We start from the raw sequence: 121,896 nt of genomic DNA, 5'->3' as shown, positions 1-121,896 counted from the left end.
ATCATCTCCTGCGTCTCTTCCTCCTGCAGCTGGGGAAGGGGCGTGGTCTAGCACTGATCATCTCCTGCATCTCTTCCTCCTGCAGCTCAGAGCTCTGTTCTGGGACGCTCCTACTGACCGGCAATATTCCATATGTATTATACTATTCAGCCATTCTGTACATTACTATTATTTACCCAACACAACAACCCCAAGTCAGAGGCTGGATACTTGTAACATTTTAATGAAATTTGATAAACAAAGCAAAACAAAACAACAACAAAAATGTCAAATGCCAATGTGCAGCACAGATATAGTGAGTGGTAATAGAGCATTGCCCGCTGTCTGTTCTCTTCCATGTGTGGCTGTAGGTTTCCTAATTCATGTGTAATTTCTCTGATCTGTGTACACGGGAGCAGGAAGTCTGTGTCCTGCATCTCACTTCCCTAGTGTACTCGAGAATGGCTGTTAGTTCCCCTGAGACATTTTTCCTGTTTCCAGCTCTCATTATTACAGCGCTGATTTGCAAATTAAACAGGAAGTAAGACTGATGGAAACAAGCATAAATACTGCCCTCTGTGTGTGTGTGTGTGTGTGTGTGTGTGTGTGTGTGTGTGTGTGTGTGTGTGTGTGTGTGTGTGTGTGTGTGTGTGTGTGTGTGTGTGTGTGTGTGTGTGTGTGTGTGTGTGTGTGTGTGTTTTTTTTTTTGAGGGGGGGAGTGGAGCATCATCATGTAAACATATTCAGCCAGTCAGAGACTTGGGTACAGATCATGTGATCATGTGTCACTTTAGTATTTGCATAATTTCTGGAAGCCACGCCTCTCTGTGTATCGCTGAACCGGCAGAGAGCTGCAGATTTATCCACTTCTGTTATTCTGGGCGGAATTTCATTTCAGACACTTTATGGGAGTAGTAATTTGTCCTGAAGGTAAACCAATTAACACCTGAGCCACTTTGTGCTTGTTGCCCCCCCAGGTATAATCCGTTCAGGTTGGAGTTGTGGCAGGATTTATACCACCAGGCTCCGGACCACAGCACTGCACAGTTTGCTTTGTCACCGGTGTCATTATCTCTGTCCTTTGTAGTGAATGACATGTTCTTATGCACATTGAGAGAGTCCCCTGCAGAGACAAAACCAGCACAATGCATTAGCTAATACAGGGGCACATCTGGCTATCAAAAATGGGGCGGGGTGGGGCGGGGCAGGGGATGGTGCATGCAAATTACACACTGTAGCAAAAATCCACACTTATTTCAGAATCAAAAATAATCATCAGAAATTGTGACAGGAACATAATTTAAAGAGAATCTGTATTGTTAAAATCGCACAAAAGTAAACATACCAGTGCGTAAGGGGACATCTCCTATTACCCTCTGTCACAATTTCGCCGCTCCCCGCCGCATTAAAAGTGGTTAAAAACAGTTTTAAAAAGTTTGTTTATAAACAAACAAAATGGCCACCAAAACAGGAAGTAGGTTGATGTACAGTATGTCCACACATAGAAAATACATTCATACACAAGCAGGCTGTATACACCCTTCCTTTTGAATCTCAAGAGATCATTTGTGTGATTCTTTCCCCCTGCATCTCTCATGCACTGAAATTTCAGGCTGCTCTTTTCTTCGTGCAAACAGCTTTGCCCTTGTTTGTAATTCCTCACTATGTGAAAGCCCAGCCAGCTCAGAGGACGATTTATCCAGCTTGTAAAAGATAAGAGAGAAGAGAGAAGCTGCTCTAATCTAAATAACACACAGTCAGTGTGCATAGAGGGGCCTGGAAGGGGGAGTTCATAGCAGAACCACAACACTGAAGAACTTGGCAGCCTTCCAGACACAGGCCTGACAAGTCTGGCAAGAGAGAGATAAGTTGATTTATTACAGAGACTGTGATAGTAGAAAGTGCTGCAGTAAGCCAGAACACATTAGAATAGCTTTTGGAACTTGTAGAATGATAAAAAACAGGATGCAATTTTTGTTACGGAGTCTCTTTAAGGAGAAATAGCCAAATAAAATGTTGTTTTTTTAATATATAGCAGCATTTGTTTATTTTGAACACTGTAATGAGAATTAACCCTTTCCCTGCCAAGCACGGACCAGGAATGTGTTGCCAGGGAGGTGCTCAAACTGCCAACAATGTACTAGATACATTAAATGGCAATTTGGCTCCAAGGAAGCAGCAGAGAGAGGGACCAACATCCTTCCTCCATGTGGCTGCCCTTCTTTTCTGTCTCCTTGCATGGCTGGAGCAGTGGTGGGTGTGTAATCGCTCACCCAATCATTCGCTCCATGCTGTGTCCCATGCCGGCTGCCAACTGCACTTTCTCCTCTCTACTTCCTGTATGAGGTGTGATTACATACAAGTCATACAGGATCGGGAGAGCAGAGAGATGCCTGCAGCCAATGGGGACACTACATGAGATAATTACACACCCATCGCTGCTCCAGCTATACAGGGGGGGCATCATACAGGATCGAGAGAGCAGAGAGATGCCTGCAGCCAATAGGGACACTGCATGAGTTAATTACACACCCATCGCTGCTCCAGCTATACAGGGGGGCCATCATACAGGATCGAGAGAGCAGAGAGATGCCTGCAGCCAATGGGGACACTGCATGAGTTAATTACACACCCATCGCTGCTCCAGCTATACAGGGGGGCCATCATACAGGATCGAGAGAGCAGAGAGATGCCTGCAGCCAATGGGGACACTGCATGAGTTAATTTCACACCCATCGCTGCTCCAGCTATACAGGGGGGCCATCATACAGGATCGAGAGAGCAGAGAGATGCCTGCAGCCAATGGGGACACTGCATGAGTTAATTTCACACCCATCGCTGCTCCAGCTATACAGGGGGGCCATCATACAGGATCGAGAGAGCAGAGAGATGCCTGCAGCCAATGGGGACACTGCATGAGTTAATTACACACCCATCGCTGCTCCAGCTATACAGGGGGGCCATCATACAGGATCGAGAGAGCAGAGAGATGCCTGCAGCCAATGGGGACACTGCATGAGTTAATTTCACACCTATCGCTGCTCCAGCTATACAGGGGGGCCATCATACAGGATCGAGAGAGCAGAGAGATGCCTGCAGCCAATGGGGACACTGCATGAGTTAATTACACACCCATCGCTGCTCCAGCTATACAGGGGGGGGGGGCACAGGAAGGGGGCACATGTGGTGGGAGGAAGTAAGGGTGTCATTCTTCCTCCCTACAGTGGCCCCCATACATGCTGGGGCAGCTATACCTGCTACCTATACTGTGGCACCTATTACTGGCTCCCTATACTGGGTGCATCTATATCTGGGAACCTCTACTGGCTGCACCTATACCTGGCCACCTGAACTTGGGCATCTAAACCTGGCTTCCTATACAGGCTACATCTATATCTGGATAACCGTAATGGGGCACCTATATCTGGCTACCTATGCTGGTGCAACTATTCTAGGACAGGAAAAGTGAGATACCAGTACACATTTGGTATTGTTGGATTCAGCAGAATCTTTTATAAACAGTAACATTTTGTCAGTAGATGTCATTATTCTGTGAAAAAAAAAAAAAACACAGACAAATATTTTATTTTTTATTTCACTTTTTTTTAACATATTTCATTCAAAAATGTTGTTATATCTCCAGAAAAAGTATAACATTTTGTTTCGGCATTCAAGCCCAATTCATTACAGAAAAAACAATATATATGTCCTATTTCATGCAGGTTTTCTTGTAAAAAATTTTAAGTAAACGTAACGGGTGCAAAATGCCCCAAAAAACTGCTTGGCAGTAGATGTTCGCATTTCCGACAAACTGCCTGGCAGCGAAATGGTTAATGAACTTTTTCTATTTTTACTTTCATATCTCTAGCACTAAAATGCATAGAAAATCTAAAATCTAATCTAAAAAAAAGCATCTAAAAAGTGACAAGTTGAATTTAGAACTGAATTAAATGTCATCTTTAAAATTGGGAACATTCCAGCCAAACTCCACAAGTCTGTATATTACCAATTACCCATTATTGAATAGCCCTACATGGCTACTTTAACAAAAATGGTGACAGTTGTGGCATTTTTCCAGATTCCAGATCCAGAAGGACTTTTCCTTATTCATACAGTACAAGGAGAAAAAAGAATAAAGGTTATGTATACATTAATAAAATATGAAGTCATTTGCTACAGTAACACTATTTATTTTCAAACTGAAATTGATGAAATTAGTGAAAACAGATATTTTTTCAATTAGCCTTTTAGCAAAGTAAAACCTTATTTGGCTGCAGGACCAAATTTTTCCTGCTGCCTGGAAGGCTCGGCAGGGTATGCAGAGTGTGCAGCATGTCATATCATGTGATCGGATATGATCGGGATGCAGAAGACCTGCCGAAGTTCTGAGCCGCCGGTGGAGGAAGAGAGAAAGCTGTCCGGAGCAGATAAATGTAACCGCTCTCTGCCACCTGCAGTAGGCAGCCAAACCAGATTTGCCACTGGAGGTTTAGAATGCACCAGCAGCTTTCAAATGAGCTGATAATGGGTAGTGTTGGGCGAACACCTGGATGTTCGGGTTCGCGAACGTTCGCCGAACATGACCGCGATGTTCGGGTGTTCGCGCCGAACTCCGAACATAATGGAAGTCAATGGGGACCCGAACTTTCGTGCTTTGTAAAGCTTCCTTACATGCTACATACCCCAAATTTGCAGAGTACGTGCACCTTGGGAGTGGGTACAAGAGGAAAAAAAATATTTGAAAAAGAGCTTATAGTTTTTGAGAAAATTGATTGTAAAGTTTCAAAGGAAAATTTTAAATGCGGAAAATGTCATTTTTCTTTGCACAGGTAACATGCTTTTTGTCGGCATGCAGTGATAAATGTAATACAGAGAAGAGGTTCCAGGAAAAGGGACCGGTAACGCTAACCCAGCACAAGCAGCAGAACACGTGATGGAACAGGAGGAGGCGCAGGAGGAGAAGGCCACGCTTTTTGAGACACAACATCCCAGGCCTTGCATGAGGACAAATAGCGTGCGGATAAAGCAATGCTTTTTGTCGCCATGCAGTCATAAATGTAATACAGATAAGAGGTTCCAGGAAAAGGGACCGGTAACGCTAACCCAGCAGCAGCACACGTGATGGAACAGGAGAAGGGCGGCGCAGGAGGAGAAGGCCACGCTTTGAGACACAACAACCCAGGCCTTGCATGAGGACAAGAAGCGTGCGGATAGCAATGCATTTTGTCGCCATGCAGTCATAAATGTAATACAGATAAGAGGTTCCGTAAAAAGGGACCGGCAACGCTAACCCAGCAGCAGCACACGTGATGGAACAGGAGGAGGTGCAGGAGGAGAAGGCCACGCTTTCAGGCGCAACCCAGGCCTTGCATGAGGACAAGAAGCGTGCGGATAGCAATGCATTTTGTCGCCATGCAGTCATAAATGTAATACAGATGAGAGGTTCAATAAACAGGGACCGGAAACGCTAACCCATCACAGATGTTCATTGTTCATGTTACTTGGTTGGGGTCCGGGAGTGTTGCGTAGTCGTTTCCAATCCAGGATTGATTCATTTTAATTTGAGTCAGACGGTCTGCATTTTCTGTGGAGAGGCGGATACGCCAATCTGTGACGATGCCTCTGGTAGCACTGAAACAGCGTTCCGACATAACGCTGGCTGCTGGGCAAGCCAGCACCTCTATTGTGTACATTGTCAGTTTGTGCCAGGTGTCTAGCTTCGATACCCAATAGTTGAAGGGTGCAGATGGATTGTTCAACACAGCTACGCCATCTGACATGTAGTCCTTGACCATCTTCTCCAGGCGATCGGTGTTGGAGGTGGATCTGCACGCTTGCTGTTCTGTGGGCTGCTGCATGGGTGTCCGAAAATTTTCCCACTCCAAGGAAACTGCCGATACCATTCCCTTTTGGGCACTAGCTGCGGCTTGTGTTGTTTGCTGCCCTCCTGGTCGTCCTGGGTTTGCGGAAGTCAGTCTGTTGGCGTACAACTGGCTAGAGGAGGGGGAGGATGTCAATCTCCTCTCTAAAGTCTCCACAAGGGCCTGCTGGTATTCTTCCATTTTGACCTGTCTGACTCTTTCTTCAAGCAGTTTTGGAACATTGTGTTTGTACCGTGGATCCAGAAGGGTATAAACCCAGTAATTGGTGTTGTCCAGAATGCGCACAATGCGTGGGTCGCGTTCAATGCAGTCTAGCATGAATTGAGCCATGTGTGCCAGAGTCCTGCCAGAATCCTCATCATCCTCTTGTGAGCGTTGTAATAGTTGTGATGCATCATAGTCGTCACCTTCTTCCTGGTCTGCTTCTGCTGACCATTCGCGCTGAATTGTGGAAGTCCAACGTGCACCGCTCTGGCCCTCGTCAGTGGTGGCATGAAATTCCTGCTCCAACTCCAGCTGTTCCTCCTCCTCTTCTTCGTCATAGCTGCTGGGGCCAGCGTTTCCTAAAGCAGATGGCCTGATGTTGGTATCATCACGCTGATCGTTTTCTCCTTCAGATTCCCCCAGTTGCATCATGACAGCTGTTTCCTTGATTTTCAACATTGACTTCTTCAGTAAACACAGCAGTGGTATGGTAATGCTGACTGAAGAGTTGCCACTGTTCACAAGCAACGTGAATAGCTCAAAATTTTGAAGGACTTGGCAGAGGTCCAACATGTTGGCCCAATCGGATCCACAGAAGCTTGGCAGCTGTCCGGATGCGCCTCGGTACTGCGCCGTCATGTACTGGACCACTGCACTCTTCTGCTCGCAAAAGCGGGCTAGCATGTGCAGCGTAGAATTCCAGCGCGTAGGGACATCACACAGCAAGCGATGGTGGTGGAGATTGAAGCGCTCCTGCATCTTGGCGAGTGCCCCCGAAGCAGTACTGGAATTTCTACAATGTTTGGCCACTCGTCGCACCTTCAACAGAAGATCGGCCACGCCTGGGTATGTCCTCAGGAACCGCTGAACTACTAGGTTCATCATGTGCGCCAGGCAAGGGATGTGTGTCAGCTTAGCCAACCTTAAAGCGCGAATGAGATTACTCCCATTATCACACACAACCATGCCCAGTTTCAGGTCCAGCGGTGCCAGCCACAAATCCGTCTGTTCCTTTATTTCCCTCCAAATTTCCTCCCCTGTGTGCTGCTTATCCCCAAGGCAGATCAGCTTCAGCAACGCTTGCTGACGCATGCCAACAGCTGTGCTGCACTGCTTCCACGATCCTACTGCTGCTGGGTTAGCATTTCCGGATGAGGTACAGCTTTGAGATGCGTTAAAGGAGAAGGAGTCAGAGAGGTAGGTGCTGCTGTTGTTATCCAGTGGGAGGGACGGTGGTGCAGCTGTTTGCGGTGTGGGCAATTAGCAGTGGAGCCGTAGCAGTTGAGGAATCACTGCCAGGCTCCACAAGGTTCACCCAGTGCGCGGTAAGGGAGATGTATCGACCCAGGCCAAACGCACTCGTCCAGGTGTCAGTGGTGAGCTGAACCTTGCAGGCAACGGCATTCTTCAAGCTTCGGGTTATTTTGCTGACCACGTGCTCATGCAACTCAGGCACTGCAGAGCGCGCAAAGTGGTAGCGGTTTGGAACCACGTAACGTGGGATGGCCACTGACATCATGCCCTTGAAGCTGTTTGTCTCCACCACTCGATATGGCAGCATTTCGCAGGCCAGAAGCTTGGCTATGCTGGCTGTTAGTGCCACGGCCCGGGGGTCATTTGCTGGCAATTTCCTCTTGCGCTCAAACATCTCCGAGACAGAAAACTGAACCGTAGGGCTGCACACTGAAGGGCTGTTGGTTGTTGTGTTTGATGAAGACTGGGAGACCTCAAGAGCACTATTCCGGAAAGTGACAGTGTCAGTGTCGTCTGATGTTTGTGAATGTTGTTGTGAACCATGCAATGGCTGGGCTACTGCTGCTGCTGAGGAGGGTCTGGTGGTGAGTCTGGTGACCTCAAGGGAGGCAGTGTTGCTGGTACCTAGTCCTGCCGCGTTTGCCCACAGAGTGGGATGTTTGGATACCATGTGGCGGGTCATGCTGGTGGTGGAGAGGTTGTTAATATTTTTCCCCCTGCTCAGGCGGGTCTTGCACACCTTGCAAATCACCATGGTACCATCCTCACTGCAGTCTTCAAAGAAAGGCCAGACTTTGGAGCACCTGCCTTGCTGGCGATTTCTGTTTGTACCTCTTTTGAGTCTCACTTGAACTTCCACGCTTTTGGTGCCTGAAATGTTGCGCCGCCTACCTTGTGGCACAAGGCGAACTCGTGCAGCAGTGGGTTCTTCAACAGACTCATCTGTGCTGCTACGACCGCGATGTTCTCCTTCACATACAAAATCTGGGTCTGTGTCCACATTGTCCAAACCCTCCTCTTCCATCTCCTTAAACTCGTCATATGTGATTGTGGGCCGCCGCCGTGGAGTAGAGCTCCCCAGAACAACCTCTGCGCAGCTCACTCCAATGTCGTCTTCCAGATCTTCTCAGCTGACCTCCTGCAATTGAAACCCCTCCTGCCAAACTTGCTCTGGGATTTGGGTTTCAAAGTCCTCGGACTCGCCTTGCATTTCAGTGCGCGGTGCATTTCCCACACTAAATGGTTGTGAATCCGGGCACAACATTTCTGGCTGTTCCATTGACCTTTGAAAGGTGGAAGTTTGTTGGGCTGGGAATAGCTCCTGCGAATACCCCATTGTGTCCTGAGGAAATTCTTCGGACTGGTTATTTGGCAGTTGTGTGCGTGGTGTCGCTGCCGGTTGTGTCAGCTTTGTGCCCACTGGCTCCTTGTAACTGGCTGAGGACTCGGACCTCGTGCGTGATCTGCTGGTGCTGCTTAACCCACTGCTGGACGCTTGAGAGGTCATCCAATTAATTATCTGGTCCTGTTCTTTTGGATTTTTGAGGGTTGATTTGCTGGACAACATGGGCGGTATTGAGTGGGTTTTCTTCGGTGCTCCCCTGTGGCCTGTACGTGAACCGTCAGGGGAAACACCTCTTCCCATGCCCCTCCCTCTTTTACAGGATTTCTTCTTCATTTCACTTATCTTTAAAGTACACGCTGACTGGCAGCAGTACAGTGGCAGTACAGAAATGCTATACAGTGGCGGGTGAGCGGTGTACCACTATTGCCAGCAGCGACACAGAGCACAATGCTATACAGTGGTGGGTGAGCAGTGTACTACTGTTCCCAGCAGTGACACAGAGCACAATGCTATACAGTGGTGGGTGAGCGGTGTACTACTATTCCCAGCAGCGACACAGAGCACAATGTTATACAGTGGTGGGTGAGCAGTGTACTACTGTTCCCAGCAGCGACACAGAGCACAATGCTATACAGTGGTGGGTGAGCGGTGTACTACTATTCCCAGCAGCGACACAGAGCACAATGCTATACAGTGGTGGGTGAGCGGTGTACTACTGTTCCCAGCAGTGACACAGAGCACAATGCTATACAGTGGTGGGTGAGCGGTGTACTACTGTTCCCAGCAGCGACACAGAGCACAATGCCATACAGTGGTGGGTGAGCGGTGTACTACTATTCCCAGCAGCGACACAGAGCACAATGCTATACAGTGGTGGGTGAGCGGTGTACTACTGTTCCCAGCAGCGACACAGAGCACAATGCTATACAGTGGTGGGTGAGCGCTGTACTACTATTCCCAGCAGCGACACAGAGCACAATGCTATACAGTGGTGGGTGAGCGGTGTACACAGAGTGGCAGTAAACACAATGCTATATAGTGTGGGTGAGCGGTGTACTACTGTTCCCAGCAGCGACACAATGACTGGGGGGGCCCTGGCTAGCCTGGCTGGAGAGAGAACTACCCTGCCTGCCTACCCAAAACTAAACCCACAGACAAATGGCGGAGAAATGACGTGGATCGGGTATTTATTTACCCGAACCACGTGACCCGTTCGGCCAATCAGAGCGCGTTCGGGTCCGAACCACGTGACCCGTTCGGCCAATCACAGCGCTAGCCGAACGTTCGGGGAACTTTCGGCAATGCGCTCTTAGTTCGGCCATATGGCCGAACGGTTTGGCCGAACACCATTAGGTGTTCGGTCGAACTCGAACATCACCCGAACAGGGTGATGTTCTGCAGAACCCGAACAGTGGCGAACACTGTTCGCCCAACACTAATAATGGGATATAGAGACCCTGAGCAGTAGCCCTGGGTATGCATTTAGGAATACCCAGGTATAATTAGTTATGCCCATACAGTCACCCTGCCCCGTTTTAAGCTAACAGGTCACAGCGTGACTTTTGGCAGAGTCGCCATTGTTATGTAATTTGAAACTGAAGCAGAACCGGGAGGCACAGAGCTTGAAACGAGGCAGGGTGAGTGTATGGGCAAAACTAATTATATGTGGGTATGCCTAAATGCGTACACAGGGCATCCAGGGCTTCTGCTCAGGGTCCCTTTAATCACCCTAAGAAAATCTAGTGTGTTCCAAAAATATATATATATATAGATGTACATATCACTAAGGTTTCATAAGGCATGCATGAAAAAGGGGCGCAAGGAAAAATGGGCACCCATATTCATAAATAAAATTATCATTGCTATCTTCCAATATTCTTCATTTTTAAATTGTAAATAGTGTACATTATTATAATAAAATGTTTGTATATATTATATATATTTTACTATAACATAACTTTACTATAACCTAACCCAACTCTCACACAGAACCTTCCCCCCTCTGATGCCTAACCCTAAACCCCTTCCTGACTACGAACCCTAAAATCTCCCTACTTAACGCATAACCCTAAAACCCCCCTCCCCTATGCCTAACCCTAAAACCCCCTCCCTGATGCCTAACACTAAAACCCCCCTTTCTATCCTTACAATGTTCAAATTGATACATTTCAAAACAATAATTTTCAAAAATGAATAATCTGTAAATACAAAATATTAAAAATCTTAAAAACTATTACATCCTACTTTTCAAAACAATAAAACATTTCAAAAACTGTAACACTGTCATTTGATAGCAATAATTACTGTGCACCCACATTTTCTGCTTTGGGTGCCTAATAGTCGATATTGTATTAGGGCCTATGGGGTGCCCAAATTATCCATTAGCTGCTGGGCAAACAAATATCCTGCTTCCGTTCATAAGTAGTGAAAAAGGTATTGCTGATTAAATAGGGGCATAGTTAAAATGTCAAGACTGCTCTAGTAGATATTGGGAAAACAGGTCTAGGCGCAAAGTGGACAAAGTGATGCTGGACCTGGGAAAAATACTGGAGAAGACACAGGAAGATGCATTTAGAGTATGATGGCAACATAATACAAATATAAGGCAGAATATTCTACCTGCGGTGCCTCCTGTGAAATTGCTGAACCGCAGACGGTAAAGATTTCCCTCATCTTCCAGCTTAAATCCGCTATATGTGGCATAAGTCCTGTTTTTGTCAAAATCCTCCAAATCCACCCGCAGCTGATAGGAACCTGAGGAAAGAATATTGATTGAACTGCCAATGTGAAGAAAGCAATTCTGACCATAAAATAAATAAGTTTATCTCTATGTGGGGTTTACCTGTGGCTGTGAGTTGGTGAATATTGTCATTACCCAACCAGAACTCACTCAGCTGGCTGCCAAACCCTCTTTTGTAGTCTTCCCATCCCCGGTAAAAGTCCACCGAGCCATCAGCACGTCTCTGGAACACCTGGGAGAGAGGAGAGAGGTCTTCAGCTGAGTTCTCCTGGGATAAGTCATTGAAGGTGGCCACTCCCTGGTGTGCTCTAGAGACCCTGACCACTAATAATCCCAGGAGTCCAGACCAGGGAGTGCTTTGTGTGTGGCCATATGCAGAAAACCCAGAGCTATCCTCATGCGGTTGTGGGATTGTAACCAACTGGGATGGTTGGGAGGAATGCTACAAATGTCCATATTATACATATGGACATTTGTAGCATTCCTCCCAACCATCCCAGTTTCACCTGGGACTGTGCCATGTTGGGAGTGTGTTTAATCTCACAGCGAATTGGGCCTTTCTTGCTCTGCATGGATTTCTGCAAGAAAGAAATGTGGTCATGTTTTCACCAAACCAGCAAAATCACAAGAGGTTATAATGGTGCCAGATTTGGGTGTGAAGCATGGAAAGTGCAGGAGTGAATCATTTGCTCCCAGGATGCACTGCAAGGTCCAGGAGCCAACTGGTGAGGATCCCACCACAAGCAGATAAATAGAGGGGTGGAAAGAGGGGTTGCTTCATTCCTGTTTGATCCTGCTTACCAGCCAGAGCCAGGGAGCAGTGATGCTCATCCAGATTCCAGATACCCGAACTATCCAGATATCCGAACTTTTTTCTGGTATCCGAACCCGGATACGGATTCCAGATACCTGGATAAATCCAGAATGCACTGTCCGAGCTAACTCAGATACCTAGTTCGGGTACCCGGATCTGGATAGCGTAATCACGAAGATGACGTCATTGAGCCAATCGAAGGGCTCCCAGCTGAAGCCCTAGCAACCAATCACAGAGGGGAACTCTGGCCAGCCCCTCCAGTATATAAGGCGGGCGCTATGATGAGAATCTCGTCCTTGCTTGTGTCTGCTCACTGAGAGACATCTCCAGTGCTGTTGGCTAAGCAAATGCTGTATTATTTAGTTAAACCTAGCGTTTTTGCTCCTAAACACCTGTACTACACCAGTATTTTATTGTTTTTTAGTTAGCTAGCTTGTATTTTGATTTTAGTGAGTGTGACAGTCAGACTCAGTGCTGCAGCTGCTAGGCTAGGTTAGGGCCTGCTGTGTGCACAGGCTAGGCCTTAGGGATTAGATTACTGTACTACTACTAGTCTTATATTGTGTGTAGTTAGTTGTTAGAGAGAATACTACTAATGTGTTCATGTGCTTCATTTATTACAGACTAGCTGGACGCCCGGCGTTGCCTGGGTATGTATTTGGCTAGTGTTGGCTCTGCCCACTTTTCCTAATCCTAACACACAATTACTTAATGACCAAGTTTGTGTTGCCCGCTTATGTATTTGGCTGGTGTTGGCTGTGCCTACTTCTCTAACCCTCCCACACAATTAATTAATTACTCAATTACCACGTTTGTGAGCTTTGCAGTGTTTGGCATCAATAATTTGCATTGAAATGAAACAAATCTGATTGGCTGTTTGTGGCTCCACCCCCCTTTCTCAAATTGAACCCCAGTCACCCACTGATCAACTATACCAGGTTTGAGGCTTGTGCCATTATCAGTGCAAGAATGACAGCAATGTAAATATTCCCCTTGAAAATCAATAGGTGAATTATGATTGGCTTTTGTAGGCTTTTGTAGGCTCCTCCCACCTTTCTGAATATTAATCCCAGTCACCCAGCGACCAACTGTGCAAAGTTTGAGAACCCTGCCATTAACAGTGTAAGAATGGCTGCAGTTTACATTTTCCAGTGAAATTTGTATTTGTCTCTTTTTGGTTATGGGAATAAAAAGTATCCTATACGTTATTCCAGGTAATGTACTATGTGTGTGCCAAATGTCATTCAAATCCGTTCAGCCATTTTTGCGTGATCGAGTAACAAACATCCAAACATCCGAACTTTCCCATTTATTATATTAGTAGGATAGTTACTGCAGTGCTGCTGTTAGAGTCAGTCAGTGTGTGACAGATAGACAGTTAGTGTGTGCTTCTGTCACTCCGTCAGTTGAAGTTCTACTAGTACTACTACAACTAGTCTACTACTACCAGTTATATATAGTTAATTTGCATTGAGTTAGCTTACTTTATTTGCAGTGCTGTTACAGTGTGACAGATAGACAGACAGTTAGTGTGTCAGTGTGTGCTACTCTGCTGTCACTCCGTTAGTTGAAGTTCTGCTGCTGCTACTGATTTGAATAAAGTACAAGTACGCCACTTCATTTGGACACATATAAAGTTGTACTATGTCTGCTGGCACTGGCAGCCTGTGGAGGGGCATCATGAAAACCAAGGGCAAGAGGCGAAGCATTGCCGCCACCGTCGGTGTCAGTTTCCATTCCGCCATTAGCCACTGGCGGTGGAAGCACTGGGCGCCCAGCTGTTAGGGGGAGTCACACTGTAGAGGTGCAGCAGCGTGTAGCGGCCATTTTCCAGCAGGGTTGTCGGCGCACATTGGAGGAGAAAGATGACGAGCCTGTGATGGAGCTGATGGTGGATGAGCAGGCCACCACCAGCTCTACAACAGAGATCTCTGACCACCACACAGAACAAATCTTCTGCCACCAGTAGCGTAGCTAAGGAGCTGTGGGCTCCGATGCAAGTTTCACAATGGGGCCCTAAAGCACTCTATACATAACAATTGATACGGCGCACCAAAACCTGCCAATGGACACTACAGTGTCAGAGGAGCAAGAAGGGGATGGGGAGCAGCTTGTTACTGATTACCCCCCAAGCACTCTATACATAGCAATCCCTGCCAATGGCAACTACAGTGTCAGAGGTACAAGAAGGGGATGGGGAACAGTTTGTTAACAATTACCACTATGCAAAGTATCTATAGAAGTGATTATTACGAGCACAGGACCAATAGAGAGCTAATACTGTAGTTGAGGGAGGGCCCTTTGGGGCCCCTTTGGCCCAAGGGCCCTGATGCGGTCGCTACCTCTGCACCCCCTATTGCTACGCCCCTGTCTGCTGCCAGTCTGCCACTGTCACCAGCTATTACGCCACTACAATAGCTGTATTTTGTTGAAAAAAAAAACTGTTTCATTTTTTTGAGATGTCTGGGCTGAAAACTGTGAAGTCCCAGTTGTGCATTGGACACAATGTGGGCTACAGGACCGCTGTCTGGAACCTCCTGATGTTAATTTACAGCCATTTCAGTTCAAATCCAGATATCTGGATTTATCCAGATTTTTTACTATCTGGATCTGGAACAACCCAGATATCAAAAAGAGGTATCCAGATATCTGGATTTATTTAGATGTTTTGCTATCTGGATCTGGAACAACCCAGATATCAAAAAGAGGTATCCGAGCACCACTACCAGGGAGAGCTTAGGAATAGCTGTGTATGATTCAGGGAAAGTGTAGAAGCATTAGACACACAAGTGGCTGTGGCCTTCCCAGCTGTGCTGTGTTTTGAGCTGGTGGGGGCATATTGAGCCTATCTCTCTCTCTCTCTCTCTCTCTCTCTCTCTCTCTCTCTCTCTCTCTCTCTCTCTCTCTCTCTCTCTCTCTCTCTCTCTCTCTCTCTCTCTCTCTCTCTCTCTCTCTCTCTGTGTTACCCTCTAGACCATGAACCACACTACATGGTAAAGCTATCCTAGCATAAACAATACTACCATTATGATCAATGCAATAGAAAAAGTAGTATGATTAAGGATCAGTACTTTTTGAAAAGCATGCTTATATACCATAGCTGGGATTTGAACCCAGGATGCAGTGTGTAGTAGCTAGTAGGTATCTGTCTTAACCTCTAGTACTGATCCTTAATCATACTACTTTTTCTATTGCATTGATCATAATGGTAGTATGGTTTATGCTAGGATAGTTTTACCATGTAGTGTGGTTCATGGTCTAGAGGTTAAGACAGATACCTACTACACACTGCATACTGGGTTCAAATCCCAGCTATGGTATATAAGCATGCTTTTCAAAAAGTACTGATCCTTAATCATACTACTTTTTCTATTGCATTGCTCATAATGGTAGTATGGTTTATGCTAGGATAGCTTTACCATGTAGTGTGGTTCATGGTCTAGAGGTTAAGACAGATACCTACTACACACTGCATCCTGGGTTCAAATCCCAGCTATGGTATATAAGCTGTTTTGAAAATCTGCAATTCCCTACTGGATGATATAAGAGGATGGATGGATGGATGGATGGAGGAGGAAGAGAGATTTTCTGACGGAATTCCGTGTACCTCGGAATTCCGCGGAACGGCTCAGGAGTTCCCTCGGAATGAAACGGTAGCGGAATTTCGGTAGCGGCGGTATGCGGAATTACCATGAAATCGGAAATTGGCTATTCCGACCATGCCTGCTATTAAAGGGTCTGTCCTTAGGACCACGTTTTTCACTTCCACATACAAGTCTCATATTCCTTTGTCTCCACGTATTTATCTGTCTCCCCCACTTGGCTGGATGGTGTAAAGTGCCTGGATGGTGTAATGGTTAAGGGCTCTGCCTCTGATGCAGGAGACCTGGGTTCGAATCTCGGCTCTGCCTGTTCAGCAAGCCAGCACCTATTCAGTAGGAGACCTTAGGCAAGTCTCCCTGACACTGCTACTGCCTATAGAGCGTGCCCTAGTGGCTGCTGCTCTGGCGCTTTGAGTCCGCCAGGAGAAAAGCGCGATATAAATGTTCAATTAAATAAATAAATGACAAACTGCGCTAAGAAAATTGGCTTTAATCGAATAATTAAAAGGTATTAATATTAAAAATTGATCAGTGATCAAAAGTTGATGGCCTCAAAAATTGTGTATATGCATATACAATGTGCTAAAACGTCCATAAAAACAAATAAAAATCAATTCATGAAGACCCGTTTCGGATCTAAGGTGCAAGAGCTGACTAAGTTTTGCTGTGCAATAAAATATTCACAGTGTGCTTCTTGAGTCCAGGATGTAGTTTCGTTGCATATGCTTATAGTGGAACTCAATTGAACGTTATTAGTTGGTTCTATAAGTATGACCCCGATTGGGAGTATTGGCTTGCTGGAGGAAACAAATATTAATGCATCCCTATAGGAATCTCTCAAATGATACAAGAGCACACAGTGCCTGTTGTCATACGTCTCACCCTTCCGGATCCGTGATGCGTGTTGGAGTGCTGTTGCGGGGAGCCGCTCAATCTCACCTGCCCCGGCCGGTGGCTGGGTGAGAGAGTCTAGACGGGTGCTGACGTCGGGCTGTGTTAGCCCGGCTCCCTTGCTGGCGAAGGTGGTGCGGGCTGGGACACTTGGCTGGAGATGGAATTTCCGTATAGTCCAGCGGTGCTAGCAGCCGCGTAGCTTGGCCACGCCTCCTTCCCCTCTAGTTTGTGATGTCACACTTGCAGCCACTGCTGACGTTTCGGGAGGAACGCCTCCCTTTCTCAAAGCTAGGCGGCAGAGGGGAATCAGAGGCTCTCTTATGAAGCTTTGCCCGCCTCCTCCATTGCTATTCTTAATCAAACGCATATAGGTTCAAATCTTTGTTTAATTCATGTGGTATCATGGAATTAAGATTGTCGAGTATCCTCAAAAAATGGCCTGTGTCTTTAATATAACTTTGGTCACAGGCCATTTTTTGAGGATACTCGACAATTACACCTGGGAGGATGGAGATTGGCTCTGCACGGTTGATGTGAGTTCCTTGTATACTGTGATCCCTCACGAGAAGGGGATTGAAGCAGTTCGATTTTTTATGCAGGAAGCGCAGTGTTTAATCGAAGGCCAGATTCACTTTGTTCTGGAGAGCATACGCTTCATCCTACAGCACAATTATTTTAACTATAAGGGCCAGTATTTCCTCCAGAGCACCGGGACGGCGATGGGGACACGGTTTGCTCCCTCTTTTGCAAACCTATATATGTCCCACTGGGAACACTTCCACCTACATGGCCCAGAGGGCCCCGGGTCCTCCCTGGTGCTCTGGAGGAGATTTATAGACGACGCATTTTTAATATGGCGAGGTAGTAAATCCAGCCTGGACACTTTCATTAGGTGGATGAATGATAACAGTTATAATTTGAAATTTAGTCAGCAATCAGTCCATTTTTTAGATCTGACAATCTATAAGGAAGAAGGGCAATTATTAACTAAAACCTATTTGAAACCAGTGGATACCAACAGTTTTATTAATGTGGACAGTTGTCACCATTTTAGATGGCTCATGAACATTCCAGGTGGCCAATTTCTAAGGCTTAGGAGAAATTGCTCTAGGATGTCAGATTTTGATGCGGAAGCAGAGATTCTACAAGATAGATTTGAATCCAAAGGTTATTCTGAGGAATTGATTGGGGAGGCTAGAGAAAGGGCCAAAAATACAGAGAGAAGTAGACTACTACAAGCTAAAGATAAACGATCTGATCCAATTAGTCAACAACCCAATTTAATAATGCAATACTCATCACAGGCCCCAAAAGTCAGGACTATAGTAGGGAAGTATTGGCACCTGCTACGGGAGGATCCTATGCTCACCTCGATTCTGCCAGAGAATCCCAGAATGATCTTTAAGAGAACAAAAAATTTAGGCAACATACTAGCGCCCACTATAAGATCAACCAGAATTAAGAAGAAGAATGCTTACTTTAAGAAATGCGGATTCTGCAGGGCGTGTCGGGAGTCTAGTTCACCTGTGGAAAGGGTTCACGAAATTACAGCAATGGTAAACAAAGAAATTTTTAAGATCAAAGATGTCACCAATTGTGACACAAAGGGAGTCATATATGTGCTAACTTGCCCCTGCCAAAAACATTATGTAGGAAGAACAAAACGTGCTCTAAAGGAAAGACTTAGTGAGCACTGCACTAATATTACAAAAGGAAATAGAAAACATCCTCTTTCAGAACACAAGTTAGCACACGGATGTTCCTTTAAGGGAACGAAATACTGCGCAATAGAGCAAGTTAACAGACCTTGGAGAGGTGGGGACTACCTATTAGAAATGTCCCGGAGAGAGACTATGTGGATATTCAATCTTAATTCCATGATACCACATGGATTAAACAAAGATTTGAACCTATATGCGTTTGATTAAGAATAGCAATGGAGGAGGCGGGCAAAGCTTCATAAGAGAGCCTCTGATTCCCCTCTGCAGCCTAGCTTTGAGAAAGGGAGGCGTTCCTCCCGAAACGTCAGCAGTGGCTGCAAGTGTGACGTCACAAACTAGAGGGGAAGGAGGCGTGGCCAAGCTACGCGGCTGGCGGCTGCTAGCACCGCCGGACTATACGGAAATTCCATCTCCAGCCAAGTGTCCCAGCCCGCACCACCTTCGCCAGCAAGGGAGCCGGGCTAACACAGCCCGACGTCAGCACCTGTCTAGACTCTCTCACCCAGCCACCGGCCGGGGCAGGTGAGATTGAGCGGCTCCCCGCAACAGCACTCCAACACGCATCACGGATCCGGAAGGGTGAGACGTATGACAACAGGCACTGTGTGCTCTTGTATCATTTGAGAGATTCCTATGGGGATGCATTAATATTTGTTTCCTCCAGCAAGCCAATACTCCCAATCGGGGTCATACTTATAGAACCAACTAATAACGTTCAATTGAGTTCCACTATAAGCATATGCAACGAAACTACATCTTGGACTCAAGAAGCACACTGTGAATATTTTATTGCACAGCAAAACTTAGTCAGCTCTTGCACCTTAGATCCGAAATGGGTCTTCATGAATTGATTTTTATTTGTTTTTATGGACGTTTTAGCACATTGTATATGCATATACACAATTTTTGAGGCCATCAACTTTTGATCACTGATCAATTTTTAATATTAATACCTTTTAATTATTTGATTAAAGCCAATTTTCTTAGCGCAGTTTGTCATTTATTTATTTACTTGGACAATATTACAAAGGAATTAGGGATCCCTTAACAGACTAGCAGCTTAGTGGTGTTGGTGCAACACTAATTGATTTTTTGCGATATAAATGTTATTTGTCTTGTCTTTGTAGTGGCTGGATGGTATACTGGTTAAGGGCTCTGCCTCTGACACAGGAGACCTGGGTTCGAATCTCGGCTCTGCCTGTTCAGTAAGCCAGTAATTCAGTAAGGAGCTCTTTGGGCAAGACTCCCTAACACTGCTACTGTCTACTGAGTGCGCTCTAGTGGCTGCCTCGCAAGCGCTTTGAGTCCGACAGGAGAAAAGCGCTATACAAAAAAAAAGGTAAAAGGTAAAGGTATTGTCTTGTCACTTACTATCCATCCTCCTCCATCAGTGTGCATGTCACACAGAACCTTCAGAGGCCTTGTCCCATCTGGATATATGGTGTACCAGTTGGACAGAACCACACCGCCATCCCGCAGTTCCTTGCAGCTCCGTGCTCCTGCAGGATAGATGGGCAGCATGTATCATCTTCATCATGTTCAGTCAGAATTTCATCATCATAATCATTGTGGTCACATGGGGGAAGGGGGAGGGAGCAGAGGCAGGGGTGTCAATGACCTCAGTTCACTAAGCTTATCTCCTGTCTTTAATAACTCTTCTGAGCTGTTTCTACAGTTATCACCATGGTCATAACTGTAGAAACAGCTCAGAAGAGTTATTAAAGACAGGAGATAAGCTTAGCAAATTGAGGCCATTGTGCAGTACAGAAAACGATTCTGGTGGGAAACGAAAGCTGATATTCTACTTTTGTGATATTGGAGAAGTCTTTTGACCACTCACCATGAGAAGTTATATACTAAAGTCTACTATGAAAAGGAGTCATTGAAAAGTGTTTGCAGGCCATGAAATCTGTTTACGAGGGCTCAACAGCAAAAGTGAAACATGGGAAAGGATATCTGTTTTAGAGATCTGAGTGGGCACTGGGCATGCACCAAGAGTTACTGTACGTCCTAGTCCACTGTTCTTCATTATTCAAAAGGAACTCTGTCAGTGAACTTGTCAGACAGGAGGTACTGTGGGATAGTGTTGGGCGAACAGTGTTCGCCACTGTTCGGGTTCTGCAGAACATCACCCTGTTCGGGTGATGTTCGGGTTCGGCCGAACACCTGATGGTGTTCGGCCGAACTAAGAGTGCATGGCCGAACGTTGCCCGAACGTTCGGCTAGCGCTGTGATTGGCCGAACGGGTCACGTGTAGTGTTGGGCGAACATCTAGATGTTCGGGTTCGGGCCGAACTCCGAACATAATGGAAGTCAATGGGGACCCGAACTTTCGTGCTTTGTAAAGCCTCCTTATATGCTACATACCCCAAATTTACAGGGTATGTGCACCTTGGGAGTGGGTACAAGAGGAAAAAAAATTAGCAAAAAGAGCTTATAGTTTTTGAGAAAATCGATTTTAAAGTTTCAAAGGGAAAACTGTCTTTTAAATGCGGGAAATGTCTGTTTTCTTTGCACAGGTAACATGCTTTTTGTCGGCATGCAGTCATAAATGTAATACATATAAGAGGTTCCAGGAAAAGGGACCGGTAACGCTAACCCAGCAGCAGCACACGTGATGGAACAGGAGGAGGGTGGCGCAGGAGAAGGCCACGCTTTGAGACACAACAACCCAGGCCTTGCATGAGGACAAGAAGCGTGCGGATAGCAATTTGCATTTTGTCACCATGCAGTCATAAATGTAATACAGATGAGAGGTTCAATAAACAGGGACCGGAAACGCTAACCCATCACAGATGTTCATTGTTCATGTTACTTGGTTGGGGTCCGGGAGTGTTGCGTAGTCGTTTCCAATCCAGGATTGATTCATTTTAATTTGAGTCAGACGGTCTGCATTTTCTGTGGAGAGGCGGATACGCCGCCGATCTGTGACGATGCCTCCGGCAGCACTGAAACAGCGTTCCGACATAACGCTGGCTGCCGGGCAAGCCAGCACCTCTATTGCGTACATTGCCAGTTTGTGCCAGGTGTCTAGCTTCGATACCCAATAGTTGAAGGGTGCAGATGGATTGTTCAACACAGCTACGCCATCTGACATGTAGTCCTTGACCATCTTCTCCAGGCGATCGGTGTTGGAGGTGGATCTGCACGCTTGCTGTTCTGTGGGCCTGCTGGTATTCTTCCATTTTGACCTGTCTGGCTCTTTCTTCAAGCAGTTTTGGAACATTGTGTTTGTACCGTGGATCCAGAAGGGTATAAACCCAGTAATTGGTGTTGTCCAGAATGCGCACAATGCGTGGGTCGCGTTCAATGCAGTCCTAGGCCAAAGAGGTCATAGCCTAGGGTCACAAAACCTGTTTATTTGGGCTATTTCAATGGTAGTGATGGTGACGTACATAAATCGCAGCAATGGCCGTTAGCAAAGTCTGAATCTCACGAAATGTCTCATGCAGGTAGAAGACATATTGTTAGACTTGGATTCCAAAGATGGGGTCCCTACATCTCTGCAAACCAGAGTTACAGGGGTCCAAAATTGGTAAAATCCCCCATAGGATTTCATTGCCTCCCTATTTCACTTTCCAAAATCTCACATCTTTTCAAAGGGCAATGGCTCAGCAGTACCAAATTTTCTAGCATTGTAGGGACCCTTAGGGGGAACATGACTGGTGAGTTTTGGGCCCCTAGGCCAAAGAGGTCATAGCCTAGGGTCACAAAAACCTGTTTATTTGGGCTATTTCAATGGTAGTGATGGTGACGTACATAAATCGCAGCAATGGCCGTTAGCAAAGTCTGAATCTCACGAAATGTCTCATGCAGGTAGAAGACATATTGTTAGACTTGGATTCCAAAGATGGGGTCCCTACATCTCTGCAAACCAGAGTTACAGGGGTCCAAAATTGGTAAAATCCCCCATAGGATTTCATTGCCTCCCTATTTCACTTTCCAAAATCTCACATCTTTTCAAAGGGCAATGGCTCAGCAGTACCAAATTTTCTAGCATTGTAGGGACCCTTAGGGGGAACACGACTGGTGAGTTTCGGGCCCCTAGGCCGAAGAGGTCATAGCCTAGGGTCACAAAAACCTGTTTATTTGGGCTATTTCAATGGTAGTGATGGTGGCGTACATAAATCTCAGCCATGGCCGTTAGCAACGTCTGAATCTCACGAAATGTCTCATGCAGGTAGAAGACATATTGTTAGACTTGGATTCCAAAGATGGGGTCCCTACATCTCTGCAAACCAGAGTTACAGGGGTCCAAAATTGGTAAAATCCCCCATAGGCTTTCATTGGGCCTCCTATTTACCGTTCCAAAATCTCACAGCATTTCAAAGGGCAATGGCTCAGCAGTGGCAAAACTCACCAGTCATGATCCCCCTAAGGGTCCCTACAATGCTAGAAAATTTGGTACTGCTGAGCCATTGCCCTTTGAAAAGATGTGAGATTTTGGAAAGTGAAATAGGGAGGCAATGAAATCCTATGGGGGATTTTACCAATTTTGGACCCCTGTAACTCTGGTTTGCAGAGATGTAGGGACCCCATCTTTGGAATCCAAGTCTAACAATATGTCTTCTACCTGCATGAGACATTTCGTGAGATTCAGACTTTGCTAACGGCCATTGCTGCGATTTATGTACGTCACCATCACTACCATTGAAATAGCCCAAATAAACAAGTTTTTGTGACCCTAGGCTATGACCTCTTCGGCCTAGGGGCCCGAAACTCACCAGTCATGTTCCCCCTAAGGGTCCCTACAATGCTAGAAAATTTGGTACTGCTGAGCCATTGCCCTTTGAAAAGATGTGAGATTTTGGAAAGTGAAGTAGGGAGGCAATGAAATCCTATGGGGGATTTTACCAATTTTGGACCCCTGTAACTCTGGTTTGCAGAGATGTAGGGACCCCATCTTTGGAATCCAAGTCTAACAATATGTCTTCTACCTGCATGAGACATTTCGTGAGATTCAGACGTTGCTAACGGCCATGGCTGAGATTTATGTACGCCACCATCACTACCATTGAAATAGCCCAAATAAACAGGTTTTTGTGACCCTAGGCTATGACCTCTTTGGCCTAGGGGCCCGAAACTCACCAGTCATGTTCCCCCTAAGGGTCCCTACAATGCTAGAAAATTTGGTACTGCTGAGCCATTGCCCTTTGAAAAGATGTGAGATTTTGGAAAGTGAAATAGGGAGGCAATAAGATCCTATGGGGGATTTTACCAATTTTGGACCCCTGTAACTCTGGTTTGCAGAGATGTAGGGACCCCATCTTTGGAATCCAAGTCTAACAATATGTCTTCTACCTGCATGAGACATTTCGTGAGATTCAGACTTTGCTAACGGCCATTGCTGAGATTTATGTACGCCACCATCACTACCATTGAAATAGCCCAAATAAACAGGTTTTTGTGACCCTAGGCTATGACCTCTTCGGCCTAGGGGCCCGAAACTCACTAGTCATGTTCCCCCTAAGGGTCCCTACAATGCTAGAAAATTTGCCACTGCTGAGTAATTGCCCTTTGAAAAGATGTGAGATTTTGGAACTGTAAATAGGAGGCCCAATGAAAGCCTATGGGGGATTTTACCAAATTTGGAGCCCTGTAACTCTGGTTTGCAGAGATGTAGGGACCCCATCTTTGGAGCCCAAGTCTACCAATATGTCTTCTACCTGCATGAGACATTTCGTGAGATTCAGACGTTGCTAACGGCCATTGCTGCGATTTATGTACGTCAGACTCGCCACCATTGAAATTGCCCAAATAAACAGGTTTTGTGACCCTAGGCTATGACCTCTTCGGCCTAGGACTGCATTGAACGCGATCACGCATTGTGCGCATTCTGGACAACACCAATTACTGGGTTTATACCCTTCTGGATCCACGGTACAAACACAATGTTCCAAAACTGCTTGAAGAAAGAGCCAGACAGGTCAAAATGGAAGAATACCAGCAGGCCCTTGTGGAGACTTTAGAGAGGAGATTGACATCCTCCCCCTCCTCTAGCCAGTTGTACGCCGAGAGACTGACTTCCGCAAACCCAGGACGACCAGGAGGGCAGCAAACAACACAAGCCGCAGCTAGTGCCCAAAAGGGAATGGTATCGGCAGTGTCCTTGGAGTGGGAAAATTTTCTGACACCCATGCAGCAGCACACAGAACAGCAAGCGTGCAGATCCACCTCCAACACCGATAGCCTGGAGAAGATGGTCAAGGACTACATGTCAGATGGCGTAGCTGTGTTGAACAATCCATCTGCACCCTTCAACTATTGGGTATCAAAGCTAGACACCTGGCACAAACTGGCAATGTACGCAATAGAGGTGCTGGCTTGCCCGGCAGCCAGCGTTATGTCGGAACGCTGTTTCAGTGCTGCCGGAGGCATCGTCACAGATCGGCGGCGTATCCGCCTCTCCACAGAAAATGCAGACCGTCTGACTCAAATTAAAATGAATCAATCCTGGATTGGAAATGACTACGCAACACTCCCGGACCCCAACCAAGTAACATGAACAATGAACATCTGTGATGGGTTAGCGTTTCCGGTCCCTGTTTATAGAACCTCTCATCTGCATTACATGTATGACTGCATGGCGACAAAATGCAAATTGCTATCCACACGCTTCTTGTCCTCATGCAAGGCCTGGGTTGTTGTGTCTCAAAGCGTGGCCTTCTCCTCCTGCGCCACCCTCCTCCTGTTCCATCACGTGTGCTGCTGCTGGGTTAGCGTTACCGGTCCCTTTTCCTGGAACCTCTTATATGTATTACATTTATGACTGCATGCCGACAAAAAGCATGTTACCTGTGCAAAGAAAAATGACATTTCGCGCATTTAAAAGACAGTTTTCCCTTTGAAATTTAAAATCGATTTTCTCAAAAACTATAAGCTCTTTTTGCTAAATTTTTTTTTCTCTTGTACCCACTCCCAAGGTGCACATACCCTGTAAATTTGGGGTATGTAGCATGTAAGGAGGCTTTACAAAGCACGAAAGTTCGGGTCCCCATTGACTTCCATTATGTTCGGAGTTCGGGTCGAACACCCGAACATCGCGGCCATGTTCGGCCTGTTCGGCCCGAACCCGAACATCTAGATGTTCGCCCAACACTACTGTGGGACACGCTGCATTCAGATTACCTCGTTATTACCGTGTTTCCCCGAAAATAAGACACTGTCTTATATTAATTTTCCCCCTAAAAGATGTGCTAGGGCTTATTTTCAGGGAGGGTGACACTATTGCATGTGGTCCCAGTAGTCAGATGTGCCCCCTCATGTAGTAAAATGTGCCACCCATGTAGTCAGATGTGCCACCCATGTAGTCAGGTGTGCCACCCATGTAGTCAGGTGTGCCACCCATGTAGTCAGATGTGGCCACCATCCCGGTAGTCAGATGTGTCCCCCATGTAGTCAGTGGCAGCCCCCAGCATGTTCCATTCATCCCCGGTGGCACCCCAGGCCAGTATAGCCATTCCCTCCCTCTGCAGAGTGGCGAGCGGAGTGTAACCTATAAAGCAAAAAAAAAAAAAACCTCACCGGCTTCCGACGTGCCAGCGGTAACACCTCTCCTCAGCAGCGCCCGGCTTCTTCTCCTTGACAACGGCGGATCTTGTCATGTGATGCACGCACGTCCAGGCGCGTCATGTGACGTGTCGGGATGTGCGTGCATCACATGACAAGATCCGCCGTTGTCAAGGAGAGGAAGCCGGGCACTGCTGAAGAGAGGTGTTACCGCTGGCACGTCGGAAGTCGGTGAGTCTTTTTTTTTGCTTTATCGGTAATGCACGCCACTCTGCAGAGGGAGGGAGGGAGCAAATGGGGGACTTTGGGCGGCCAACTAGGCCTCATATCCAGAGGATGGCTTATATTTCAAGATTGCTTGAAATATAAGCTAGGTCTTATTTTCAGAGGAGGTACTATTTTCGAGGAAAGACGGTACAAAGGACTCGGCTGCCAATCTGCAGACCAGATTCAGTGGATGGCAGCAAGTCTTATTCTGGGAATACATAATGGTTCGATAGATAATTTCTGGCTTGTCCGATCTGATTTACAATCTTTTTTCTGATCAATTTCTCATAGCAATGAATGGAAATCGATCAGAGAAACGATCAGAAAATCGACCGGACAGTAAATCTGCTGAAAAATCTCATCATGTATTCCCAGCATTAGAAAGTAAAGGTCTTAAAATTAATGCTTTGAATCCATGATATATTCAAAAGAGGATGAACCTCTGTTAATTAGTGATGAGCACAAACCTTGCATGATTGTAATTTTGCATCGTAATTCACCATTGCGATACAAAATCATAATACAAAATTTCCAATTAATGTGTAATTAATTTACACGTAAACTTACTCCATCCATAATTTTGTATTGACTTTAGCGGTTAATAGCAAAGCTCTCATACATGCTATCATTCATCATCAAAATAGCTATGTATGTTAAGGGAAATATTAGGGGGGGAAAGGGGGGGGGGTTAAACTTTCATTTTTTGATTTTAAAAAAACATTTTTCTTTTCCTTTTCAATTCTATTCCCAATATTTGCCCTAATGAGGGCTTTGCCATTATTATTATTTACTAGCTGATGGCCCGACGTTGCCCAGGTATGTATTTGGCTGGTGTAGACACTTTTTCTAACCCTAACACTAACTGAATGACCAAGTTTGTGAACTTTGCGGTCTTTGGCATCAATAATTTGCATTGAAATGAAACAAATCTGATCGACTGTCTGTGGCTCCCTCCCCTTTTCTAAATTTGAACCCAATCACCCAATGACCAACTGTACCAGGTTTGAGGCTTGGTACATGGCACATTAACAGTGCAAGAATGGCAGCAATTACATATTCCCCTTAAAAATCAATAGGTGAATTTTGATTGGCTTTTGTAAGCTCCACCCACTTTTCTGAATATTAATCCCAGTTACTTAGTGACCAGCTGTGCAAAGTTTGAGAACCCTACAATTAACATTGTAAGAATAGCTGCAGTTTACATTTTCCCAGTGAAATTTGTACTTGTCTCTGCCCACTGACCCGGCATTGCCCAAGTATGTATTTGGATGGTGTTGACTGCGCCCAGTTTTTCTAACCCTAACACACAATTACTCTATGACCAAGTTTGTGAGCTTTGCGGTCTTTGACATCAATAATTTGCATTGGAATGAAACAAATCTGGCTGTTTGTGGCCCCACCCCCTTTTCTGAATTTGAACCCCAGTCACCCAATAACCAACATTTTCCTAGTGAGATTTGTATTTGTCTCCGCCCACTTTTTGGTTATGGGAATACAAAGTATCCTATATGTTATTCCAGGTTATGTACTATGTGTGTGCCAAATTTCATTCAAATCCGTTCAGCCATTTTTGCGTGATCAAGTAACAAACATACAAACATCCGAACTTTCCCATTTATAATATTAGTAGGATTGTATTTATAAAATGCAACCAACATATTACACAGCGCTGAACAATAAATATATACAATTATACAAGGATGACAGACATAACAAGGTTATACAACATATAACAAAGTTATACAAAGCAACAGTACAAAATACATGATCATGTGATTTGGGCTGGTTAGGTAGGTCCAGTAATACAAATACGAGGCTGTCATAGGAAAGGAGCACACAATCATCCTACTAATATAATAAATGGGAAAGGTCGGATGTTCGGATGTTTGGATGTTTGTTACTCGATCACGCAAAAATGGCTGAACGGATTTGAATGAAATTTGGCACACACATAGTACATTACCTGGGATAAAGTATAAGATACTTTTTATTCCCATAACCAAAAAGGGGCGGAGACAAATACAAATTTCACTGGAAAATGTAAACTGCAGCCATTCTTACACTGTTAATGGTAGGGTTCTCAAACTTTGCACAGTTGGTGGTTGGGTGACTGGGATTAATATTCAGAAAGGTGGGAGGAGCCTACAAAAGCCAATCATAATTCACCTATTGATTTTCAAGGGGAATATTTACATTGCTGCCATTCTTGCACTGTTAATGGCACAAGCCTCAAACCTGGTACAGTTGGTCATTGGGTGACTGGGGTTCAATTTCAGAAAGGGGGTGGAGCCATAAACAGCCAATTAGATTTGTTTCATTCCAATGCAAATTATTGATGCCAAACACCGCAAAGCTCACAAACTTGGTAAATGAGTAATTGATTAATTGTGTGTGAAAGTAGGCACAGCCAACACCAGCCAAATACATAAGCGGGCAACGCGGGGTCATAAGTGGGCGGAGACAAATTCAAATTTTACTGGGGAAAATGTAAACTGCAGCCATTCTTACACTATTAATTGTAGGGTTCTCAAACTTTGCACAGTTGGTTACTGGGTGACTGGAATTAATATTCAGAAAAGTGGGTGGAGCCTACAAAAGCCAATCAAAATTCACCTATTGATTTTCAAAGGGAATATTTCATTGCTGCCATTCTTGCACTGTTAATGGCACAAGCCTTAAACCTGGTACAGTTAATCATTGGGTGACTGGGGTTCAAATTTAGACAAAGGGGTGGAGACACAAACAGCCAATCAGATTTGTTTAATCTCAATGCAAACTATTAATGTCAAAGACCGCAAAGCTCACAAACTTGGTAATTGAGTAATTGATTAATTGTGTGTGAGGGTTAGAAAAGTGGGCACAGCCAACACCAGCCAAATACATATGCGGGCAACACGGGGTTATAAGTGGGCAGAGACAAATACAAATTTTTACGGGGTTAATGTAAACAGCATCCATTCTTACACTGTTAATGGTAGGGTTCTCAAACTTTGCACAGTTGGTTACTGTGTGACTGGAGTTAATATTCAGAAAAGTGGGTGGAGCCTACAAAAGGCAATCAAAAATTACCTATTGATTCTTCAGGGGAATATTTCATTGCTGCCATTCTTGCACTGTTAATGGCACAAGCCTTAAACCTGGTACAGTTGATCATTGGGTGACTGGGGTTCAAATTTATAAAAGGGGGTGGAGCCACAAACAGCCACTATGATTTGTTCCATTTTAATGCAGGTTATTGATGCCAGAGACCGCAAAGCTCACAAACTTGGTCATTGAGTAATTGATTAATTGTGTGTTAGGGTTAGGAAAATTGGGCGCAGCCAGCACCTGCAAAATACATACCGGGCAATGCATCAGTAGGCGGAGACAAATGCAAATTTCACTGAGAAAATGTAAACTACAGCAATTCTTACACTTTTAATGGTAGGGTTCTTAAACTTTGCACAATTGGTCACTGGGTGACTGAAATTAATATTCAGTAGGTGGAGCCTACAAAAGCCAATCAAAATTCACCTATTGATTTTCAAGGGGAATATGTAATTGCTACCATTCTTGCACTGTTAATGGCACAAGCCTTAAACCTGGTACAGTTGGTCATTGGGTGACTGGGGTTCAAATTCAGACAAAGGGGTGGAGCCACAAACAGCCAATCAGATTTGTTTAATCTCAATGCAAATTATTGATGCCAAAGACCGCAAAGCTCACAAACTTGGTTATTGAGTAATTGTGTGTTAGGGTCAGAAATAGTAGGCGGAGCCAACACCAGCCAAATACATACCTGAACAATGTTAGGAAATAAGTGGGTGGAGAAAAATACAAATTTCATTGTGCAAATGTAAACTGCAGCCATTCTTACACTGTTAATGGCAGGGTTCTCAAACTTTGCAGTTGGTCACTGGGTGACTGGGATTAATATTCAGAAAAGTGGGTGGAGCCTATAAAAGCCAATCAAAATCCACCTATTGATTTTTAAGGGGAATATTTAATTGCTGCCATTCTTGCACTGTTAATCATCTTTACCTGGTACAGTTGGCCATTGGGTGATTGGGGTTCAAATTCAGAAAAGGGGTGGAGCCACATCCAATCAGATTAATTTTATTTCATTGCAAATTATTGATGCCAAAGACCGCAAAGCTCACATACTTGGTCATTAAGTAATTGTGTGTTAGGGTTAGGAAAAGTGGGCAGAGCCAACACTAGCCAAATACATACCCGAGCAAAGCCTGGCATCCAGCTAGTGTAGAATACACTAGGGAAGAGAGAGGGTGCAAGATACATGATCATGTGATTTGGGATGGTGAGGTAGGTCCAGTAATACAAGTACGAGGCAGTCATAGGAAAGGAGCACACAATCATGTAGAATACACTAGGAAAGGAAGAGGGTACAAGATACATGATCATGTGATTTAGGCTGGTTAGGTAGGCCCAGTAATACAAGTACAGGCTGTCATAGGAAAGGAGCACACAATCATGTAGACTACACTAGGGAAGGGAGAGGGTACAGGATACATGATCATGGAATTTGGGCTGGTTAGGTAGGCCCAGTAATACAAGTACGAGGCTGTCATAGGAAAGGAGCACACAATCATGTAGTATACACTAGGGAAGAGAGAGGGTACAAGATACATGATCATGTGATTTAGGCTGGTTAGGTAGGCCCAATAATACAAGTACAACAAAGCTGACATAGGAAAGGAGCACAGGATCCTGTAGAATACACTAGGGAAGGGAGAGGGTACAAGATACATAATCATGTGATTTAGGCTGGTTAGTTAGGCCCAGTAATACAAGTACGAGGCTGTCATAGGAAAGGAGCACACGATCATGTAGAATACACTAGGGAGGAGAGAGGGTGCAAGATACATGATCATGTGATTTGGGGTGGTTAGGTAGGTCCAGTAATACAAGTACGAGGCTGACATAGGAAAGGAGCACACGATTATGTAGAATACACTAGGGAAGAGAGAGGGTACAAGATACATGATCATGTGATTTGGGCTGGTTAGGTAGGTCCAGTAATAGAAATACAAGGCTGTCATAGGAAAGGAGCACACAATCATGTAGAATACACTAGGGAAGGGAGAGGGTACAAGATACATGATCATGTGATTTAGGCTGGTTAGGTAGGTCCAGTAATAGAAATACGAGGCTGTCATAGGAAAGGAGCACACGATCATGTAGAATACACTAGGGAAGGGAGAGGGTGCAAGATAAATGATCATGTGATTTGGGCTGGTTAGGTAGGTCCAGTAATAGAAATACGAGGCTGTCATAGGAAAGGAGCACACAATCATGTAGAATACACTAGGGAAGGGAGAGGGTACAAGATACATGATCATGTGATTTAGGCTGGTTAGGTAGGTCCAGTAATAGAAATACGAGGCTGTCATAGGAAAGGAGCACACGATCATGTAGAATACACTAGGGAAGGGAGAGAGTGCAAGATAAATGATCATGTGATTTGGGCTGGTTAGGTAGCCCCAGTAATACCAGTACGAGGCTGTCATAGGAAAGGAGCACACAATCATGTAGAATACACTAGGGAAGGGAGAGGGTACAAGATACATGATCATGTGATTTGGGCTGGTTAGGTAGGCCCAGTAATACAAGTACAGGCTGTCATAGGAAAGGAGAACACAATCATGTAGACTACACTAGGGAAGGGAGAGGGTACAAGATACATGATCATGTGATTTGGGCTGGTTAGGTAGGGCCAGTAATACAAGTACGAGGCTGTCATAGGAAAGGAGCACACAATCATGTAGAATACACTAGGGAAGGGCGAGGGTACAAGATACATGATGATGTGATTTAGGATGGTTAGGTAGGTCCAGTAATATAAGTACGAGGCTGTCATAGGAAAGGAGCACACGATCATGTAGAATACACTAGGGAAGAGAGAGGGTGCAAGATACATGATCATGTGATTTGGGCTGGTTAGGTAGGTCCAGTAATACAAGTACGAGGCTGACATAGGAAAGGAGCACACGATTATGTAGAATACACTAGGGAAGAGAGAGGGTACAAGATACATGATCATGTGATTTGGGCTGGTTAGGTAGGTCCAGTAATACAAGTACGAGGCTGACATAGGAAAGGAGCACACGATCATATACAATACACTAGGGAAGGGAGTGGGCACAAGATACATGATCATGTGATTTAGGCTGGTTAGGTAGGTCCAGTAATAGAAATACGAGGCTGTCATAGGAAAGGAGCACACAATCATGTAGAATACACTAGGCAAGGGAGAGGGTACAAGATACATGATCATGCGATTTAGGCTGGTTAGGTAGGCCCAGTAATACAAGTACGAGGCTGTCATAGGAAAGGAGCACACGATCATGTAGAATACACTAGGGAAGGGAGAGGGTGCAAGATACATGATCATGTGATTTAGGCTGGTTAGGTAGGCCCAGTAATACAAGTACGAGGCTGTCATAGGAAAGGAGCACACGATCATGTAGAATACACTAGGGAAGGGAGAGGGTACAAGATACATGATCATGTGATTTAGGCTGGTTAGGTAGGCCCAGTAATACAAGTATGAGGCTATCATAGGAAAGGAGCACACGATCATGTAGAATACACTAGGGAAGGTAGAGGGTACAAGATAAAGGATCACGTGATTTGGGCTGGTTAGGTAGGCCCAGTAATACAAGTATGAGGCTGTCATAGGAAAGGAGCACACGATCATGTAGAGTACACTAGGGAAGGGAGAGGGTACAAGATACATGATCATGTGATTTGGGCTGGTTAGGTAGGCCCAGTAATACAAGTACGAGGCTGTCATAGGAAAGGAGCACACGATCATGTAGAATATACTAGGGAAGGGAGAGGGTACAAGATACATGATCATGTGATTTGGGCTGGTTAGGTAGCCCCAGTAATACCAGTACGAGGCTGTCATAGGAAAGGAGCACACAATCATGTAGAATACACTAGGGAAGGGAGAGGGTACAAGATACATGATCATGTGATTTGGGCTGGTTAGGTAGGTCCAGTAATACAAATACAGGCTGTCATAGGAAAGGAGAACACGATTATGTAGAATACACTAGGGAAGGGAGAGGGTACAAGATACATGATCATGTGATTTAGGCTGGTTAGGTAGGCCCAGTAATACGAGTACGAGGCTGTCATAGGACAGGAGCACCCACACATTCCCTGGGAGAGTGATGTTATCAGGTCAGAGATAAATAAACCTCGACCCCGCTGCAGCTCGGCTGTTCCCTCTTCTTCTTTATGGCTGCACTTCTCTCTATGTACGTGCATGGCTGCACTGTGCCGGTGTTAGTAGAGCTGTGTAGCGAAATGCAGCTGCTTGTGCATGGAGGAAAAAGACAAGTAGAAGTGACTTCCTGCTACTGTGCAGGCGTGAACCCTACTGGAGCCATTACAGTGTGGCCACGTTCCTACATGTACGGGAGCACATGTAGTATGTTCTGTGGGTCCCGGTACACATACCTGTTATATCACCACCGGTAAGCTGGGCGATGACTCTTCCTGCTGCTGCTCAAATTCTCAACGACTTTAAATACTATTCCCTCTCCAAGTTGTAGTAACTCAGAGCGAGAAGTGATGCGGGATCCAGAACCCCAAATCACCCTAGCATGGGGCATGCACTATAGCACTAGTGGTATAGCGGTGTCCAGCTGCAGTGCTCAGTGCCAAGTGCCAAAATCACCTGCTTCACCTAGAGCTGGATTGGTGGGGTTGAGGAGGATTAGGATGGTGTAACGATTGCGGAATTATCTCCGTGGTCAGCGCACAAGGTGTGCGCTGACACGTCGGAAGTCCACCACAAGCGTAGAAAACGGCAGAACCCAGCTTGGTGCAATGCACTTGCAGAGGGAAATTCCCACCGGCAGATGGAGCTGTGGAGTGCAGAGGAACAACCCCTCTGCACTGCCACAGATGCCAGATGGGAATTGTACGAATTGCAACAATGCAGGGCCAGATAGCCCTCAGAGAGAGAGAGTGAGCACAGCGACAGAATGTATGTGTGTCCACCAATCTAGTTGCCCCACGGTGACGGTGAACACACAACAACGGAAATCAAGTGGGAACGCAATCGCAAGAGTGGCGATTGCCAACAGTGACACAAGACAGAATAAAGACAGAGCACAAGTGTAGCATGAAAGACACAGCAAAAAACAATAATCAGAACGCCAAGGAAAATAACAAATGCACTCTATGAGCGCGGTCGCCACACGAAAAGTGCAACGGCGACAAAGCACACTAATGGCGCGGTCTCCGCACGAAAAGCGCAACAGAGACAAAGCGCACGCCAACCCTAACTAACCAATGTAACACGAAAATGAATAGAGAACGCGAACGCTTGCTAAACGGTTACCTCACTGAGCCTACAGCAAGCGTTTGTTCCAGACAAGACAGACAGAAGGGGTAGCCAGTAGCAACCACAGCTCTGGTCTACACTCCCAGACAGAGTACAGAAGGAACCACCGCCACTACTGCTAGGGCGGATGCGATCCAGACTGACTGACAGATGGAGCAACCAGTAGCAACCGCTGCTCTGGCTTGCACCCCTAAGGCAGAGTACAGAAGACACCACCGCCACTACCGCTAGGGCGAATGCGATTTCAACAGACAGAACGATTTCCTGTCGACCGCCGCTGGCGACAAGACAATCGCAACAGATAGACAGTACAAGGCAAAACAGATAATACAACCTGACTACGCTAGAAGGAATGCTAGTGCACTCCCAAGGAATTACTCTAAGATAATCTTAGCAAACAATTAGCAAAGGCTGAGACTCCAGGTAAGTTAGCAGGAACAAACCATCATGACCAGCAAGGAATTCTGGGAAGAAATGGTTTTTATACTGCAAGCCATCAGAGGAAGCAGCTAAGCAATTTGCATGACAAGTGGATGCAAATTCCTCCACAGAACAGCAACTCTGCAGCTTGCAGAGTGGAGACAGGTCTCTTTTCCAGGGACCTGCAGCACTCAGACCTAACAAATGGTCAAACAGCTGTCTGCCGGTGCAGACAGCAGCACAGATCATTACAGATGGGTTTTCAAGAGGCCACCTTCTTCTGAGGTAAGTATCTAAGATTGCACTTTTTTTGCTCACAGGTATCCTTTACTATATACTGAGTTCCAAGTTTAGTATACATTTTAAGAAAATGAAACTTGGTAAAAAGGAATGAGGAAGAATTTATGGTTCAGTTTCACATGAAATTGGAACATTGGTAAACGTTGTGAAGTTTGCTGCTGGTTTTGCTGATGTAGCTTTTTTATTATTATTTACTTGAACTTGCCAGATGATTTTAGACACATTTTTTAGAATTTACACTGAAGTCAATAGCATAAATGTTAGTGGTAATAATAATAATAATAATAAGAATTAAAAAAATATTTTGCTAAGTATGTTAGGGAGAATAGTGAGGACAAGACATCCTCCGGTCTGTGAGGCTGGGTCTGTGCTGCACACATGCACACAGCAGTTCATCACAGACAACGCTACACAGAGACAGACGGCACACGCAGGGACACAGGGATATTATTATAGAGGATGCTTGCAGTACAGGGTCAGGTTGCAGGCTGTATAATAAACACAGAGCAGTGGGGAAATAGAATTGGATTATATACTCGAATAGAAGTCGACCTCATGTATAAGTCGACTCCAATATTCAACCCTCTTAAGCTGGAATTTTTTATTGACTCAAGTATAAGGCTACCCAGCAAAGTTAATGGTTGCACTTGGGGACCGGGAGGGGTTAATGACTGCATTGCATACAGTATTGCAGCCATTAACCCTTCCTGTCCCTTAACTGCAGCTAATACCTCCTCCAAGCCCCCAAGTGCAGTAATGATTCACTCCCCTTCCTGCAGCCCAGTATTTCCCCTCTGCCCATTTCCTTGTGAATTGTTGTAGCCAGGACTTTCAGACCTGTGTTTTCTTGGCATTTTCTTTATCAAGAAAGTGTTACTTACCACTGGGTACATTGCTGCAAATGGGAATGCCACTATTAGTACACACATTACTCAGTGTTGCCTGTGACTCGCGTATAAGTCGACCCCTATACTTTTATGAAGTGAATCAGACCTAGATTTCTAGACTTATAGTCGACTATATACAGTATATATTATTAAGATTCAATACATACAAGTATAAGATTCTCAGTATATTATTAAAATTTTGATAGCTATGAATAGTGTTGGGCGAACAGTGTTCGCCACTGTTCGTGTTCTGTAGAACATCACCCTGTTCGGGTGATGTTTGAGTTCGGCCGAACACCTGATGGTGTTCGGCCAAACTGTTCGGCCATATGGCAATTGCTCAGCAGTGGCAAATTTTCTAGCATTGTAGGGACCCTTAGGGGGAACATGACTGGTGAGTTTCGGGCCCCTAGGCCGAAGAGGTCATAGCCTAGGGTCACAAAAACCTGTTTATTTGGGCAATTTCAATGGTAGTGATGCTGACGTACATAAATCTCAGCCATGGCCGTTAGCAACGTCTGAATTTCACGAAATGTCTCATGCAGGTAGAAGACATATTGTTAGACTTGGATTCCAAAGATGGGGTCCCTACATCTCTGCAAACCAGAGTTACAGGGGTGCAAAATTGGTAAAATCCCCCATAGGCTTTCATTGCTTCCCTATTTCACTTTCCAAAATCTCACATCTTTTCAAAGGGCAATGGCTCAGCAGTACCAAATTTTCTAGCATTGTAGGGACTCTTAGGGGGATCATGACTGGTGAGTTTTGCCACTGCTGAGCCATTGCCCTTTGAAATGGTGTGAGATTTTGGAACGGTAAATAGTAGGCCCAATGAAAGCCTATGGGGGATTTTACCAATTTTGGAGCCCTGTAACTCTGGTTTGCAGAATTGTAGAGACCCCATCTTTGGAATCCAAGTCTAACAATATGTCTTCTACCTGCATGAGACATTTCGTGAGATTCAGACATTGCTAACGGCCATTGCTGCGATTTATGTACGTCAGACTCGCCACCATTGAAATTGCCCAAATAAACAGGTTTTTGTGACCCTAGGCTATGACCTCTTCGGCCTAGGGTCCCGAAACTCACCAGTCATGTTCCCCCTAAGGGTCCCTACAATGCTTGAAAATTTGCCACTGCTGAGCAATTGCCCTTTGAAAAGATGTGAGATTTTGGAAAGTGAAATAGGGAGGCAATGAAAGCCTATGGGGGATTTTACCAATTTTGGACCCCTGTAACTCTGGTTTGCAGAGATGTAGGGACCCCATCTTTGGAATCCAAGTCTAACAATATGTCTTCTACCTGCATGAGACATTTCGTGAAATTCAGACGTTGCTAACGGCCATGGCTGAGATTTATGTACGTCAGCATCACTACCATTGAAATTGCCCAAATAAACAGGTTTTTGTGACCCTAGGCTATGACCTCTTCGGCCTAGGGGCCCGAAACTCACCAGTCATGTTCCCCGTAAGGGTCCCTACAATGCTAGAAAATTTGCCACTGCTGAGCAATTGCCCTTTGAAAAGATGTGAGATTTTGGAAAGTGAAATAGGGAGGCAATGAAAGCCTATGGGGGATTTTACCAATTTTGGACCCCTGTAACTCTGGTTTGCAGAGATGTAGGGACCCCATCTTTGGAATCCAAGTCTAACAATATGTCTTCTACCTGCATGAGACATTTCGTGAAATTCAGACGTTGCTAACGGCCATGGCTGAGATTTATGTACGTCAGCATCACTACCATTGAAATTGCCCAAATAAACAGGTTTTTGTGACCCTAGGCTATGACCTCTTCGGCCTAGGACTGCATTGAACGTGACCCACATATTGTGCGCATTCTGGACAACACCAATTACTGGGTTTATACCCTTCTGGATCCACGGTACAAACACAATGTTCCAAAACTGCTTGAAGAAAGAGTCAGACAGGTCAAAATGGAAGAATACCAGCAGGCCCTTGTGGAGACTTTAGAGAGGAGATTGACATCCTCCCCCTCCTCTAGCCAGTTGTACGCCGACAGACTGACTTCCGCAAACCCAGGACGACCAGGAGGGCAGCAAACAACACAAGCCGCAGCTAGTGCCCAAAAGGGAATGGTATCGGCAGTGTCCTTGGAGTGGGAAAATTTTCTGACACCCATGTAGCAGCACACAGAACAGCAAGCGTGCAGATCCACCTCCAACACCGATCGCCTGGAGAAGATGGTCAAAGACTACATGTCAGATGGCATAGCTGTGTTGAACAATCCATCTGCACCCTTCAACTATTGGGTATCGAAGCTAGACACCTGGCACAAACTGGCAATGTACGCAATAGAGGTGGTGGCTTGCCCGGCAGCCAGCGTTATTTCGGAACACTGTTTCAGTGCTGCCGGAGGCATCGTCACAGATCGGCGTATCCGCCTCTCCACAGAAAATGCAGACCGTCTGACTCAAATTAAAATGAATCAATCCTGGATTGGAAACGACTACGCAACACTCCCGGACCCCAACCAAGTAACATGAACAATGAACATCTGTGATGGGTTAGCGTTTCCGGTCCCTGTTTATTGAACCTCTCATCTGTATTACATTTATGACTGCATGGCGACAAAATGCAAATTGCTATCCGCACGCTTCTTGTCCTCATGCAAGGCCTGGGTTGTTGTGTCTCAAAGCGTGGCCTTCTCCTCCTGCGCCACCCTCCTCCTGTTCCATCACGTGTGCTGCTGCTGGGTTAGCGTTACCGGTCCCTTTTTACGGAACCTCTTATATGTATTACATTTATGACTGCATGGCGACAAAAAGCATGTTACCTGTGCAAAGAAACATGACATTTCCCGCATTTAAAAGACAGTTTTCCCTTTGAAACTTTAAAATCGATTTTCTCAAAAACTATAAGCTCTTTTTGCTAATTTTTTTTCCCTCTTGTACCCACTCCCAATGTGCACATACCCTGTAAATTTGGGGTATGTAGCATGTAAGGAGGCTTTACAAAGCACGAAAGTTCGGGTCCCCATTGACTTCCATTATGTTCGGAGTTCGGCGCGAACACCCGAACATCGTGGCGATGTTCGGCGAACGTTCGCGAACCCGAACATCTAGGTGTTCGCCCAACACTAGCTATGAACAGTATGCAGAAGATGGTTTAGTGATGCAATAAAAAAAGAAACCTAATTGCTGATCTTGCTTTACAAATATTTTCAAAAGTGCACAAAAATGCAGAAGTGCGTTGTTAGCAGCACATCTCTCACCATTGTCCTTCAGATGTGACACTTCCTCTGTGACCTTCTTATCTGCAGGAGAAACACAACAACACAGCGTTATGCATGAGCGATGGGAAGTCACATGAGAGAATTGTGTAAGAGCAAAAGTTGTTGACCTGATGAAACCCAAAGTCCTCAAATAAATGTGCTGCAGAGAATGGAAAGCAGCGGAGAAAGAGCAATGCTTTCATACATCCCTGAAGTGACAATATAATGACGTTCCTGAACCTCAAATCAGCAGCTCCCTTCCCTAGAAAGTCATCTACAAAACCAAACCTCTCACTTGACTCTCACTTCTGCTGATAGTGATGATGTGACCGCAGCGAGGGGAGCTGTTAGTGACCATGTGACCACAGTGAGGGGAGCTGTTAGTGATCATGTGACCACAGCGAGGGGAGCTGTTAGTGACCATGTGACCACAGCGAGGGGTGCTGCCAGCGATCATGTGACCACAGGGAGGGGTGCTGCTAGTGACCATGTGACCACAGCGAGGGGAGCTGTTAGTGACCATGTGACCACAGCGAGTGGAGCTGTTAGTGACAAAGTGACCACAGCGAGTGGAGCTGTTAGTTAACATGTGACCACAGCGAGGGGAGCTGTTAGTGACCATGTGACCACAGCGAGGGGAGATGTTAGTGACCATGTGACAACAGCGAGGGGAGCTGTTAGTGACCATGTGACCACAGTGAGGGGAGCTGTTAGTGATCATGTGACCACAGCGAGGGGAGCTGTTAGTGACCATGTGACCAGAGCGAGGGGAGCTGTTAGTGACCATGTGACCACAGCGAGGGGAGCTGTTAGTTAACATGTGACCACAACGAGGGGAGCTGTTAGTGACCATGTGACCACAGCGAGGGGAGCTATTAGTGACCATGTGACCACAGCGAGGGGAGCTGTTAGTGACCATGTGACCACAGCGAGGGGAGCTGTTAGTGACCATGTGACCACAGCGAGGGGAGCTGTTAGTGATCATGTGACCACAGGGAGGGGAGCTGGTAGTGATCATGTGACCACAACGAGGGGTGCTGCTAGTGATCATGTGACCACAACGAGGGGTGCTGCTAGTGATCATGTGACCACAACGAGGGGTGCTGCTAGTGATCATGTGACCACAGGGAGGGGAGCTGCTAGTGATCATGTGACCACAGCGAGGGGAGCTGTTAGTGATCATGTGACCACAGCGAGGGGAGCTGTTAGTGATCATGTGACCACAGCGAGGGGGGCTGCTAGTGATCATGTGACCACAACGAGGGGTGCTGCTAGTGATCATGTGACCACAACGAGGGGAGCTGCTAGTGATCAGGTGACCACAGCGAGGGGAGCTGTTAGTGACCATGTGACCACAACGAGGGGTGCTGCTAGTGATCATGTAAACACAACGAGGGGAGCTGCTAGTGATCATGTGACCACAACGAGGGGTGCTGCTAGTGATCATGTGACCACAACGAGGGGTGCTGCTAGTGATCATGTGACCACAACGAGGGGAGCTGCTAGTGATCATGTGACCACAACGAGGGGTGCTGCTAGTGATCATGTGACCACAACGAGGGGTGCTGCTAGTGATCAGGTGACCACAGCGAGGGGAGCTGTTAGTGACCATGTGACCACAACGAGGGGTGCTGCTAGTGATCATGTGACCACAACGAGGGGAGCTGCTAGTGATCATGTGACCACAACGAGGGGTGCTGCTAGTGATCATGTGACCACAACGAGGGGTGCTGCTAGTGATCATGTGACCACAACGAGGGGAGCTGCTAGTGACCATGTGACCACAGCGAGGGGAGCTGTTAGTGATCATGTGACCACAGCGAGGAGTGCTGCTAGTGATCATGTGACCACAGGGAGGGGTGCTGCTAGTGATCATGTGACCACAACGAGGGGTGCTGCTAGTGATCATGTGACCACAACGAGGGGAGCTGCTAGTGACCATGTGACCACAGCGGGGGGAGCTGTTAGTGATCATGTGACCACAGCGAGGAGTGCTGCTAGTGATCATGTGACCACAGGGAGGGGTGCTGCTAGTGATCATGTGACCACAACGAGGGGAGCTGCTAGTGATCATGTGACCACAACGAGGGGAGCTGCTAGTGATCATGTGACCACAGCGAGGGGAGCTGCTAGTGATCATGTGACCACAACAATGGGTGCTGCTAGTGATCATGTGACCACAGCGAGGGGAGCTGCTAGTGATCATGTGACCACAGCGAGGAGTGCTGCTAGTGATCATGTGACCACAACGAGGGGTGCTGCTAGTGATCATGTGACCACAACGAGGGGTGCTGCTAGTGATCATGTAAACACAACGAGGGGAGCTGCTAGTGATCATGTGACCACAACGAGGGGTGCTGCTAGTGATCATGTGACCACAACGAGGGGTGCTGCTAGTGATCATGTGACCACAACGAGGGGAACTGCTAGTGATCATGTGACCACAGCGAGGGGAGCTGCTAGTGATCATGTGACCACAACAATGGGTGCTGCTAGTGATCATGTGACCACAGCGAGGGGAGCTGCTAGTGATCATGTGACCACAACGAGGGGTGCTGCTAGTGATCATGTGACCACAACGAGGGGTGCTGCTAGTGATCATGTGACCACAGCGAGGGGAGCTGTTAGTGACCATGTGACCACAGCCAGGCTCGGACAGAGCCGCCGAACCACCGACGGTCCCATCGGTGGGCCCCGACCCGACTGCCCCTCCTCCTGACCTGGGGGCCCCTAGAAGGCGTGCGCTGCATGGGAGAGCCGGGGAGGGCAGCCCGACTGTTTTTTTTTTTTTTTTTTATGTCCCTTAAAAAAAACTATTTTCCCCGGGGGGGCCCCCTCCTATCCTCCCCCTCCCTCACCTCGGAGGGCCCCCCTCCTGTTACGAGCGGCGGCGGTTACAGCAAAGTTCCTGCGAGGTATATAGCAGAAGATAGAGGTCCAGCTGCCTCCCAGTCGCTGTCTCCTCTATGCCGCTCGCACTGCTTCCTGGTTTAGTGCGAGCGGCATAGAGGAGACAGCGACTGGGAGGCAGCTGGACCTCTATCTTCTGCTATACCTCCCCGGAAGTTTGCTGTACCCGCCGGCCGCCGCTCGTAACAGGAGGGGGCCCTCCGAGAGTCCGAGGTGAGGGAGGGGGAGGATAGGAGGGGGCCCCCGGGGAAAATAGTTTTTTTTAAGGGAAAAAAAACAAAACAAAAAACAGTCGGGCTGCCCTCCCCGCGGCTTGTAAGGAGGGGGGACACCCAGGTGAGGGGGAGCATAGGAGTCGGGGCCCCCACTGGCTACCCACCCGGCTACCTAACTGCCCACCCTCCCACCCTTCTGCCTACCCTCCCACCCGGCTACCTAACTGCCCACCCGGCTACCTAACTGCCTACCCTCCCACCCGGCTACCTATCTACCCACCCGGCTACCTAACTGGCTGCCCACCCGGCTACCTATCTACCCACCCAGCTACCTATCTGCCTACCCTCCCACCCGGCTACCTAACTGCCCACCCGGCTACCTAACTGCCTACCCTCCCACCCGGCTACCCTTCTGCCTACCCTCCCACCCGGCTACCTAACTGCCCACCCGGCTACCTAACTGCCTACCCTCCCACCCGGCTACCTATCTGCCCACCCGGCTACCTATCTGCCCACCTGGATACCTATCTACCCACCCAGCTACCTATCTGCCCACCCGGCTACCTAACTGCCTACCCTCCCACCTGGCTACCTAACTGCCCACCCGGCTACCTATCTACCCACCCAGCTACCTATCTGCCTACCCTCCCACCCGGCTACCTATCTGCCCACCCGGCTACCTATCTACCCACCCGGCTACCTATCTACCCACCCAGCTACCTATCTGCCTACCCTCCCACCCGGCTACCTATCTGCCCACCCGGCTACCTATCTACCCACCCAGCTACCTATCTGCCTACCCTCCCACCCGGCTACCTAACTGCCTACCCTCCCACCCGGCTACCTATCTACCCACCCGGCTACCTAACTGGCTGCCCACCCGGCTACCTATCTACCCACCTAGCTACCTATCTGCCTACCCTCCCACCCGGCTACCTAACTGCCTACCCTCCCACCCGGCTACCTAACTGCCTACCCTCCCACCCGGCTACCCTTCTGCCTACCCTCCCACCCGGCTACCTAACTGCCCACCCGGCTACCTAACTGCCCACCCGGCTACCTATCTACCCACCCGGCTACCTATCTACCCACCCAGCTACCTATCTGCCTACCCTCCCACCCGGCTACCTATCTGCCCACCCGGCTACCTATCTACCCACCCAGCTACCTATCTGCCTACCCTCCCACCTGGCTACCTAACTGCCCACCCGGCTACCTAACTGCCCACCCAGCTACCTATCTGCCCACCTGGCTACCTAACTGCCTACCCTCCCACCCGGCTACCTAACTGCCCACCCAGCTACCTATCTGCCTACCCTCCCACCCGGCTACATAACTGCCTACCCGGCTACCTATCTGCCTACCATGCCATGGGCGTCCCTACATAGGGCAAAATGGGGCATGCGCACTCCCCTGGCTAGCTGCTGCCCCCCCCTAGCTACCCGGACGTGGCTGGCCCGCCCGCCCTGGGGTGGCAGCGGAGAGAGAAAAGAAGCGGCAGGCACAGCGGCGCTGCCTGCCGCATCACTTAATTCTAAAGGGGGGAGCGAGAGAGGGGGAGCCCCAAGGTGAGGGAAGGGGGAGGGGGAAACGTCCTCCCTTCCCCACCGCTTCTCTTCTCTCTCCGCTGCCACTGAGGACACCTATAGATCTGGCTATTTAAACTGGGGACACCTATAGACCTGTCTATCTATACTGGGGGGCCCTGTCACTACCTAAACTAGGGGCTCCTGTCACTATATACACTGGGGGGGGGGTCCCTGTCACTGCATACACTGGGGGGCTCCTGTCATACCTAATCTGGGGGTACCTGTCACTAACTGAACTGGGGGGGCGCCTGTCAATACCTGAACTGGGGGCTCCTGTCACTACATACCCTGGGGGGCACCTGTCACTACAAACACTGGGGGCTCCTGTCACTACATACCCTGGGGGGCACCTGTTACTACCTTAACTGGGGGGCACCTGTCACTACAAACACTGGGGGCTCCTGTCACTACCTAAACTGGGGGGTATCTGTCACTAACTAAACTGGGGGGCTCCTGTCACTACCTAAGCTGGGAGGCTCCTGGTGCTACCTAAACTAGGGTGCACCTGTCACTACCTAAACTATCCAGGCCAGCCCAGCATCACCACCAGCCAACCAGCCCAGAATCACTGTCAAAAAGGCCACAGCATCACCACCAACAGTCAGGCCAACATTTACTTCAACCAGCCAAGTACAGCCCAGCATCACCGCCAGGCCGGCCACAGCATCACCGCCAGGCCTTTCAGCCCACACATCATCCCCAATCCAGCCAAAAACAGTATTGCCTGGCACAGCAGCCAGTAGAGGAGAATTCAGAAGCCAGGTGAGAGGTGTCTACCATATTAAGTGGGCATTCTGCCTATTTATGTGAAATGCTGTTTATTTATGTGCCTCATGACTGCTGAATTTGTCTTGTTGGGGGCCTCATGGTTACTGAATTTGTCTTGTTGGGGGCCTCATGGTTACTGAATGTCTTGTTGGGGGCCTCATGATTGCTGAATTTGTCTTGTTGGGGGCCTCAAGATTGCTGAATTTGTCATGTTGTCATATTTGTCATATCTAACCTATGCTGAGGGAAACTATTCTGGCTACCTATATTAGCCCACTGCCTTACTGTTACAGTTACATTACAATTACCCCCCACCCATGTGATGTCATGTCCACACCCATTTTTTTTGTCGCTGCGCGCTTTGCTTTTTTTTGGGGGGGGGTTGGTAAATTATCCGCACCGGGTGTCAAACACCCTAGCTACGCCACTGGAGAGGGGCACAGCTTGGAAGGGGGGGAATTGGGCACAGAGCGGCGGGGAGGGGGGGAAGCGTCCCCCCCTCCCTCACCTAGGGCCCCCCCCCTTCCGCGCACCCCCTCCTCCAGAAGTGCAGCCAGCAGCGAGCGGAGAATAGCTACAGAGATGATGCTATCTCCGCTCCGAGTCCGCATGCCGCTGCCCTGCTGGTCTCTGACTGTAGTGTGTGACGCTGTCCAATCACGTTCTCGCAGTACTTCCTGCTAGAGCGTGATTGGACAGCGTCACTACAGGAGACAGAGACCAGCAGGGCAGCAGCGGCATGCGGAGCGGAGATAGCATCATCTGAAGCTGGTAAGCTATTCTCCGCTCGCTGCTGGCTGCACTTCTCGAGGAGGGGGGGTGCGCGGAAGGGGGGGCCCTAGGTGAGGGAGGGGGGGAGGCTTCCCCTCTGATCTGTGCCCTCTGCCCCCCCTTCCAAGCTGGGGGGGACTTGCATTGTGTGGGGGTATCTCTGCCACCAACCTGATTGCATTGTGTGGGGGTATCTGCAGCCAACCTGATTGCATTGTGTGGGGGTATCTGCAGCCAAACTGATTGCATTTTGTGGGGGTATCTGCAGCCAAACTGATTGCATTTTGTGGGGGTATCTGCAGCCAAACTGATTGCATTTTGTGGGGGTATCTGCCGTCATCCTGATTGCATTTTGTGGGGGTATCTGCCGTCAACCTGATTGCATTTTGTGGGGGTATCTGCCGTTAACCTGATTGCATTGTGTGGGGGTATCTGCCGTCAACCTGATTGCATTTTGTGGGGGTATCTGCCACCAACCTGATTGCATTGTGTGGGGGTATCTGTCGTCAACCTGATTGCATTTTGTGGGGGTATCTGCTGCAATTTGACTACTTGATGAATTATCATGAGGCATGTAACTACTTGAATATACAATGTATCTGGTCGGACCTAATCTCTGAATAACGCCGCTACTTATTTTGTATTTTGTATTTTTTTTTTTAAGTCTGCCCATGACTCATCATGACCACGCCGATGTTCCAGTGCATGGTGACACCCATTTAGTTTCGCATTTAGACATATCCCTATTGGAGACTGTCCTCAGAATTGCTCACAATCTATTCCCTACCATAAAGTCATGCAAAATTTCTAAAGTACATGTGTATGTGAGCCCAAAATGGGGGGGGGGGGGGGGAGGGAGGAGGAGGAGGAGAGGGGGGTGGGCCCCAGGCTGAAACTTCCTTGGTGGGCCCTTGGTGTCCCAGTCCGACCCTGACCACAGCGAGGGGAGCTGTTAGTGACCATGTGACCACAGCGAGGGGTGCTGTTAGTGATCATGTGACCACAGCGAGGGGAGCTGTTAGTGATCATGTGACCACAGTGAGGGGAGCTATTAGTGATCATGTGACCACGGCGAGGGGAGCTGTTAGTGATCATGTGACCACAGCGAGGGGAGCTGTTAGTGATCATGTGACCACAGCGAGGGGTGCTGCTAGTGATCATGTGAACACAGTGAGGGGAGCTGTTAGTGACCATGTGATGTTAGTGACCATGTGACCACAGCGAGGGGAGCTGTTAGTGACCATGTGACCACAGTGAGGGGAGCTGTTAGTGAACATGTGACCACAGCGAGGGGAGCTGTTAGTGATCATGTGACCACAGCGAGGGGAGCTGTTAGTGACCATGTGACCACAGTGAGGGGAGCTGTTATTGACCATGTGACCACAGCGAGGGGTGCTGCCAGTGATCATGTGACCACAGGGAGGGGAGCTGTTAGTGACCATGTGACCACAGCGAGGGGTGCTGCCAGTGATCATGTGACCACAGGGAGGGGAGCTGTTAGAGACCATGTGACCACAGCGAGGGGTGCTGCCAGCGATCATGTGACCACAGGGAGGGGTGCTGCTAGTGATCATGTGACCACAACGAGGGGAGCTGTTAGTGATCATGTGACCACAACGAGGAGAGCTGTTAGTGATCATGTGACCACAGGGAAGGGTTCTGCTAGTGATCATGTGACCACAGTGAGGGGAGCTGTTAGTGATCATGTGACCACAGCGAGGGGAGCTGTTAGTGACCATGTGACCACAGCGAGGGGTGCTGCCAGTGATCATGTGACCACAGGGAGGGGTGCTGCTAGTGATCATGTGACCACAGCGAGGGGAGCTGTTAGTGATCATGTGACCACAGTGAGGGGAGCTGTTAGTGACCATGTGACCACAGCGAGGGGAGCTGTTAGTGACCATGTGACCACAGCGAGGGGAGCTGTTAATGACCATGTGACCACAGCGAGGAGAGCTGTTAGTGACCATGTGACCACAGCGAGGGGGGCTGTTAGTGAACATGTGACCACAGCGAGGGGAGCTGTTAGTGATCATGTGACCACAGCGAGGGGAGCTGTTAGTGACCATGTGACCACAGTGAGGGGAGCTGTTATTGACCATGTGACCACAGCGAGGGGTGCTGCCAGTGATCATGTGACCACAGGGAGGGGAGCTGTTAGTGACCATGTGACCACAGCGAGGGGTGCTGCCAGTGATCATGTGACCACAGGGAGGGGAGCTGTTAGAGACCATGTGACCACAGCGAGGGGTGCTGCCAGCGATCATGTGACCACAGGGAGGGGTGCTGCTAGTGATCATGTGACCACAACGAGGGGAGCTGTTAGTGATCATGTGACCACAACGAGGAGAGCTGTTAGTGATCATGTGACCACAGGGAAGGGTTCTGCTAGTGATCATGTGACCACAGTGAGGGGAGCTGTTAGTGATCATGTGACCACAGCGAGGGGAGCTGTTAGTGACCATGTGACCACAGCGAGGGGTGCTGCCAGTGATCATGTGACCACAGGGAGGGGTGCTGCTAGTGATCATGTGACCACAGCGAGGGGAGCTGTTAGTGATCATGTGACCACAGTGAGGGGAGCTGTTAGTGACCATGTGACCACAGCGAGGGGAGCTGTTAGTGACCATGTGACCACAGCGAGGGGAGCTGTTAATGACCATGTGACCACAGCGAGGGGAGCTGTTAGTGACCATGTGACCACAGCGAGGGGGGCTGTTAGTGACCATGTGACCACAGTGAGGGGAGCTGTTAGTAACCATGTGACCACAGCGAGGGGAGCTGTTAGTGACCATGTGACCACAGCGAGGGGAGCTGTTAGTGACCATGTGACCACAGCGAGTGGAGCTGTTAGTGACAATGTGACCACAGCGAGGGGAGCTGTTAGTGACCATGTGACCACAGCGAGGAGAGCTGTTAGTGACCATGTGACCACAGCGAGGGGGGCTGTTAGTGACCATGTGACCACAGCGAGGGGAGCTGTTAGTGACCATGTGACCACAGCGAGGGGAGCTGTTAGTGACCATGTGACCACAGCGAGGGGAGCTGTTAGTGACCATGTGACCACAGCAAGGGGAGCTGTTAGTGACCATGTGACCACAGCGAGGGGAGCTGTTAGTGACCATGTGACCACAGCGAGGGGAGCTGTTAGTGACCATGTGACCACAGCGAGGGGAGCTGTTAGTGACCATGTGACCACAGCGAGGGGAGCTGTTAGTGACCATGTGACCACAGCGAGGGGAGCTGTTAGTGACCATGTGACCACAGCGAGGGGAGCTGTTAGTGACCATGTGACCACAGCGAGGGGAGCTATTAGTGACCATGTGACCACAGCGAGGGGAGCTGTTAGTGACCATGTGACCACAGCGAGGGGAGCTGTTAGTGACCATGTGACCACAGTGAGGAGTGCTGTTAGTGACCACGTAACCATAGTGTGGGTTGCCGTGCCAAATGAAACCCAAACATTCAGGTTTCTACATTCAGATCAGATCGCTATATAATTTATTTTTGCCATCTGTTTCTATCCAGTGATATAAATATACGTGTTTTTACCAAAAGATAGAAACCAGATGACAAAATGACACCAACAGACCCAGGTAGAAACCGTTTAGTATTTTATAGAGAATGGCCATGACACTCAGGGCTCCGGCCCTTGCCTGTTTTTCTCCCCCTTATGTCCCACCTTCTTTCCCTTCTCAACTTCCATGAAGAGTGGAGCCCTCCCTTTTTCTGCATACCCGGCGATACAGGGCTACGGATGCCAAAGTAAGAACAGCATCTTCATCTCCTTGAGAGCACAAGTGCTGATCAGTAGAGTTGGGCCGAACCTCCGATTTTAAGTTCGCGAACCCTGTTCGCGAACTTTCGCAAAAGGTTCGGTTCGCGAAAAAGTTCGCGAACCGCAATAGACTTCAATGGGGAGGCGAACTTTCAAAGTTTAAAATTTTCTATCAGCTGGAAAAATGATAGAAAACATGTTTGAAAAGCTCTAATACCTGGAGCCACACCTAATTGAGTGAAATACACATCTCTGCTGGAGGACACACCCCCCCTCCCTCCTCCAAGCAAGGTCCTTTATACCATTTGCCTATCTACACTAATTAGTTATGGGACAGCTGCTACACACTCTGCTAGGAAGATTTTAATCTCCCTCCTCCCTCCTCCCACCAACCCTTCAACCTATTCCCTCCTCCCTCCTCCCTCCTCCCTCCTACCAGAGGGAGGAGGGTCTCTTCTGGCAGGGAATTATACTACTTTAAAAGCCAGTATACATCATACCATAGCTGGGAATCGAACCCAGATCTCACTGTGTAGTGGACACGTCACCCTAAGCACTGTACCACTACAGTAGTAAGTGAAGCTAGCCGAAAATGTACCATTAATGCTCAATGCAATAGAACCATTAGGTTGCTTAAAGGAGAACTGTAGTGAGAGGTATATGGAGGCTGCCATATTGATTTCCTTTTAAGCTATACCAGTTGCCTGGCAGCCCTGCTGATCTATTTGGCTGCAGTAATAATAATAATCCAAACATTTGTATAGCACTTTTCTCCTGTCAGACTCAAAGCGCTCAAGAGCTGCAGCCACAGGGACACGCTCAAGAGGCCACCCTGCAGTGTTAGGGAGTCTTGCCTTGAACTCCTTACTAAATAGGTACTTGACCTAGCCAGGATTCAAACCCTGGTCTCCCATGTCAAAGGCAGAGGCCTTAACCAGTACACTATCCAGCCACTGTAGTGTGAATCCCACCAGAAACAAGCATGCAGCTAATCTTGTCAGATCTTACAAAAATGTCAAACACCAGATCTGCTGCATGCTTGTTCAGGGTCTAGGGCTAAAAGTATTGGAGGCAGAGGATCTGCAGGATAGCCAGGTAACTGGTATTGCTTAAAAGGAAATCAATATGGTAGCCTCCATATACCTTTCACTACAGTTCTCCTTTAAAGGGAACCTTAACTGAGAGTGATATGGCTGTTTCCTGTAAACAATACCAGTTGCCTGGCAGTCCAGCTGATCTTTGTGACTGCAATAGTGGCTGAATCACACCCTGAAACAAGCATGCAGCTAATCCAGTCTGACTTCAGTCAGAGCACCTGATCTGCATGCTTGTTCAGGGGCTGTGGCTAAAAGTATTAGAGACACAGGATCAGCAGGCGATTCAGGCAACTGGTATTATTTTAAAAGGAAAAATCCATATCCTTCTCCGTTTAGGTTCCCTTTAAGGATTTGTAGCATAAAAGCCAACTCACATTGGCTGGGATTTGAACCTGGGTCTCAATGTATGGTGGACAAGCACACTATCCACTATACCAACTGAAGCTGGCCTGAAATTGCTGGCCTGAAATTGCTGGCCTGAAATTGCTGGCCTGAAATTGCTGGCCTGAAATTGCTGGCCTGAAATTGCTGGCCTGAAATTGCTGGTTCAGGCCAGCAATTTCAGGCCAGCAATTTCTGGCCAGCTTCAGTTGGTATAGTGGATAGTGTGCTTGTCCACCATACATTGAGACCCAGGTTCAAATCCCAGCCAATGTGAGTTGGCTTTTATGCTACAAATCCTTAAAGGGAACCTAAACGGAGAAGGATATGGATTTTTCCTTTTAAAATAATACCAGTTGCCTGAATCGCCTGCTGATCCTGTGTCTCTAATACTTTTAGCCACAGCCCCTGAACAAGCATGCAGATCAGGTGCTCTGACTGAAGTCAGACTGGATTAGCTGCATGCTTGTTTCAGGGTGTGATTCAGCCACTATTGCAGTCACAAAGATCAGCTGGACTGCCAGGCAACTGGTATTGTTTACAGGAAACAGCCATATCACTCTCAGTTAAGGTTCCCTTTAAAGGAGAACTGTAGTGAAAGGTATATGGAGGCTACCATATTGATTTCCTTTTAAGCAATACCAGTTACCTGGCTATCCTGCAGATCCTCTGCCTCCAATACTTTTAGCCCTAGACCCTGAACAAGCATGCAGCAGATCTGGTGTTTGACATTTTTGTAAGATCTGACAAGATTAGCTGCATGCTTGTTTCCGGTGGGATTCACACTACAGTGGCTGGATAGTGTACTGGTTAAGGCCTCTGCCTTCGACATGGGAGACCAGGGTTTGAATCCTGGCTAGGTCAAGTACCTATTTAGTAAGGAGTTCAAGGCAAGACTCCCTAACACTGCAGGGTGGCCTCTTGAGCGTGTCCCTGTGGCTGCAGCTCTTGAGCGCTTTGAGTCTGACAGGAGAAAAGTGCTATACAAATGTTTGGATTATTATTATTACTGCAGCCAAATAGATCAGCAGGGCTGCCAGGCAACTGGTATAGCTTAAAAGGAAATCAATATGGCAGCCTCCATATACCTCTCACTACAGTTCTCCTTTAAGCAACCTAATGGTTCTATTGCATTGAGCATTAATGGTACATTTTCGGCTAGCTTCACTTACTACTGTAGTGGTACAGTGCTTAGGGTGACGTGTCCACTACACAGTGAGATCTGGGTTCGATTCCCAGCTTTGGTATGATGTATACTGGCTTTTAAAGTAGTATAATTCCCTGCCAGAAGAGACCCTCCTCCCTCTGGTAGGAGGGAGGAGGGAATAGGTTGAAGGGTTGGAGGGAGGAGGAGGGAGGTGGGAGGAATTAAAACTCTCTAGCAGAGTGTGTACCAGCTGTCCCATAATTAGTGTAGGCAGACAACTGAGTCAAATGGTATAAAGGACCTAGCTTGAAGGGAGGGTGGGCGGGTCCTCAAGCAGTGTGTTTGACCATAACATGGCTGCTGACAGTGAAATGGAGGGTAAAAATTTTGTTTTTTGATGCTACAAATATTGCTACAAAGATTTTTCTTTGTATTTTTAAAACTGATTTTCTCAAAAACTACAAGGTCTTTTTTGAATAATTATTTTTTTTAACTTGTACCCTCTATTCTTCTTAACATACATAGCAATTTTGGTAGCAATAGCATGTATGGGGGCTTTGCTACTCACCGCCAAATTTGGCGCAAAATTATGCGTAAATTACGCATAAATTCATGCATAAATTCAAGCGTAATTACGAATGCTTGCAATTCTGTATGATTCTATGCTTTTCCCCAAAATGTTGCATTACAATTACGATGCGTAATTGCGAATAATGATGCATAATAACGCATAGGCGTAATTTCTGCTCATCACTACCAGTGACCCCTTCCTTCAATTCGTGCAGAAAATGGAGCCACTCAAATGGCCCCAGCTATCACCACAGATCTCTTGCCGGACATGTAACCTCCATTGCTGCCCTCTCCACACCAGTCCATCAAACAACATGTCACCAACAAGCTCACAGGGGAACTCCAGCCAGGGGATTCAACCAAGACACTTGCCGCCCAGGCCATTCAACCAAGACACTTGCCGGCCAGGCTATTCAACCAAGACACTTGCCGGCCAGGCCATTCAACCAGGACACTAGCATGCCCAAGGACACTCTGCAGGGCAACTGAATCTCTGCAGAGCAGTGAAGCTCTGCAGATACGTGGCACTTCTGCTCACATAGCACTCAGACTACCCCTCTGGTCCTTCTCCAGTGCATTTTATGTATATTTTATGTGTCTACCCTGTATATAGTCTATTGTACCTGAACTGTATGTTACTGTACCATCACCAACCCTGATTGTGCCACAACAAATTCCGTGTACAAGCCCTGTTGTACTTGGCAAAATCAAATCTGATTCTCATTCAGAGTCATAATTTTTCTGATTCTGAATTAACCTCAGTGTTGGGGCTATTATGTACAAACTAAATTTGAACAAAATAAGAGACAACTTTGATCACAAAGGAAGGGGTTCAGTGGTTCTTGTAGGGACCAAGAACACCTAAAAGAGAAGTAGAGAGAGAGCAGGAGGAGCCCAATGGTGCAGTATTGTCGGGTATAGGGGGATGAAAGTACATATGATTATATACTCACAAAGGTGGGTTGTAGTTCCTACAACCCCCGTATAAGCCTGCAGGGAATTCATCGTCCTCACTTGGTGCTTTAGGTCCTGCCAGATACTGGATGACTGCTCTCCTGGCATATCTATGTAATCGCCGCAGACTTGGGAGCAGGATACATCTGCTATACGGCTCACCCTGCTCCTGCACAAGTCCTGGCGGCATTAATTACTATTCCCCCTCCAGGTCCACATGGATGGTGGGGAATGATGTAATTTGTCTAAAATTGCGCAAAAGGTGGATCAGCGCATCACCAGGCCGCCTCCGAATGGCCTCGAATCAGAGGTGCGCCGAGCCCCCCCAGAAACTACAAACGCACCTTGAACCCAAACAGAAGCTCTGCATATACACCAAAAGCATGGCTGTTAAGTGGGAGCAGCTGACCAAAAATGAATTAAAATAGTACATAGCAAGGAAATGAGCAGCGCTAATTACAAACAGACTAGTGCCTACCTGCAAAAGAGTGCAAGCCCCACTTGTGGGGTCGAATACACACCGAGCATACACATGACCTGTCTACCACTGGAGGAGGATGTTAGTTTCCTGTAACAGCTTGCATGCAACCTATTAAGTACTCGTCCCTCCCACTGCGAAGAAGTCAATCCTCCATGGGAGGGGACCTAACACTAACTAAATCCTAACCTATGTATATGCATAGCCTGGGTGTGGCTAATCAAGTAAATTTGCGCAAAAGGTGGATCAGCGCATCACCAGGCCGCCTCCGAATGGCCTCCAATCAGAGGTGCGCTGAGCGCTGTTCATTTCCTTGCCATGTACTATTTTAATTCATTGTGGTCAGCTGCTCGCAGTTAAATTTTTATTTTTCTCCACCCACTGATGTCCTGAAGTTTCCCGGGTATGCATTTGGCTGCTGTTGGCTGTGGCCACTTTTTCTAACCCTAACACACAATTGTCAACAGTCAATGACCAAGTTTGTGAGATTTGTGGTCTTTGGCATGAATAATTTTCATTGAAATGAAACACATCTGATTCGCTGTTTGTAGACCCACCCCTTTTCTAAATATTTAACCCCAGTCACCCAATGATCAACTGTACCAGGTTTGAGGCTTGTGACATTAACAGTGCAAAAATGGCAGCAATTAAATATTTGCCTTGAAAATCAATAGGTGAATTGCGATTGGTTTTTGTAGGCTCCACCCACTTTTCTGAATATTAATCCCAGTCACCCAGTGACCAACTGTGCAAAGTTTTAGAACCCCACAATTAATAGTGTAAGAATGGCTGCAGCTTACATTTTCCCAGTGAAATTTGTGTTTGTCTCCGCCCACTGAAGACTCGGCATTGCCCAGGTATGTATTTGGCTGGTGCTAGCTCCACCCACTTTTTCTAACTCAAACACAAAATTACTTAATGACCAAGTTTGTGAGCTTTGAGGTCTTTGGCATCAATTATTTGCATTGAAATAAAATAAATCTGATTGGCTGTGGCTCCACCCCTTTTCTGAATTTGAACCCCAATCACCCAATGGCCACGTGTACCAGGTACAGGTGATTAACAGTGCAAGAATGGCAGCAATTAAATATTCCCCTTAAAAATCAATAGGTGGATTTTGATTGGCTTTTATAGGCTCCACCCACTTTTCTGAATATTAATCCCAGTCACCCAGTGACCAACTGCAAAGTTTGAGAACCCTGCCATTAACAGTGCAAGAATGGCTGCAGTTTACATTTGCACAATGAAATTTGTATTTTTCTCCACCCACTTCAGTAGGGTTCACGCCTGCACAGTAGCAGGAAGTCACTTCTACTTGTCTTTTTCCTCCATGCACAAGCAGCTGCATTTCGCTACACAGCTCTACTAACACCGGCACAGTGCAGCCATGCACGTACATAGAGAGAAGTGCAGCCATAAAGAAGAAGAGGGAACAGCCGAGCTGCAGCGGGGTCGAGGTTTATTTATCTCTGACCTGATAACATCACTCTCCCAGGGAATGTGTGGGTGCTCCTGTCCTATGACAGCCTCGTACTGGTATTACTGGGCCTACCTAACCAGCCTAAATCACATGATCATGTATCTTGTACCCACTCCCTTCCCTAGTGTATTCTACATGATCGTGTTCTCCTTTCCTATAACAGCCTCGTACTTGTATTACTGGGCCTACCTAACCAGCCCAAATCACATGATCATGTATCTTGCACCCTCTCCCTTCCCTAGTGTATTCTACATGACCGTGTGCTCCTTTCCTATGACAGCCTCGTACTGGTATTACTGGGCCTACCTAACCAGCCTAAATCACATGATCATGTATCTTGTACCCTCTCCCTTCCCTAGTGTATTCTACATAATCGTGTTCTCCTTTCCTATGACAGCCTGTATTTGTATTACTGGACCTACCTAACCAGCCCAAATCACATGATCATGTATCTTGTACCCTCTCCCTTCCCTAGTGTATTCTACATGATTGTGTGCTCCTTTCTTATGACAGCCTCGTACTTGTATTACTGGGGCCAACTGTACCAGGTACAGGTGATTAACAGTGCAAGAGGCTTGTGCCATTAACAGTGCAAGAATGGCATCAATTAAATATTCCCCTTAAAGATTAATAAGTGGATTTTGATTGGCTTTTGTAGGCTCCACCCACTTTTCTGAATATTACTCTCAGTCACCCAGTGACCAACTGTGCAAAGTTTGAGAACCCTACCATTAATAGTGTAAGAATTGCTGCAGTTTACATTTTCTCAGTGAAATTTGTATTTGTCTCCGCCTACTGATGACCCAGCATTGCCCGATTATGTATTTGGCTGGTGTTGGCTGCGCCCACTTTTCCTAACCCTAACACACAATTACTCAATGACCAAGTTTGTGAGCTTTGCGGTCTTTGGCATCAATAACCTGCATTAAAATGAAACAAATCAGATTGGCTGTTTGGAGCTCCACCCCCTTATATAAATTTAAACACCAGTCACGCAATGATCAACTGTACCAGGTTTGAGGCTTGTGCCATTAACAGTGCAAGAATGGCAGCAATTAAATATTCCCCTGAAAAATCAATAGGTAATTTGTAAATTGTTTTTTGTAGGCTCCACCCACTTTTCTGAATATTAACCCCAGTCACCCAGTAACTAACTGTGCAAAGTTTGAGAACCCTACCATTAACAGTGTAAGAATGGCTGCTGTTTACATTTTCCCAGTAAAATTTGTATTTGTCTCCGCCCACTTATGACCCGGCTTTGCCCGCTTATGTATTTGGCTGGTGTTGGCTGTGCCCACTTTCCTAACCCTAACACAGAATTAATCAATTACTCAATTACCAAGTTTGTGAGCTTTGTGGTGTTTGGCAACAATAATTTGCATTGGAATGAAACAAATCTGATTGGCTATTTGTGGCTCCACCCCCTTTCTGAAATTGAACCCCAGTCACCCAATGATCAACTATACCAGGTTTGAGGCTTGTGCCATTAACAGTGCACATGTGCAGATGCAACTAGCAGTTGCTGGTGCCATTTTGGAATAGGGCAAGATTTTGGAATAGGGCAACTGCTAGTTGCATCTGCACATGTGCAGAATGACTCAGCACATTTACCAAGCACTGTGATTGGTCAATCAACCCCCAAACTAGTATAAATGAGCACTCCTGGAAGTGAGCCCTCACAGAGGTGCCTGGCTCTTCTACTGACCACATATGGTAAGTCCCAGCTGTCTTTCCTTATGAAACCTTCATTTTTTCCATTGCTTGTGAATTTTTGCATTGAGAATTCGGTTTTTGATTCGAGGTTTATCTTTGATTTTTACATTCTTTGCTTTTAGCTCAATATTTTTGTGAAAACATATCGAACTATATTTTAGCGCAAAGCCTCCAAAACAATTTTTATTTTAGCCCAAAAGATCGGTGTTTTTTTTCGTGGATATGTGCAATGTACGCAAAAACCGCGCAAGTTAACGGGAATTTATTTATTTATTTATCCCCCCCCCCCCCTCACCACCACCAAAATTGTTTTTTGAATTAAACATTATTATTGCAAGATTTTATGTGAAACGAATATTAACAGTTTTGCTCATCACTGCTCACAATTACCTTTTCCACAGTTTTTATCCCAATCACCCCCACTTTTTAATATCTATTTCACCTCTGATGTTTGATATTTATTTATAATTTTTATATATATTTTATTTGTATACAATTTAATGACTGTATGACTACACATGGGTTATGAGCCAATTATCTCTGTTTACAGCTATTGCTCCGTTGTTATTGCCTGATGAAGCGGGATCAAACCTGCGAAACGCGTTGCATATTTGGAGTTCATAAATAAAATATATTGACTGTGTTTACTACAGTCGTTGTGTGTCTACTTGGAGGAGGTAAGTCCACCACTACCTCCTCTATTTACCAAGAATTTAGTTTTTAAGCTCATTTAGCTTCCTTTTATCCTTTTGGCGCCCCTGTTCTCCTGCATAATATTGAGTCCACCCTGGGTGGAGGGTTGAACCCCCTTTTTCTCATCTACAGAGAGCGACTTCTTATTCCTGAGTGGGGTCAGGAAAATCTCCCCACCTGCCTTTGCAGTGGTTGCTTAATGGTAACCCTGGTTTGTGAGTATTAATATTTACTCTATCTAGTACCCATTTACCAGTACATATTACACTATTGGGGCTCTTGGTGTTCCTTGTTTTTTATTTGTGATAGAGTTCCTCAGTATCTCTGAGTGTTGCAGTCATTTGCTCCATGGATTTAATCCAGTTGATTTTAATTTTAACTTCCGAAATGTTGGGAGGAGCTATGTTCTTCCAGGCAGAGGCAATCGAGAGCCTAGTTGCGGTTAGTATGTGGTTGATCAGTCGATTGGAAAATTTATTCACACCAGGGGTGGGTTTTCCTAATAGCATAGTAATTGGATCTAATGGAATTAAGATATCTAGAGTTGACAGAATCCGCTGCTGAACTTCTTCCCAGAGTGGGACAATTACTGGGCAGGACCAGAAGATATGCTCTAAGGAGCCTTTAAGAGGACAACCTCTCCAACAGGTATCGGGAGTGTGAGGGTAGATTTTGGAAAGGACTTCAGGAGTCAAGTACCATCTAAACAGTATTTTGTATATGTTCTCTTTGATGTGAGTACAAATGGAGGAGTGTTTAGCATTCTCCCAAATATCTTCCCAGTCTGTCTTGTCTATCGTAGTTGAGAGAGCATTTTCCTATTTTTCCATATAGGGATGAGAGGCCTCTAGAGAACCTGATTTTGATTGCAGTAGAGAGTATATTTGGGAGATTAAGCCTTTTTGATTTCCTCTGTGCATACAGAGCCTTTCAAAAGTCGTGTAAGAAGAAATAGAGGTAAATCCCTTGGTGAGATTCTGCAGGAAGTGATAGTTTTGGTTCAACTCAAAAGATGTTAGGGAGGAGAGGTTTTTTTTTTTCTTGTATTGAAGACGGAGTGAGTAGTTTATTGGAGGCAGGATCTGTCCAATTCTTAAGATTAAAGAAACCCGGTTGGTACCATTTAGCAATAAAAGCAGGGGCAGTACCCGGGGGAAACATAGGATTTCCCAATATGGGAAATAGGGGAGACGGATAAGATTTTAGGCCTGCATTTTGCGCAGTAGCTTTCCAGATTTTGAGGGTAAAGGAAATGGTTGGGATTATATCTTTATGGGGTAGTTTAGGAAGTTTATCAACCCATATGAAAGAGGCCAAAGATAGTGGAGAGACTTCCATGGCCTCTATTATTGCCCATTTGGAGAAGACTCTATAGTCAGACCATTCAGTTAGCTGTCGTAGGTGTGCTGCCTGATAGTAGTGTTTTAGATGAGGAAGGCCCAGGCCTCCTTGTTCTCTGGAGGAGAGGAGAACCTTTTTAGAGACTCTTGGGCGTTTATGGTTCCATACGAACTTTAAGAAGGCAGATTGTAGCCTAGACAGTTGAACTGAAGGGACTTGGACTACAAGGGTCTCAAATAGGTAAAGGATACGTGGTAAAATATTCATTTTTAATGAATATATTCTCCCTATCCATGAGATTTTGTAGGCTGTCTAATTATGTAAATCTTGGAGGATTTTCTGGATGAGGGATGGGAAATTGTGTTTATATATAGAGGAGTAAGAGGTGGTTAAGTTAATCCCTAGGTATTTTAAGGTTTGGGTTCTCCAATTGTAAGGGTTATGGGATTTTAGAGTGAGTAAAGTTCCTAAGGGGATTTTAATTGGTAGAGCTTCTGTTTTGTCTTTGTTCAGTTTGAACCCAGATATTTTTTCATAAGAGGATATTGTGGAATGGAGAGCAGGGAAAGAGGTCGTGGGGTTGGTGAGGGAAAGTAGGATGTCGTCGGCAAATAGTGAGATTTTGTGTTCGTGACCACCGTGCTTTATCCCTAAAATGTCTTTATTAAGTCTAATGGTGCAAGCCAGGGGTTCAATGCTGATGGCAAATAGCAGGGGGGGAGAGGGGACAGCCCTGTCTGGTACCGTTTTTTATGTTGAATGGAAGGGGGGAGACATAGGGGAGTTTAACTGTGGAAGTAGGGGAGGAATGTATGAATTTTAAAAGAGTGATAAAGGGGCCAGCGAAGCCTTGATGCTGGAGCACTCTGAAGAGAAAAGGCCAGGGGAGCCTGTCAAAAGCTTTTTCCGCGTCTAGACTCAAGAGAAGTGAAGGTTTTCCCTCTCTATTCATTATTGAAATGAGGTCTATTGCTTTCCTGATGTTGTCTCCAGCCTGGCGCCCCAGGATGAAGCATACCTGGTCGTTGTTTATTAAAGTTGTGAGTATTGGGTTTAAATGGTTGGCAATGGCTTTAGTTATTATCTTTAGGTCAGAATTTAGCAAGGATATTGGTCTGTAGCTTTGAGGTAGTTGGGGTTCCTTTCCATCTTTAGGAATTACCGTAAGGAGGGAATATGTTTTGAAGTTTTAACACCCATATATTTTGGGTGCTTCCACTCCACCCTTCTAACACACAAAAGCAGACAACCTTACTGTTGTGTTCAGTACTCCTACCTATATGTACATAATTCACCAATTCGCTACATAAGCAATATCTTCACTGTTCTGTTTCTAGCTTGAGCAAAACAGGAACCAGCAGCCCACTACAGTCTAGATAATGTTATAGACCATTACAACAGAACAGTGCCATCTACAGGCCAGATGTATGAGCACCACATTACCTTGGGCCAGCCCCATAACACATAGAAGAGTATAGGTTGGTTGCTACTCACAATGCATAAATAGGAGCACAGTGAAGATGGTCAGGATAAGGAACATGAAGATCAGGACGATCACCAGGATTAGAAGGACTCGGCTGTGTTTGGTCTTCGTAGGCGGAATCGCTGGAACAATTATAAACAGAAGATATTGTGAATACATTGGGGGTATTATAGCTTGGCATGTGGGTGGGGTAATTCTGGCTGCTGCGTTGATCAATCCTTTGGACAGCCCTACTTGATATTGATATTTATACATTTTTGAAAGGAGTGTAACGCACTGTAGCGCAGTGTGCCACCGCTATGTTCCAGGGCAACACTAAGTATCTCACACTAATGATCATTGAGGCTGCTTACATTTCACAACTGTTATCTTTCCATTTTTCAGTAAATTTGCTTTGATTTGAAATGTAGCATTTTAGTTGTATAGAAGTTTACAGTGACTATGTAGCACATGTGTAATATACCGTACTTGTGCCGTGCTTTGTTCCCTCCTCCTGTGTACTCGCCGCTGGCGTTGTCTGTCTCTCCCGCCTCCCCCCCTGGCCTCCGGGCATGGGGTGGGGCCTGGTGGACGCCCCGGGTGCGCATCTGTTTGTTGCACGCCCATTGTCTCTGCCCGCCCCGTCGCCTGACGTGGACGTAACTTTGCTAGCTATGCACTAATATCCACCTGCATACTTTGATGAGATGATCTCTGCATGTTTTGCTGATTCTGCTGTTTGTTAAGGTGGACTTTGTCCAACAGATTGACATTGCTGTCTTGTATGGCTCTCTCATTATCAAAGTTCCTGGACTCTGATACCTTTGCAACTTGCTGCTGAACCTAAACCTTGCTGTCCTTGAGGAAATTTATATTGTTTGGGAAGTGTTTCTACATACTGCTTGGTTTGGTTCACACCAACTCTCTACTGCAATTCAGGATTTCAGCAAGGCTTGGTGTACAGAGGTGCCAGAGTAGAATAAAAACGTTTAAAAACCGTCCCTCGAAAATATAGAACTCAATTGAGTCACAGTATATCAATACAAACATTTTATTCAACTCAACTTAGTGCAACGCGTTTCGCAGGTGTGGTCCTGCTTCATCAGGCAAACAGGAATATAGCTCAATGGGTCTAAATGCAGAAGTGAATTGTAACGATTGTGGGATATCTCCGTGTTCAGCGCACAAAGATGTGCGCTGACACTGCGGAGGTCCTCCACAAGCGTGTCAAGATGCTAGAACCCAGCTTTTGGTGCAAGCACCAGTAGAGGGAAATTCCTGTCGGCAGAGGGCGCTGGGGAGCGCAGAGGAACCAATCCCCTGCACCTCCACAAATGCAAGACAGAAATTGCACGAAGCGAAGAACGCAATCGCAAGAGAAGCGATTGCGAATGAGAACGAGCAAAGGGACAGGTTGTATGTGTGTGCGCCAATCTAGTCGCCACCCCGCGACCGCGCACACACAACAGCAGGTGCGAAACAGAAACGCAACCGCCAAGAACGGCGATTGCCAGAAGTGACACAAGGCAGATCAGAACAGAATACGAGGATAGCAAAGGCACAGGAAAGCATACAATGAGAAGATACGGAAAATAATAAACGCTAGCTAACCGCGAACACCGCACTCATTCGCAACAGTGCACGCGGTTATGCGCGGTCTCCACGTGATAAGCACAATAGAGACAAGCACGCCTAACTAACCATCAACAGACAAACACGAAACAAAGAACGTGAACGCTTGCTTAACGGTTACCTCATCGAGCCTACAGCAAGCGCCCGTATCAGACAAGACAGACAAACGAGAAACAGGAACTAGGCAGAAAGGATCCACCGCTCTTCCGCCAGAGCAAGTGTGATCCAAGCAGGAACACAGATCAGAAAGATCCACAGCCGCTAACGCTAGCGGCTAGTGCGATCTAAACAAGACAGATCAGATGAGGTAGCTGGTAGCAACCGCTGCTCCAGCTTACACTCCAGGAACTAGATCAGAAGGATCCACAGCCGCTACCGCTAGAGGCTAGTGCGATCCAAACAAGACAGAGCGATTCGCTATCAACCGCCGCTGGTGACAGCGCAATCGCGACAGACAAGACAGGACAGAATAGGCAGTACAAATTATACACAAACTGACTGCACTAACTAGGAATGCAAGGAGCACTCCCCAAGAATTAACTATACTAAGATAGCAGTGGCTGACACTCCAGGTGAGTCCAGCAGGAACAAACCTCTATGAGCAGCGAAGCATTGTGGGACACACATAGTACTTATAGTACACGCCTCCAATGAATGTGGCCAGGCAATTTGCATGACAACGTATGCAAATTCCTCAGCAAGCACAAGCTGCAAAACTGACAGAAGGTCTTCTTTCCAGAGTCCTGCAGCATGCAGACCTGAATAATGATCAAAAGGCTGCCTGCCTGCGCAGGCAGCTGAGCGGATCGTTACATGAATGCCACAGTGCATTGTATGTGTGAATGATGATGAGTCTTTCCATGCTTGTCCTCATCCAATTGCCTACCCTAATCAGTTCCTTTATCATAAATTATCATTCCTGGTGCCTAGCCCTAACCAATTCCTCCATCATAAATCATCATTCCTGATGCCTAGCCCTAACCAATTCACCTATCATAAATTATCATTCCTGATGCCTAGCCCTAACCAATTCACCTATCATAAATTATCATTCCTGATGCCTAGCCCTAACCAATTCCCCTATCATAAATCATCATTCCTGATGCCTAGCCCTAACCAATTCACCTATCATAAATTATCATTCCTGATGCCTAGCCCTAACCAATTCCCCCATCATAAATCATCATTCCTGATGCCTAGCCCTAACCAATTCCCCCATCATAAATCATCATTCCTGATGCCTAGCCCTAACCAATTCCCCCATCATAAATCATCATTCCTGATGCCTAGCCCTAACCAATTCCTCTATCATAAATCATCATTCCTGGTGCCTAGCCCTAGCAGGAAGTCATCATTTCTTATTGGGTACTACTGTATGCTTGAGGGCTCTTTTACACCACAAACAGCCAATCAGATTTCACCCCTTCACAAAAAATGTAAAAGGCTGCCATTCTCACAGTAATAAAGCTAGAGTCCCCAAACTTAGCACAGTTGGTCACTAGGTGAAAAATTCAGAGAATGTGGTCGGAGCATACAGCAGCCAATCACATTTCAATAATTCCTCTTCAATGGGAAAATGTAAACTGCAGCCACTCTTACACAGTTAATGGAAGGGATCTCAAACTTGGCACAGTTGACCACTGGGTGACTGGGATTAATGTTCAGGAAAGTGGGTGGAGCTTACAACAGCCAATAAAATGTACCTTTTGATTTTCAAGGGAAATATTTAAATTGCTGCAATTTTTACACTGTTTATGGAAGAGGCCTCAAACCAGCTACAATCAGTCACTGGGTGACTGGGGTTCAAATTCAGAAAAGGAGACGGAGCCAAAAAGAGCCAATTGAATTTATTTCATTGATTTCAATTGGAAAATTTAAATTGCATCTATTCTCACATTATTGATGCCAAAGACTTCAAAGCTCTCAAACTTTGTCATTAAGTGACTGTGTGTCAAGGTTACAAAAAGTGGGCGGAGCCAGCAACAACCACATTTTGAAATGGGAATATGAAAACTGCAGCCATTCTTAGACTATTAATCACAGGATTCTCAAACTTGGCACACTTGGTCACTGGGTGATTGAGATTAAGATTCAGGAAAGTGGGTGGAGCCTACAACAGCCAATCAAAATTCACCTATTGATTTTCAAGGGGAATACTTAAATTACTGCAATTCCTAAACTTTTAATGGGAAGGTCCTCAAACCTGCTACACTCGATCATTGGGTGACTGGGGTTCAAATTCTGAAAAGGGCGCAGAGACACAAACAGCCTATCAGATTTGATTTCAATGGTAAAATGTAAACTGTTTCTATTCTCACATTATTGATTCCAAGGACCCCAAAGCTGTCAAACTTGGTCATTAAAGAGAACCAGGGAACCAGAGATGAATTAAAGAAAAGATTTTATACATACCTGGGGCTTCCTCCAGCCCCATATGCATGGTTTGCTCCCATGCCGCCGTCCTCCGCTGCCTGCAACTACGAGAACCGGCTCCCCGTTCCTCCGTCAGTCGGAGCCAGTCTAGCGTAAGAGTAGTGCGCTCTTTGTGCATCTCTGCAGCAGCCGCTGGAGAGATATGTAGAGGCCGCACTTCTCCTGCGTAGCCTGACTCCGATGACGTCAGTGACAGGAATCAGTTCTCGTAGGCAGCGGAGGACGGCGGCGTGGGAGCGAACTGTGCACATGGGGCTGGAGGAAGCCCCAGGTATGTATAAAATATTTTCTTTATTTCGTCTCTGCTTCCCTTTAAGTGTCTGTGTTAAGCTAAGAAAGAGTGGGTGGATACAAAAAGAACCAAGTACATACCCCAAGCAATGCTGTGTCTTCAGCTAGTAAACAATAAAATGAGGGAGAGAGTTTTTCCTTAGTACTAGTGATTCATATGGGGATTCTTTTTCTAGTGATTCTATTGGATTATTTTCCATTCTCATCTCTGGATATTTAGGAGGACACCGCGGCAAGTGCAAACTTTTTGGGGGTGTGTCCAGGCACTGGAGGATGGGAGAGGTGACAGTTGCTATTCTAAATGGAGCTACACTGTTGCATTTTCTGTTTTATCTCTCCATACATGTGTTCGTCTGGGAAACAGTTATTCGATAAGCTGGCATCTCTTCATGTGTTGCTAGCAACAAGTGAAAATCGCAAATCAGAAATTGGAATTGCAGTTTGCAGTGTAAAAGAAGCCTGATAGCGATTACAATTAAGTGGAATTAAGCCTGATAGCGCTAACAGTTGGTGGAAGGAGGAAAACTTTATAAACTAGTATTAGGGATGGTCAATGCTATGCAAATAACTTTGAGTTGATGCTTGACTATGCAAATGTTGTATGTAAATTTAGGCAGCTCAAAAATGGACCAGTCAAATTTTACCTCAGCAGGATTTGATTGGCTCATGTTCAAGCTGCAAATATTTGCACACAACATTTTCATAATGCCGCATCAACTCACAATTATTTGCATGTTATTATCCATCCCTAATTTGACCATCCCTAACTAGCATTGCAAATAGTCTTTGATGAAACAGAAGGTTTCTCACATTTGTACTCCTTATCGACTGGAATGTAATCTGACTGGGCGGGTCTCCTCATCTATCTGTGTCATGGCTTCTGCTCATTATATATGCAGGTTTGTCATCCCCTATATATTGTACTGAGGCACTCATAATATGTTGGTGCCGCGCGACTAGAAGATAATAATAACAATGTCTCACCTTTGGTTTCAGGTACACTTCTCCTCTTCTGTAAGCAGACATCACTCATGTTGGCGTAGATATTATCCTGAGGTCTCCCTGAAGACAAAAACAGAACCAAATCCATCTATGCATATAAAAATAAAAAATGGGACAGACCAGACATGGAAATGTGAGAAGTAATAGGGGTGTGCTGTGTGTCATGTGACTGCACAGTTTGGAGCGGGGAGTGTGATGTGTGTCATGTGACTGCACAGTATGGAGCGGGGAGTGTGATGTGTGTCATGTGACTGCACAGTATGGAGCGGGGAGTGTGATGTGTGTCATGTGACTGCACAGTATGGAGCGGGGAGTGTGATGTGTGTCATGTGACTGCACAGTATGGAGCGGGGAGTGTGATGTGTGTCATGTGACTGCACAGTATGGAGCAGGTAACGTGAGGAGTAATAGAGATGTGATGTATGTCATGTGACTGCACAGTATGGTGCGAGGAATGTGGGAAGTAATAGGAGTGTGATGTGTGTCATGTGACTGCACAGTATGGTGCGAGGAATGTGGGAAGTAATAGGAGTGTGATGTGTGTCATGTGACTGCACAGTATGGAGCGGGGAATGTGAGCAGTAATAGGAGTGTGATGTGTGTCATGTGACTGCACAGTATGGAGCGGGGAGTGTGATGTGTGTCATGTGACTGCACAGTATGGAGCAGGTAACGTGAGGAGTAATAGAGATGTGATGTATGTCATGTGACTGCACAGTATGGTGCGAGGAATGTGGGAAGTAATAGGAGTGTGATGTGTGTCATGTGACTGCACAGTATGGTGCGAGGAATGTGGGAAGTAATAGGAGTGTGATGTGTGTCATGTGACTGCACAGTATGGAGCGGGGAATGTGAGCAGTAATAGGAGTGTGATGTGTGTCATGTGACTGCACAGTATGGAGCGGGGAGTGTGATGTGTGTCATGTGACTGCACAGTATGGAGCGGGGAGTGTGATATGTGTCATGTGACTGCACAGTATGGAGTGGGGAATGTAAGAAGTAATAGGGGTGTGATGTGTGTCATGTGACTGCACAGTATGGAGCGGGGAATGTAAGAAGTAATAGGACTGTGATGTGTGTCATGTGACTGTATGGAGTGGGGAATGTCAGAAGTAATAGGAGTGTGATGTGTGTCATGTGACTGCACAGTATGGAGCGGGGAATGTGAGCAGTAATAGGAGTGTGATGTGTGTCATGTGACTGTACAGTATGGAGCGGGGAATGTAAGAAGTAATAGGACTGTGATGTGTGTCATGTGACTGTATGGAGTGGGGAATGTCAGAAGTAATAGGAGTGTGATGTGTGTCATGTGACTGCACAGTATGGAGCGGGGAATGTGAGCAGTAATAGGAGTGTGATGTGTGTCATGTGACTGCACAGTATGGAGCGGGGGATGTGATAAGTAATAGGAGTGTGATGTGTGTCATGTGACTGCACAGTATGGAACGGGGAATGTGATATGTGTCATGTGACTGCACAGTATGGAGTGGGGAATGTAAGAAGTAATAGGGGTGTGATGTGTGTCATGTGACTGCACAGTATGGAACGGGGAATGTGATATGTGTCATGTGACTGCACAGTATGGAGCGGGGAATGTAAGAAGTAATAGGAGTGTGATGTGTGTCATGTGACTGTATGGAGTGGGGAATGTCAGAAGTAATAGGAGTGTGATGTGTGTCATGTGACTGCACAGTATGGAGCAGGGAATGTGAGAAGTAATAGGGGTGTGATGTGTGTCATCTGTGTGTATAAGAACACGTCAAGGGTTCAGGGATAAGTACATCAAAAACCCTCATAATGGAAAAAAAGCACCCTATAGGTAGAAAAATGTAACTGTTTTGATGATCCTAACGATTCTAATATCAACATGTTGCACGTTAAATCTTCCAGGTTGAAGGAGGAAGTGTTTGTAAACACGTGATGAGCGTGGAGCGCATCGTGGGATGCGCCGAGGGACATACCTGAGAAGACGTCATACAGGTAAGCCCCCCCCCCCCCACACACACACACTTTTACTGGGAGATATCCGGATTGCAACTATCCGGCTATCTCCCGGATCGGATTTGAGCAACCCTGATGATGAAGTCTGCTCATATCTGAGTCTCTATAATTCCAGCACCATCTTTTCACGTATGCCACCGGCAGGGCAGCCATCAGGGGGGGACAACTGACAATGCACTGACTTTTTATACTGGGGCGCCACCTATATCTGGCTACAGGCTACCTATACTGGGCCACTACCTATACCTGGCTACCTATACTGGGGCTGGAACCACCTATACTTAGCTACCTATACTGGGGCAACACCCAGGGCCGGGCCGAGGCATAGGCTGGAGAGGCTCCAGCCTCAGGGCGCAGTGTAGGAGGGGGCGCACAATTCATTCAGCTGTCATTCCTAATTGTGTTTGAAGCACAAAGAAATAAGAAAAGGGGATACATGGCAGTGACTGCAAGCCAGATAACTAGATAGTAAGGTGTTGGGGAGGTTGTGGGCCCTGTGGCGCCTCTTAGTCTAATAGCAATCAGTGTGTGACGGCTGGGGTGGCAGGGATGGAGGGGCGCACTTTGGTGTCTAAGCCTTGGGTGCTGGAGGACCTTGTCCCAGCTCTGGCACTACCTATACCTGGCTACCTATACTGGTTCACCACCTATACTTGGCTACTTATACTGGGGTGCCTATAGCTTGCTACCTATACTGGGGGCACCTGTACCTGGCTAACCTGGTTTGTGCACCACACATACCAGGCTACCTATACTGGGGCAACTATACCAGGCTACCTATACCCGGGCACCACCTATAGTTGAATACCTATACTGGGGCACCTGTATCTTGCTGGCCTATACTTGGGCACCAGCTATACCAGGCTACCTATACTGGCGGCATCTACACCTGGATACCAATACTGGAGCACCACCTATAGCTGGCTACTTATACTGGGGGAACCTATACCTGGCTTTTAATACTGGGGGCGCCTATGCCTGGCTACCTATACTAGAGGCACCCATACCTGGCTAGGGCAGGGGGACGAGCTGAGACAGAAGGGGACAAGAGGTAACACAGGGGGATAAGACATGAGACGGGAACATGAGGTCACACAGAGGGACACAAAGGAGGCACAAACTGAGGTGAGACAGAGGGGGACAAAAGAGGCACAGGAAGAAAAGAGGGGGACAAAAGAGAACGGATAAAGGATAAGAACGGACCTACAAGTCCCTATCTCATTTGTTAACTGGGGACTACCTGTGTTTTGCTAGTATTTGGCTCCACCCACAACATGCCATGGTCACGCCCACTTTTTGACGCATCACGCTGTGCATGCCGCTTTCTTCAGTGTCGGAGTCATGCACATTTTTTGCTGCAGCGCACTTCGTGCACTGACACGGGGGTGGGGTGGCCAGTGTGCGGGCACAGCAACCAGTGGGTTGGTCCGGGGAGGAGGGCACAGACCCGATGATGTGTGAGGGGCCCCAAAATTTCTGATGGCAGCCCTGGCCACTGGCGAGTCACATGACATAAAAACAGAGCTGTAGCTATTATTATTATTATTATTATTGTTGTTGTTGTTATTTAGTATGTATAATAGTGCCAGTATCTTGCATAGTGCTGTACAGAGGATTATTATTATTATTATTTTTTATTTATATAGCGCCAACATATTCCGCAGCGCTTTACAAAGCACAATAAGACGACAAGGGGAACATAGATACAACTAACAAATATACAGCAGAGTTCCAAGCAGCACAAATATTGTTACAAAAACAGTAAACATTAGGAGGATGACCCTGCCCTTGCGAGCTTACAATCTAATGGGTAGTGGGGGACACACTAGGTAAGGGGGTGGAGGATGGATGAGGCAGTGATTCTTTGCCTCTGATTACATTGTGACAAATAAGTAAATAAAGGGCTATAGAATGTTGTCCCTCAGAGGATCTTACAATCTAATCCTGCCATAGTCATATGTCTATGCATGTATCATGTAGTGTATGCATTGTAGTCTAGGGCCATTATTAGGGGGAAGCAAATTAACTTATCTGTATGTTTTTTGGGACGTGGGGGAAAATTGAAGTGCCCAGAGGAAACCCACACAGACTGGATAACATGCAGTGGGATGCGAAAGTGTGGGAAACCTTGTTAATCGTCATGATTTTCCTGTATAAATTGTTGGCTGTTACGATAAAAAAAGTCAGGTAAATATATCATATAGGAGACACACACAGTCATATTTGAGAAGTGAAATGAAGTTTACTGGATTTACAGAAAGTGTGCAATAATTGTTTAAATAAAATTAGGCAGGTGCATAAATGTGGGCACTGTTGTCATTTAATTGATTCCAAAACCTTTAGAACAAATTATTGGAACTCAAATTGGCTTGGTTAGCTCAGTGACCACTGACCTACATACACAGGTGAATCCAATTATGAGAAAGAGTATTTAAGGGGTCAATTGTAAGTTTCCCTCCTCCTTTAATTTCCTCTGAAGAGTAGCAACATGGGGGTCTTAAAACAACTCTCAAATGACCTGAAGACAAAGATTGTTCACCATCGTGGTTTAGGGGAAGGATACAGAAAGCTGTCTCAGAGATTTCAGCTGTCTATTTCCACAGTTAGGAGCATATTGAGGAAATAGAAGACCATAGGCTCAGATCAAGTCAAGGCTCGAAGTGGCAGACCAAGAAAAATTTTGGATAAACAGAAGTGACGAATGGTGATAATAGTCAGAGTCAACCCACAGACCAGCACCAAAGACCTACAACATCATCTTGCTGCAGATGGAGTTACTGTGCATCCTTCAACAATTCGGCACACTCTACAAAAGAAGATGCTGTATGCGAGAGTGATGCATAGGAAGCCTTTTCTCTGCCCACAACACAAACAGAACCGCTTGAGGTATGCTAAAGCACATTTGAAAAAAAAAAAACTGCTTCATTTTGGAATAAGGTGCTGTGGACTGATGAAACTAAAATTGAGTTATTTGGGCTTAACAAGGTGCATTATGCATGGAGGAAAAAGAAAACAGCATTCCAAGAAAAACACCTGCTACCTACAGTAAAATATGGTGGTGGTTCCATCATGTTGTGGGGCTGTGTAGCCAGTGCAGGAACTGGGAATCTTGTCAAAGTTGAGGGACACATGGATTCCACTCAGCATCAGCAGATTCTGGAGACCAGTGTCCAGGAATCAGTGACAAGTCTGAAGCTGCATCGGGACTGGATCTTTCAACAAGACAACGACCCTAAACACTGCTCAAAATCCACTAAGGCATTCATGCAGAGGAAGTACAGCATTCTGGAATGGCCATCTCAATCCCCAGACCTGAATATAATTGAAAATCTGTGGTGTGAGTTAAAGAGAGCTGTCCATGCTCGGAAGCCATCAAACCTGAATGAACTAGAGATGTTTTGTAAAGAGGAATGGTCCAAAATACCTTCAACCAGAATCCATACGCTCATTGGAAGCTACAGGAAGCGTTTAGAGGCTGTAATTTCTGCAGAAGGAGAATCTACTAAATATTGATTTCATTTATTTTTTGTGGTGCCCAAATGTATGCACCTGCCTAATTTTGTTTAAACAATTATTGCACACTTTCTGTAAATCCAATAAACTTCATTTCACTTCTCAAATATCACTGTGTGTGTCTCCTATATGATATACTTATCTGACATTTTTTATCATAACAACCAACAGTTTATACAGGAAAATCATGACATTTAACAAGGTTGCCCAAACTTTTGCATCCCACTGTATACTTCCCCACCTCATGTTTCCACCCCATTCCTTTAGACTGTAAGCTCGCAAGGGCAGGGCTCTCACCCTTTTGTGTCTTGGAATGTTATTCATTTAATAGCTTGCACTCTGTTAGACATTTATACATTTTAGTCATCATGTTAAATTTGCTATTGTAATCAGCAGTTCTGTATTGTGTATCAGTGTTCATATTTGATGTATATCAGTGTCTGTATCATTATGTATCCCATGTTTGCTTTCTTACATTGTACAGCGCCATGGAATATGTCAGCGCTTTATAAATAAATAATAATAATGTGTGTTCTGCGATATCACCAATACAGGTACATATGATAAATTGCAGCAGACTGAGAACCAAAAGGAGGAGGTCCCTGCCCTTGCAAGCTTACAAGAAGGCAGTTTACCCGTGGAGCCTGGAGAGGTGAGTTCCCTCCTCCGCTCCACCTGCGTTTCTCTGCACCTCAGGTTACCAAGTCCTCTGATCTGTCACTCCATTCAGCCATCATTATAAACAAATGGTGACTTCTATGAATTACCTGACTCCATCTCAAGGTCTTTGCTTCTCCCGATCATCTCTGCCTGGAAAGATGGCAAACTGGTGAGCCCAGCACAGCGCTTCTTCCACAGGGCTACTTCTCCTCCACCATGTGTGAAAACGGATCAGTAAAAGGAACTGAAAGTAAAAGCCTGAAAACTAAGGGGAAGTGTCACAATTATGGGAACTTGCATATGACATCTTACAAGGGCCCCAGCCAGTATTATACAGAGAAGAGATAAAGATCGGGGAAGGGGGAGATAGCTAGTGAGAGAGAGGGAAAGACGAGAGAGAGGGGAGATACAGAAGAGAGTGCTGCCCTACGGGGGCCATCTACAGAACAGCAGCCCTGACTCACCCCACTACAAAGACACAGAAGAGAGTGATGTCCTACAGGGCCCACCTACAGAACAGCACCCTAACTGACCCCACTACAAAGCCATGCTGCACAATGCACTGATACAGAAGAGAGAGCTGCCCTACTGGGCCCATCTACAGAACAGCTGCCTGACTCACCCCACTACAAAGCCATGATGCACAATGCACTGATACAGAAGAGAGTGATGTCCTACGGGGCCCACCTACATAACAGCAGCCCTGACTCACCCCACTACAAAGCCATGATACACAACATACTGATACAGAAGAGAGTGCTGCCCTACTGGGCCCATCTACAGAACAGCTGCCTGACTCACCCCACTACAAAGACACAGAAGAGAGTGATGTCCTACAGGGCCCACCTACAGAACAGCACCCTAACTGACCCCACTACAAAGCCATGATACACAATGCACTGATACAGAAGAGAGTGCGGTCCTACAGGGCCCACCTACAGAACGGCTGCCCTGACTCACCCCACTACAAAGCCATGATGCACTTTGAAGGCCAGGGAAATCTGTGTGCCCTGAAAGAAGTGCTCAGCACTATGCTCCCCCCAAATCCAAATCAGCAGGCCCAACAAGAGCTCAGATAAAGCACACCGCAGCCAAGAGCAAAGAGGACTATGTGGTCACAGAAGATAACCATATACCAGTTCCTACAGAGGGAAAGGGAATATAAACTGGACCTGCACTTGGAAAAATGTCAAAACTCCCAATAAACTGCACACTATGTCACAGCTAGAGATGGCCTGAACGGTTCGCTTGCGAACGGTTCCAGGCAAACTTTGGGTGGTTCGCTTTCGCAAGCGAAGGCAAACTTTCCCGGAAGTTCGGTTCGCCCCATAATTCTCCATTAGGATCAACTTTGACCCTCTACATCACAGTCAGCAGGCACATTGTAGCCAATCAGGCTACACTCACTCCTGGAGCCACTCCCCCCCCTTATATAAGGCAGGGAGCGCCGGCCATTAAAATCACCTGTGTGCCTGCTATAGTGAGAGTAGGGCGAGGTGCTGCAGACTGTTTCTCCTAGGGAGAGATTAGTTAGGCTCTTGGCTTGTTAGCTTGCTCCTGGCTGATTCTTATTGCTGTAATAGCACCCCTCAACAGCTCTTTTGAGAGCTAATCCTGTTCTTGCGATTTTTTTTTATTCTGTGTGTCACTGACACTTGTGTTGCATTATAGACAGCCTTGATAATTCATACTGTGTTTGTGCCAGCCCAGGCCCAGCACAATCAGACAGTGAGTCAGTGACTAGTGACACTGACTACCTGTGTCAGTCAGCTGCACATTGTGTAATACCCAATATTACTGCACTTGTGTAGCGGTGACAGCTTTTGTAATTCATACTGTGTGCAGTGTCACTGCCAGCTAGGCCCATCATATTCAGTGACTAGGGATTCCGTGGTAAATCCGCATTCCGCCATTGCCAATTACCGATTCCGCTTTCCGCTACCGATTTCCGCATTCCAATGCGGAATTTCCGCCGGAAATCGTGGAAATTCCGCCCGAATTTAACATTGATTTTCTCAAAAACTATAAGGTCTTTTTAAAAACTTTTTTTTTGCATCTTGTTCACAAGATTCTGTTTAATAAACCCTGAAAATTTGGTGTTGCTAGGACTTAGGGGGGCTTTGCTATTAACCGCTAAAGTCGGCGGATTTTTACTGTAATGTAAAATGCAGAAAATAGGAGATGCAAATTTTCTGCATTTTACATTACGGATTTTCTGCATTTTACATTACAGTAAAAATCCGCCGACTATAGCGGTTAATAGCAAAGCCCCTGTAAGTCCTAGAAACATGGTTCAGGGTTTATTAAACAGAATCTTCTGAACAAGATGCAAAAAAAAGTTTTCAAAAAGACCTTATAGTTTTTGAGAAAATCGATGTTAAAGTCGGGTGAAATTTCCGCGATTTCCGGCGGAAATTTCCGCGATTTCCGGCGGAAATCCGCCTACCGCACTTGCATTACCGATTTCCACATTCCGATGCGGAAATGCAATTTCCGATCGGAATTTCGGAAATTGCATTTCCGCGGAATCCGAATGAGCATCCCTAGTGACTACTACTACTGCGTGTGATAGGTAGCTGCACATTGTAATACCCATTACTGCATATACCTACCTAGCTGTTGGGTTCAAAACGGACAAACCAGGTCACGGAAGAGGTAGTGGCAGACCCAGAGGAAGGCCATCTGGCAGGTGTGTGCGAGGTCATGTTGATGTGATTTTGTGCGGCCCTGGTCCAAAGTACAGTGCTCAGAAGAAGGCACGTCCCATCACCTCCCAAAATTGTCAGGACGTGGTTGACTATTTAACACAGAACACCTTATCTTCCGCAGCCACCAGCGCTACTACAAGCACCACATCCGCTGCATTTGACACTTTGCAGGAGTTATTTGGTGGTCAAATCACTGATTCACACCCACTACTGCTACAACAATATGAAGGTGCTAAGCAAGTTACTGTTGCACATATGCTGAAAGTATGGTTAATAATTCCAATGTGCGAAGGGAGCGGGCTGGGTGAAATCAGAAGTGCGTTTATTGAACATTTTCTGTAATGAACAAGCACATGTCTTTATCAGTCTGGAGTTACAGGATTGTGACAGTATATCCTATTATTACATATGAATACACATCTATATTCATCAATACATTCTGCATAACAAGTATAACTTTCCTATAAGAGACATTAACCATATAACATGTGCAGCTGCTCTATGATTACTTAATCAGCATCACAGTAAGCAAACAGTGCATTATAGCTCATACAGACACATCAGTTCCCTATAGCAATCACATCCACTATACAGTAGCCCCAAGTGACCCATCAGTATATTTCACTCACAAGTGTGTGGGGTCTATGTACACCCACTGCATCACCAGCAGCCTTGGCTGATTACAGGAATGGGATCTGAATCATTTTACCCTGTTTATAGCCCTTAATATGTGTTTTCTTACCTGTAATGAACAAGCACATGTCTTTATCAGTCTGGAGTTACAGGATTGTGACAGTATATCCTGTCCTCCCAGGAACTAAAGATAGGTGTGTTATGTTCCTCCCTTGCAGTGCTCGTCCTAAGGTCTTAACACTCTGCTGCCATCTAATGGTGATTTACTGAATTGTTTCCTGATATAGCTGGCATTATCTTGGATTGCTGAGGCTGGCAATGCTATAGATATTAGTTTATTTTTATGGGGTGCCTATTTTTGACTTATCTTACACTCTCCCCCACAAAATTCAATGTCGTCCTCGACATACGCAGACTTTAATATGAGAATCACTATTCTCCTACTCATCTTCCAACCATTAGGAGCCAGGGTTTAGTAGCGATAAAATTACTTTAGGAACTGTCCTTCCTGCGACATCTACTCCCAGTTATGTCACAGTCTCCCACCCGGCCCACAGCGCTATGACGCCGGGGGGGAATATTGTGGCCTATAGTCCACTAGTAAGAAACCCCTTTAACACAAGGTCGTGTATGCTATTGTGAAGACAAGAATTGATATAAAACTAGGGGACACCTTATTAGTTCTGTCCATTTTTTTTCTACTACCTAGTTTTCATAATGTTACGCTATTTTATCTGGCGTGTCTGCAGTAAGAGTGCAAGAAATTTCCTTTTGTTAACCACGGAACATAACATTTAACATTTTCAACATAAGAAGACATTAATCAACCATAGCATTATAGACATGGATATGGTTACCAGTTTTTAGAGTCCTTAGCAAACCACTCCGGACTTAGGTACCAGCTAGGATAAACCTGTGGTGTATGAACACAGTCTATGACTTGTACTGCTACATTCCTGGCAACACTACTGGGTTGACCCAAAGTGTCATACGTCAGAACTTTTGGTTGTCTCCTGTTTCTGCTGGGTTGTATTCTACAAAGTGGTAAGGAATCTAAAGCAAACTCGCCTTCTTCACTGTCAACAGTCTCTGTTGGTTTATCTGGTGAAGAGTCTTCTTCCTCTGTGTTTCCTGATGGACCTGTATTATTTTCCGGTTGAATTACAGGCTCTTCCTCTGCAGTTTCCACTGTAGCTTCCTCTGTATTGTCTCCACTTGTTTCCAACTGGCAAGGATAAAACTCCTCTGCTTCTGGATTCAGTTCTGTGTTTTCCCTTGTGTGATCTGCCTGGGGTATAGGAAGGAATGATCTCCATTGCCCTTGTTCAAGATCTGATTCATCTTCTGACATTTCCTCTGATATCTGTGCCCCTGATTGAGAAGTCTTTGCACTTTGGCTCCGTCTTCTAGTACTGGGTCTATCAGGTATCTGCTGACCTTGGTTGACGGGCAAGTAATCACAAGGCAATAACAAATTGCGGTGCAGAATTCTGGTTCGGCCTTTACCAGTTTCTGGCTTTACCTCATACACTGGGCTATCGTCACATTTTTTTCTTAGGACAACATGTACTGTGTCTTCCCAAAATGATCTTAGCTTTCCTGGTCCTCCTCTTTCAGTAAGGTTTCTTACAAGGACTTTACTGCCAGGAGAGAGTTCTCCTCCATGACTTTTTCTGTCGTAGTGTTCTTTTCCTCTTTGTGCAGCTTGAGTAGCGACCTTGGAAGCAATCTGATAGGCTTCAGTCATTCTCTCCATCCATATTTTCACATATTCAGAGTGACTCTTATATTTTTCTGTTACTGGGGTGTCAAACATGCTGTCTATTGGAAGTCTTGGAGATCTCCCGAACAGTAGGAAAAATGGAGAATATCCCGTAGCTTCACTTTTGGTGCAGTTGTATGCATGTATTACCTGGGCAAGTGAGTTCTTCCAGTCCTTCTTAGAATCTGATGACAGGGTCCGAAGCATAGACAACAGAGTGCGATTGAACCTTTCGCATTGTCCGTTCCCTTCTGGATGATATGGTGTTGTATGGGAGTTCTGAATGTGGCAGTGCTTTCCTAATGCTAAGAATAACTGATTTTCAAATTCTTTTCCCATGTCATGGTGAATTCTGGTAGGGAATCCAAATTTCAAGACAAAATCACTGAATATCTTATCGGCAACAGTCTTTGCTGACTTGTTTTTGGTTGCGTAGGCCTGAGCAAACCTGGTGAAGTGGTCTATTACTACTAGTATGTACTCGTAACCTCCTTTGCATGTTTCCAGATGGAGGAAATCGATAGAGACCATCTCAAAGGGATAAGTGGTGATAATATTGTTTAATGGAGCTCTGGTAGGCTTGTTGGGACGTTTGTCTTTCAGACAGGTGCAGCGGTTGTTAATGTATTGCTCGACCTCTCTCTGCATATGTGGCCAAAAGAACCTTTCCCTGATCAAGTTTACAGTCCGTTCCACTCCTAAGTGACCCATTTCTTCATGCAATTCTCTCAACACCAGTGGATGATATATCTTGGGTAACACTAGTTGGGAACTTGAGGGTGTTTTCCTTCTCAAGATTCCATCCTCATCGAGGTATAATTTGGTCCACTGCTTCAATAAGATGAGGATATCAAGCTGGCCACTTGGTCGTTCCTGTTTTGATGGAAACCTGTTTTGATTTTTGTACTTCCACACTGGACCGATCACTGAGTCTTCTTTTTGTGCTGTCCTTATGGTCTCTTTAGGTATTTGAGCTACTGCTTTTTGGGTAGTATCTATTGTTGATGTGGTATTTGCAATGGTTATTGGACACAGCCAAGGTGTTTCTTCTTCCTGTTTTACTTGAAGTACTTGTGTTATACAACTGATGACTTTGGGGTCAACTTCTTGTGAACACTGTTGCATATATTGTTCAGGACTTAGTGGCATACGTGACAGTCCATCTGCATCCGCATTTCTCTTTCCTGGACGATACTTAATAGTGAATTTAAAATCAGCAAGTTCTGCAACCCATCGATGGCCTGTTGCGTTTAGTTTAGCCGTCGTTAGGACATAGGTTAGTGGATTATTGTCAGTATATACTACAAAGGATGGACAGTAGTATAGGTAGCCTCGGAATCTTTCACAGATGGCCCACTTCATTGCGAGGAATTCTAGTTTGCCTGAATGCATGTGATAATTCTTCTCAGCAGGTGTGAGAGTCCTGGATCCATAAGCAATTACTTTTAATTTTCCCTCTTGCTCTTGATATAGCACGGCTCCTAGTCCTTCTTGCGAGGCATCACAGTGCAGAATAAAGGATTGGTTACAGTCGGGGTAACCCATAACTGGAGGATGTGTTAGGACCTCAATGAGTTGGTTCAACACTACCTGGTGGTGGTCAGTCCAGACAATGGACTGATGAGAAGGTAGTTGACCTTTTAACTTTGGTGATGGCTTCTTCCTCTTCTTCTGTTGGTTAGATGATGTTATGGTAGGTGTTGTATCTGCTGATAGCAATTCATAAAGCGGTTTTGCAATCCTGGAAAAATTCTGGATGTAAGGACGATAGTATGAAATGAATCCTAATAACTTCCGGAGTTCTCCCACAGTTTTTGGCTGGTTGTTTCCCAAGGCCAGCACAGGAGCAATGTCTGCCGGATCCATGGAATGGCCATCTTTGGACACTATCTTTCCCAGAAATCTAACTTTGTTCCGGAAAAGTTCACATTTCTTTGCTGTTAACTTAACTCCATGCTTCTGATACCGTTGTAGTACCAACCGGACATGTTCCACATGCTCTTGGAATGATCTGCTATGAACAAGGTTATCATCTAGGTATGGCAGACATATATCATCTCTCAGTCCCCTTAAACAAGTTTCCATGCTGCGTTGGAATTCAGCTGGTGCAGAGCTAAGACCAAAAGGTATTCTGATCCACTCATACAGACCCCAAGGTGTAATGAAGGCAGTCAGTGGTCGACTGGATTCTTCCACAAATCCTTGGTGGTAGGCTTTTCCTTGGTCTAACACTGAAAACCATGCACTTCCTCCTAAGCTGTCCAGCATGTCTTGGATCCTAGGGATTGGATGGCGATCAGGGATGGACTTCTGGTTCAATTCCCTATAATCGCAACACAGCCTTAAACTACCGTCCTTCTTTCTCACGCACACAATGGGTGAAGAGTATGATGATTTTGATTCTGCAATCCATCCGCGGTTCAACAGATCTTGCAGATATTCTTTCACCTCCTGGTGTAGTGGTCTTGGCACGGACATGTAAGTTCTTCTAACTGGTGTATTGTCTGTGAGGCGCAGTTGTAATTGTAGGGATGGGATACATCCAACATCAGAATCATCTTTGGCGAAGGCGTGGCATTCCTCCCTTAGCATTGTTTTGACTACCAGTTGATCTTCCGCCGGCAGGTGGTCTATAGGTACTGGTGGATCCCAGTGTTCTTGATGAGCATAGCTTACCGGTGACTGCCTTGTGTTTAACTTGTCCATTTGACCTTCTGGCCCTGTTCTGGATGACTGCAAATTATGCATCACTGGTCGATTGGTTACATTCACTGATTCTTTTGGTTTCACCAGAGCTGGGTATGTTGTCTTGATGGGCTCAAGGCACCCAATCCTAGTCTGACTTGGTAAGATAATGTCTCGCTGGGTTGTGTTCCAAACCGGGATGGATAATTTAGGAAACTGTCCCTTTTGGAGTGACACTAATATTTCTCCGATATACAGTCCTTCTGGCACAACATGAGCCCCATCCGGTGTAAACAATACAGTTTGCCCTTGCAGTGCTGGTTTGGCATGAGCCCTACATCTAAGATAAGTCATAGTGTTTGCCTGAATTCTTTGGCGCTTGGTACCAGTCTTTAGTGCAGTACAAGTTTCTCTCAAGCTGGCTTGTAATTTATTCACCAGGATTTCTGCTTTGGGGGTCGGTAATTCCAAGGCGGCTCCTAGTATGTCCACGAACCCTGTAATGGTTCTTCTTCCTTTGCTAGCTGTCTCCTTGAAGAGTTCTTCTATGACGTTGTATCCAATAATTGGCGTCTCTGCGACTTTCTCATCTGCTGATACCACAAGTGGCACTACTAGTTGTTTGGTGTTATTAGTTCCAGCTGTTAGTTGAAAAACTACCTCAATCCACCCAGAGAAAGGGATTTCCGTTTCATTGACAGCCTTCCCACAGAGGACTTCGGGCCCTAGAAATTCTTCTAAAGATCGGACCACTGTATGTGGCAGGATCTGCTGTCTCCAGTTCTCATTGATGATGCTCACCTGAGAGCCCGTGTCCCATAGGGCCTGGACAGGAGTATTGTCTATTTCACAGTTCACAAGGCACCTTTTCCCTACAAGACTCAGTAACTTGCTGTTCTGTCTCCTAGCCGTGTTGTCTACCTGAGTTGGTACTTGCTCAGCCACCTGTAGGGACCTCTGATATTCACAGTTAAGCCCTCTGTGGACAGACTCTGAATTTCCTCTATCAGTCATGGCACTGATGATGATTTTGGGGCTTTCTAGATTACCACTTACAGGGTTTGCACTTTGGGACACAGGGTGGATTATAGAACAGGTTACTGTCGGTCCCTCGACAGTAACCCTCTCCCGTTTAAATGGTCTGGTTTGGGTGTTCTGCAATGTCTTGCTCTATGTCCCGATTGTCCACAGTTGAAGCAATGATCGCAGGCACTTGTCTGACCAGTCCTTTTACAGAATTGACAACATCCCTTACTCGTACCCACTTTTACCTGTGGCCCTCTGAATTCACGGTTTCGTTGAGTGCTTGAGCCTTGAAGAAGTGTCTTCATCTCTAGCATCTCTTTTTGTATCTGTAGCATCATCTTCTCCAGTTCAGAATTGCTCCTAGATTGCTGTTGACTTGTTGAGCTACTTGCCTGTGGTGGAGACCAAGGTGTTGTGTTGGCAGTTGTTGTCAGGGCACTGGGTTCCGGCTGACACTGTACGGCATTAGACTCACATTCTTTCCTCTTCGCAATACTGCTATGCTGAATTTTATTTTGCTTCTGCTCTCTTTCCATCTCCATACTAGCGGCTTCATTCATTTTCTCTATGAGCACCTCATCTAGAATGGAAGGGTCATCTAAATACTGCTTTAATTGGAATTTGATGTGGTCGTTTCTCAATCCAGTACCCACCGATCTTAGAAATTTCTTATGTATCAGCTCAGTCCCGAAATGTTCTTCAGAGCCCTCACCCTGAGAGACAAATAGCAACCGATCCTTCAATTCAATCGCTCTGAACAGGAAATTCTGTGGAGTTTCATCATTTTTCTGGGAAATATTAAGGAGTTGCTGGTATAGTTCAGAGGCGTTCTGCTCCTTGTAGTGACTTTTCAAGATCATTTTAAGTTGCACTAGAGTCAGTCCATTTTTCATCTCCAGCATACCTCTGAGGCTTAGGCCAGGGCTAATAGCTTTGACCACTGCTTCCACTATCTCAGCTTCCGGGTATCCTTTCTGTAGTCCCCAGTCGATTTGGTGCATTAAATTGGTGTAGGTCAGCTTATCTTTCTGCTCTTTTTCTCCAATTTGACCAGTGATCTTAAAGTCTTTTCTGATTGTCACCTCTGGCAAGTTACCTTGATGTAGTCTCTGAGTAAGTGGCACTGACGCTGCTTTTGGCTGACTGTTACTTGAGTCTTTACTTTTGGTACTCAGCTCTTTAATCTGTTCCTCAATTATTCTGGACGTTTCCTGGAACTTCTCCTGCATTTTGTGGTACTGTTGCTTTAAGTCGGCTAATTGCTGTGTCGGTTGGGGGTCTTTTTCCCTGAAAGTTTGGACTTCTGCAGCATCCCTCTTCTCCTCCAGCTCGCTAATGAATCTGTTCGTAGCTTGCAGAAATTGTGTCACCGCCTCCTCATTTTCAACTTCAACCATTGCATCTATCACCTCATTAATGATCCGCATAAAATGGCGCCGGGTTTTCCCTTTCACCATGCTGGCATCAGGAACTTTGATGAATTGGCATATCTCGGTGAGTTCACCCACTGACAGGTGGATTAGGTGTCCACTGATTTCATCTTGCAGTTTCTCTAGATCCATTGGTGTTTGCTGGCGGTGCTGCAAAGGTTAATGTCTCCTCTAATGCTTCGCTTAACTGTTTTCTTCACTTCCAGGACTGCACTTTCTTCACCCGCTCCCCGTACGGGCCACCAATTTTGTTGCACATATGCTGAAAGTATGGTTAATAATTCCAATGTGCGAAGGGAGCGGGCTGGGTGAAATCAGAAGTGCGTTTATTGAACATTTTCTGTAATGAACAAGCACATGTCTTTATCAGTCTGGAGTTACAGGATTGTGACAGTATATCCTATTATTACATATGAATACACATCTATATTCATCAATACATTCTGCATAACAAGTATAACTTTCCTATAAGAGACATTAACCATATAACATGTGCAGCTGCTCTATGATTACTTAATCAGCATCACAGTAAGCAAACAGTGCATTATAGCTCATACAGACACATCAGTTCCCTATAGCAATCACATCCACTATACAGTAGCCCCAAGTGACCCATCAGTATATTTCACTCACAAGTGTGTGGGGTCTATGTACACCCACTGCATCACCAGCAGCCTTGGCTGATTACAGGAATGGGATCTGAATCATTTTACCCTGTTTATAGCCCTTAATATGTGTTTTCTTACCTGTAATGAACAAGCACATGTCTTTATCAGTCTGGAGTTATAGGATTGTGACAGTATATCCTGTCCTCCCAGGAACTAAAGATAGGTGTGTTATGTTCCTCCCTTGCAGTGCTCGTCCTAAGGTCTTAACACTCTGCTGCCATCTAATGGTGATTTACTGAATTGTTTCCTGATATAGCTGGCATTATCTTGGATTGCTGAGGCTGGCAATGCTATAGATATTAGTTTATTTTTATGGGGTGCCTATTTTTGACTTATCTTACATTACACCACCTCATATGTGTGAGTTAGGCGACAATATGGACGTAATGGAGGAGGATGATGATGATGAAGTACCTGCTGTTGGTGCAGTTTTGGAGGTGTCTGACGAAAGCAAAGCTGGGCAGGATGATTATGATGATGATTATACGGATGCCACGTATGTTCCCAATAGAAGGGATGAACAGGGGGACAGTTCGGAGGGGGGGTCAGAGAGGAGTAGGAGGAGACGAGTTCCTGAAAGAAGCAGGGGTAGCTCGTCCTCAGAAACAGCTGGTGGCAGTGTCCGGCGCCATGTATCGCCAGCTATGGACAGCCAGCCAACATGCCCTTCAACGTCAGCTGCTGACTCTGAGGCCACCATAGTGCCTTCACCCCAGGGGGGCTCAGCAGTGTGGAAATTTTTTAGTGTCTGCCTCAGATTGGAGTAAAGCCATCTGTTCTCTCTGTCTCCAAAAATTGAGCCGTGGAAAGGCCAACACTCACGTAGGGACAAGTGCCTTACGAAGGCACCTGGAGAAAAGGCACAAACAGCAATGGGAAGAACACCCGAGCAAAACCACACAAAAGAAAAGCCACCCTCCTTCTCCTCTTCCTCCTTCAGGTGCAGCATCTTCAGTCGCTTTCTCCCTTGCACCTTCACAGCCACCCTCCTCCACTCCGCCTCTGACCTTGAGCGGTTCCTGATCCTCTGCCCACAGCAGCCAGGTGTCCGTGAAGGAAATGTTTGAGCGGAAGAAGCCAATTTCTGCCAGTCACCCCCTTGCCCGCTGTCTGACAGCTGGCGTGGCAGAACTATTAGCTCGCCAGGGCAGCTATTACCATACAAGCTGGTGGACTCTGAGGCTTTCCGTAAATTTGTGGCCAATGGGACACCACAGTGGAAGATACCAGGCCCCACTTATTTTTCTAGAAAGGCGATATCCAAACTGTACCGTGAAGTTCAGAGTTGGGTCAAAGGTCCACCTGACCATGGATGCCTGGTCTGCCAAGCACGGTCAGGGCCGCTACATTACTTACACAGCCCATTGGGTCAACCTGGTGAACTAGTGACACCTCCACAGCTTGCAGGCAGGCAGGGCCGGGCCGAGGCAGAGGCAGGAGAGGCTCCAGCCTTAGGGCGCAGTGTAGGAGGGGGCGCACAACTCACTCAGCTATCATTCCCCTATTGTGTTTGAAGCAGAGAGCAATAAGAAAAGGGGATACATGGCAGTGACTGCAAGCCAGATAACTAGAGATTACAGTGTTGGGGGCCCTGTGACAACTCTTAGTCTAATAGCAATCAGTGTGTGACAGCTGGGGTGGAATGGATGTGGGGGGGGGGGGGGGGCGCACTTTGGAGTCTCAGCCTTGGGTGCAGGGGGAACTTGTCCCGGCTCTGCAGGCAGGCCTCTTGCCACCTCCTCATCTTCTTCTCCTCCTACTCCTCCTGCTACATCCTCTTCGCTGATGTCCTACTCCTTGGCTGAGTGGCAGTTCAACTCTAGTGGTGCTGCCATCTCCTCTCCCACTACACAGCCCCATCTCCCCAGAGCCTATGCTGCATGCCAGGTATGACGGTGTCACGCCATCTTAGACATGTCTTGCCTTAAAGCGGAGAGTTGTCATAGGCATATTATTGATTAGGTATTGAATAACATTCTTAACCTCATAGGTTATTAATTTAAATCCAGGATTGATTGATTAGACCCCCTCCCCCAAACAGTCATTGCTCATTTTCTTCAATATTCATATATATATATTGCTTTATACTGTGTATTCTGATGTGTAACTTGCTACAATGTGCTGTTCAGCTCTGTTTCTGGAATGTCCCAGCTCTGTTCCAGTTACAAGACATAACAAAAAATAAGGCAAGTAGTGAAGGTCAGGACAGAGCTTGCTGAGAACAGGGCAGGGGCAACCTTACCCAGAGCCTACATTGCAGTACAGGACATTGAGCTATTGATTGCATCATAGTTAATTATGTTAAAATGTACACCCATAACACACCTTCTAAATAATTATGCACACCTCTACTAACCAATAACCCATCCCAAATAATTAATAAACATTATTTGTACGTCATGTAATCTATATATATCAAGGATTACGTGCCAATAAAGAACTTGTTAATGATGAATCTATGAGAGATGGAGTCTGTGTCTCTATGATTCCAGGTTTCTAATGCATGCTTAGAAGCAGGTTAACATTAATTTGGATCACCTGGATAAATCCATCAAAGCGGTGTTCCCCGCTATAACAGAGTCACACTGGACCAGCTCTCCTGGCTGCTCTTAACAAACAGGTGGAGCAATGGCTGACCCCGCACCAGCTGGAGATCGGCAACGTGGTGTGTGACAATGGCAGCAATCTCCTTTCCGCTTTGAGTTTGGGAAAGCTGACACATGTACCCTGCATGGCACATGTGTTGAATCTGGTCATTCAAAGATTTGTGTCAAAGTACCCAGGCTTAGAGGACATCCTGAAGCAGGCCAGGAAGTTGTGTGCGCATTTTAGGTGGTCTTACATGGCTATGGCACGCTTTGCGGACATTCAGCGGAGAAACAACTTGCCGGTGAGACGATGGATATGCGATAGCCCGACTCGCTGGAATTGGACCCTGCTGATGTTCTCTCGCCTGCTAGACCAGGAGAGAGCCGTCACCCAGTACCTGTACAATTACAGTAGAAGAACACAATCTGGGAGGATGGGGATGTTGTGGCCCAGCAACTGGACACTGATGCGAAATGAATGCAGGCTCATGCGGCCGTTTGAGGAGGTGACCAACCTGGTGAGTTGCACTGAAGGCACCATCAGCTACTTGATCCCCTACGCTTACTTCCTGGAGCGTGCCGTGCGTAGAGTGGTGGATCAAGCTGTGGAGGAGCGTGAAGAGGAACTGTTATGGCAGGAAGAGTCGTGGGAGCAATTTTCATATGAACCAGATGTTTCCTCAACACCTGCGGCAGCACAGAGGGGGGAGGAGGAGAAAGAAGAGGAGTCGTGTGGGGAAGAAAAGGAGTCAGACTCGGATGATGAGGAAGGTGTTTCTGTGGAGGAGGAAGAGGCAGCGGCAAAAGAACAACCGCAGCAGCCGTCACAGGGGGCTTGTGCTGCTCCACGTTCCCATGGTATTGTTTGTGGCTGGGGGGAGGAGGTTGACTTACGTAACGTCACTCAGGAAGAGCAAGAGGAGATGGATAGTACTTCTGGATCCGACTTTGTGCAGATGGCATCTTTCATGCTGTCCAGCCTGTTGAGGGACCCGCGTATAAAAAAAAACTCAAGGGGAATGACCTGTACTGGGTGGCCACGCTACTAGACCCTCGGTACAGGCACAAAGTGGCAGACCTGTTACCAACTCACCTGAAGGCGGAAAGGATGCAGCACGTGCAGAACAAGCTGACAACTATGCTTTACAATGCGTTTAAGGGTGATGTCACAGCACAACGCCATAAAGGTACCACTGCCAATAATCCTCCTCCCATGTCCACGCAGGCAAGGACAGGACGCTCCAGCGATCTCATGGTGATGTCGGACATGCAGACATTCTTTAGTCCAATGCCTTGCCGTCAGGGATGAGCAGAAACTACGCCAGTGCAAATTTACACATCGTAGTTTGCATCTACGCATCATAGTTTGTAGGCGAAGTTGCAGAACTACGCTTACGAATTTACGCGTAGCGAAGTACCGCTACGCGTAGCTTACGCTTACTATGCGTAGTTAACATGTGTATTGCGTAGTGAACTACGTATGCATTACTCGCGTCTATTGTTCCGCGTACGATTGTATGCGTACAAATGTACGCATTGGAAAGGGGAATGTACGCATAGAAGAGTTCAAGGGATGTGCATCTAAAGAGGAATTGATGCATAAAATTTTCTGTATACAGGCATAAGCATCCGCATACACTACGCTTCTCACTACGCGTAATTGCGTATTGTAACTAGAGATGGGCCGAACGGTTCGCCGGCGAACGGTTCCCGGCGAACTTCGGTGGTTCGCGTTCGCCTGCGGGAGGCGAACGTTTCCGGAAGTTCGGTTCGCCCCACAATGCACTATGAGGGTCAACTTTGACCCTCTACATCACAGTCAGCAGGCCCAGTGTAGCCAATTAGGCTACATTAGGCTACACTAGCCCCTGGAGCCCCACCCCCCTTATATAAGGCAGGCAGTGGCGGCCATTACGGTCACTCGTGTGCCTGCATTAGAGTAGGGCGAGCTGCTGTCTCTCATAGGGAAAGATTAGTTAGGCTTAGCTTTTCCTGGCTGCATACCTGTTCAGTGATCCTGCCACTGCATACCTGTTCTGTGAACCCACCCACCACTGCATACCTGTTCAGTGATCCTGCCACTGCATACCTGTTCTGTGAACCCACCCACCACTGCATACCTGTTCAGTGATCCTGCCACTGCATACCTGTTCTGTGAACCCACCCACCACCACTGCATACCTGTTCAGTGATCCTGCCACTGCATACCTGTTCTGTGAACCCACCCACCACTGCATACCTGTTCAGTGATCCTGCCACTGCATACCTGTTCTGTGAACCCTCCCACCACCACTGCATACCTGTTCAGTGATCCTGCCACTGCATACCTGTTCTGTGAACCCACCCACCACTGCATACCTGTTCTGTTCAGTGGACCCGCCACTGTATACCTGTTTAGTGAACCCGCCACTGCATACCTGTTGTGTTCAGTGAACCCGCCACTGCATACCTGTTCAGTGAACCCGCCACTGTATACCTGTTCTGTTCTGTTGGTGTGTCAGTGTGAAGCAGTACCTTAATTACACTACCTGATTGATGTATACACATGCAAGATGTTTTAAAGCACTTTAGGCCTGTCATTTAGCATTCAATGTGATTTCTGCCCTTAAAACGCTGCTTTGCGTCAAATCCAGATTTTTCCTGGGGACTTTTGGCGTGTATCCCACTCCGCCATGCCCCCCTCCAGGTGTTAGACCCCTTGAACAATCTTTTCCATCACTTTTGTGGCCAGCATAATTATTTTTTTTTTTCAAAGTTCGCATCCCCATTGAAGTCTATTGCGGTTCGCGAACTTTAACGCGAACCGAACCTTCCGCGAAAGTTCGCGAACCCGGTTCGCGAACCTAAAATCGGAGGTTCGGCCCATCTCTAATTGTAACGCGTATTCTACAAAATGCATACGAAGCGAATATTTGATTTCAAAGCCGTAGTTTGGCGAAGCGTAATTGCGTAAAACTGCGCGTAGTTCCAGCGTAGCGAAGTTGGCTGACTACGACCATCCCTGCTTGCCGTAGCCCTTCGGGATCCACCCTCCACCAACGCCTGGACCGGCAGGTAGCCGACTACCTGGCCTTAAGTGTGGATGTAGACACTGTGAGCAGCGATGATGAACCCTTGGACTACTGGGTGCGCAGGCTTGACATGTGGCCAGAGCTGTCCCAATTTGCCATCCAACTTCTGTCTTGCCCTGCCGCAAGTGTCCTGTCAGAAAGGACCTTCAGTGCAGCTGGAGGCATTGTCACAGAGAAGAGAAGTCGCCTAAGTCACAAAAGTGTTCAGTACCTCACCTTTATCAAAATGAATGAGGCATGGACCCCGGAGGGCTACTGCCCGCCCAAAGACTAAGTCAGTCCCCACACACAGCATCTCTGCCTGCACGCCGTGTGACTGGCTGCCTGCCCCAAGACTAAGTCGCTCCCCACTTCCCCATGGCAGCGCACATGCTGCAGTGTCTGCGCAGTGACCCAAGGGTGAAGCATGTGCGTGCTCGGGAGGACATCTGGATCACCCTGATGCTAGACCCACGGCTGAAGGGGAAGCTGGCTCAGTTCCCACCTGCAGGATACTGGTGTGCCAGCTGAACTTAAATTGCTGATACTGGGCTGATGTTGCTTCTGCATCAAGGCTGATCACCCTAACACCCACGGCAAGGTGTGCCTATCCATAACCTGATATTGCACTGCCTGCAGGAGGAGACACTGTGCGCCAATTGAGGGAGTTGCAGCAGTCATTTGTACAGCGATTGGAGGAAGCCTTCCCCCCATTTCCCACCCCCCTGCTGTCACAGTCCAGCCAGCACAGCAGCAGGTGCTTGCTTCCAGCAGCAGCAGGTGCCCAACAAACCTGCTATCTCTGACAAACGCCGGTACAGCTGCCTACAGAGGTGCCTGCAGCAACATCCGGCTCTCAAAGCCAGAACCGGCAGCACCTGTCTCAAATGGTGGCAAACTACATGGGGTCCTAAAGCGGGCTTGACACCGACACCCCTGTAGACCCCTTGGATTACTGGGTCAAGCACCTGGATATTTGGAGCGAGCTGGCACAGTAGGATCTGGAAGTGCTGTCCTGCCCGCCTTCCAGCGTGCTGTCCGAGAGGTGCTTCAGTGCGGCCGGTGGCGTGGTCTGGTCACCGAGAAGCGCTCTTGTCTGTCCACCCAGTCTGTGGACAGACTGACATTTCTCAAAATGAACCAGGCTTGGGTGGTTGGTGAGTTCCTGGTCCCTGTTGTTGGCAAGAGGGGGAAATGAAGTGGCTGGGAATCACTATGCCTGCTTTACCACCCTTTACCACCACAACCTCCTGGCTCCATCTTGACTAATAAGCTTGTTTAGTTTTTTTTTTTTATACAGCCATGGTACCAACACTAGGTTCTATGGTCTATCTAAACACAATTGCTGTGTAATTTTTTGGAGGTGTCTGGGCTGATAACTGTGCTTTCCGAGTTGTGGGGAGGCCTCAACTGCTGCAGTACAACCACTTCCTGGAACCTCTCCTTTTTAATGTTTTAACTGTGCCGTGGTACCAACACTTGGGTGCCATGGTGAACTACCTAAACACAATTGCTGTGTAATTTGTAGGCGGTGTCTGGGCTGATAACTGTGATGTCCCAGTTTTGAGGAGGCCCCAACTGTGGCAGTACGACCTCTTCCTGGAACCTCTCCTTTTTAATGTTTTAACTGTGCCGTGGTACCAACACTAGATGCCATGGTGAACTACCTAAACACAATTGCCGTGTAATGTTTTGGAGGTGTCTGGTAGTGTTGGGCGAACACCTGGATGTTCGGGTTCGCGAACGTTCGCCGAACATGGCCGCGATGTTCGAGTGTTCGCGCCGAACTCTGAACATAATGGAAGTCAATGGGGACCCGAACTTTCGTGCTTTGTAAAGCTTCCTTACATGCTACATACCCCAAATTTGCAGGGTATGTGCACCTTGGGAGTGGGTACAAGAGGAAAAAAAATATTTGAAAAAGAGCTTATAGTTTTTGAGAAAATTGATTGTAAAGTTTCAAAGGAAAAACTGTCTTTTAAATGCGGAAAATGTCATTTTTCTTTGCACAGGTAACATGCTTTTTGTCGCCATGCAGTCATAAATGTAATACAGATAAGAGGTTCCAGGAAAAGGGACCGGTAACGCTAACCCAGCACCAGCAGCAGCACACGTGATGGAACAGGAGGAGGGCGGCGCAGGAGGAGAAGGCCACGCTTTGAGACACAACCCAGGCCTTGCATGAGGACAAGAAGCGTGCGGATAGCAATGCATTTTGCCGCCATGCAGTCATAAATGTAATACAGATAAGAGGTTCCGTAACAAGGGACCGGCAACGCTAACCCAGCAGCAGCACACGTGATGGAACAGGAGGAGGTGCAGGAGGAGAAGGCCACGCTTTGAGACACAACAACCCAGGCCTTGCATGAGGACAAGAAGCGTGCGGATAGCAATGCATTTTGCCGCCATGCAGTCATAAATGTAATACAGATAAGTGGTTCCGTAACAAGGGACCGGCAACGCTAACCCAGCAGCAGCACACGTGATGGAACAGGAGGAGGCGCAGGAGGAGAAGGCCACGCTTTGAGACACAACAACCCAGGCCTTGCATGAGGACAAGAAGCGTGCGGATAACAATGCATTTTGCCGCATGCAGTCATAAATGTAATACAGATAAGAGGTTCCGTAACAAGGGACCGGCAACGCTAACCCAGCAGCAGCACACGTGATGGAACAGGAGGAGGCGCAGGAGGAGAAGGCCACGCTTTGAGACACAACAACCCAGGCCTTGCATGAGGACAAGAAGCGTGCGGATAGCAATGCATTTTGCCGCCATGCAGTCATAAATGTAATACAGATAAGAGGTTCCGTAACCAGGGACCGGCAACGCTAACCCAGCAGCAGCACACGTGATGGAACAGGAGGAGGCGCAGGAGGAGAAGGCCATGCTTTGAGACACAACAACCCAGGCCTTGCATGAGGACAAGAAGCGTGCGTATAGCAATGCTTTTTGCCGCCATGCAGTCATAAATGTAATACAGATAAGAGGTTCCGTAAAAAGGGACCGACAACGCTAACCCAGCAGCAGCACACGTGATGGAACAGGAGGAGGCGCAGGAGGAGAAGGCCACGCTTTGAGGCGCAACCCAGGCCTTGCATGAGGACAAGAAGCGTGCGGATAGCAGCAATGCATTTTGTCGCCATGCAGTCAAAAATGTAATACAGATGAGAGGTTCAATAAACAGGGACCGGAAACGCTAACCCATCACAGATGTTCACTGTTCATGTTACTTGGTTGGGGTCCGGGAGTGTTGCGTAGTCGTTTCCAATCCAGGATTGATTCATTTTAATTTGAGTCAGACGGTCTGCATTTTCTGTGGAGAGGCGGATACGCCGATCTGTGACGATGCCTCCGGCAGCACTGAAACAGCGTTCCGACATAACGCTGGCTGCCGGGCAAGCCAGCACCTCTATTGCGTACATTGCCAGTTCGTGCCAGGTGTGTAGCTTAGAGACCCAATAGTTGAAGTGTGCAGATGGATTGTTCAACACGGCTACGCCATCTGACATGTAGTCCTTAACCATCTTCTGCAGGCGAGCGGTGTTGGAGGTGGAACTGGGCGATTGCTGTTCTGTGGGCTGCTGCATGGGTGTCAGAAAATTTTGCCACTCCAAGGACACTGCCGATACCATTCCCTTGTGGGCACTAGCTGCAGCTTGCGTTCTTTGTTCCCCTCCTCGTCCTGGGTTTGCGGAAGTCAGTCTGTCGGCGTGGAACTGGCTAGAGGAGGAGGATGTCAATCTCCTCTCTAATGTCTCCACAAGGGCCTGCTGGTATTCTTCCATTTTGACCTGTCTGACAGTTTCTCCAATGAGCTTGGGAACATTGTCTTTGTACCGTGGATCCAGAAGGGTATAAACCCAGTAATCTACGTCGTCCAGAATTCTAACAACGCGCGGGTCGCGTTCGATGCAGTCTAGCATGAATTGAGCCATGTGTGCCACAGTCCTAACAGAATCCTCATCATGTTCTTCTGAGCTTGACGCACCCTCATCATCATCACCAGCATCACGCCGTCGCCCACCTTCTTCCTCGTCTTCTTCTGCTGTCCATTCCCGCTGAATCATGGAAGTCCAACGTGCACCGCTCTGTCCCTCGGCAGTGGGGGTGTCCAAGTCCTGCTCCAACTCCAGCTGTTCCTCGTCCTCTTCTTCAGCATAGCTGCCGGGAGGACCAGCGTTTCCTGAGGCAGATTGCCTGATGTTGGTATCATCATCACGCTGATCGTTGTCCTCTTGAGATTCCCCCACTTGCATCCTGACTTGATCTGCAACATTGATTTTCTCAGCAAACACAGCAGTGGTATCGTAATGCTGACTGAAGAGTTGTCACCGCTCACAAGCAACGTGGATTGCTCAAAATTTTGGAGGACTTGGCAGAGGTCCAATATGGTGGCCCAATCAGATCCACAGAAGCTTGGTAGCTGTCCGGATGCGCCTCGGTACTGCGCCGTCATGTACTGGACCACTGCACTCTTCTGCTCGCAAAAGCGTGCTAGCATGTGCAGCGTCGAATTCCAGCGCGTGGGTACATCACACACCAAGTGATGGTTCAGTAGATTGAACCGCTCCTGCATCTTGGTGAGTCCCTCCGAAGCGGTACTGGACTTTCGGAAATATTTGGCCACTCGTCGCACCTTCAGCAGAAGATCTGCCACGCCTGGGTATGTCCTCAGGAACCGCTGAACAACTAGGTTCATAACGTGTGCCAGGCAAGGGATGTGTCTCAGCTTAGCCAACTTAAAAGCGTGAATGAGATTGCTCCCATTGTCACACACAACCATGCCTGGTTTCAGGTCCAGCGGTGCCAGCCACAAATCGGTCTGTTCCTTGATTCCCTTCCAAATTTCCTCCCCTGTGTGCTGCTTATCTCCAAGGCAGATCAGCTTCAGTAAGGCTTGCTGACGCATGGCAACAGCTGTGCTGCACTGCTTCCACGACAACTCTATTGCTGGGTTACCGATGCCGGATGAGGTACCGCTTTGAGAGGCGTTGGAGGAGAAGGAGTCAGAGTCGAGGTAGGTGCTGCTGTTATCTCTGAGGGACGCCGGTCCAGCAGTTTGCGGCTTGGGCAACACCCGCGCCGTAGCCGGTGAGGAGTCGCTGCCAGGCTCCACAAGGTTCACCCAGTGCGCCGTCAGGGAGATGTATCGACCCTGGCCAAAGGCACTCGTCCAGGTGTCTGTGGTGAGGTGAACCTTGCAGGCAACGGCATTTTTCAAGCTTCTGGTTATTTTGCTAACCACATGCTCATGTAACGCTGGCACTGCAGACCGCGCAAAATAGTATCGGCTGGGAACCACGTAACGTGGGATGGCCTGCGACATCATGCGCTTGAAGCTGTTTGTCTCCACCACGCGATATGGCAGCATTTCGCAGGCCACAAACTTGGCTATGCTGGCTGTTAGTGCCACGGCCCGGGGGTCATTTGCTGGCAATTTTCTCTTGCGCTCTAACATCTCCAGGACAGACAACTGAACCGTAGGATCGCACACTGAAGGACAGTTGGTTGTTGTTGTAGTGGTCGTTGAAGACTGGGAAACGTCAAGAGGACTGTTGCGTAAACTGACATTGTCGTCTACTACGGCTGCTGAGGAGGGTCTGGTGACAACGGAGGCAGTGTTGCTGGGGGCTGGAAGCGAGCCACTACACTGGCCTTGCGCGTTTGACCACAGAGTGCTATGTTTGGCTACCATGTGGCGGCGCATGCTGGTGGTGGAGAGGTTGTTGATATTTTTCCCCCTGCTCAGTCGGGTCCTGCACACCTTGCAAATCACCATTGTTTCATCCTCCCTGCAGTCTTCGAAGAAAGCCCATACTTTCGAGCTCCTGCTTTGCTGGCGAGAGTCTTTCGTGCCTCTTTGGCGTCTCACTTCTACGGCTATGCCTGTTGTGTCCAAAATACCCCGCCCCCGCCTACTTTGTGGCACACGGCGATCTCTTGCAGCAGTGGGTTCTGCAGCAGACTCATCTGTACTGCTGCTATCCCGACAGCGAGGTTGTACTCGATAATCCGGGTCTGTGTCCACATCGTCCAAAACCTCCTCTTCCATCTCCTCATCTGTGACTGTGTCTGTGTGCAGTGGACTAGAGCTCCCCAGAACACCCTCTGCGCACCTCACTCCCATGTCTTCAAGATGTTGCACCTCCTGCAATTCCAATTCCTGCACACATTGCTCAGGGATTTGGGTGTGTTCGTCCTCGCCTTGCATTTCAGTGAGTGGTGCAGTTTCCTCGCAGAATGGTTGTGAATCCGGGCACAACATTTCTGGCTGTTCCATTGTTTGTGGGGGTAGGAGTGGGAATAGATCCTCCGAAGAGGCCATTGTGTCCGGAAATAATAGTTCGGACTGGTTATTCGGCCATTGTGTGCATGGTGTAGCTGCTGGTTGTGTCACCGTTGTGCCCACTGGCTCCTTGTAACTGGCAGAGGACCTCGTGCGTGACAAGGATGTGCTGGTGCTGCTGCTGCTTAACCCGCTGCTGGACGCTTGAGAGGTCATCCAATTCATTATCCGTTCCTGTTCTTGTGGATTAGTGAGGGTTGTTTGTCTGGCACACATGGGTGGTATTGAGTGGGTTTTCTTAGGTGCTCCACTGCGGCCTCTACGTGAACCGTCAGGGGAAACACCTCTTCCCTTGCCCCTCCCTCTTTCACTGGATTTTTTCATTATGGTTGTACTGATCCCAGCAGTACACGCACACTGACTGGCAGTACAGTGGCAATAGACAATGCTATATAGTATGTTATAAACTGGTGATGGACGAAAGTACTACTGATCCCAGCAGTACAGTGGCAATAGAAGACAATGCTATATACTATGTTATACACTAGTGATGGACGGAAGTACTAGTGATTCCAGCAGTACAGTGGCAATAGAAGACAATGCTATATACTATATTATACACTGGTGATGGACGGAAGTACTAGTGATCCCAGCAGTACAGTGGCAATAGAAGACAATGCTATATACTATGTTATACACTAGTGATGGACGGAAGTACTACCGTCTTTCCCCTAAATTAAGACATCCCCCGAAAATAAGACATCCCTTATATTTCAAGCATGCTTGAAATATAAGACATTCCCCGAAAATAAGACACCCCCCCGCGACCCTCCATGCCGCCGAGCCAACTTCCCCCCCTGCCCGCACCGCCGCTGTGCTGCCGATTTACCTCCCAGCTGCTGACCTCCCTCCTCCAGCAAATCGGATCTCCCTCCGGCGTGCGCTGTGCATAATGCCGTTCTCAGATCAGCGGGGAAAGGCATCTAAAGTTGTATAGTAACAGCGCTACGTATACAGGAAGTAAACAGAGATCACTTCCTGTATACGGCGGCGATGATACTGTACAAGTTTGTCTGCCTTTACCCGCTGATCTGATGAATTATGCACAGCGAAAACGGAGGGGGGTCCGACTTTATGGAGGAGGGGGTCAGCAACAAAGGAGGTAAATTGACAGCAGCAGCAGCGTAAACTTCCAGATTGTACTGGATGTCTAAGACTGGATGTCTTAGAGGTGTTAGTGTCTGTGGCAGGTAGAGGGGGGAATATGCCTATATACGCTGGCTACATAATAGGGGGATTTTGACTATATACTGGGGGGTAGGAGGGTGTGTGGGTATACACTATGGGTTTCTGGCTATATAATAGGGGAGATCTAGCTAAATACTGAAGGGGGATCTGGCTAGCACCACAAAATATAAGACCTCCCCGAAAATAAGCCCTAGCACATATTTTTAAGGAAAAATTAATATAAGACAGTGTCTTATTTTCGGGGAAACACGGTAGTGATTCCAGCAGTACAGTGGCAATAGAAGACAGTGCTATATACTATGTTATACACTGGTGATGGACGGAAGTACTAGTGATCCCAGCAGTACAGTGGCAATAGAAGACAGTGCTATATACTATGTTATACACTGGTGATGGACGGAAGTACTACTGAACCCAGCAGTACAGTGGCAATAGAAGACAATGCTATATACTATGTTATACACTAGTGATGGACGGAAGTACTACTGAACCCAGCAGTACAGTGGCAATAGAAGACAATGCTATATACTATGTTATACACTAGTGATGGACGGAAGTACTAGTGATCCCAGCAGTACAGTGGCAATAGAAGACAGTGCTATATAGTATGTTATAAACTGGTGATGGACGAAAGTACTACTGATCCCAGCAGTACAGTGGCAATAGAAGACAATGCTATATACTATGTTATACACTAGTGATGGACGGAAGTACTAGTGATTCCAGCAGTACAGTGGCAATAGAAGACAGTGCTATATACTATGTTATACACTGGTGATGGACGGAAGTACTAGTGATCCCAGCAGTACAGTGGCAATAGAAGACAGTGCTATATACTATGTTATACACTGGTGATGGACGGAAGTACTACTGAACCCAGCAGTACAGTGGCAATAGAAGACAATGCTATATACTATGTTATACACTAGTGATGGACGGAAGTACTAGTGATCCCAGCAGTACAGTGGCAATAGAAGACAGTGCTATATATTATGTTATACACTGGTGATGGACGGAAGTACTAGTGATTCCAGCAGAACAGTGGCAATAGAACACAGTGCTATATACTATGTTATACACTGGTGATGAACGGAAGTACTAGTGATCCCAGCAGTACAGTGGCAATAGAAGACAGTGCTATATACTATGTTATACACTGGTGATGGACGGAAGTACTAGTGATCCCAGCAGTACAGTGGCAATAGAAGACAGTGCTATATACTATGTTATACACTGGTGATGGACGGAAGTACTAGTGATTCCAGCAGTACAGTGGCAATAGAAGACAGTGCTATATACTATGTTATACACTGGTGATGGACGGAAGTACTAGTGATCCCAGCAGTACAGTGGCAATAGAAGACAGTGCTATATACTATGTTATACACTGGTGATGGACGGAAGTACTAGTGATCCCAGCAGTACAGTGGCAATAGAAGACAATGCTATATACTATATTATACACTGGTGATGGACGGAAGTACTAGTGATCCCAGCAGTACAGTGGCAATAGAAGACAATGCTATATACTATGTTATACACTAGTGATGGACGGAAGTACTACCGTCTTTCCCCTAAATTAAGACATCCCCCGAAAATAAGACATCCCTTATATTTCAAGCATGCTTGAAATATAAGACATTCCCCGAAAATAAGACACCCCCCCGCGACCCTCCATGCCGCCGAGCCAACTTCCCCCCCTGCCCGCACCGCCGCTGTGCTGCCGATTTACCTCCCAGCTGCTGACCTCCCTCCTCCAGCAAATCGGATCTCCCTCCGGCGTGCGCTGTGCATAATGCCGTTCTCAGATCAGCGGGGAAAGGCATCTAAAGTTGTATAGTAACAGCGCTACGTATACAGGAAGTAAACAGAGATCACTTCCTGTATACGGTGGCGATGATACTGTACAAGTTTGTCTGCCTTTACCCGCTGATCTGATGAATTATGCACAGCGAAAACGGAGGGGGGTCCGACTTTATGGAGGAGGGGGTCAGCAACAAAGGAGGTAAATTGACAGCAGCAGCAGCGTAAACTTCCAGATTGTACTGGATGTCTAAGACTGGATGTCTTAGAGGTGTTAGTGTCTGTGGCAGGTAGAGGGGGGAATATGCCTATATACGCTGGCTACATAATAGGGGGATTTTGACTATATACTGGGGGGTAGGAGGGTGTGTGGGTATACACTATGGGTTTCTGGCTATATAATAGGGGAGATCTAGCTAAATACTGAAGGGGGATCTGGCTAGCACCACAAAATATAAGACCTCCCCGAAAATAAGCCCTAGCACATATTTTTAAGGAAAAATTAATATAAGACAGTGTCTTATTTTCGGGGAAACACGGTAGTGATTCCAGCAGTACAGTGGCAATAGAAGACAGTGCTATATACTATGTTATACACTGGTGATGGACGGAAGTACTAGTGATCCCAGCAGTACAGTGGCAATAGAAGACAGTGCTATATACTATGTTATACACTGGTGATGGACGGAAGTACTACTGAACCCAGCAGTACAGTGGCAATAGAAGACAATGCTATATACTATGTTATACACTAGTGATGGACGGAAGTACTACTGAACCCAGCAGTACAGTGGCAATAGAAGACAATGCTATATACTATGTTATACACTAGTGATGGACGGAAGTACTAGTGATCCCAGCAGTACAGTGGCAATAGAAGACAGTGCTATATAGTATGTTATAAACTGGTGATGGACGAAAGTACTACTGATCCCAGCAGTACAGTGGCAATAGAAGACAATGCTATATACTATGTTATACACTAGTGATGGACGGAAGTACTAGTGATTCCAGCAGTACAGTGGCAATAGAAGACAGTGCTATATACTATGTTATACACTGGTGATGGACGGAAGTACTAGTGATCCCAGCAGTACAGTGGCAATAGAAGACAGTGCTATATACTATGTTATACACTGGTGATGGACGGAAGTACTACTGAACCCAGCAGTACAGTGGCAATAGAAGACAATGCTATATACTATGTTATACACTAGTGATGGACGGAAGTACTAGTGATCCCAGCAGTACAGTGGCAATAGAAGACAGTGCTATATATTATGTTATACACTGGTGATGGACGGAAGTACTAGTGATTCCAGCAGAACAGTGGCAATAGAACACAGTGCTATATACTATGTTATACACTGGTGATGAACGGAAGTACTAGTGATCCCAGCAGTACAGTGGCAATAGAAGACAGTGCTATATACTATGTTATACACTGGTGATGGACGGAAGTACTAGTGATCCCAGCAGTACAGTGGCAATAGAAGACAGTGCTATATACTATGTTATACACTGGTGATGGACGGAAGTACTAGTGATTCCAGCAGTACAGTGGCAATAGAAGACAGTGCTATATACTATGTTATACACTGGTGATGGACAGAAGTACTAGTGATCCCAGCAGTACAGTGGCAATAGAAGACAGTGCTATATACTATGTTATACACTGGTGATGGACGGAAGTACTAGTGATCCCAGCAGTACAGTGGCAATAGAAGACAGTGCTATATACTATGTTATACACTGGTGATGGACGGAAGTACTAGTGATACCAGCAGTACAGTGGCAATAGAAGACAGTGCTATATACTATGTTATACACTGGTGATGGACGGATGTACTACTGATCCCAGCAGTACAAGCTGACTGGCAGTACAGTGGCAATAGAAGACAATGCTATATACTATGTTATACACTGGTGATGGACGGAAGTACTAGTGATTCCAGCAGTACAGTGGCAATAGAAGACAGTGCTATATACTATGTTATACAATGGTGATGGACGGATGTACTACTGATCCCAGCAGTACAAGCTGACTGGCAGTACAGTGGCAATAGAAGACAATGCTATATACTATGTTATACACTGGTGATGGACGCAAGTACTACTGATCCCAGCAGTACACGCTGACTGGCAGTACAGTGGCAATAGAAGACAATGCTATATACTATGCTATATACTGGTGACGTACGGAAGTACTACTGATCCCAGCAGCACACGCTGACCGGCAGTACAGTGGCAATAGAAGACAATGCTATATACTATGCTATATACTGGTGATGGAGTAAACGCACGCTGACTGTCTGGCACTACAGTGCAGTGGCAAATATAGTATAGGAGGCTGGGGGGCCCTGGCTAGCCTAGCTGGTGAGAGAGAGTCTAACCTGCCTGCCTACCCAAAGCTAAACCCAAACGCAAGTGGCGGAGAAATGACGCGGTTCGGGTATTTATTTACCCGAACCACGTGACCCGCTCGGCCAATCGCAGCGCGAGCCGCGTGTTCGTGCCCGAACCACAAGACCCGCTCGGCCAATCACAGCGCGAACCCAACGTTCGGGGAACGTTCGGCCATGCGCTGTCAGGCCGAACATACGTTCGACCGCATGGCCGAACGCATGGCCGAACACCACGAGGTGTCCGGCGGAGCCCGAACCGAACTCGAACAGCCCGAAATCCGGGCGAACCCGAACAGTGGCGAACACTGTTCGCCCAACACTAGTGTCTGGGCTGATAACTGTGATGTCCCAGTTGTGCGGTTGGACTTTGGACACAATGTGGGCTGCACGATCGCTGTCTGGAACCTAGTTCTGATGTTAATTGACAGCCATTTTTTTTATTTTAACTCCCCACATAATCAATTAGTGTTTCTCTTTAAAAAAACATGATGCTACATGCATCCTTTACTCTAAAAGACGTTTTAAAAGCAATTTAATGGACACTTCCGGTTTTCTATTAGTCGGATATCCGCGGATGATGCGTTTGGATATCCACATCTATTCGGGTAGCCAAAAGTTTGGATGCGGATATCCGCGGCGGATTCCGATATCTGGGTATCCGAATCCATTTCTATTCGGGTTTTAAAAAGGGGTATTTGAGCAGCACTATTAATTAATAAAAAAAAATTAATTGAACTGGGGGGCGTGTCTGCCGGAAGTAGAGACTGGCGTCTGAATTCCCTGCTCCATACTTCTTCTCTGAGTAAAGCGGCTTTTTATGATGCCACACAAACAAAACCCACATATTGAGACGGATGAAGCGAAGATGGACACAGACACCATCCGCAAGTGGAAAAAGAATGCATCCGTTCCCCGTAAACTCGCAGAGTTCAAATTCAAAGATGACGGCGGTACAGATACCACGAGACGCGACAATGGATCCTCATCTCAGCCATCTGACCCCACGCTCTACACCGAGCACAGGAGCAACGCTGCAGAATCAGGTACCTCATCACCAGATACCGACTCACCCGACCTCAGAAGCCCACTAAAAGCCAGAACGCGGCTCGCACAACCCTCTCAGGAGGCTCAAGCAGGAGATCTATCAGATCATGCTGCCCAGCATGATACTGCCCTTCCTCCTAGCATAGAAGCCTTCCCAGCCTCTGACACTGCTCTCACGCAGGCTTTCATGAAGGAGATGTTAATATCCTTTAAACGATCCCTGCTCTCTGAAATCCTACCTATAACAACTACACTGCAGAAATCAGTTGACGAGCTGGGGCAAAGAGTATCACACACTGAATGCAGAATGGAGGAACTTATAACAGAGCACAACAAAACGGTTGAATCCATCACTAATCATAATGATGACATTCAATGGCTAAAAGCCAAACTTACTGACTCTGAGGACAGGAACAGAGGCTGTAACTTAAAATTTAGAGGTATCAGTGAGAAAATAACCCCTGCTGAAATGAAACCTTTTTTGATAAAAATAGTTAAAACTGCTTTGCCCGGATTGGCAGACTACCAACACATGGTCGATAGGGCACACAGACTCCCCAAACCTGCCTCTCTCCCAGAAAACATACCTCGGGATGTCATTGCCAAATTTTTATGCTTCACTGTGAGAAAGCGCGGAGGAGCCGCCGCCATGAGCCAGCGGCGGGCGGCTCCTTCCGCACACAGGAACTTCTCGCACGGAGAGGCAGCCGCCTCCTCGCATCATGAGGCGGCTGCCTCCGTGCATCAGGCCGCAGAACGCGGCGAAACCGCCGCGCTGAATGCGGCAGATAGCCAGCAGATCCCCGCTGCGGGGACACCGCAGAACGGGGCTGCTGTTGCTGGGACTCATAGTCCCACAAGATTCAGAGTGACGCGCGCGCGCGCACTCAAACATAATTTATTACTCTCAGGGGAGAGTCAGCTGACCAAGCAGGTCAGCTGACCATAGCTTCACTCCTCATTGGTCCAGCACTTAGGGAGGTGCTGGAGAGGGGATATGTGTATATATACTGCTGGCTGTTCATTTGTTCCTTGTCTGGCGTTGCGTTCACATACGTGGAAGCACCCAGATCCGTTAGTCAGATCCGTTAGTGTGCCGGGACCAGCTGGAGCTGTAATCCTACACTAAGATAGATTTGTTGATAGCTTAAAGTACTAGTTTGATTGTGATATTTGTTATGACTTCTTGCCTGCCTTGACTACTCTTCTGAACTTTGATCTTGTACCTCGTTATCTCTGATACACCGTTGCCGAACCCCGGCTCGCTCCTAGACTCTGTTTCTGCCTCCTGATTCTGTACCCCGATATACCTGATACCCCGTTGCCGAACCCTGCCTGTACTTTGACTCCGTCTCTGCCTCTCGATCTTGTACTTTATCTGTCTGTGTGTGTACGACCTAGCTTGTCCGACCTCGAGAACCGACCTCATCATTGGAGGAGGTTCTTCGTTCTGTTAGTAACCCTTCCGCCTGAGGGTGACTTTCAGAAGATACTTCCTGCTAGCAGTCTGACTCCTCCCGCCTTGGAGAGCTCAGGGTTGCGGAAGTAATCTGTACAGTACGTCTTACTGTACTGAGGCCTAGTCCTCTAAGTGTTACTGTTACACCAAAACACTACACTCTACTCCGGTGAACAGAGGTTAGCTGGTATATTGGATTATCGGTGATACTGCAGATCACACATAATCTGGTATACGTCTGTATTCCCCGTGACGCTGCAGGTCACCGGTAATCAGACCTCTCTGTGCTTCACCGAGCGTTACAGAACGCCAGACCAAAAATACCGATGGAACGCACTGATCCTCTGACTGTGCTTGCCACTTCGGTGGATAGCATCCATCAAGCACTAGGTCAGCACAAAGCCTTAATTGATGCCTTATCAGGCTCTGTGAGAACCCTCCAGACATCAGTCGATTCAGTGCGATCCCCTCCTAGTGACGACATCCGTATGCCTGTCCCTGAGAAATTTTCCGGCCACAAGTCGGACTTCCGGAATTTCAGGAGTAGAGTATTGTCGTATTTTGAATTGAGACCCCGATCCTCGGGGACTGAGGCCCAACGGGTCATCTTTATTAAAACCTTATTGACTGGGGACTCCCAGTCCTGGGCATATAACCTGCCTGCTACCGATACCGCTCTGACTTCGGTAGACGAGTTCTTTAAGGCCATGGCCATAATCTACGACGACCCTGACCTTGCTGTGACCTCAGAGCGGAAACTCAAGCTTTTGCGGCAAGGCAGAGGGTCGGTCGAGGATTATGCGGCGGAGTTCCGTAGGTGGTCAATCACCTCTAGATTTGATAACTTCGCTCTTATGGATTATTTTCTGTCTGGATTGACGGAGGAGGTCTCTGACTTAATGTTGACAGTACCAGAGCCCAAGACAGTTGATGAGGCCATATCATCGGCCATTCGTGTAGATCGCAGGCTACGCCATCAGAAGCAGGCTAGGGGAAGTCACCGTGTCAGGGTGACTTCGTATACGGCACCGGTTGCTGCAGCCTCTGAACCAGCACCTCCGCCTGTCTCACCCTTTCTGGCCTTGCCTCCACCAGAGCCGATGCAAATTGGTCGTTCAAAATTGACCCAGGTGGAGCGAAGGCGGAGGATGACGGAACAACTGTGCCTATACTGTGCAGAGGCAGGGCATAGGGTGCGAAACTGCCCCAATAGGGCGGGAAACGGGTCTGCCTAGGAGTAGTGGGGGGTGACACCCTAGGCACACAGACTTCACCCCTTAGGGAAAAAAAATTACTTCTCCCATGTACGGTCACATGGGAAGATAAATCTGTTGCCACTGAAGCCTTCATTGATTCCGGCTCAGCGGCTAACTTTATGAATTTTGAGTTTGCTCAGGAGTTGGGGTTACCACTCACTCCCGTGAGACCCCCCATCCAGGTCACGGCAGTTGACGACTCCCCTTTGCAGCGGAACTGTCCCCTGTCACAGACTCCGTTTGTGGGACTCACCATAGGGGTTTTACACGGGGAGCAGTTACAGTTTTATGTGTTGCAGATGTCCACCTCCACTATTATCCTAGGCATGCCTTGGTTGCAGGTACATTCCCCACAGATAGACTGGGCCACAGGACAGTTGACGGCATGGTCACCTCACTGTTTCCAGCAGTGTTTGGGGAGACTAACGTTGGGTCTAACCAAGGTACAGGTGGAAGGTGTACCAAAGCAATATGCAGATTATGCCGATGTATTTTGTCCCAAGGCCGCGGATAAGTTGCCCCCGCATCGTTCCTTCGACTGTCCCATTGATCTTCGTTCCGGTTGTGTGCCTCCTCGAGGTCATTTATATAACTTGTCTGGCCCCGAGAAACTTGCCATGCAGGAATACATTCGTGAGAACTTGGCAAAGGGCTTCATTAGGCCGTCCCGGTCGCCCGCTGGGGCAGGTTTCTTTTTTGTCAAAAAGAAAGATGGGGGGTTACGGCCTTGCATCGATTATCGAGGTCTCAATAAAATCACTGTGAAGAATCGCTACCTGTTACCACTTATTGACGATTTGTTCACACAGGTCACTGAGGCTAGCATATTTTCTAAACTGGATTTACGGGGGGCATACAACCTGGTGCGTATAAGGAAGGGCGATGAATGGAAGACGGCCTTCAATACCCCCGATGGGCACTACGAGTATAGGGTGATGCCCTTCGGGTTGTGTAATGCCCCGGCCGTCTTCCAGGAACTCATCAATGAGGTGTTTCGGGAGGTATTGGGAAAGTTCGTTCTAGTCTATCTTGACGACATTCTCATTTTTTCTAACAACCTCTCGGAACACAGAACCCATGTCAGGATGGTGTTAGACAAACTGAGGCAAAATTTGTTATACGCCAAGCTCGAAAAATGTATTTTCGAGGTCACGTCGGTTGCGTTTTTGGGGTACATAATCTCCACCTCAGGTTTGTCTATGGACCCTGCCAAGGTTTCCGCGGTCCTGGAGTGGCCACAGCCGGTGGGGTTAAAATCATTGCAACGGTTCTTGGGGTTTGCGAACTATTATAGAAGGTTTATAAAGGGGTATTCCACAGTGGTCGCTCCTCTCACTAGCCTTACTAGAAAAGGGGCAGACACCACTCATTGGCCTCCCGAGGCAGTACAGGCTTTTTCTAAGTTAAAGGGGTTGTTCTGTTCAGCTCCCATACTCAGACACGTTGACACCTCCGTTCCATTTATTGTTGAGGTGGACGCCTCAGAGATCGGGGTGGGGGCTGTGCTGTCCCAGCGTTCTGGTCTCCAGGGTAGACTACACCCGTGTGCCTATTTTTCCCGAAGGTTCTCTCCGGCAGAGAGAAACTATGACATAGGCAACAGGGAACTCTTAGCCATCAAGTTGGCCTTCGAAGAGTGGCGTCACTGGCTAGAAGGAGCGGAGCACACTATCACAGTTTATACCGACCACAAGAACCTAGAATACATCGAGGGGGCTAAAAGATTGAGCCCAAGGCAGGCTCGATGGTCACTATTCTTCTCGAGATTTACATTTTTGATCACTTATACGCCAGGGAGTAAGAATACCAAGGCAGACGCTCTTTCTAGGTGTTTTGAGCCAGAGACAGCACAGCCCCCTGTTCCTGAAACCATTGTCCCACGAAATGTGGTCTTAGCCGCCACCGAGACTTGGGAGGACTGGGAAGAGACTTTGAGTCCTTTTCAGCAGGATATCCCAGAGGGGAAACCAGACGGGGTGTTATTTGTTCCGTTACCCTTCCGTCTCCAGATCTTGGAGATGGTTCACTCCCATAAGAATGCGGGACATCCAGGAGCATCTAGGACGCAGGATCTTGTGGCCAGATGTGCTTGGTGGCCTTCGCTAGCCGCTGACTGTAAAGAATTTGTCAGGGAATGTGCGGTGTGCGCAAGAAGCAAGCCCTCCCGGCTGGCATCTGTAGGTACCTTGCAGCCTTTACCCACCCCGAGCGAACCATGGACCCATTTGTCCATGGATTTCGTGGGGGAGCTTCCCAGATCTGAAGGCATGTCAGTTATTTGGGTGGTGGTCGACCGTTTTAGCAAGATGGCCCACTTCGTGCCTTTGAAAGGACTCCCCTCGGCCCAGGAACTGGCCGATTTATTTATCATCCATATCTGCAGGCTACATGGCATTCCAGAAGACATAGTATCTGATCGGGGAGTTCAGTTTATTTCGAAATTTTGGAGGGCATTTTGTCACTTGATGGGCATGAAATTGTCATTTTCCTCAGGGTATCACCCACAGACAAATGGCCAGACGGAGAGGGTCAACCAGTCGCTGGAGCAATTTTTGAGATGCTACGTTGCTGAGGCACAGAATGATTGGGTGAAATATTTACCTTATGCAGAATTTGCCCACAATAACTTAAAGAGTTCGTCCTCAGGTTTTTGCCCATTTCAGATTGTGACCGGTAAACTGCCTAAATTCTCCCCACTGCCAGTTGCGGCCACTCCGTTCCCAGCCTTGGAGATGTGGCTGAGATCATTTAAGGACATGTGGTGGATCATCAAAAATAACCTTGTAAAGGCATTCCAGAGTCAGAAAAGTCAGGCTGACAAGAGACGCTCGTTGGAATGGAAATTCCAACCAGGAGATTTGGTTTGGGTGTCAACCCGTCACCTGACCCTGAAACAACCCTCGGACAAACTTGGTCCCAGGTTCGTGGGTCCGTTTCCAGTTACTAGGAAGATTAACAATGTCACATACTCCGTTGATCTTCCCACCAGTATGCGTGGAGTGAGGTCTTTCCACGTATCGCTTCTCAAACCTGCAGTCCAGGTGGGTCCCGCCCCCCCTCCTCCTGTCTTAGTCAATGCCCAACCCGAGTATGAAGTGGAAAAGATTATAGATTCACGTACGGTACAGAACTCGGTGCAGTATCTCGTACAATGGAAGGGGTACGGCATTGAGGAGAGACAATGGGTACCGGGGAATCGCATGCATGCGGACGAGTTAGTGAAAGAATTTCATACTGTACATCCAGAAAAACCTGGAAGGAGCTGTCCGGAGTCCACTCCTCGGGGGGGGGGTACTGTGAGAAAGCGCGGAGGAGCCGCCGCCATGAGCCAGCGGCGGGCGGCTCCTTCCGCACACAGGAACTTCTCGCACGGAGAGGCAGCCGCCTCCTCGCATCATGAGGCGGCTGCCTCCGTGCATCAGGCCGCAGAACGCGGCGAAACCGCCGCGCTGAATGCGGCAGATAGCCAGCAGATCCCCGCTGCGGGGACACCGCAGAACGGGGCTGCTGTTGCTGGGACTCATAGTCCCACAAGATTCAGAGTGACGCGCGCGCGCGCACTCAAACATAATTTATTACTCTCAGGGGAGAGTCAGCTGACCAGGCAGGTCAGCTGACCATAGCTTCACTCCTCATTGGTCCAGCACTTAGGGAGGTGCTGGAGAGGGGATATGTGTATATATACTGCTGGCTGTTCATTTGTTCCTTGTCTGGCGTTGCGTTCACATACGTGGGAGCACCCAGATCCGTTAGTCAGATCCGTTAGTGTGCCGGGACCAGCTGGAGCTGTAATCCTACACTAAGATAGATTTGTTGATAGCTTAAAGTACTAGTTTGATTGTGATATTTGTTATGACTTCTTGCCTGCCTTGACTACTCTTCTGAACTTTGATCTTGTACCTCGTTATCTCTGATACACCGTTGCCGAACCCCGGCTCGCTCCTAGACTCTGTTTCTGCCTCCTGATTCTGTACCCCGATATACCTGATACCCCGTTGCCGAACCCTGCCTGTACTTTGACTCCGTCTCTGCCTCTCGATCTTGTACTTTATCTGTCTGTGTGTGTACGACCTAGCTTGTCCGACCTCGAGAACCGACCTCATCATTGGAGGAGGTTCTTCGTTCTGTTAGTAACCCTTCCGCCTGAGGGTGACTTTCAGAAGATACTTCCTGCTAGCAGTCTGACTCCTCCCGCCTTGGAGAGCTCAGGGTTGCGGAAGTAATCTGTACAGTACGTCTTACTGTACTGAGGCCTAGTCCTCTAAGTGTTACTGTTACACCAAAACACTACACTCTACTCCGGTGAACAGAGGTTAGCTGGTATATTGGATTATCGGTGATACTGCAGATCACACATAATCTGGTATACGTCTGTATTCCCCGTGACGCTGCAGGTCACCGGTAATCAGACCTCTCTGTGCTTCACCGAGCGTTACATTCACCACTTAGGAAAACCTCCTAGAATCTATCAGGAAAATTAGATCCCCTTCTGACCCTTACAAGAATTTACAAGTTTTTCCAGATCTTTAACAAACTACAATATCAGCAAGAAGATTCCTCCAACCAATTACCAGAGCCCTTAGAAGTAATAATATTCAATATCTCCGGGGCTTCTCCACCAAACATCTACTTAATAAAGACGGCTCCACTCATGTCATCAAAACAGTGGAGGAAGGTCTGGAAATGCTCCAAAGCTGGAACATCACCCTACCCCTACCTCTTCACAAGCCTAATATAAAAGCATCAGCTCAGAAACTGTCCCAAGATTGACACACTGTCCGTTAAAATGAGAAGGAGTACATTGGCATATCCTCTTTGATCCTATTGTTGAGCACTTGCACAAGCCTCCAATATGAGAAGTAATATCTCACAGTTTACCTCCACAGATCCTTTTCTGTGGATTACATTTATGTTATGGTTTAGAATCTGTTATTGTTTGATTCATTTTTTGTCTTTTCCAAAATTAACATACCTCCTCTACCAGGTTAATCTCACAGGTCATGTAGTCACCTCTACTTCATTAAGCCTTTTCCTCCTTTTTTATGAAGATTAATATTTTTTCCATTAACACTCACGGTCTAAATTCTCCTAAAAAAGAGCCTTCCTTTGATCAGAAGCTATTCAATCCAACTCTGATATTGTCATGGCCCAAGAAATCCATTTTGCTGATGGGAAGGTCCCAAAATGTTCACACAAGAAATTCCCTTCTCCAATACTAAGTTGCTTTAAAAAGCAGAAATGTGGAGTCTTGATCACCTTCCATAATAGACTCTCCCCCAACATTGATAAAATAATTAGAGACCCACAAGGCTGATGATTCCTAGTGGTCATTTGCTCAATTTTTGAGGTCAAACTCACATTAGTCTGCATATATGCACCCAACTCAGCTCAAGTCTCCTTTCTTAACAAATGTTTGGGCAAAATAAACTCTATCAAGGTTGGACATTTAATATTAGGAGGAGATTTCAACATGTGTATTTCTCCACACCTGGACTCATCCTACTCAGGCAGACGTAGTGCCCTCCTTGCTCACCTGGACCCACAAAGAACAATCGTTTGATCCTTGGAGAGCCCTCCATAGCAATGAACATGACTTTACCTTTTACTCTCGAGTCCATAAAACCTGCAGCAGAATCCATTTCTTCCTCCTCAACTCCATCACTCTACAATATGCCACCAAGTGCTCTATAGGTCCAATTTCCAGGTCTGACCATGCTCCCATTTCTTTAACACTGGACATTCCTCAATGCTTTACCAAGCAATGCTCCTGGAAACTCAACAACTCAAATAGATAACCGTTACCATAGAAAATACCTACAAGACCAACTGTCAGATTTTTTTCTTTTTAATGATGGTGATCAAGCCAACCCTACCAGTGTCTGGAATGCTCATAAAGCTTACTCTAGAGGTCTACTGATCAAGCTGGGAGCCAGACAAAAAAAACCTTCATAAACAAACTGAAGATCTACTACTTAAATATCAGCAACCCCTCCACTAATACTCAATCAGACCTTTTCACTCTAAGGCAAGAGCTGAGATTGATACTTTTGAAGAAATACAACTGGTCAATAACCCATTTTAAATCTCTTATCTACTCCCAGAATAATAAAGCAGGGAAACTATTAGCCCAAAAAATTAAGAATAATAGAGCTAAACGCACTATACAATCAGTATACATCCTACTTCAGGCGATCTTGTTACTAACCCCAAACTACACAAAAACAATTTAAGCACAATAATGATATAATACAGCAAATCCATGTTTATGGACCAACCAAACATTAGAATACCAAACAGAAGTCCATACTGAACCAAATAACAAAAAATAGGTGCAGCTCCATGCAAGATTAATAATGAACTTTATTTAAGGAATGCACATAAAAACAATTAAAAAGATCAGAGCCCAACACTCTGAGCACAGCAGACAATATATCCAATACTATGAAATAAATGCAAATAATTCGCATACATCAAGGGAGGCAGTAACATCAAATGAATACAAGTCCGGATAAGCTGCAAGTGAAATACATACATATACAAATAACTGGCAACTCATGTATAATAAACTATACAGCACCGTCTGATGGATCTGCTTACCCCAAGAGTACTGCTGTCCACTGAGCGAGGCTGGGCTCAGAAACTGTCTGACGCGTATCGGACTTCCGTCCTTCGTCGGAGACAGTGTAAACCGCTGACGCAGTTCCTTAAAAACCCTTTCCGTAAGCCGAGACGATTGGGGGCGTGGCCACAGCCCCCCCCCCCCCCCCCGCCGGACTGGGCATCTAAGGATAAGCCCATGTGCAGGCAATTAGGCATATAAAGTGCAATGTGCAAAAAGTAAATAAGAGAGAGATGGGGACATACCGTCCCCATCAATCACATGCAAGTGCATACAACCTATGATAAATGAAAGGATAAGATTAGACCTAACCTCATCCGCCAACAGTGAAGTGCTAAAATAAAAACATCATGAACAAAAGTGTGTAGGGGGTCAATTCCTTAATTAATCACAAATGCTGGTTGCAATATATCTTGTCATATGCATAGATGGAAAACCAAATCCGTATCCTAATCATCAATTGTATACGTCAAACGACATCAGGACAAGTGTCACCATGAGTCCCACCATCTCATCCATCAAGAGTGAAGTGCTGAAATACAAGCATCATGAACAAAATATAAATATAAAAGGGGTTGATGCCCAAACTGTAAACAGATGCCGAATTGTGATATATCTTGTCATATGCGTAGGTGGAAATCACATCCATATCCTGGAAATAAATAACAAACAACAATAGTGAATAAATGACCCAATCAATTTTAGTCAATCCCTTGGTGAAAAAATGTGAACTATCAATTCTACTAGTGAGCTAAATATACTGTGATTATATCAACCCCACACTAGTGTTGGGCCGAACGGTTCCAGGCGAACTTTGGGGGTTCGCGTTCGCCTGCATCAGGCGAACTTTTGCGTTCGATTCGCCCCATAATGCTGTATTTAGCAAAATTTTTACCCTCCATTTCACTGTCAGCAGACATGTTATTGTCAAACACACTGCTAGAGAACCCACCCACCCTCCCTCCCTTCAAGCTAGGTCCTTTATACCATTTGACTCAGTTGTCTGCCTACACTAATTAGTTATGGGACAGCTGCTACACACTCTGCTAGGGAGATATTAACCGGCCTCCTCCCTCCTACCGGAGGGAGGAGGGTCTCTTCTGCCAGGGAATTATACTATTTTAAAAACCAGTACACATCATACCATAGCTGGGAATCGAACCCAGATCTCACTGCGTGGTGGGCATGTCACCCTAAGCACTGTACCACTACAGTAGTAAGTGAAGCTAGCCTAAAATTACCATTTATGCTCAATGCAATAGAACCATTAGGTTGCTTAAAGGAGAACTGTAGTGAGAGGTATATGGAGGCTGCCATATTGATTTCCTTTTAAGCTATACCAGTTGCCTGGAAGCCCTGCTGATCTATTTGGCTGCAGTAATAATAATAATAATAATAATAATAATAATCCAAACATTTGTATAGCGCTTTTCTCCTGTCGGACTCAAAGCGCTCAAGAGCTGCAGCCACAGGGACGTGCTCAAGAGGCCACCCTGCAGTGTTAGGGAGTCTTGCCTTGAACTCCTTACTGAATAGGTTCTTGACCTAGCCAGGATTCAAACCCTGGACTCCCATGTCAAAGGCAGAGCCCTTAACCAGTACACTATCCAGCCACTGTAGTGTGAATCACACCAGAAACAAGCATGCAGCTAATCTTATCAGATCTTACAAAAATGTCAAACACCAGATCTGCTGCATGCTTGTTCAGGGTCTAGGGCTAAAAGTATTGGAGGCAGAGGATCTGCAGGATAGCCAGGTAACTGGTATTGCTTAAAAGGAAATCAATATGGTAGCCTCCATATACCTTTCACTACAGTTCTCCTTTAAAGGGAACCTTAACTGAGAGTGATATGGATGTTTCCTGTAAACAATACCAGTTGCCTGGCAGTCCAGCTGATCTTTGTGACTGCAATAGTGGCTGAATCACACCCTGAAACAAGCATGCAGCTAATCCAGTCTGACTTCAGTCAGAGCACCTGATCTGCATGCTTGTTCAGGGGCTGTGGCTAAAAGTATTAGAGACACAGGATCAGCAGGAGAGTCAGGCAACTGGTATTAATTTAAAAGGAAAAATCCATATCCTTCTCCGTTTAGGTTCCCTTTAAGGATTTGTAGCATAAAAGCCAACTCACATTGGCTGGGATTTGAACCTGAGTCTAACTGTATGGTGGACAAGCACACTAACCACTATACCAACTGAAGCTGGCCTGAAATTGCTGGCCTAAAATTTACTATTTATGCTCAATACAAGAGAAAAAGTAGACAAGACAAATAACATTTATATCACACTTTTCTCCTGGCGGACTCAAAGGACCAGAGCTGCAGCCACTAGGGCATGCTCTATAGGCAGTAGCAGTGTTAGGAAGACTTGCCTAAGGTCTCCTACTGACTAGGTGCTGGCTTACTGAACAGACAGAGCTGAGATTTGAACTCTGGTCTCCTTTGTCAGAGGCAGCGCCCTTATCCATTACACCATGCAGCCACTGCTTACAGATATTTAGCCAGACATGGCCTTCTCTTTTGTGTTATTTGTCTTGTCTACTTTTTCTCTTGTATTGAGCATAAATAGTACATTTTTTCGGCCAGCAATTTCAGGCCAGCTTCAGTTGGTATAGTGGTTAGTGTGCTTGCCCACCACACAGTGAGACCCAGGTTCAAATCCCAGCCAATGTGAGTTGGCTTTTATGCTACAAATCCTTAAAGGGAACCTAAACGGAGAAGAATATGGATTATTCCTTTTAAAATAATACCAGTTGCCTGAATCGCCTGCTGATCCTGTGTCTCTAATACTTTTAGCCACAGCCCCTGAACAAGCATGCAGATCAGGTGCTCTGACTGAAGTCAGACTGGATTAGCTGCATGCTTGTTTCAGGGTGTGATTCAGCCACTATTGCAGTCACAAAGATCAGCTTGACTGCCAGGCAACTGGTATTGTTTACAGGAAACATCTATATCACTCTCAGTTAAGGTTCCCTTTAAAGGAGAACTGTAGTGAAAGGTATATGGAGGCTACCATATTGATTTCCTTTTAAGCAATACCAGTTACCTGGCTATCCTGCAGATCCTCTGCCTCCAATACTTTTAGCCCTAGACCCTGAACAAGCATGCAGCAGATCTGGTGTTTGACATTTTTGTAAGATCTGACAAGATTAGCTGCATGCTTGTTTCTGGTGTGATTCACACTACTGCAGCCAAATAGATCAGCAGGGCTGCCAGGCAACTGGTATAGCTTAAAAGGAAATCAATATGGCAGCCTCCATATACCTCTCACTACAGTTCTCCTTTAAGCAACCTAATGGTTCTATTGCATTGAGCATAAATGTTAAATTTTAGGCTAGCTTCACTTACTTCTGTAGTGGTACAGTGCTTAGGGTAACGTGCCCACCACACAGTGAGATCTGGGTTTGATTCCCAGCTATGGTATGATGTATACTGGTTTTTAAAATAGTATAATTCCCTGGCATAAGAGTCCCTCCTCCCTCCGGTAGGAGGGAGATTAAAATCTTCCTAGCAGAGTGTGTAGCAGCTGTCCCATAACTAATTAGTGTAGGTAGGCAAATGGTATAAAGGACCTTGCTTGGAGGAGGGAGGGTCCTCCAGCAGTGATGTGTATTTCACTCAATTAGGTGTGGCTCCAGGTATTAGAGCTTTTGAAACATGTTTTCTATCATTTTTCCAGTTGATAGAATTTTTTAAAACTTTGAAAGTTCGCCTCCCCATTGAAGTCTATTGCGGTTCGCGAACTTTTTCGCGAACCGAACCTTTCGCGGAAGTTCGCGAACAGGGTTCGCGAACCTAAAATCGGAGGTTCGGTCCATCTCTACCCCACACCTGTAAATGTCAGCCAGGTGATACTTACTACACCAAGCCATACATAACCCAATAATCAATCATGCAAATGAATATGTGTGTGTGCTCACAAGGTCCATGGCTGAGTGATACCCACAACACACAGCCATCAGACCAATACAAAACAGTGCAAAAAGGTGCAATCTGCTAATGAAAAATATATGATATATGTAAACGTGCAAACTACATACATCTGGTACTCACAACCAGAATACATACATCTGGTACTCACAACCAAAATAGAGTGAAAAATATACATACATGCTGTGCACCGTATGACTATACTAACCTAATTATCAGATATACACGTCCAAGTAACTTCAGGACAGGTGTCGCCATAAACCATACGCCATAAATGACGCGCTGCCCAGTCCGGCGGGGGGTGTGGCCACGCCCCCCGATCGTCTCGGCTTACGGAAAGGGTTTTTAAGGAACTGCGTCAGCGGTTTACACTGTCTCCGACGAAGGACGGAAGTCCGATACGCGTCAGACAGTTTCTGAGCCCAGCCTCGCTCAGTGGACAGCAGTACTCTTGGGGTAAGCGGATCCATCAGACAGTGCTGTATAGTTTATTATACATGAGTTGCCAGTTATTTGTATATGTATGTATTTCACTTGCAGCTTATCCGGACTTGTATTCATTTGATGTTACTGCCTCCCTTGATGTATGCGAATTATTTGTATTTATTTCATAGTATTGGATATATTGTCTGCTGTGCGCAGAGTGTTGGGCTCTGATCTTTTTATATAGAAAAAGGCTTTATTCAAGTTTAGCGAATGACATGGTTAATTGACAGATCAGGTATAAATCATCATAACAAGTTATACAATCGGCATTTCTAACAAGATAAGGGGGGGAGAAATAGGGAAAAAACATTCAAGAAGAAATCCTAGGTGCTCGGATTTAAATTCTCACAATAAGTAAACCATGGATCCTAGATAGAGTTAAATCTATCAAGGTTGTCAATTGAGGCATAAAATAATCTATCAGTTAGTTTGATGTTATTCATTCTATCAGAGATCAGGGCAATGGAAAGAGTGGCAGTTTTCCATTTCAGAGCTATGGCCCAAAGAGCCGATAAGACCAAATACCTATATAATTTCTGAATTTTTTTAGAGATTACTGGGTTTGGAACAAATAATAAAGCTTACTTTTTGGTGATCTTAATATTCAAGGAGAATATCTTAGAGGCCAGCTCGTTCCATTGATCCCAAAACTCTTGAGTAATCCTACAGTCCCAAAAGATATGAGAAAGGGAGCCGTTGTTATTACAGTTACGGAAGCATAAGGGAGAAACTGAAGGGAATATCCTATGTAGTTTCATTGGGGTAAAGTACCAGCGAAGCATAAGCTTAATGGCAGTGTCCTTTAGGACATTAGAGGCTGAAGTCGCAGCCACGTTGGACCAAATTTTTGCCCAAGGGCCAAGGTCGATTTGCTCTCCTAGGTCCTGCTCCCATCTCAGCATGTAGGGTAATTTACTATCAGTGCCAGTGTCAATCAATAGTGAGTAAATTTTTGAAATTGTACCTCTACTTCGGCCTTGGTTATAGTACATATTTTCAAAGGGTGTAAGGGGATCTTGCGGGATAGGGTTGTATAATGACTGAAAATAGTGCTTAATTTTGCAATAATGAAGCATTTCTTCATCAGGGATTGATCTGGAGAAGCGGAAGTGATGAAAGGATGAAAACTTGTCTGCTATCCAAAATTTATTGGCAGTGATTAAACCTTGGTCTTTCCACCAGGAAAAGGATTGGGGGTTTTCTAAAGCTGGCAGGAAGTCTGGATTACCCAAAAAGGATATCCGAGTAGAGAGAATGGGGGCTAGTTGGAATTGGGCCTGGACGAGAAACCATAGTTTGAGGGATTGGGCTACAATAGTGTTGAGGGGGAGAATTTTGGAAATTACCTTTCTTTTGGAGGAGGCTATCAATGTAGGTAAATGATAGGGATCAATTGAACCTGCTTCAAACTGGCACCATAGCGGAGGGTCTACAGTTTGGTTCCAGTCCAATAATTGGGAGGTGCGGGCAGCTAAATAATAGGACCATAAATTGACCATACCTATTCCGCCAAAAAGTTTATGTCGATATAATATTTTGGAACGGATTCGAGGAGGCTTGTTGTCCCATACAAATTTGTTAAAAAGGGATTGAAGTTGGGCTAGTTGGCTCTTCTGAAGGAGGGTGGGCAAAGTTCTAAAGTAATACAGTAGCTTGGGTAAAAGGATCATCTTACATGCCAGGCTGCGGCCTAGCCAGCCAATCTTATAGGATGTCCAGTCTTTAAGATGTTTAGAAATAGTTGTAAATAAGGGAGGATAATTTGCTTCAAAAAGCGATGAATATTTGGGGGTCAGAAATATCCCCAGATATTTAAATTTTTGATGTTGCCATTTAAAATCGAAATTGGCTTCTAAAAGTTTAACAGCAGGTCTGTGAAGATTGATAGGCATGGCCGCAGACTTGGTAGTGTTTACCTCTAGTCCTGAAAAAGAGGCAAATTTTCCCAACAAAGGGAGAAATATTGGAAGCGAGGTGACAGGCTGAGACAAAAATAACAACACATCATCTGCATAGAGCAGTATTTTATAGGATTCATCATACCCATGAATGTCCGGATGTTGGCGCAGGGCTTCCGCCAGGGGCTCCACAGCCAAGGCAAAAAGCAAAGGAGATAATGGGCACCCCTGACGGGAGCCCCTGCGTAGCCTGATGGGATTGGAGCAGGCTCCTGGGATATGAATGTGGGTTACTGGGTCAGTGTAAAGGGTCTTTATAGCTGATACAAAAGGACCATGTATACCAAAGGAAGGTAAAACCATATGTAGGTACTCCCAGCCCACTGAGGGCTCTGATCTTTTTAATTGTTTTTATGTGCATTCCTTAAATAAAGTTCATTATTAATCTTGCATGGAGCTGCACCTATTTTTTGTTATTTGGTTCAGTATGGACTTCTGTTTGGTATTCTACTAACCCCAAACTAATCGCGGACGCCTTTAGTGACTATTATGGCTCACTTTACAGCCTAGCGAATGACCCTAAAACTTTACAACCCACGCAACAATCAATTAATGCCTTTCTGGATCCCCTCTCCTTCCCTAAAATCTCTGATTCCCAACTAGAACACCTCAATACTCCAATTTCCCTTGAAGAGGTACGATCAGTTGTAATGGCTTTACAAATTTATATTATCACATCTTCAGTAATGTTCTGGCTCCCAGGTTGGTTAACATGTTTAATAATATAATATCTACTAATACTACACCTAATGAGTTTTTATCAGCATCAATATCAGTCATCCCCAAACCAGGGAAAAACCCAACTTGTGTATCTACCGTATTTTTTGGACTATAAGATGCTCTATAAGACACACCCAGGTTTAGAGGACAAAACCCATGAAAAAAAAATACTAAACCTGATGCGCCCATGATACAAAGGCGTCTTATGGAGCCTCTCCCACTAACCTTGTCTGCTATATTTTTTAGTCCCGTTGGTGTACAGTAACCAGTCTAGTGGTGTGTGTACTTGTAATAAGCGCTGTCATTTCACTTAACCCTGCACCTGTCATTTACATTAAAGTCTATATGGTACTGTAATGTATACAGTCCACAGTGTAGACCTCCTTGGCATCCTGCTGCAGGCTCACCAGTTCCACAACACACACACACACACACACACACACACACACACACACACACACACACACACACACACACACACACACACACACACACACACACACACACACACACACACTGTATACACACACTCACACACTGTATACACACACTCACACACATTGCACACACACACACACACACACACACACACACACACACACACACACACACACACACACACACACACACACACACACACACACACACACACACACACACACACACACACACTGTATACACACACACACACACACACACACACTGTATACACACACACACACACACACACACACACTGTATACACACACACACACACACACACACTGTATATATACACACACACACACACACACACACACACACACACACACACACACACACACTGTATACACACACACACACACTGTATACATACACACACATTGCACACATACACTGCACACACACACACACACACACACACACACACACACACACACACACACACACACACACACACACACACACACACTGTATACACACACACTGTATACACACACACGCACTGTATACACACACTCACACACTGTATACACACATTGCACACACACACACACACACTGTATACACACACTGTATACACACACAAACACTGTATACACACACACACACACACACACACTGTATACACACACACACACACTGTATATATACACACGCACACTGCACACACACACTGTATACACACACACACACACACACACACACACACACTGTATACACACACACTGTATACACCAGGGCCGGATTACCGACCAGGCAACAAAAGCAGTTGCTTGGGGCCCCATTCAGAGTCAAAGGGGCCCCATCAGCACATAAACCAGCCCTTGCCATCCTGTCAGCGGTGGCTGGATAGTATAATGGTTAAAGGGACTCTGAGCAGTATAGTAACTATGGAAAGATGCTTATCATTTTAAAGCTCTCTTTCTCCTCTTTCCAATGATATATAAACCGCCGCCCTATGCCTTTTAGTTTTTGCTATTTTCGCGATCGAAATCGCGGCCATGGCAATTTCGAGCGCGAAAATAGCGAAAACTAAAAGGCGTAGGGTGGCAGTTTATGTATCATTGGAAAGAGGAGAAAGAGAGCTTCAAAATGATATGCATCTTTCCATAGTTACATTGTATTACACAGGAGTCAGGACGACTTTTCTCCAAAGTCGGCAACTCGATTCAGCACAATGTAATGAATTATAAGGAACCCAGGGGGATATAATTACAAACATCATGCTGGTAGATGTGAGGATGTAATTAATTAGTTGTGGGTATGCTTAAAGGCATACCCACAGGCATTGCTCGGAGTCCCTTTAAGGGCTCTGCCTCTGACACAGGAGACCAGGGTTCGAATCTCGGCTCTGCCTGTTCAGTAAGCCAGCACCTATTCAGTAGGAGACCTTAGGCTAGTCTCTCTAACACTGCTACTGCCTATAGGGCACGTCCTAGTGGCTGCAGCTCTGGCGCTTTGAGTCTTCCAGCAGAAAAACGCGATATAAATGTTATTTGTCTTGTCTTGTCAAATGATGCCGTGCGCTGCTGATTGTCTTCAGCGCCATGTTAACTCCTAGGTCCCTCTCCTGCTACTGTGTGCTCTGCCACTGCCCACTCCTCCCTCCCTTCCCACAGAGAACCACAGCTGCAGCAAGAATGATAGCAGCAGATGGCAAATACTCACTCACCTATCCTATCCATGATCCAAGCGATAGAGATCCCGTCATCTGAAACCCATCTGTCTCTTCTGCAGTGCAGCCGCTCGCTCTGAACTTCCTGATTCTCAGATCAGACAGGAAGTAGGAAGTAGTAATAGTAGTAGTAACAGAGCGGCAGCACTCTAGAGGAGACAGATGGGCTCCGGATGACGGGACCTCTATTGCTTGGATCGCAATAGGTGAATGTGATTCATCTGGTGCTGTCATTCTCCCCCACTGCGGCTGCCTTCTCTGCTGGACTATCGTATTCACTGGGATGGAGGCTGCATGGTGGCTGTCTAGTTTGGGAGGTAATCGGTTGTTCGGTGGTGGGAGTGGTTATGTAATTCTGTCTGGGGAACGGCTTCCGATTTGGCGGTGTCCAGAGCTTTCTGCTATTGCCAGGCTGGAGATGCAGGGGGAAAGTGCTGCTGCTGTGATATCTGGCGCCCTCTTCACAGGGGTGCCTCAGCCCCTGAGTGCAAATGTCCCAGCCATTCATCTCTCACTCTGCATTTTGCCGCTGCTATTCCCTGCATTGTGCACCCACAGAGGAAAGCGTGCTGTTGCCCATAGCAACCAGTAGCTCGGCTGCCCAGTGTGTGCGACATATTGCTGTGCAGCTGCATCTTCTGATTCTATTACAACATGATGGGGGGGGGCCCAAATCAGTTACTTTGCTTAGGCCCCCTTTTAGCCTTAATCCGGCTCTGGTATACACACACACACACACACACACACACACACACACACACACACACACACACACACACACACACACACACACACACACACACACACACACACACACACACACACACACACACACACACACACACACACACACACACACTGTATACACTCATTACACTCTTTAGAAAATATTATCTCTACTCTTACTTCATTTGCAAATGCCTCTTACTACAGAGGGTAAATCCCTTCTACTAGGAAAACACTTGGACGAACAAACTATAAATACTATAACAGAAAAATTCCCTTTCCCCTTGGCCAAAACTCACCTACCCTACCTAGGAATTACATTACCCAATCACACAAAAGATCTCTTTAAAAACAATTATCGTCCTCGACTTCCTATGATTGCAGCTAAACTGTCCAAGATTACTAAAACAGAACTATCTCATGTAGGCCAGGCTGCAGCTTTTAACCAGCTGAGCGGTCTGGACGAGCTCAGCTCGTCCAACACCGCCAGCGGCTGCCGCTCAGGCCCTGCTGGGCCGATTTTAACGAAATAAAAAGCAGCACACGCAGCCGGCACTTTGCCAGCCGCGTGTGCTGCCTGATCGCCGCCGCTCTGCGGCGATTCGCCGCGAGCAGCGGCGAAAGAGGGCCCCCCTAGCCGCCTGAGCCCAGCGTAGCCGGAACAAAAAGTTCCGGCCAGCGCTAAGGGCTGGATCGGAGGCGGCTGACGTCAGGACGTCGGCTGACGTCGATGACGTCACTCCGCTCGTCGCTATGGCGACGATATAAGCGAAACAAGGAAGGCCGCTCATTGCGGCCTTCCTTGTTTATTCTGGGCGCCGGAGGCGATCGGAAGATCGCCTCCGGAGCGCCCTCTAGTGGGCTTTCATGCAGCCAACTTTCAGTTGGCTGCATGAAATAGTTTTTTTTTTATTTAAAAAAAACCCTCCCGCAGCCACCCTGGCGATTTAATCAGAACG

At 46.6% G+C, this 121,896-nt stretch overlaps 1 protein-coding gene across 2 annotated transcripts; it reads right to left on the bottom strand.

Moving 5' to 3' along the window:
• Positions 1–207: 207 nt before the first annotated feature.
• Positions 208–75,769, bottom strand: LOC137560848 (ficolin-1-A-like). Of its 2 annotated transcripts, XM_068271992.1 has the most exons (9): positions 75,739–75,769; positions 72,396–72,532; positions 66,097–66,174; positions 60,789–60,899; positions 39,410–39,451; positions 19,807–19,934; positions 11,507–11,636; positions 11,284–11,418; positions 208–1,102 (listed from the first exon to the last, which is right to left on the bottom strand). In XM_068271992.1, the coding sequence occupies exons 2-9, from the start codon at positions 72,430–72,432 to the stop codon at positions 852–854; spliced, it is 912 nt and encodes a 303-aa protein (XP_068128093.1). In that variant the 5' UTR covers positions 72,433–72,532; positions 75,739–75,769; the 3' UTR covers positions 208–851. The 2 variants fall into 2 exon arrangements, with proteins under 2 accessions (XP_068128093.1, XP_068128094.1); XM_068271993.1 differs by lacking the exons at positions 60,789–60,899; positions 75,739–75,769 and having other exon boundaries at positions 72,396–72,542.
• Between the last annotated feature and the right edge of the window lie 46,127 nt (positions 75,770–121,896).

The sequence above is a fragment of the Hyperolius riggenbachi genome, chromosome 3, assembly GCF_040937935.1.
Source record: "Hyperolius riggenbachi isolate aHypRig1 chromosome 3, aHypRig1.pri, whole genome shotgun sequence".
In the NCBI taxonomy this organism is placed as follows: domain Eukaryota; kingdom Metazoa; phylum Chordata; class Amphibia; order Anura; family Hyperoliidae; genus Hyperolius; species Hyperolius riggenbachi.
Note: the sequence above shows the minus strand (reverse complement) of the source record. Positions and strands in the feature narration are given on the sequence as shown.

Excerpts from the sequence above, each read along its gene's own strand:
- LOC137560848 (XM_068271992.1), bottom strand. The coding sequence starts at position 72,432 with ATGATCGGGAGAAGCAAAGACCTTGAGATGGAGTCAG. Across the intron at positions 19,935-39,409 it reads GTCACATCTGAAGGACAATG|GAGCACGGAGCTGCAAGGAA; the intron begins GTGAGAGATGTG and ends TCTATCCTGCAG. Across the intron at positions 1,103-11,283 it reads TTTCACAGGAGGCACCGCAG|GGGACTCTCTCAATGTGCAT; the intron begins GTAGAATATTCT and ends TTGTCTCTGCAG.